General features: G+C 42.3%; 8 protein-coding genes across 12 annotated transcripts in view; 2 read left to right on the forward strand and 6 right to left on the reverse strand.

Moving 5' to 3' along the window:
- Window positions 1-710: 710 nt before the first annotated feature.
- Window positions 711-11,377, forward strand: LOC115596237 (lutropin-choriogonadotropic hormone receptor-like). The gene is made up of 11 exons (XM_030441115.1): window positions 711-1,098; window positions 1,405-1,476; window positions 4,336-4,410; window positions 4,701-4,775; window positions 6,257-6,331; window positions 6,596-6,673; window positions 6,865-6,933; window positions 7,359-7,433; window positions 8,784-8,972; window positions 9,142-9,195; window positions 9,595-11,377. The coding sequence occupies exons 1-11, from the start codon at window positions 929-931 to the stop codon at window positions 10,736-10,738; spliced, it is 2,076 nt and encodes a 691-aa protein (XP_030296975.1). The 5' UTR covers window positions 711-928; the 3' UTR covers window positions 10,739-11,377.
- An 853-nt stretch (window positions 11,378-12,230) lies between these two features.
- Window positions 12,231-17,352, reverse strand: gtf2a1l (general transcription factor IIA, 1-like). Its single transcript, XM_030442499.1, has 9 exons — window positions 17,195-17,352; window positions 16,397-16,498; window positions 16,105-16,228; window positions 15,805-15,857; window positions 15,112-15,205; window positions 14,456-15,021; window positions 13,153-13,392; window positions 12,910-12,999; window positions 12,231-12,826 (listed from the first exon to the last, which is right to left on the reverse strand). Exons 1-9 carry the CDS (start codon window positions 17,216-17,218, stop codon window positions 12,719-12,721), a joined length of 1,401 nt encoding a protein of 466 aa, XP_030298359.1. The 5' UTR covers window positions 17,219-17,352; the 3' UTR covers window positions 12,231-12,718.
- A 1,872-nt stretch (window positions 17,353-19,224) lies between these two features.
- On the reverse strand, window positions 19,225-29,317 carry ston1 (stonin 1). The gene is made up of 4 exons (XM_030442498.1): window positions 29,120-29,317; window positions 20,979-22,886; window positions 20,625-20,827; window positions 19,225-20,516 (listed from the first exon to the last, which is right to left on the reverse strand). Exons 2-4 carry the CDS (start codon window positions 22,807-22,809, stop codon window positions 20,451-20,453), a joined length of 2,100 nt encoding a protein of 699 aa, XP_030298358.1. The 5' UTR covers window positions 22,810-22,886; window positions 29,120-29,317; the 3' UTR covers window positions 19,225-20,450.
- A 1,508-nt stretch (window positions 29,318-30,825) lies between these two features.
- On the reverse strand, window positions 30,826-44,825 carry ppp1r21 (protein phosphatase 1, regulatory subunit 21). Of its 2 annotated transcripts, none has more exons than XM_030442242.1 (22): window positions 44,096-44,825; window positions 42,868-42,936; window positions 42,401-42,517; window positions 42,038-42,139; window positions 41,769-41,933; window positions 41,619-41,677; window positions 41,349-41,443; window positions 41,052-41,104; window positions 39,865-40,014; window positions 39,515-39,616; window positions 39,323-39,411; window positions 39,107-39,243; window positions 38,869-38,961; window positions 38,312-38,439; window positions 37,545-37,694; window positions 36,772-36,864; window positions 35,613-35,870; window positions 35,178-35,213; window positions 34,461-34,577; window positions 33,721-33,819; window positions 33,508-33,636; window positions 30,826-32,413 (listed from the first exon to the last, which is right to left on the reverse strand). In XM_030442242.1, the coding sequence occupies exons 1-22, from the start codon at window positions 44,153-44,155 to the stop codon at window positions 32,384-32,386; spliced, it is 2,331 nt and encodes a 776-aa protein (XP_030298102.1). In that variant the 5' UTR covers window positions 44,156-44,825; the 3' UTR covers window positions 30,826-32,383. The 2 variants fall into 2 exon arrangements, with proteins under 2 accessions (XP_030298102.1, XP_030298100.1); XM_030442240.1 differs by having other exon boundaries at window positions 42,371-42,517.
- Window positions 44,826-47,136: 2,311 nt separating this feature from the next.
- On the reverse strand, window positions 47,137-68,402 carry foxn2a (forkhead box N2a). 2 transcript variants are annotated; one of them, XM_030441999.1, is made up of 6 exons: window positions 68,226-68,402; window positions 57,228-57,805; window positions 53,473-53,597; window positions 53,131-53,180; window positions 52,439-52,507; window positions 47,137-50,839 (listed from the first exon to the last, which is right to left on the reverse strand). In XM_030441999.1, exons 2-6 carry the CDS (start codon window positions 57,789-57,791, stop codon window positions 50,415-50,417), a joined length of 1,233 nt encoding a protein of 410 aa, XP_030297859.1. In that variant the 5' UTR covers window positions 57,792-57,805; window positions 68,226-68,402; the 3' UTR covers window positions 47,137-50,414. The 2 variants fall into 2 exon arrangements, with proteins under 2 accessions (XP_030297859.1, XP_030297860.1); XM_030442000.1 differs by lacking the exon at window positions 52,439-52,507.
- Window positions 68,403-80,453: 12,051 nt separating this feature from the next.
- Window positions 80,454-93,537, forward strand: fbxo11a (F-box protein 11a). 3 transcript variants are annotated; one of them, XR_003986880.1, is made up of 22 exons: window positions 80,454-80,916; window positions 82,773-82,897; window positions 82,995-83,076; window positions 84,473-84,617; window positions 85,743-85,872; window positions 86,494-86,577; window positions 86,667-86,799; window positions 86,882-86,988; window positions 87,106-87,217; window positions 87,499-87,605; window positions 87,860-87,997; window positions 88,360-88,577; window positions 88,697-88,877; window positions 89,028-89,150; window positions 89,399-89,484; window positions 89,678-89,754; window positions 89,896-90,039; window positions 90,239-90,349; window positions 90,467-90,574; window positions 90,660-90,710; window positions 90,868-90,966; window positions 91,761-91,898. XR_003986880.1 is itself a non-coding variant. In XM_030441239.1 (22 exons), exons 1-22 carry the CDS (start codon window positions 80,823-80,825, stop codon window positions 91,888-91,890), a joined length of 2,643 nt encoding a protein of 880 aa, XP_030297099.1. In that variant the 5' UTR covers window positions 80,455-80,822; the 3' UTR covers window positions 91,891-93,537. The 3 variants fall into 3 exon arrangements, 2 of the variants coding, with proteins under 2 accessions (XP_030297099.1, XP_030297100.1); XM_030441239.1 differs by having other exon boundaries at window positions 80,455-80,916; window positions 90,660-90,768; window positions 91,761-93,537; XM_030441240.1 differs by having other exon boundaries at window positions 80,455-80,916; window positions 84,476-84,617; window positions 90,660-90,768; window positions 91,761-93,537.
- Window positions 93,516-101,151, reverse strand: msh6 (mutS homolog 6 (E. coli)). Its single transcript, XM_030441238.1, has 10 exons — window positions 100,742-101,151; window positions 99,645-99,847; window positions 99,353-99,531; window positions 96,615-99,195; window positions 95,740-96,023; window positions 95,224-95,341; window positions 95,040-95,129; window positions 94,753-94,907; window positions 93,812-94,011; window positions 93,516-93,729 (listed from the first exon to the last, which is right to left on the reverse strand). The coding sequence occupies exons 1-10, from the start codon at window positions 101,008-101,010 to the stop codon at window positions 93,648-93,650; spliced, it is 4,161 nt and encodes a 1,386-aa protein (XP_030297098.1). The 5' UTR covers window positions 101,011-101,151; the 3' UTR covers window positions 93,516-93,647.
- Window positions 101,152-114,369: 13,218 nt separating this feature from the next.
- The window catches only part of kcnk12 (potassium channel, subfamily K, member 12), a 29,849-nt gene continuing 2,087 nt past the window's right edge, over window positions 114,370-142,131 (reverse strand). The window contains exon 2 of the mRNA XM_030442793.1: window positions 114,370-120,657. Coding sequence (XP_030298653.1) covers window positions 119,765-120,657 — 893 coding nt within the window. The 3' untranslated portion in view covers window positions 114,370-119,764. The remainder of the gene's footprint in view (window positions 120,658-142,131) is intronic.

The raw sequence follows: 142,131 nt of genomic DNA on the forward strand, positions 1-142,131 counted from the left end.
TCATTTACACACCAAAACATGTAGCTGGGTCACAGGTTTAACAATACTGGAAAGGAGAGAAGAAGTGAGAGAAGGGGAGTCTCTGGTGAGTGCTGAATTCACTGAGAGTTGACCTTACGCATGGTGTGTTTCCTTGCTCGCTAACATTAGCTTAAGGCTAGTGTACAGTCGGGTATTCTGGCTGTTCGGTGCGGATGAACCTTGCCTAGAGTAAACTTGTGGATTTCTCTGGGTTTGAACATTGTTGGAAACATTTGGGATTCTGGGAACAAAGGCCTAGTCTTTTTAGCATAAATCCAAAATTGTATGTTTTTAAATCTAAAATATGACAGAAAAAAAAAATCAGCATTTTCAGTGTTATAGCTCTTAAACATGCAAAACTGTTATTTTAGAATGAATTTTTATTGTGATGTGGGAGCATAACATTGCTGTTAATGATGGAGCTACATTTACTCGGGCTAATGTAGTGTTTGTCCCTATATTTAAATGCCATATTTATTTAGATGAGCAATTATAGAAAGTACAAAAAAAGACACTCTCCACCCCAGAAAATGTATTTACGGTGTAATACACACATGGTGACAGCATTGACTTCACCACATCACCAGTGTCTGATGGAGCTCTTATGGTCTCCGCCCACTTAAACGTCACAACTGTGCGGCTCAGCTGTCAAAGACAGATTGTGCCCGGGTTTCACTTTGTTGGCTCTTCCACTCGAGCGGCGTTTCTACCGATTTCCGACAGCACGTGAAGGCAGCTTTACACCCTGAACCTCGTTGAGAGAGCAAGTGAAAAAACACAGACAGTCAGGGACCTTATTTAGTCCTGGCCCGGCGCGTTAGACTGTCATAACAGTGTTGAAATCTTAAGCTGTGAGGAGATTCGGCAGAGCGCGTGAGTCCCGCAGAGAGTGGCCCCGGTGTCACGCATGGCTCCCCGGGCGGTCTGGCTCCTGGTCGCGCTGTCCGGTGTCCTGCATGTGCGCTCCTGCTGCGCGTTTACCTGCCCGACCATCTGCAGCTGCAGCGCCGACAGCTTCCACTGCAGCGGGGCCACTCAGCTGGCCTCCCGGGCAGGACCGAGATCCGTGACACGACTGTGAGTAAAGAAACCTGCGAGGCTGCAGTCGTTGGCGGTCGTCCAGTTTAAAATAATCAAGTGCTTCATACTGAGCCACTCGGAGCTCTTTGTGGTGGTTGGGAACTTTTGTGTGACTTATCGCGCGTGACTTCTCACCAACTTAACTTTGAGTCACTTTAATTCCTCCTCCTGTAACTCTAATATCCCATATAAAGACCGACTTGTGATTTATAGATGTAATTTTGAATAACAATCTGAGGAGACACTTTTATCTTTTCTTTTATTCATAAGCGCACTTAACAGCTTTACTTGTGAATGTTACAGAAGGCTCACTCATCTGCCACTGAAAGAGGTCCCCACTCATGCCTTCAGGGAGCTCATCAACATTACCATAATGTAAGTTCATTTATTTTATTTTATTTCTTATATGTTTTTGTTGGCTGAAGAAAAATGCTGAAGGTGAGTTATTGTCACATTAAAGCAGCGTTGTAGCCCTGCTGATGTACAGTAGATGGTATCAAATGTTAAATATTCCAACTTGATAAAATTGTGAATTTAACCAGTATACCTGAGTTAAAGAAAAGATATCATGTTAAAGTATTACTTTTGTGAAAGTGAAGGTCACTCATGTGAATAGTGCCGGAGTGAAAGTTTCAATAGCCAGTGAAATAAAGTAATTTAAAAAGCGTTAATCTGAGCTCTGATGCAGAAGGTAATCTTCAAAGTACCTTGTAACTGAAGTCATCAAATACATGTAGTGGAGTAAAAAGCACAATATTTGCCTCTAAAATCGAGATTAAAGTTGAATAAAATGGAAATAACCAAGTAAAATGCAAATACTTCAAAACTGTACTATAGTAAAGTCCTTGTAAATGTAGTTAGTTACACTCCATCACTCCATATTTAACTCATTAAGGCAGTATGTTGCCGGTCTTGATATATGACTTAACCTGAGCTGAATCTACATTTGACTGACACTTCATAAACACTCACAGTAATATTATCGATCATTCATCATGAGTGCTGAAAGCAAAGTGTAGCACCGCCCATTTTTCTGATCGGACAATTACATCCAAACATGTTGGTGCGTATTGTAGCACCGGTAAGGAGCAGAAAAAGCATAGACAACACACTGAAGCACTACGATATACTGTAATACAGAATGCAGCAGTTTATAATAGTGTAGTTTAAGTAGAATATGTTGTAATTTTTATCTGTTTGATCATTAAAAAAACAATCTTATAAAAATATATATCTCTGTTGTGACCCCTCTAACTGTGACTAATAAAGACTCAGCTCCTACACCAGGTATTTTACCAGATGCTTGAATCCGATACAATAAGGGAACATTTGTTTATGACTATTCATTAGTCCTCTGATGTCTTGTTCTGGAGGGTTTTTTTTCTAGTTTTCTAAAAGTGTCACAGGCATAAATGATTGTGTGCTTTACCGACCCGATCACTGGAATAAACGTTGGCAATGTCGGCCAGTGCTTCTGCAAATCACGGCTATATCAAAACTTTCTTAAAAACGTTTCCTTAGGGTTCAGTTTTCATGTGTCAGCGCTGTGGGCTGTGGTTTGGTAAGGTTTAGGTGCAGAATACCACGTGGTTAGGGTGAGGGAAAGATTGTGATTTTTGATTATAAATACCAGCTTCGCCACATACACAGCTGAAGATGTCCCAGGGTCTTCTTAAAAATCATCCACTGTTACATGTACAAATGTTGAAACACAGTCTTGATCCATCGCCATCTCGTCAACTTCCTGATATGAAACTAAGGTTGTATTCATGTAATCTGAACATGATGTGACACATATGTTAGCATTTAGTAATCAGAAAAAAAGTTGGTCAGTGTAGATGTGATTTTCATGTTATGCTACTCAGTCCATTCAAAATCCCAAAACAGGTGGAAGGTGCCTGTATCCATGAATCAGGAGGGTAACCGCGATCTTTTTAAAAGACTAAAGTCTTAAAACAGTTCAATCTTTACACATTTCAGCGACCAGAACTATCACCACCTAAGTGTAATCTGGACAAACATAATCCAGCAAATTCCAATTAGAACTGAGTGATATGCGGCTCTAAAAACAGACAGATGAGAGAATACCTAACATCTTTTCGTCCTAATTGCTGATGAATCAGATCTCATCTTTATCGTGTTTGGAGTCGCTAAACGCTCAGTCCTAAAGCTACAACATTAGCCCGAATTGTCTCGCTGAACAGGTTTCACCGTTTAATTAATATATCACTAACAGTCTGATAGCGCTTGTTAGCCCGTGGTGAAATCACTCCACAACCGAAAGTGTCGAGTGTGTTTGACTTTGGCTCCGTCTGCTCCTCAGGGACGAGTCTTATCAGCCTCAGATACTTACAGTACTTCCACGCCATAGGTTCATTATGTCCCAATTTTGCCCTCTTATCGCCGAGTGGTTCGAAGAGATAAAATGCATTCGAGTTTAAAAGAGGTTACAGCCCTAAAGCGGGGATCGCTCAGTTAACAAAGGCCAGGTAAAGGTAGAATGACCCGAGGAGCTCTGTGTAACGCAAAATCCGTCTGGGCGCCTTTAAACGAGCTGTGAGCGCTAATTATGTCACTATACATAATGCAATCAAAGCACTACAGATGGAGTCGTTTAATTTGTTTGTTTGCATGGTTGAAATGGAAGCGGGGCGACGTTAACCCAGCAGAAGTGTCGCCTGATTATAGCAGAGTCTTGAAAGCGATAATTGCGAGAAGAAAAAAAGGGGAAGCCGACGAAGCGTCTCTGAGGAGGAAGTTCTCCGTCAGGACGACACAAGCGTTCAAGGACGAATCAGGAAGTCTTGTTGACTTTGCTCGTCTCCGCAGGTCTTTATTGAGTCTTCCCCCCTTTTTTTAAAAAAACGTGTTCACTTTGTCTTCGTGGCCCAGATGCATCCTTGATGTATGTTTGGAGCCTTTCCAAACATGAGATGAAGCATGTGGGAGTGTGTGTGTGTGTGTGTGTGTGGTGCCCCAGAAGTATGAATTGTTGTTGTTGGTTTTTTAATGTTCCCCTCATGGATTGCATCCCAATATCAATCACCTTTGTCCTATTTCTAAAGCAAGTGTGTCAAGAAGGAAAGGGAAAAGGGAAGAAATCCACCGCCCGCGTCACTCTTAATATTTCTCGGCGCATTCACTTCCTTGATGTGTGAGACGTTTCCAGAGTAATTTGTTTACCCGCTCGTGTTAATCTGCTGACTGATGCGGAGCCGCTTCTTTGTGCCACAGCGAGATTTCCCAGAGCGACCGCGTCACAAGGATACGCAGACATGCCTTCCTCTGCCTCCACAGCCTGGCTCAAATGTAAGTGACACCCCACCTTCCACCGCACGTCAAACTCAAACTGACAATGAAAGCAATTATTCATTTCAACAGCTGCTGTGCGTTTTCTTTTTTTTTTCTTTTTTTAAACATTTCATTTAAATTGCACAGGATTAGCCTCTCAATTACAAAGCGGCTTGTTTAATCCTTGACTTTTTTTCCGGAGCGGCTGACGTGTGAACGGGCTTCGCCTGTGTTTGTCTGTTGACAGCTCGCCGACAGCAATATTGTAATTACTGAGACTTTTTCTCCTCATTCTTTATTCCCTGCAGCTCGCTGCAGAGCATCAACAGTCTGAGGGTTATTGAGAAAGGGGCCTTCACTGACCTGCCAAAGCTGGAATATCTGTAAGTCACTGTGTTTTACCCTGTCATCACCCACCTGTCTGACCCCTGCCGACCAGCAGGTGGGTCAGCCATTATGAGCTCATTCCTCTGAAGCCAGGCAGTGTTCAGACTGACACCACTTTATTTGTACTTTAGTGGACATCCTCCTCAGTCTGCAGCTTTGTTCCAAACGTCATTACACAAATGAATGAAAATTCCATGAGATAAGTGGATACTGGAGCTAAGTTTAAATTGTAATAACTTTTGCGTCTCTTTAAAGGGGCTCCATTTCTAAACTAACCATAGCTACTGTTGCTCGCGCATAAAGTGACATCCTTGCTGAATATCCCACCCGAGTTCTTCACAAAGAAATCCAAAAGTCCAGCCGCTTTAAACAACTCCAACAAATCCTCCACGGGCTCGTAATGAGAGGGACGGGGGAGGTCTCATTTTCCACTTCATACTTCATACTTTCAAACTTTCAGTCTTTACATATTACTCAGATTGGTGATGAAATACTTGAAAGAAAATTAAACTCCCATCTGCCTCAGCTTTACTATGTATTTGCTGCAAAGTAAGAAAATGCTAGCATGGAAACACACTAAACTAATATGAGTGCTTTGAAAGGCGCCTTCAAATAAAATGCATTATTATTATTATTATTATTATTGTTATCATTATTATTAATATATATTATACCTGCTAAACATGTTAGCACTGCTGTGTCTAGTAAGAGATTGTCTGTACTTTTAGTCTTGCTACTGTATCATTGTTTGTGTTTTCTATTGAACTGTGCACATTTGCACTAGTTCCAATATAGTCACATGTAATTGCAATTGGAGCTTGGAGTTTGTGTGTTATGCATTGAGTGTTGTCCCTATGAAAAAAAACATCAACCCCATAACAGTGATGAATAAGTTACTGTATCAACAGTGGATATAAGTGTGGATGTTATTAAATGACTGAGGGGATTTAGTCAAATATTGCATAAAATGCATTATAGCAATAGTAGGATCCAGTGTTTAAGTCAAGGTAACTCCTCCACTGCTTCAATTTTTGATACATTTTTCCTTTATCGTAATTTTTCTTTTCTTTTTAACAGCTAATAAAAGCACACCCGCCTGTGTGGACTATTTGTACATCTTCACTACTTTGCAGTCATTTTATTGTGGCAATTTTTCCACCATTCAACCCACCACAGTTTGAGGCTGCAGATGTTCCCTCGCGACCTCTATTTTCTATGCAAAATATGCCAATCTGAGGCCGCTTTTACTGTTTCAGTATTCATCGCTTCGAGTTAAATGTGAAGAAACACGTCAAAGGTCACAAGCGGGCGGTGACCTGATGTGATGAATTTAACCTGGAATGTTTTTTCCCCAGAAATAGTTCCTAATATTTCTCCGACACACTGAGATGATCTGCAACTCTGACATTTTGTGGGCACTTTGAAGATGTGTTCTTATCTGCGTATAATCATCTGTGTTTGATGCTCGCCTTCACAGGAGCATCTCTAACACCGGGCTGATACACTTCCCAGACTTCACAACTATCGCCTCCCTGGTGCCAAATATTATCCTGTGAGTAATCGCATTTAGAAACAGTGTATTACTGAACTGGATTAGCTTCTCTGTGCATGTTGGAACACTGCGTGTTCTTCATGGTGTAACTCAAGTTGTTTATTCTCAGCCCAATTTTTACTTTTATCGACCTGCTGCACATCCTCTAATTTGGCCACAGTTCATCCAACTACCTTTTTTTATTACATAAACATGCAGCATTCTGTCTGACTGATAATTTTGGCCAAACAGCCCGTGTGAGTGTTATCGCCTCTTTGTATGCAGAGAAATGGCAGATAACATGAGGATCGACGTCATCCCGGCCAACTGCTTCCAAGGCATCACAGAGGAGTATGTTGACATGTAAGTACAAGAGCAAAACTCCTCTTGTTGCTGTATTATCAGAGCCGGGAGCAACACCTTGTCACCGTTTGTTCAGAATGTGCCTGGATGTGTCTCAATATCCTTATATAATTGGATGTTCAGTTCTCTGACCTTGGCAATCAGTTGTTTTGAATAACAAACTGAAGTATCTAACACCGTGTCTTTGACAGGAACCTGGTCCGAAACAGCTTCACAGAAATCACGGCTCACGCATTCAATGGAACCAAGCTCAACATGCTGTAAGCATTTTTAATTGTCGAGACTTCCTCTCCCATACTAAGCTATCACCAATGCAACAGAACGATACATTATGTTGCTCAGGTTTAGGGCTTTTTGTTTTTCTAATCATAGAATCTCAGTGCACCAGTAAACAAACGTTACGTAAGACTAAACAAAGATTGGGTGCCCCGTTGTTTTCTTGCTCTGCCCCGTACTGCTGAATGTTGATGGGGATGAGATGTGTGCAGACACCCTGCAGTCTAAAAATATACACTCATCTTCCTTAGTGTCAAGGAAAGAAAACAAAAAGTACATGAAAAGTGGTTTGGGGCATGGTTCGGCCATTAACGTGTCGACTTAAATTCTCTTTCATATTGGATACTAACTGTAAAACCGCAGTTTGAGACCAGAGGTCACACGCCTTTTTTTTGTGTGTCTTTTACAGAAATCTGAGAGACAACACATACCTCAGCGACATCCAAGAAGACGCTTTTGAAGGAGCAACAGGTCCCAGTTTTCTGTGAGTGGTAATTTAATAAAGCAAGCCAAAGAAAATATCCATTCTGCAGAAGTCAGCCTAACCAATCGGAGGAATAGACAGTGAAGTACGACCAATCGGACCATCAAACTATGTGTGATACCAATATGGGTCAAGAAGGAAAACAAATGGTCTCACAAAAGATTTTTTAATATATGGGGCAGGACAGGAGTGGGCCAGATGTGTCCAAATAAAACACAACTTCTGCAGATTTTCTGGTTCCCGGGCTATATTGAATTTCTTTATATATTGTTGGGCAGATCATTCTTTAAAAATACATCCTATTTTATAAACTGAATATACTGTTTAAAGTATCTGCACACCACACCTGTGAAAACTAGTCAAAAGAAGACATATGAAAATCAATGTTTAGGTAATTGTATCTGAAAACTGCACTTGAGTCAGTTTACTGAGAAACCGTCCAGCATTGCTGAAAATGAATCAATCTAATCTAAAAGCAGAAAATATATGATTGGGGCGAAGTCAGCTATACCAGTGGACGACCATAAAATCTCTATCTTCTGTTGTTTAAATCAACAGCATTACGGCGGCCATGTTTGAACTGGGCCAATGAGGCCAGATTAATATTCATAACAATGTTTATCATTTTATTGTATAAACATTAGGGCGGTGACAGCCTGTCTGTGTAAACAACCAACAAAGCGGGCAGGACTGCTGCAATGCTGATTAGCGAGCAAATGGCCCGGTCTGCGGAGCTCACAAGGTCTCTGATTGCGAGCCGTCCCGCGCTGCAGATATGAAATTTCCTCTTAGTCTTAGCAACTGACACACGGAGAATACCAAAGGTCTTCCTTTTTGCTTTTGCAGTGGGCCAGTGTGGCATTTCTGTGTGTTTATGCATTTGATTAATGTCAGGTTCAAAGGAAGGAGTCAGATGAGGGAACAAACTGGATCCTGAATACATCAAATATATTCAGTCGTGAATAAAATGTCAGTAATTACAACCTGCGTTCTGTGACGCAGCATTTTAGTTGTGAATGAGCTTCTCGAAGGACAAACAGCGCGACTGACTCATTGGCTCCGTTGAATATGAAGACACTGTAAATTAGCGCTTGGCTGCTGCAGTCACCCATGGGAGACTCAGCAGATTTGCCTGAATCAGCATTTTCTTGCCACCATCAACAAAACATTAAATAATTGCTCTTCTTGTGAGAAAGACTGACTCTATTACCCTCCAATTACATTGAAAAACCTGTGATATCCCGGCCAGTTCTGTGGAAGTCTAACACCTGATTAAAATACTGTTTCATCAGGACTTATTTCACTAATCCTCCCTGAAATGTGTCTACGTCCTCTGCGTGTGTGATTCAGGGATGTTTCCTCCACAGCTCTGAGATCCCTCCCCCCTAAAGGTTTGAGGCAGGTGAGGTTCCTGAAAGCCAGCGCAGCCTTCGCCCTGAAGACCCTCCCTCCGCTGGAGAGCCTGGCCGAGCTGATGGAGGCCGAGCTCACATACCCGAGCCACTGCTGCGCCTTCCACACGTGGCGCCGGAAACAAAGGTAACCGGGGACGGATGCCAGGGATGCAACAAATCCATTCGCATCTGCATAAAGAACAAAAAAAAGCTCCGTCCAATGAATACAGATCATCAGCGGTTTGGTAATTAGCAGCAGAGTTTATTGACAGTTTGTGCGGTCTAACCTTTTAACTTCTTTTGTTGGTTTAAAGGGAAAGTGCCTTAAAGAACTCCACCAAGTTTTGTGACCTCAGCAGAACTGAAACGTAAGTTACTCCACTGCCCTCTTAGGGACGTCACAGAAATGACTGTTGTGGGGAGGAGGGGTTAAAATTTGTAGTTCACATAAAATGTAAACAGTAAAAAGGTTTTAAAAGTTACTTCCTTTCAGCAAAAACAAAAAAAAACATAATACACACATGAATACTAGTCCCTTGTTTAAGTTTAAAAATGTGCTGCTTAGTAAATGAAAAGTCTTCGGGTTTTGGACTGAAGCAGTTAGAAGACGTCCCTTTGGGCTCTGGGAAATTGTTATGAGCATTTTTGACAATATCTTGACATCAAAATAATACAATAACCTGTTAAACCAGAAAATAACCGACCAGAATAATCGATAATGCAGCGTCGCCACTTTCAGCCCTGATGTTGACATCTGTGTTTTTCAGAGAGCCCACCGCAGATGGCATGAACGATGACATCAACTTTCAGTACCCAGACCTGGAACTGGATTGTCTAAACAACCCCTTTGTCAAGTGCTCGCCAAAGCCGGACGCCTTTAACCCTTGTGAGGACCTGCTGGGCTTTCCCTTCCTGCGCTGTCTCACCTGGATCATCACGGTTTTCGCTGTGGCAGGTAACCTAGCTGTTCTGATCATCCTGCTGCTCAGCCACAGCAAGTTTACCATCTCCAAATTCCTCATGTGCAACCTGGCTGTCGCTGACCTCTGCATGGGGCTCTACCTGATGCTCATCGCCTTCATGGACTACCACTCCCGTCACAAGTACTACAACCACGCCACAGACTGGCAGACGGGGCCCGGGTGCGGCATTGCAGGGTTTTTGACGGTGTTCGCCAGTGAGCTGTCGGTGTACACGCTGACTGTGATCAGCCTCGAACGCTGGCACACCATCACCAACGCCATGCATGTGAACAAGAGGCTGCGGATGCACCATGTGGCAGCCATCATGGGGGCGGGCTGGGGCTTCTCTCTGCTGGTTGCCCTGCTCCCTCTTGTGGGGGTCAGCAGTTACAGCAGAGTGAGCATCTGTCTGCCCATGGACATCGACACTCTGGGCTCTCAGGTCTACGTGGTGGCCATGCTCGTCCTCAATGTCGTCGCCTTCCTGGTGGTCTGCCACTGCTACGTATGCATATATCTGAGCGTCCGCAACCCGGAGCACTCCGCCCGTCACGGAGACACAAAGATCGCCAAGCGCATGGCTGTGCTCATTTTCACCGACTTTGTGTGCATGGCGCCAATCTCCTTCTTTGCCATCTCTGCAGCTCTGCGTATGCCCCTCATAACCGTGTCTCACTCAAAGATCCTGCTCATCCTCTTCTATCCCATCAACTCCCTGTGCAACCCTTTCCTGTACACGCTGTTCACACGGGCTTTCAGGAGGGACGTGTGCCTGCTGCTGGGTCGCTGCGGCTGCTGCCACGCCAGCGCCGACTTCTACAGGTCACAGACTCTGGCTTCACACCTCAACTCCACCCAGAAACCGTCCACCAAAAAACCTCACTCTCTTGGCTTCTACGCCTATCACATTAAGATGAAGGGATGCTTTCTAAACAAGGGTACCACATGACCTTCAACATGGAGAATTTCATTATGAACTTACAGGCAGAGTCTGCTCGCCTGCTAAAGATGTAGCATTTCTTCAAAACTGAGGTCAGGGCCTTAGATCAGAGCTGGTCTAGGTTAGTTTACAAAGTGGGAATCACAGAGATCTCAAATTGAAGACAAGTGCTCAAGCCTCCTTTTTTTGCACAGGTAATGTGGTAGAAAGCAGCAGATGGATGGCACAGCATCCAAATAAAAAAAGGCCAGTTTATCTGCAAAGCTATTATAAACCATTGGTTGTGATTTGAGATCAAGATATACTGTAAAACCTGTGTATGGTGCTGTTACAAGAAGGGACATTTAGTTCTTTTAAAAGGTCGATAAGTAGAAATTATTTATTATTCTGTCCTTATAAAGCTTTATATTTTGAGTTTCAGTACAGTGAAGTAAATGTGATCAGATGAAGTCTTTGTTTTAGCTCATCAAAGATGTGTTTTAGTGCCATCTATTGGTTAGTTGTGCTCAGGAGATGGATGAATGTGGGAGACTTGAAAACTACAGACCTCCAGGAGCATCCTTGAAAAAGCTCGGGCCTCTCTATGAGAAACATTAATGCTATTCAGAATGTTCTGGATTTTTTTTTTACAATAAAACGTTAAAGAAATATGGTCCATACATGTCATTTTTCACTGTTTCCATGTTAAGTAACAGCCAGTCAACTGAGGGTGTGGAAAATAAGATTCTATGTCAAAACATCCATTTCTATACTTTCTTATAAAGAACATGTTTTTATCTCTTCAGAATTATCCACTTATTTGCAAATCACAATAAGGCCAATACCCAATCATAGAGGGCATAATATAGACAAAACAGCATTATAATGGCCTGCAAACATTTTTCTCTAGATGTAGGAAAATGTGTCACAATAAATGTCACATCATCATCACAATTTTACCATTTTCTTTTGTTGTGAAAATAAGACATTGTGTTTTCATTCACACTAATCCGTCAAAATAATCAGTGATTTATTTATTTTTTACAATATCATGCGGCCCGATTTCACATCCTGGTTACAGTTTCTGACCCCTCAGATTCCATTTGTGGGGAACCCAACCCGCACATTTGTAACCAGTTTCAAAGTGTATGTGCCAACAGTATTTTGGTTGCAATATAAGAAAATAATTAACTAAAGGTCTGCACTCAGGAATGTCAGTGAAATGACCACAACAGTTCGAACTGAAAGCTTGACATCAACAGTAAAAACATTTTCAAGGATTTGTCACTGATCACACCAACCTTTCTATATTTTCATTTCCAGCAGTGAGTGGCTACTTCAGTGCCTATCTGATTCCTTTTAGTGTCCATACTGGCATTTATACATTTATTTTCTCATGTTCCAGTAATTTTTTTTTGAGAATAAAAAGGCCACTGGGATCTGTTTGGTTTAAAGACTCAAAAAAAGCATCTTAGTTCTTTATAAAAATATGACAAAAAGGCAACACTGGCTTTGTACAGGGTTGAATGGAAATAAAAGGGTTTATTGACTGCAGCACAACAGTGCAGTTCAGTGTATCTGAAGCATGATTAAAGCAAGACATTACAACGTCTGGAAATCAAACAGCACATTAGCTACCTTCAAAGCAACATAATCATGACAGAAGAAAACACATTTCAGGTCAAATCGTGTTTTGCTACACTAATAAACTTTTTCCAGCAAAATATGATACAACATAAATTCATGCTGTTTGTCTCAGTAGGTCGGATTCAGAAGCAGCGCTGTAAGTAATTGGCTGCAACACTGTAAATGGCTTTCAGTATCGTTCTGATAATTGCATTCTGAAAAAAACAAAAGTATCAGTGATTTTGCACAGTGGTGTTTTAACTGCCTGCTCTGTGAGCCAAATTACACCACCAAGCGGGCTAAATTCACTGATTGTTTCTCCGTTTTGAATCAGTTTCCTCTTTCAACACGATTATCTGATGTGAGCAACAGAACTAGAGCTCATTACCACTCGGCTTCCCCAACAGCTTTAGAAAACACGTAGTCTCTGCCGCCGTAACACATCACTCCGTCTTTCAAATGAAACTTCCAGCGGTTCTTACTACGGTGAATCTGCAACGGAAAGAATATGTCAGTCGGTCAGTATTCAGCGCTGGGCTTCTTTAGAGGCAAATAATGAACAGTATGTATCTTACTTTGTCATACTGGCAAACGATTACATTGTCAGTGTCAAAGAGATCTGGGATGTCCTGCTCGATCACATCATCCCCTGAATTCAGAGGATCCTATTGGACAGAAATTGTGTTCAAACAGTTGAAACGCACAATAAAGGACATGTTGGGGGAAAAAAACACGACCAATACATTTCTTGGTCAATGCAGAGATGTTTTAGCTGCAAAAAAATAACCTGTGACAAAACGTATATCAAACTCTTTCACCTCGTCCTCTACATTAGCGAGCTCATCTGCCCCCTCGCCATCGCTGCTGGAGGAGATGCTGTTGCCGTCGCTGCTTCCGTCTCCTTCCTGCAGCGCCTTTATGGCCTCCGCATTGATTATACCCAGAAAGTCATTCTCGTCCAGGGGAGCTCCCTCTTCCTCCTCGAGGTCAGAGTTGCCTGCAGGTCCGTCCAGCTGAACGATGTCTGACAGTTCACTGTAGCTGTAGTCCAGGTCCAGCTTGGCACGGATTGCAAAAAGAAAGGTAACTGTTATAAATTTGGAAAGAGCTGGAGAGGGCCTAAGTGCTGTGGTTTGAATAATTGAAGACTGAACACTTGGCTTAAGATAGCAGAGCAGTCTGTTTTGCTGCTCTTTTTCCTTTAATGCAATGCATGTTTAAAATACAGGTTGCAAAGGTATGAGATAACTATCAGTTACAATGACTTTTAAAGGAATGAAAATGTATGGTTTTTTTTGTTTTTTTATTGGACAGTTTATAATTTCAGAAACATTATTCCTTACTTGGATTATTACATTTGAAATATATCAATTTGAAATAACACTTCTATGTTAGAATTCAATAAGCAAATGTACATGGTACAATAACCTCCAGTTTTATTATTTTAAATTAATTATAAGAGCCACTCCAACAAGTTTATTTGACTCTCCATAAATGGTAAAAGTAGTATGTTCAAAATCAAAGCAGCAGATGTATCTTCACTTTTAGTCCCTCGTATGGGTCAAACTTCAACCTAGATGCTAATCTCCCCACAATGCAACCCAGTGTCTTTCATTAGATCTTCAAAACAACTTTTATAAAGTCCACACCTACATTTGTGACACCAGTAAAGTGGAAAAGTGGAATATTTGAAGGAACAGTCTGACATACTCTATTTTGGGGACAATTCACTGTCCGGCAGATGATTATTTCATGTTGGTCTAGTAAATACAAAGCTAAAGCCAGCAGCTGGTTAGCTCAGCATAAAACAAACCAAGACATTACTGTAAATTAGTGAGCTTTAGAGGGTTATGGTAGGTGGATTATGTTGCTTTTCATCTGAGCCAGCTAGCTGTTTCCCTCTGTTTCAGTCTTTATGCTAATCCAGAGCTAACTGGCTGCTGGCTCAAGCAACACATACTTTAGAGTTAAATTGATTTTCTCATCCAACTCTCACCACGCAAGCGAATGAGTGCATTTTTCCAAAATTTAGAACTATTAATTACAGAAAACATACCTGCACCTGTTTCTATTTCTGCTGGCTGTAGTTTCTTAAAAAAGGAAAAAACTGTTTTCAAATACCCCAAGAACAGCCTCAGACGGACTGTCAGTCTTTGCAGACGTTAGACTCCTCGCCCTCTCTGCCTTCTCTCGCTCCTCCTCAATCACTTGCTTCAGGATGTCGTCTACGTCTCTGCTCTTTAGTGGTGCTGTCTGTGTCAAAGTCTCCTCAGTGCCCGTCTGGAAGTCTAGTGACTGACCGCAGGGTGAGGCGGTCATACTGAGGTTCATGGGTTCCGGTTGTGGACTCGGCTCGCTTTCTTCCAGCCTGAACTCTGGCTCTGGAGAGTCGGCCCCCTGGAGCAGCAAGGTATCAGCAGCAGGATCTTGTGGCTGCTGGGGGAGGCTGCTCTCCTCAGTGGGGGGTACATAATTGGTGTTTGGTTGTGGAGGCTGTGTGACAGAAGGAGCTGGAGCAGAGGATGGCTCCACCTCCTGAGGATGAGTGGTGTTTGGTGCGACTGCAGCTGGCCGAGGAGCAGCAGGCTCTCTCCACTCAGTGACCTTCTGCGTGGGTCGGGACACAGGTTGCTGACCTGCTGCAGCCTGAGTGACCACCACAGGAACGTTGACCTTGTAAAGTTGACCTTAGTGAGACAGAAAAGAAAAGACACAATGTTATTTCAACCTATAAGTAAGACAGATTTAGACCCGCAACAGGTTCCATCATTGTGTACCAGATGCTGTTTGTAGTGTGACTCCAGCTGGTATCTGCACAGGGTAAGCTAACCCAGCAGGGAGAGAAAAAGTAGCAAGTGTGTCCGAGTTGTTCTGCGAACAAACAAGACGACATGAGTCAGCATATGAAACAGTCATGATTTAGAGTGATCTCATGCAAATCTTTGGGCTCAATCAATCAATAAAACATTGTAGATTCTTGTCTGGTAGTGTTGGACTGCTTTATAATGCCAATGTGATATTTATAACCATGAGGTGAACAGGTCTGTCACACGGCATCTACGTTGAGCAAATTAAATGAATGTGACTCTGAAGGCAAATAAGACAATAATAATTTGAATCTCATAGTCCAAGTAACTAATTTTGAAATGTAACCACTGGGGTATGCTTACAGTTGAAATTGAGAATGTAGGAGCAGTAGAAAGAAGTGTCCTTTGTAGCCCATGTTCATGTTTGATTGTTACTCTTGAATTTGGTGTACCAAAGTTTAAAATGCAATCACCAATAGAGGCAACTAGATTTTGATCTGAGTTCTAGACCACAACCTAATTTCTGAGCGCTCACGAAATAACTTCAAATCAAGAAATTCCACTACTCAAAATAAACTTTTTTAAAAATAACAACATTCAGTGCTTTGCACTCTTGACTTTAATTCTATGAGGTGATGCATTATAAATATTGATGACACTTGCCTTGAGCCGGGGGAAACTGTAGATACTCTGACTTGCTGGGATCACAACTGAGGCTGAGACAGAAATCAGAGCAGAGAACATGATACAAAAAAAACAGAAGAATGATGCCGTCTTCTCTTTGAATCACTTGAGTTTAATTACTTTGTGCCCTTTGTGGAAACTTTTCCTACAAATGCCCAATTTCAGAGTTAATGTGCTAAAAATAATTCTGTTCAGGGGAACTATTTAGAAAGTATCTGTTTGACAGGCTGTAATTAGATATGTTTGTTTTGCAGTTCATTTCAGGCACGAATTTGTTACCTGTGACCTCCTGATCCGTCTGACTGTAGCTGGCGGGGAGCTGCAGCACAAAGTTGGATGAGTTGATACTGTTTTTCCTGAAGTCTTCCATCGCTTTTGACTGCATCATCTTCGATTCCCAGAGCTGCACAGCAGAAGACACAGCAGACTGTCTCCCTGCTAAGGTGTGCACCTCCTCACTAGATGATCTTACTTTGCTGTAACTGACAGCTCAGGTCGAGATGTGCATAATATACGTGTCATTTTTAAAAAAGAAAAGAAATGGAGCCAAGTCATGGAGAATATAACTCACATGTCTCAAATCGTCCAGGACGCGGTCTTCGAGCCCTTCATCGGAGAAGAGCTCCCTCATGTTCTCAATCACATCATCAATTATGGACAGGTAGAGTTTGGCCTGCAGTTGTTTACAGACACTAAGTCAGAGGCTGTGCAGCTGCTTGTGATTCATCACAACCTGTTTGTCTATGTGTTGATAAACTACGCACCAAATTCCATCTAAAAATCTACCTTTTTTATGTTGCCGTCTGCTGGATAATGTAGGCTCATACAGCTCAATGTGACTGTGAACACACAGTCACTCTACATTTGGGGAGGCACTATAATATTATAATGCAATTTAATAATAGGCAAAAACATGTATTTTTCTAGCTAAAATTTACATTTTCAGATTAAATTCAAGATTATAAAATTTGTCTTTACCCTGAATTTGATTCAATTCAAAAGGAACCAAAAACAGTCCAAGATAAATGTTAGCAAAATAAAATACTTCAGCACAGATTGATAAAAATATACTTTTATGGTAAGTGACCAAGTTAACTGATATATTTTAAGTAGTTTGGGCGTGACAACACGATGAATTAAACTGCATTTAACTATTCTAAAGAAACAGCTGCATGAACAGGATGAATGGCCTATGTCTGAACAGAAATGGTGAATTCGGGAGCGAATTTATCACGTTTATACAAGTCAACATACAACGCAACAGCTATGCTAGCAGTTAGCTAACGCAGGTTGTAGCAAAGTCAGGCTATTGCTATAAATGAGCTGCTAGCCTACAGCAGAAGACTAGCTTAAATGATGCTTTCCTTACCACGGGGCCTGTGTTGGTCAGCATGATTTGAGGAGGAAAAGTAACTATAATGCATAACACTGGGTGGCTGTGATGGAGATAGATGATGGTTTGGCCGGTCCACCGTGATGGGAAGTGCACACACACACACACACAGGTGATAATAATTAGGGATGTGATTGGAGCTGACACCGCCATCTTTGTTTGGATGTAGAGGATGTAGTTTGGATTCTATTAACTTAAATGTATTTGGATAGATATAGAAACTACTTAACTAGAGTTGTGGCCTTTTCATGAATTTTCCAAATCTCTGGTAACCAAACATTTGGTGGCATTCAGTCACATTTCAACAAGGTTACAATCAGAGTGTGAGTCCCAGCAAAAGTTAACACCCTCATGCTGAACATGGCTTGAGCACTTATTTCTCAGGAGCTTGACTGGTCGTCCGATCCCTCAAGTATTTCTGTCTGACACAACCTTTCCAGGCTGGGCTCGGTACAGTCTCTTATCCCTGGAGTGCGCAGCGCCAACAGTTAAAAATATTTCGCCCTTTACAAAACACTTCATTTTGAACTTGGTGTACAATAGATTCTTTAGCCGCGGCGGCTGCAGGAGATTGGGATCCAAGCTTCCTCCAAGCATCTGTTTGGCGATGCTGGCACTCTTTCAACACTGTCGGTTGACTCTTCTGATGAGGATGACAGTGCTGCAGCAACATGAGACGCCTCTGTGGACTCTTAGCTGTCACTGCACTACAAGGATACTCTGGACTCAGAAGCTCTCCTTGAATTATAAGATGATGCCCTCTTTATTCCCACGTATAACCGATATTACATGATGTATGTTAATTTTATTAGCTGCTACTTAAAGTTGCACTATGTAACCTTTTTGAGAAAAGATAGTCGATTGTTGTTCTCCCCATCCATCCATCCATCCATCCATCATTACAACCACTCTGGAGTCGATCCAAGCTTACATTGGGCGTGTGGCGGGGTACGCCAGTCTCATGCCTAAATCGTCACCAAACTGGAACTGTTGACTTGAGACCCAAACCTTAACCCAAAGCGTTGGTATTTGACAATCTGGGAAAGAGACACAACAATTGACTATCCTTCTCAGAATTACTCTGAAAGTCACATAGTGTTGCTTTAAGCTGTAGACAATATTCTTATATAAAATCTGAATCCTTTTGTTGATACCAATTCATTTTGAGATCAGAAATACTAAAAGAAACAGTGGATTTGGTGTGTTTAAAAGCCTTCTCCTGCCCTCTAACCAGTACAATTTAGGTGGAAAAATCTCAAAGTATAAACACCCAAAGTTCCTTAAAACACATCAAAAGCTGGCAATCGATTTAGATTCAAAAGTGGAAGAGTCCAAAGTGTTTCGACATGATTCATTTAGTAGAGACTCAGGTTGGTCCTTTTCTGACTCACCCTGACTCACCACCACAGCGGACTGTGGTAAAATTACTTCATTAAACAGCAGCACTCATGAGAGTGGGCTTTGAATGCGCGTTAATAACCATGATTGTCAGCACTCTTTTCCCAAAGAGCCTCATTCATTTCAGGGTAAGAAGATACTTCACTCCTCTGTACCTGCGCACTCAGTTAACATAGTGATCACACAGCGTGCGGCACTTTAAAAATATCACTTCCTACAAATCATGTCATTTATTGAGCAGCAGCCTGTCATTATTCACTGCAGGACGTCTCAGTCTCTCGACAAAATTGCGATAATGACGACGATGATGGTGATGACACTGACTGACTGTTCTGACACTCAGTGTGGTGTTTGTTTAAAACTTTTGTTTTACTGTGGGAAAACTGAAAACACAAAATATTACTTCATGTTTACCAGACAGACTACAGCGTATACATGAAACGTTGGTACTTTGGTATTTCGGATGTCTGTCAGATAGGAACAGAAAGCAGCCTCTGTGCATTTCCCGTCTCATTGAAAACCAGAGTACATTTGTGGATTTCACAATGTATGAGTTGTAGGTTCAGAGTTTAGTCTTGTGAACATCTGGGAAGAAGTACCATGAGTCATTCAGCTTTAATTCAATTTTTACTCTTGATGTACATAATATCCAGCTTAAGCCAGGTACCTTATACATGAAAAGTCATCACTGAAGGCCTTGTTGGTCACTATGAAGCTTCACCATTCTTTTTTCTTTTTTTCTTCCATTTTTTTTATCCAACCTATTCACAACCCAGAGGCAGAAAGATCACATAATAAAGGATTTGATTTGTTTAAATAAAAATTACAGTCCTCCAGAATACAACCTTGGTATAAAGCCAAAAGTCCGCTTGAGGTAAGCAACGCAAGTAATGAGTTGTATTACATTTGGAAAAAAAGGAAAATAAGTACAAATAATGTTAGCATCCTATGTTGCATAGTATATTTTAGACCTCTTATGCACAACAAGACAGTTTCCTCAACTATGAATCGATGAAGTACCTTTTCAGGCACATATAACCTTGTAACTGGGCCAAAAATGATTTGTCTGTTTGTCTCATGTTGATCAGAGTGTTTCATTGCTGAGAATGGCTGCTAATTGGCAGGCCTGAGTGAGTTCAACCGAATTACTGTAATAACTGTGATTACTACACTTCAGACAAAATGCTGCGCTGTGGGACTCAGCATGATGTGACCCACCTTTAAACCAATGTTTTTGTTCAACGTGGTAGTCCTTTATCCCCAGGCTTTTATATATTACAGACTTGTAGAATTTAGTACAAATGTGCAGGACTCCAACCTAAACTAATCTGGAAGTATGTGAACTTTGATCATTGCTAGGCAACCAAAGTGCCTGACCTTAAACATCTGCACAGAAAATATTGCTCATTACTTAAGCTGTTTATCTCACACAGCCCCTTCGGGCGTACACTTCTTAAAGCATTTCTTATTAAGCATGCCAATCATTCTGGAGGGCAGTGCAGCTGATGCAAATGCAAGCTTATATACAGAACTCATATGAACTGTAGTCAAACAGTTAATAAATCTATTAAATGTAAAGTGCTAGGCAGAAGGACCATGTTAAATTGTTTATTAGATCTAGACTAATTCAGTCTCAGTTAAAGGATACAAAACCTCCATAAGAAATACTATCAGGCTATGTGTAATTAGATGAATTTGACACCGGATATAAGCAGAAAGTCCCTCATCGCCCTCGTTTTTGTTCATTTTTCGTTATCCTTTCTTGTCATTTGTAAGATTTTGGCAAATATGTTGAACCAAAGGGATGACGTCCTCTTCAAAGTGTCTGTAATTATCACTGTGTCATACAGCCAGACTGCTTCTGTGATTCTGTTTCAATCCATTTCTTCTCAACTTCCACCTAAAAAAAAAAAAAAAAAAGACACAAATTAGGTCAGAAGCACCAATAAATAATGATTGTTGTTGCGTGCACTGAACAAGATATTATTCCCCTGTTGAAACATCTTACCTGACAATGGTAGCGTGTCCAGCTGGTCACATGTTTCTGTGGCTGGATGTCATTTGTAGTACCCAGTGACTTCACCCTGGTCTGTGACACGACTGCACCCATAATTTCACATTCCATTGTGACAAAAGGGTACCAGTCACTCGGGATCTCCTGATCGGATCCCAGCTCCAGCTTGCAGGAAAAAGAATGGGGATGATCGACTGCTGCAGAGGAGAAAACAAAGGTCGCTTGTAGTTAGAGTGTTACACCAACGAGTGGCAAACATACTGTACATGCACTAGAGGCCAAAGATGAGGAAGCTGATGAGAAAATTATATGTGAGGACTTGATTTTAATCTCTCAGAAATGTGTTACCAGTATTCTTTGCAGGCAGTCTGTCAATCCTCCACACGACGGCTGAGTATACATTCTCGTACTTGACAGTGCCGATTGTCACCTGCATGACAGGCTGAGAGTCCGCGGCGCCGACAGCACCCAAGCAGGCGTTTCTGTTCATACGGGCCTTCAGTGACCTCTGTCGCAGTAAGGCCACTGTCTGCGTCACCTTTACCCACTCCCCCGGCACCGGCACACGGATCACTACATTCTCACACAGTGGGTACGTGTCAGACACCCCCATGGAGGCAAGGAAGGTGGCTGACATGTTAAGAAACGCCTGGAGCTCCACATAGGCACCTTGAACTGTGACCACAGCTTTGATTGAGAAGGGAATTTCTGTGCAACCCAAAATCATCGTCTTGTACCGCATCAGCTCCACCCTGCAGGCGTCAGGAGGTGAGAACTTAATCAGCCGGGACCTCTGGAACTCTGTGTCATTCACACATTTGTGAAAATGGCAGTCGGCGATCTCCATCCAGAGTTCCTCCTCAGACCCGTAGCTGGAGTCAAAGCGCAGGAGCCCGAGATCATTAAGGGCAAGAAAACAATCCCCTACTCCGTTCAGAAAAGCCAGACAGTGAATCTGGGTGAAGGCTGTCCGCTCCATGACTCCTCCACTCTTATCCAGTTGTACCCAGATGTGATCAGTGATCTGCAACGACAGCTCTTGCTCCTCGTAGTGCCGCCTCTGCTGATGGGGCACAGAGAGCTTGAAGATTTCCTCTTCCATGGAGACTACTAGGTCCTCCATCTCGTCATGTACTGTGGAGCCAAATTTGAGCAGCTGTTCCACCTCCGCCTCATGACTAACCTCTAGCTTAGGGTGGAAGCGCTTCTTTTCTGTGTATGAGAAATGTTCAACCTTGAGTGTCAGGACTTTGCGGGGCTCGCCGTAGGTTTCCAGTTTAAGATCAGAAATCCTACACTGAGGGAGGAGCTGGAACTCTTTGTATGGCTTCTCCAGGCCTTTCTCATAGTACATCTGCAGCACACCTCCCGGCAACAAGCGGAGATAGATTGGCCCCCACTGTCGAGAAGACATGCGGTTCTTTTTTTCTGGAATCCTAATCATGACAGACCAGCCGTCTCTCTTCTGGCTACGGAACAGACCCCGAGGTACGAACTGAGACGAACCCTCACTTAACACCTCATTATTGCAACTTAGCCATCTCTCCGCATTTTTTTCTGCTTCCTGGTCCGTCTCTGTTCGTAGGCCCTCCAGTTTGTTGCAAACGTAGGAGAAAGAGCTCTGGAGTTGTGGAGGCTCGCTGCCATCTTTGGTCCGAATAAAGAAACGGGGTAGGCTGTTGTCAGTTTCTGAGTCTGAGGAGGAGCTGTCCACATCCGCGCTGTGTCTAGATCCATCCCAGAAGGGATTATAGTGTCCTGAGTTCCCCCGATATGAAGGGAAAGGGCTTGGTCCATCTGAGGTTTGATTGACTGGTGCAGGCGAGGGAGCAGAGGTGGGAGACGCGCTGGAGAGACTCCGGAAGAAGTCGTTTTTTTCCCAAGTGTTGGAGTGAAATGGGGATGCACTGCTAGGAACCCCACTCATTGGAGTGCAAAAGGGCGTGTTACATGGTACACAGGAACTTCCACCAAGACTCGAGTGGCTTTGAGGGGATTCCAGGGAACTACTGAAGCTCCAGGAAGTGTCTCTGATCGGAGGAAGCACTAATTTCAGACCATTGGGACGTGGTACTGATGCTTTGATAACGCCTGGTGACTGTAGGGGCTTCTGAGGTGATGAGATTGGTGTGTTGTCATCTTCAAACGTGACCCAGTTTGAGTGATTTGTGGAACACATGGCTGCAGGGGACTGAAGACCGGTTCAAAAACAAGAATTCCTTTTTGTTGAGTCCCCAACTTCAGAGGCCTCCTCCTCTGCAAGTAAATAAACAAGAAGAATAAGAAAACTGTATTAGAAAATGTATTTAAAGTCATTTTTAACAGGAACACTTTAAGATACTCCAGAGGCAACACATATGCTCCTTTTAACAAATTAGTTTGAAGTCCATTTATCCTTGCAGTAGAAAGAAAAAAGAGAGCTCCTGGGGCCATAACAAAACATATTTGCCTGAGGTATATTAAAGTTTAACGAGACTGAGAGGCATGTTTATATATGATACCATCACAATAAACTAAGGCAGAGAAGCAGCAGGAGGCTTTCATTCAGTGATACCACAGAATTGAGCTTATATAAATGTCTAAGCTTTAACAAGCAAACATTTATTAACTGAAATGTCTTGCAAATAATAATACAATCAGAATAGTATTAACCAAATTCTTTGTTGAGTCTCACGTGTCGGTAGATTCATAACCTGAGATATTTTTCCCTTTTCTTTATTTGTGAACGTTTGCAAGCAACACAGTAGAAAGACACAGCAAGTAGCCGCAAACTTCATTTCAGTAAGTTGTCCTGTAGTGTTGACATGAGGAGTATTACTGTTGACACACTGTTATACAACAATACTGTGATTCCTCACGTACTGTAATTATATACTATACATTCAGATTGTGTGCTTCAAAACCTGCTGTTGTTACTCAAAATCGCTTGTTTCTATCAATAAAGAAAAATTAAATGATTGTCATGCATTGTTATATTAAGGTAATTTTCGTCACGCTCGTCACATTCATGGACCCTCAGCATCAGGTCAGATGTTGCCCAGTAGCTACTTTGATGTGTGACCAAACAAATCTGACAATCCCATACACCTCAGCTATACTGTTTCAAGCTTTAATTACCAAATATTATGATGCCAACGTGCTCAGCTGAATTTTTTAACATTCGTGGTAAACATTCTTCCTATTACACACCAGCATGTTAACAGTCTTTGTGAGCACATTAGCATGCAGATGTTATAATTTAGTATGTACAGACTCACACACGCTAGCATGGCTGAAGACTCCTTGTTTTCTTATTCTTGACATAATTTATTAAACAAGTGTAGAATATGACGATGAGCTTTGACCTTCATTCTGAGAACTGGAGGACTGAAGCAAAGCGTGAGATTAGTCTCCAGGGAAACACACTGGAAAACTGTTAATCGAAACCAAATCTGCACAACAGGAGAAAAATCACCTGGAGGACTATATAAAGCTATATAAACGTGATGTGTTTTTTGAAGTTCTCGCTAAAGTAGTTGAAGATGAAGAAAAAGCTTTAGAGAAAAATTTTTAAATGTTTAGGTTTTCAAAAGGAGTGGCGGTATGAATGTTCTTGGAGTTCAAAGGTTTTGTAAGCAAACCGATAAGGTAAATAGTTGGATTTTACACTCACGATGCTTTGATATGAGCATATCTTAAACATTTAATAACGAGCCAGCTCTGAAATGTGTGTGAGAAAAGTTAGCCACGGCGGCAAAGATCCTGCCTCATTAACCAGCAGGAAGTCAACTGTGAGAACCTGGTAATGTAGCGTAGCAGCTTGGATAGAGGCAAAGCCGGTTAAATGCATATGGCCGCCTCTGAAAGATTTATATCTGGTCGTCTTTAAGATTAGACCCTTAAAACATATTCTATATAGGTATTTAATGTTTATAGAGTGTGGGAATATTGCTTCAGGATAATGGTATTCAGGATAATAAGCTGATGGGCGGAGAGAAAACATGTTGTAATCTATAATCATGCATTAATTTTCCTGCTAGTCAATCAATCTGGTGTTTGATGTGCTGGCAGCTCCGCTCTCATCTCATCCAGCTCGGAGGCCACAGAGAAGCCACATTCAAAATGCTGAGAGCTCATCTCCCCATAAAATTTGAAAAACAATAATTGAAAGCAGAAAGCCTCAATTATAGCCTTCCTCCTCCCTTCAAGATCACAGCCATGGTTAGTGTGAAGGAGACAAACAGTGGCAAGTTCCTCTGGCTATAAATAAACAGGGAACTGGGGGTTGTGATTCAGGGCAGTGGATTGACATGTCTTCAGTCAAACACTGGAGAACATCTCTCTAATGAGAGCATGTTTGCAACAGCATGCAGACGTTTCCACGAGTTCGTCCCTCCTCTCCGACTTAAAGAATCCCCCGGCTTTGAGAAGGATGACTTCTCCACGGGGGTTACTGGCGGTCTCTCAGGCTCATTTCCAGTCTGCCGTCTCTTCCTGGGCTCTCCAGCCAGCAGTACAGGAACGAGACTCTGCTAAATCTACAGAGGACAAAAGAATACATTCCACACATTCCTCTGGGACAAGCAGCTTTGCACACAGGAAATACCAGCCTGCTCGATTAGTGTGAACTGACAACAAATATTATCATTATATCATCATCATTATCTCAAGTATCAACACTGCACCAGATATACAGGTCATAAAAGCCTGGTTATTTATCTGTGTCAAACGTAACAAAACTGTCACAAATGCGCAGCCAGAGGATTAAGATAACCCTTTTATTGTCACTAGGTACTTTATAGACATATTTAAAAAGTATGAGGAATTACTTTTACAGGTTTAACCTTATTTTTTCATTGTTATCATTAGTCCAACACTCATGGGAGGACATCTCACAAGGTCACACACCTATAAAGCAATGCAAAGACGAGAAGTGGTATCATTAAGAGCAACTCTGTTCAAGTCTCTCTCACAAATAGAGCTGCAACTGACCATTAATTTCATTGTCCCTTATTTTCCCTTTCAAATCAAAAGAAAAATGGGCAAAGTGTTTACCAAGACAATGTCCTCAAATGTCTTATTTTCTCCACAACACAAAGACATTCAGTTTACTGCCATGTAGGGGCAAAGAAACCAGAAAATATTCACAAAAGCTGGAAACAGAGAATTTAAACATTTTTTTACTTAAATTACTCAAACCAACTAATCGATTATCAAATCATTTGGCGAAAAATGTTATAGTTGAGAACTCATTAATCAATTGTTGCAGCTCTTCTTACTGATATTGTTAATGTTTGGTCATGCTGATTTTCAGGTTCATAATCTTATTCTGGGTTACTACTAGAATAGGTTTACATGCGTTAATGTGCAAAAAACTCACACTGTCCAGTTCTGCAACATTGTATTCCCCCCTCTGTCTGAAACCCTTTGTTTTAGTTCCTGTCTCTTTAAGGCCCTCCCTCCCAAATACCCAGTCTGCTCTGATTGGTCAGCTCACACAGGCCTGACCCAGCATAGCTAATGACGAGAGAGGCTGTGTTAAATCAACTGATATGTGCCAACTAGCTGCTAGGCATTAAATTATGCAAATGTGTGACATGGTGACGTGGATCAAAGGCAGGACTACTGACGAGGTGTTTCAGAAGCTGTTCTGTTGAAGAGAGGAGCTTCTGTTAGTGCAGACTTCAACTTTTTCAACTTTCAAGATCTCTTACATGCACAGGAACCTGTAAGACACACTGGAGAATGGGCATTATAGGTCCCCTTAAGATCAAAGCACTGAGTGGGCTAATCCCATGCACTATCTGAGGGTTTATCATCACTGATTATTACTCTACTTCCATGAATCACTGCACTTGTGAAACCTGGAGCAAGCAAAATAACATACCCACCATTTAGACAATCAATTATAGTCTCAGTCACTTAATCGTAATTACGGGTTCAAACTGAGTCATGTGTTGCAAAATACGGGTGCATTTATGCTGCTTTTTAAGAGGCCAGTCAGCACCATCAAAATTACACGTGCAAAAACAGCAAAGCTACTGAGAATAGCATGACAGCTTATTGCTAACACAGACAATATCAATCCACAAAGAGGAACAGAGGATACCACCTAACAGGGATATGAGATACCTAGTGCTCAGCCTACTTCTTGACATCTGACATCTTTTACTGCAGTGAGTGTAATGATTAGAGCCCAACCCAAGATATGTAATGGGGGCAGGACATTTTACAGTTTAACAATAAACTTTACTGTCCAATATGACACTGCAGTGCACTGAAACAACTGGGAATGTAATCATTACAAATGACCCCAAGCATCTTTTTCTGCATTATAAGCTCTGAAAAGACAACATATACACAAATACCAATACCTCTGTGGTAGACCAATATTGGCCTAATTACTGTATTGACTACTCTGACAGACAGGACAAGCCGCTTGATGACAGGAAGCCATTTTTCCAAAGTCGCCTGACACATGATGGCTGACAGGAAACTTGTGGTCTAAGAATAAAACTGCTGAATTCATAAAAAAGCATGTTTGAACTTGAACTTCTTGGACAGATGCTTCCTGATAGAAAAGAGTCAACTTCCTGTTGGATTCTCCCTGGACATATACACTGTAGAGTGGATCGTTTTCTTTGGAAGAGTGTATAAATAAACACTTTTAAAACTAAAACACTACCCCGTTTGACTTGACGAGAGTACTACTGTTGTGACCACAGGGACTGTAATCTGGTGCAGAGCTGAAAATGTGATGACCCATTTCCAGTGACAACACTGTCTGTAAAGTGAGCTCTACGCCCCGTCCAACTAAGCAAAAGAGAAAGTTGCTGCTTCTGTCTCGTCATACCTTAAACACTCTGAATAAATCAATGTTGTGGTAGCTGTGTACTTGAACACCAGGGCTGCTGTTCCAGTTCAGAAAAGCACAAATGGAAAAAAAAACAAACAGTAGGAATGATTAGTGTCAGCTTCAAAAAAGTTTTCCACCATTTCTCTGCGTGTATTTACTCACACAGTAGTGATTCATTCTGATCCCAGCCATCTTATTATAAACTCATGTAAAACATGAATGTTAGTCATATTTCAGGGTATCTTTGAAGAAAGACTCTAACTTTTCAAAGAGTTGTGTGTGTTCTTTCCCTTACAAAAGGAAAAAGTGGATTCACTGAATGATAAAACACACAGGTGCTTAAAGGATAAGTTCACCCTCAAATGACATTTCAGTCGTTATCCTCTCAACCTCATGTGGATGGAAAGTGGGGTGAAATTGTGCAGGTCACAGGTCATTTCTGGAGCTTCACAGCAAAACAGTGTCCTGATTTTCGTGAACAATCGAAGTAGACGGAGACTTGTTTAAAGCTATAAAAACTGCAAAAAGAAAAAAACCTCTCCAGAAGCCCAGAGATCCAAAATGTATTTCAAACCGTGTGTAACTGGTCGACAGAGTAATCAACGTCTCTGAGAGCCCTGAGATCTCAAATTGATTTGAAAAAAAAAAGACATTCTCAACACTATAAAGTAAGCTTGACTGCGCATTGAGGCAGTAAATAACAGCTTTTCAACTCAATTTAGGATCTTGAGGCTTCGTCTGGAGACTTTAATAACTCTGGGCGAGCTGTATGGAGCCGTTTTATTACTTTTGTCTGTTGTTATTTTTAAAACCACTTAAAACAACTCTCCATCTGCTTCAGTTGTTTGGGAGGGTGCTGCTGTAACGCTGATCTGCTGTGAGGGTCCAGACATGTCTTCACACTTCACCTGACTTTTCCAGTTTAATGACTACGTTAACATTTTTTGATGAATTCACCCTTTAATTCAGCGCATTCAGGGTTAGTCTGGGGCTTGTCATGTTTGCTAATGTTACACACCTCAGCTGCATATTGCTCCATGGCATGACATTACTCGGCTAACTAGTTTGCTAACTTTATGACTCTTGCTAAGAAAGAGTTCATTAAGTGTCACTTGATACAAGTTACTTGGAAGAATTAGCATTTTGTGGCGTACGAAAACAGTACGTAAAAAATCAAGCTTTTCAATAAATGTCACTAAACTTTATCATTGTTGCTTAAACACATATTGAGCTATTTTTTTTTACAATGTACTTTAGCAGCGTGGGCTCAGTAATGCCAGACAAACACACGAGTCACCGGTAAACAACTTGGGCTTTTTTTCCTCTTTTTTTTCGCCCATAGCAACTGCGAGTGGAGGAAGAAAACAGTACCAGCATGCTGTCACCCACAACAGAGCCAGGCCCATGTCCCGGGACAGGGAGGCCCATTTCGGGGTCCACTTCTCCGCCTTTGTTTTGATGCGAAGCCCTAGTAAAGTTGTCGCTCTCCACTTTCTACGTACGTTTCATTGAGCACGACATGCGCCATTCACTCAGAATCAAGATTGACAACAGAGCAAGTCAGCACCACAGAAACAAACAGTGAGGTTTATTTAAACTCGTTTAACTCCCTTAAAAACACACCTGAGCGCAACCACAAGAGAGAAATACTCACAAAATGACAGAGGTAGTTCACCAATCCGGGGCATGACTCGTGTTTAAGCGGACGCGTCTGCAACGCTGATGTCGGCCGGTTTTCCTCAAAATGGCAGAGTGTAAATCCTGGGAGTTTAAACGCTGCTGCTCTTCCCCTCCCGAGTTCACACAGACTGTCCTACAGCGGGACACTGCAGGAATGAGCGGAGCAGCGCGCTGCGTTCACGGCCGTAGGAAATGTCCGCGTCGGGAGGCGGGCTCGCACATAGAGCACACACCTTCGGGCTGAACAATTAGTAATAATGAGCCAGATTGTTATCCTCACGGTTATAAATAAACAACGCGCGTGTTACTTCAAGTCAAACTTGATTTGATCACTTTCAGAGAGGAGGTTTACAGCTGTGTATCAACTTTAACTGCTTACATTGCACAGTCCTCAAAGTAGACGTGGAGTGCAATTCTACAGATTTGGCAAAGGATGGACACAATTCAGGTACTTATACTTGAGTATTTCCATTTCTTGCAACTTTTCCAAATGTTGTACCCTCTGCTCTACTACAACTGTCTGACAGCTTTAGTTACTGGCTACTTTTCAGATTACAATACCTCATGTTAAGTGAAACTTAATTAATAGACTTAGGGGTTAAAGGTAGTAGTTTTGGAGAAGAAATTCAAACTGAATTTTAATATTTTCAACATGAATGAGGTTATAATAATAATACAAAAAACTTGGAAGTATGTATTTTTTTCCATGACTGAATAAACAAGCTGTTCTCAGAGGAAATAATGTCCCCAGAACACTGTTTGAGTCTATTAAGGTGGCAGGGTCCGCCAAATATAAACAAAGTAAGAGTATGAAAATGTGTTGTCCTTTATGGTCAATTTGTTCATTTAGTCATGAAAACAAAGAGAGTTTGTTTATTGAGTTTGTTTAAGTGAAGTCAGTCAATGAAGGTCATTCTCTTCTGACTAAAATTATTCCCCAAAGCTACATATTGCACCTTTAAGTGTTCCTCTATGAGTTGAGCAAAGTCTGCTGCCTCTTAATAAACCACTTTAAACTCTCTTGGATTAGCTGGAAAATGTATTTCAGCACGGCCTGAAAAAGGAAGGCTGTTTTTCCAAATGAAAAGTGGAGTTTAGATGATGATATACCGCTGTCGATTAGCATACATGCTCAGTAAGAACAAAAGGGGTTGTACAAAAACAACTGTCTGTCCCTTTATTATGTTTACTGACATCGTTGGAAGAAACAACTTCAAACTTTGTTCTGTAGAACAATTTCCCAATTTTCCCACCACCAACATCCCTTTCCCACATTAACTCTGCAGCCACTGAAAAGTAAAAACCATCAAGAATGTGTTTTGTTACGAGTTAAATCTCTTTAATACACAAACAAGTGGTGGTTATTACTACTTGTATCCCTGAAGTAGTGTACCAAAGTACATTTAAGCATCGTGCATTCAACTAAAATGACACAACATGTTTTCCCTTCCAAAACAAAGTGACGGCATCAAACAGTAATCTTCCAGCTCTCAAATGTCCAGTTAAATAGTGCTGGCCTCATTTCCCAGTGGTTAGGGTGTGTTACAGGCTTTTTTTTTTCTTTTCTTTTTTTTTTTCAGATCACAGGCAATTTAAAATCCCAGCCTACACCAACTCCTAGGAATGCAGCACAAAGTCAGACGAGGATAATTACTAATGAATCTAAACACATCAAGCATGTAAATGTTCAACAAGCTTTTTTATTGTGTTTCACATATTTATATATGCTTTTGAACAGGTTACATTTTGAGAATACAAGTGGGGTTTTTTTTTTTGTTTTTTTTAAAATCAGTTCCGGGGGCGTTGGCAAATCTTTGTAGTCAAAAGGTTTGCTGGCAGGTGTCGACTGGCAAACAGAGGGTTTCAATGAACTGCTCATACCGACTGCTGGGCTTTTTTTTTTTTTCTTTAATTTACCTCGTGTCACTACAAGCCAAAGAGCTTCTATTTAACTGTAAACTTTAACTGCACTCTGCCATGACTCATGATTCAGGGTGTCTAAGCGCCAGTTATAATATGGGCCAACCCCTCTACGACACTTCCCAGTAAATCCAGCCTCATTATCGGAGAAACACACACATAAGAAAAACTGCAGACTCAGTTTCCCACATTTTGTGGAAAATAAAGATTTGTAACCTCTGAATAAATGCCTTTTTTGTATATATTTTGTTTTGAAATTATACAGTACAATTATATCATGATTTCAAACAAGTGTGTATTCACATTAACCCTTTTTTGTCCGTACATGTTACAACATGAATCAAAAGACCGTTGTGCCACATCAGGCTTCTGGGTGCACATCCACACTGAACTTTGGTGATAAAAACAACTATTCTGAGAGTAACTTCACAGAGACAGACTGACACCATATCACGAGCTCCGACATGTCCGACCTACATGTTTTCGTCTAGGTAAACACAGTGCTTCAAGGCAGACATTTTCTTTTCTTTTCCCCACTCCCCGAGGACTTAAACATTTTCTGAACTGAGGAATGAATTCAAGTGTGTTGTTCATTCAGGTTTAAAAGCCCTTCTTTACAGACGCTTGTTATATACACACACACGTGTTATCAGGGGTATTTATGCTGTATGTAGACATACAGGCAATGCACAAATAATCTCAAATCTGATCTAAAAAAATCTAAGTGTAAAACAACGCTCACATGTTGTAAAGCCCGGTGCCACGGTCACAAAATGAGACGACACTCTGCAAACATACAGCCACACCAACGTTTGCTCTGCTGGCCTGCTCCCACAGATAAGCGGTGAGTTTCATTTGCTCTCACACTTACGTTAAGCAGGAAAAAATACACACACTGATCAACAGGGTTTGGTCTTCAAGTCTTAACTTCAGTGAGCATTATCATCAGTTCAACTTCCTCTGTCCTGTTTGAGGAAAATCTGATTCTCTCCATATCCTGCATCAGCCAAAAGGTCAAGCAGCCGCTTCCGACTGTTTCAGAAAGCATTTAGAGCAAATCATGTCATGTTCTAACTGGTGCTGTGGCAAGGAAAAGGGGGAAAGAGGATTCAGTCAAAAATGACAGAGCCTTCGTACGGTTCATTTTGTATTGCCACTGGCTGACAGTGGAGGATTCTGGGGCTCATGTAGCCAGTCCTGGGGTTTGGTGACGGTGGTGGTGTTGGTACCAGGATGCTGCTGGGAGGCTCCACAGACCAGGTCTTCTCTCAAAGTGCTCTCTGTGATGCCAAATGGAGCCAGAGAATTGAAGGCAGCTCTAGCGTCCTTTGTTCTTTTTGGCATTTCCCTAAAAGAAACAGAAAATGCACAAAATCAAGGTCAAGCTATCAAGTAACCGATGAATACAGAATTAAGTAAGACTGGATATCATGGAAAAAAATGTAATCAGAAGAGAAAGATCTTCTTTTTATGCCTAAACAAACAAAATAATCAAAATCTCAACAGTTAAAACAGTTATCATGACTGAGTAAACAATAAACAAGCTGACCTGAAAGGACAACACAATTTCATGCAGTATGACTTTGTTCATATTTGGCGGACCCTGCCACCTTCCTAGCTTAAAGCAGTGTTCTGGGGACCTCATTTTCCAACTGGGCAAGAAAAGTCATACCTCTTTGTTTAGTTGTTTAAATTTAGTTCTTTAATTTAGTATTATTATTTTTGATCAAAATTCAGCAATTTTTCCAATAGCTTGTGACCCACACTAGCAGCACTGGAGAGCTCTCTTCCTTCATCATTCTCTCAAACTGTTCACCAGCCTTTGCCACCTTTGTCTCAAAAATATCCAGGGAAAACCTGAAACAACTATGTTGCTTTGCAGTGCGCCAGGCTGCGATAGTTCGGATTAGTTTTGCCCTCTGGATTGAAATCTAAGAACATGCTGAGGCTGGTCTCTAACCTTCCAGAGAAAATCACCACCTTCAGCTCACGAACATGTTCCGTCCTGCAACTACCCAACATGCGGCCGTCTGTGTGCATACACGCAGGAACATGCGCGCTTACAGCAGGCCTCTCCATTTCTGCCGCTTCAACTTAACGACTTCTTCAGATGGTTCGGGCAGGTGTTTTTCCCATCAGGCACGGCAGCAAACACAACACCACCGACGACCTCCCAGCTCACCTCGTAACTGACAGAGAACTTTACAACGTCTCATTTCACCGCAAGTCCTGAAAAGATACTTCACACTCCCTGAAGCCACTTGATATTTAACCACTCTTCTGTAGCGACGGAGCGTTTAGATTTATTCATATGGAGTGAAAGGAAGTGACAGCTGAAAACAAACCTGAGAGGAAGGCAAACATTTCAAAAGGCAACATTTTTGACAAGAGCTCGAATAAAAAAGGATTGAAGCAGACGTAACAGAAATCCAAGTGTTGTACCTTGCTGCCTAGTTTGAGCGTGTCGATTTCCTCTCTCTGCTTGCTCAGAGTCTCATTCATGCTACACAGGTGGTCGCTCATCATGCTCAGCTGGTCTTCGTAGCTCCTCTTCGTCGTAGTCAGCTCATCCTGCGTGAGAGCCACCACAGTTACAATCTTCAGATTTGAAAGGGAGGCTGATGTCTATACTTAGAAAGCTCTTTGGTCTTTTACCTGCAAACGCGTGATGTTCTGATTAGCACGTTTGACCTCCTCACTCAGAGTCTCCCGCGATTTTTCTGCAATGGCTAATCGCTTGGCCAAAGCTCGACACTAGAGAGGAAAACAGGAAAGTGAACGACTGCAGTCCCCTGTTGGGTTTGACACACGTCCTCACACTCTACAGATCTTTTTCAACAGCTGCATAAAGGGAGATATTTCTTGGAGTAATGTGTATATTTGAGGACGGCGCCTAAGGTAAATGCACAGTTTGAAAAAGTGACAGTTTAATACCCGAGACACTGACTCAACATCAGGTGCGTCCCTGTTGCTGTGACACAAAACAAGGATGACTGACACCAGCTAGTCACAACGCGACAGGATGTCACTTAGACAAATATCTCCATTCAAATGAAGCGGCACCATAACGCTAAAAATATAAGATGTCACTCTCTCAGTAAGAAAGGCCACGCTTGGTTATAATGGGACTCGAGAACCATTTCCAAAGTACAAAGAGGAAAGAACAGAGAAACAAGGTTAAGTTCTGGTTCAGTCTCTACACTCTCTGTTCTCAAGCAAATTAAAGAAGCAGACAAAAATAGTTGAGGAATGATTATAGGAAGGAACACAAGAGGGAACAGGTCAAGTGACTGTTCTGCATTAAGAGTTTCCATATCTCTTCCCAGATGACATGCCATGTTCGAAACTATGCTGAGAAGCACTTCCTGAGATAAACAGTGATGTGAGAGCTTCACCTCAGAGTGAAAGTGGACAGCTTTGCTGTCAGAAATCTGCAGCTGGGTGGTGAGCTCTCCCACTCGTGCCATGTAGTGAGTCTTTATCAGCTGCTCCCTGGAGTCCTCGTCTCCCACCTGCAAACACAGACACAACATCCAGCTAGATGAGACTTTTTCCTTTTGAGAAGTATCACTGTTTTTAAAAATGTATATACATTGTAATGTAGGAACTCTTCACTTCAAGGGTAAACCAATTTTCAATATTTAAAGTGTGTTTACAGGTCATGGGGATTACAACAGCATGTATGAAATAAGGAGTGTAGAGGAAGCTGCAGGCTATCTGAAAAATTACTTCTAGACACTTAGTAGCTAAGTTGCGTTGTGGGTAATGTAGCCACCAGGTATTTGTAAAGGACGACAAAATATATATCAGTATCTCAGGTTCTGCAGTATTGATTTTGATCATTTCTGTCCACGATGTGTCCAACAGTGTTATGGACCAGTGGACTGCTTTTCAAAATCTCGAGCCCACATTACCCACAATGCAACCTAGCCACTGAGTGGAGGATATTTATCAGATTATGTGTAGCTTCCTTTGGAGCCACAAAAGGCTTTATACTAACCCTTTTTCACAAACGCAGTAGTACTCCCCAAGACCTGCAAACACACTTTAATGTGTAAATTGCTGGAGTTGCCCTATGAATGTGTTCATTGGAGGAGGGAAGAAATACTCACATGCTCAACTGTAGGAGTTGTGCACAACATGCCAACCTGGTGACAAAGAGAAGAGAGAAAAACATGTTCGGAAATTTCCATCACAGATCAGATAAATAAAATCCACTTCGAGCCCAGACAGGCCTCTCACTGCTAGGACAAATAGCCATGCAAGAGATAAAAGATGATACACAGAGGCAAACAGCTCTGGATTGTGACTGCACTGTGAACCCTGCACAGACTTGCATAAACAACGGTATTTATCTTTTCTGCTGAATCAGTACATTGGATGTCTGAGTTTTATTAAGCAAAAACTTGCTCAGCGTGGGAGCTACGAGAAAAGAACAATAATGCGCCCTTTGTTGAAGCAAATCAGACACCAGTGAGCGCCATGGGCAGAAAATTTCCTCTGCAAGCGAAAACTAACGAGCACAGCAGCCAGCGGAGGGACCGTACCAGGCTGGTGCACAGCGTCGTCTCTTTCCCCACAGCTTTCTGCAGCTCTTTCTCTGCCTCCTCATGGCTCTGTGCGAGCGTGCTGGCTGCAGCTGCCTGAGTGTTTGGACTTCCCCCTAGAGCCGCTGCGAGCTGCGCTTCCAGGTCTGCAATGCGCTGGTTCTCCTTTTCCAACCGCACCTTCCCCAGCTGGGCCTCCAGGAGCCAGTGCTCCTTCTCCTGCTCCAGCCGGGCGATCTTCTCCTGGCTCTGCTGCACCTGCAGGAGGCCGACGGGGAGAGGAGAGGAGCGGACAGTGAGCTTGTGGGAAGAGGGCTGAGTAAAGGTTGAGGGGAGTGAAAGGGCAGCAGCATTTAGGATGAAACTGTATAACAAAGCAGTTTGTAATCCTGCAAGGCTTTGGGTTTCTTAAATCCCATTTTTAATCTAATGAAAGGAATTTAAATTACAAACGGAAATAAATATTTTTCCAAGAAGAAATTTTTTAAAATGTATTCATGGCCCAGGTCTTTGTTCCTTCAAAATCTGGAGGCTAAAAATGATAAAAGCCCAACGAGCTTCATGTTTACACTTACATTTTATGAATTTGTACTTTTAATAGTGAACTTGGTGCTGAAGTGACACTTTCAAGCGGGCTGTTATGGACCAAAGGACACATTTACAAGAAGAAAAGAGAAAGAAAACACTTCCTCAGAACAGAATATGCACAGGCACACTGCCCAATCTTCTCAACTCTACACACCCTGTCCCTAAAGAGCAACTTGTTAAACGATTCCCATACTTTTGTGACCAACATTTCCAATATCCTTGTATTTTCTTACAAACCATTGCTGCTGTTCTTCTTGTTTCCATGTTTCCCAGAATTTTCAGTTCGTTCTTTAATCTTTATGTAACCCGTACAACACAAAGCCACAATAAACATGTGGAAACATTTTTGTCTTTATCTCTGTGTTATTATTCATCAGCGTTTAGGGCAACCAAAGCTGGCTGCCACACTGACTCATACATGATTACATTGTCCACAGTTGATTGGGAGCCTGGCTGCTGCTCTTGGCCAGATGTGACCTCTTTACAGAACAATTATCAAAATCTTTTAATTAATCAATTCTAAACAAACTGAAACGGTTTACCGAGAGAGTTTTTGAGTGGAGCGTCATACCTGCTGAGTGAGGCCTTCTCTGCTCTCAGTGGAGCTGGTGAGTATGCGACGGTTTGACAGGGCTTCTCTGTATGGAACAGACTGTGGCCTGGGCTGAACAAAGACACAGAACGAGGAGTACTGTCAGAGAATGCTCTTACATCAGTGAAAACAACAAAAAAAAAAATCAGTAATCTGTACAGCACTATGATTAAAGTACTTTTTATTATAGTGAGAAAAGAAAGTTAAATAGGAAATGTAATCATAAAACCAAAGAGGCAAAAAACATAGTACAGCTGAAGTGGAGAGATGAAACCAGATAAAACATGAAATTATTCATTATAAAAGAACGTTTAAGGAAGCTACTTAAAAGTCGGCAGAATAAACTCATGTACCAAGTCTGGGGGCTTTAATAGTATATCTATGTAGGGTCAGATTACTCAGTAGCAAATTTGCAATAGCGCCCTCTGAAGTTGGGAGAACAAATCCGAAAGAAGCCGAAACATTTGGTACATGTCATGCCATTTTTGATGTCTTATACTAGGAAATAAGGCGCACAGAAGGACATGAATATTTTTTGTTGATGGCAAGAACATTTTTATCAATTCAGGTGTTTCATATCATTTCTGCAGGTTGTTTAAATACTGTAAACAGCTTGTTATGTGTGATACAAACTCTCTCAGCAAAAGATTCAACACATCATCTAATGCTTCATGTTGTTTCCACATCGCGGCCTGGGGGCACGTAAATGCACTGCAGACATCGGGCATAACTTCAAATTTAAGCACACTAACCTTTTTGATCGCGTACATGTAGGCAGCTGCTTTCTTTTTGTTGGCCAGCATGCTCTCTGCTTGCAAGGGGTTGAGAGTGACTGTGCCACCTCTTGGACTGTAGCCTGGTGATGTGAAGAAGTCCAAGTTGTTGCTGAAGAAAGTGGCAATCTGCAACAAAACGTGATGTGATGTCTCATATCATTCAGACTCTCGCCTCCCTCCTTAGCTTGAGAAACACTAATTATCATCTACATCTCTCAAAACTCAGCGTTTCTGTTTAGCTTTAAATTAACTGGTGTGTTTACAGCAGAGAGATGATTGCACCGTCAAGTGTCCGGGATGATAAACGTCTGAGCGACTGAGCCTTTTCGCCTGCAGAGACGATCACACTCACAATGCAGCTCGCCCCACACATTGTGTGCCAGCGTGCTATTCAATGCTGCAACCCACCGGACTGTGCCTCCAATCGGCGGGCACATCTCAGCCAACGGTTCGCTTGATTCACAAAGAGAAATCATTTATCCCTCTTCTCTGACCGGGGACCAGCTGTACAAACTGTGATTTGGACAATATCTTTGAACATTTAACCGCTGCACACCTGAGTCCTGCCGTTCAACGGTATCGCATTACTGGCAAATTACCAGCGCGATCCAGTTGCAGTGAAAACTCATTGCCACTCACCAATTAAGCTTTTATGCATTACAGAAAACAAATACCACATGCTGTTTGGACATACGATCTAGGAGATATACACCCAACTGCTGTCTGCCCCCTGTTGGCTGTACCTTGCCAGTGCTGCTGGTCAGGGAGCCCAAAGATCCCAGCAGGCACTCCGAGGTGGTACAGAGCTTCTGGGTGATGGTGGGGAGCTCCTGCTCTAAGCCGGCCTTCTGGTTGTAGTGCTTTGACATCTCTGGGCAGGTAGAAAGGGAAAGGGAAATCTGCGTCACAGACGTTGATGATATTTTGATATAGCAGGTCTTTCAGCGTTTATTTGACCAAATTCACCGTCCCCACAAGAACCAAGACAAACAGAATGGTACTTGTAACAAATATAACATAAACACAATCCCCCCTTATGCTAAATGTGCCAGTTACATAAAAGTGACTCTTCCCTGCCAGAGAGCACAAAATTATACTCCCCCTCTGACGTTGCGGTGTGACAGACGCTACACTGAGGCCTCTGGAGATTTACTCTGCTGGTGGGTATTGTGACGAAAACAAAAAAAAGTTTGACTTTTATGAATGGCAACAGCAGCTGAGGGAATCGCTGTGCTGATTGACACAGGATGTTAATGGCTCCCGGTAAAACAAACAAAAAAAGGCTCAAGGTGCTGCTCACCTTTAATGGCATCGTGAAGACTGTGTAGGCAGGCAGCCAGCTGGGTGAAGACAGCTGAGGTGCTGCTCGGTAGCATGGCGTCCTGACGAACACCTGAGCAAAGTTGTTTAATAAAACAGCAGATTGTATCACTTCACAGCACCCTTTTTATTTCACGAAAAAAACAAACAACTTAAAAACAATTCAGCTGTATGAAAATTGCAACATCTGGCGTGTAATTCTGTCCATGTTTACTTACTAGGTAAGGCCAAAATGTTAATGTAGCTCTGCAGTTTCTCAAACACAGAAGTTACTCTCTTCATGTCTCCCTGCAGCTCCTGGTTTTTCGCGGTAAGTGCAGCAGTACAAAGAGGCGCCTCGCACTCTTCTTCCAAGCTGAAAGGAGAAGAGAGGATAGTCATCAATAGTCTGCTCCACTCCATTTTGCCATCGTGCACGCACAAGCAGCACTGACCTTTTCAGCTGGTAAGGAAGAATCTTCTGCAGAAAGTGGGTGTACGAAGAGAAATTATCAGCGAAGCTCTTCAGCTTGACCACAGTCTCCTTCAATATTAGGATGGGGAGAAAAAAAAAACACAGTAAGTGGTTGATTATAATCAGGCATAATGAACAAGCCCACACCATGTCCCTGTCCAAATACACTCACCAGCACTGTGACTGTGTCCTCCGTGATGCTTTGGTGTAACTGCAGAAAGCTGTCCTCCAGGGGGCGCACATAGGCTGCGTTCTCATGTAGATACTGAGAAAACTGTGTAGAGGGAGGAAGTATGCTTCTAAATATGTACAATTAATAACACACACTTTATTTGTAAAGCCACCGCAAATATTAAATATTGCATGTGTGATTGTGTAGACAAAGCACCAGATTATGTTGAAAACTTTGTGTTTTTTCAAGCAGGAGTCGCTTACAAATTCAAGCGTATTCCTAATGACTCCTAAAAAGTAATGCACTCTCTAAACTTACGAGACTTTGTATGAACCCTGTGGATGCCTCACCTTCTGGTTCAGAGGGGAGATGGGCTCTATGGAGGAGTCCCGAGGATAGATGTGCACTCTCTGTTCTGTGTAGGAGTGGAAGTTCAACAGAGCAGCCACAAGGTCCTGAATGAAACTCAAGGCCTGACCTGCTACGTCCCGGGCTTTCAGCTACAACCACAGAAACAAGACATGTGCTATAAGCTCAACGTTTGGGTCTGTTTACTAAGAACAATTCAGCTGTTTAAACTTGCCCGTGACATATATATGTATGTATATGTATAGCTGTGTCATTATTAAATCAAATCTACAAACTTTCTGGCATTTGCATTTCACAGACTGGTTTTGTTTCTTTGTTAGTCATTTAGAAGTCATTGGGCTGAGGACTGTACTTGAATTCATCATTTTGAACTCAAGAACAATGTAAAAAGACACTTTTCATAAGTTCCAGACACTTTATTGACCATTTAATTAATTGTTAATGAAAAATGATCTGTAGCAGCAGCCCAATCTACCACTATCACTGAATTCGCCAAATGTGTACTTCATGTTGCCAGCCCACCTTTGTAATTTGTGTGGTGCATTCACATGGGTGCAAAGTCTATATTTAACTAGTTTACTGACATTCTCCTGGATCTGATGTCAAAGTTCCACTTACCATCAGCTTTCAGAATCAAAGCGACTGCAAATCAGCTGTAAACTATCCGAATAATGTGGCTGCTGGCGAACACAGTCCCTCCACGTGTTACAAGCATAAATACAGATTTGCAGCTCATTTGGATGATGTAAACGATGCTGTACTTGAACATGACGAACCCTGCTCAAAGTGTGCAAATCAGCTCTAAAATATATTAATCATGTGGCCACTTAAGAGCAGATGCTTCACTTCTTAAAGTTGATGTTACACAAGGTATTGACCTTATATCCAGGAGATATTGTCAGTAAATTTGAATCAAATAACCCTTTGCTTATCCCGTGTGAATGCTGTAATCTCTAAATCACACGAGATCCCCTGGTAATTCTAGTCCTTTGCAAACAGGGCTTTAGTTATTGGTTCATAAACAAGGAAATGTTCATGTTTCACAAAATGTAAAAAAAAAGGGGGGGTTTAAAAAACTACAACTAAAATCATAGTTTTAAAAGCAGTTAATAACGCCAACAGACACAAGTATTCCCATAAAACAAACTGGGTTTATGTTCTAACTCACCTGGTGCCTTCGATTGTGTGGCGGCACATTTAGGCTGTTGTAGTCACTGAATTCTGCAGGGTACAAAAAACCAGAGCAGAGGTTTAGTCCGGCACTTTATATACTCAACAAACATAAGTGAAATGTTTAAGCCTCCTGCCTCCTTACGTGCAAAGTTACAGCATGGTGCAGCATTACACTATTTACTCCTGGGCAGGAGGCTGTTATGGTGTCACTGACAGACACAAATGTTCTCATATAGATGTCTGCTCTGTAGCAGATCGTCTCTGTCCACGTGGCGCGGTGCCAGATACTCACTGGTGTCATTGAAGGGCACTTTCTCCTGGATCACACTGCTGCTTTGCTTCACCTGTCTGTTCAGCTCCGACTGGCAACGTCTCAACTGCTGCTGACTGCATAGAGGGAAAAAAGACGAGAGTTTAACAGATTTAATTATGCATTTTACTTTAGTCAATTAATTCTGACTCGGTACACAAAATGGAGAGCTGAAACAATTGGATTAGTTGTCGACTCTTAAATCATTATCATAAATCACCACTCAAAGGGTGAATAAAAAGAAGGATGTACCACTCTTCTGTTCGCACTCTGCACTCTTTTGCTTCCCTCTCCAGGGTCTGTGCTTTCACCTATTGAAAGGGAATATACACAGATTTTAATAAACCTTATCAATGCGGACAATTACATCATGGACTCCACTTTAATCCTGCCCATCCTCACCTCTAAGCGTGCTTTGTCACTCTGCAGCCGCTCGATTGTGTCTATGTACTTAGCGGTGAGTCCGTCCACGACAGTCTGGTGCTGCTCCGAGTCCCTCTCCAGCTCCTGCAGTCGCCCCCTCAGCTCGGCCTCCTGCCTCCTGTGCTGCTCGTCTGCTTCGTAGAACTAATGACAATCAGGCAGAAAACAGAGCCGTCACGTGCATGGCCTCCCCAGTGCATTGACTAGAGCAATGACAGCCCGTTACAAACACAAACACAGCTGCTTACTTGGATATGAAGTCGCTCATTTTCCTCGATCTTTTTCTGGAGGTCTTCGTCAAAAACACTCTGGGTCTCCAGGCCATGCTGTGACGGAGAGTCTACTTTACTCTGCAGGAGGTGGAGATAAAATTAGGGCTGTTAATCATGGCCTTTTGACTCTATAGAAATTAGCGTTTGATCATCAATTTTGAAGTTGCAAATTTCATAATTACTCGTAAAATTGATGTGTGTGCATCAGATTCTTTTTTGTTTTTACCGTTACAAAAAAAAATTACACAATACATCCTGTTCCCTCTTCCTAACTGCGCTGCCCCTCCCTTGATTATCCCTCATGATCACCTTCCCCTTTTTGCTCTTGGCTTCACTGACAGCGAGCTCCTCCTGCAGCAGCTCCACTCTCTTGGCCAGCTGTTGGTTCCTGAAGCTGAGGCTGTCCATCTCCTGCTCCTGCTTCCTCAGGCTCTGGTCCCTATGCTTCAGTTGCTCCTGACGAAGACAACAACAAACATGTGTCGGGCATGAAAATACTGTGCGGGTTTTCTTTTAAACGAACGTATCGGGTAAATCACGGCCTCAAAATGATGAAAACATTGCTCTACGCACAGTTGCAGAATGCAGAGTTCTTTCTTCGATTGCAAAGGAAAAGCTACCCGGCAATCTGCGCAACTAACTGCAATACTGCAACAACTACTTGTCAGATTAGACGGCCAACTTGATCTGTTTAGCAATTATTAAAACACTTCTCCATTGAATATATTCACTTGATGATGTACTTATTACAGACAGCTTATGATATAATCTGGATTCAATCATTGATGTTCTATATGTCAGTTTACCTTGAGGGAGACGGTGCTGGCCTGTTCATCCACGACTGCCTTCTTCAGCACCTGGTTCTGGGCGCGGAGCTGTGAAAAACACACAGGGGAAAACATGGAGACATGAAACACAAATGCAACATGGTCAGCGGTCACGACTGAGAGGAAAACGGGTGAATAACGCAGTGTGGATGCGGCATCTTCAGCTGAACTCGCATCTCTGGTATATGCTTGTGTGTTGTTGCCATTTTTTTTCCCCCTCTCTTGTTCTGAATAAAACTTAATGCTCTCTACTGTATGGCCAGTGACCTTTACACACATAGCAGCAGATAACTGAGCACGACCGCCATGTTTTTGACAGTTACACAGTCAGCGCTTCCTCGGCAGGATACGGCGCTTGGCTAAGGGGGAGATCAGAGTTGAACGGGAAGCGGCACACACTCCCCGTGCTGTCAGCTGACAGCGACACAAAGGGCGCACACAGCTCACAGGAGAAGGCACAAACACAGACGCCACTGTCACTTGTCGACAAATCATTAACCTTTAAAAACTGTGATTTTTTTTTTTTCAATCATTCTCAGCTGTGACAATACCCTTAGAAAGATAACTTTATCAGTTAAATTAGGTAATATAAGGGCTTATGATAACGCGCTGAAGTGACAGCATTCAGACACAAATAAACCACAATAACCACAATCCTCTATCATATCCGGTCTTATGACATACCAGTGTACACTCAGGTACGTCTGGCTTATTCTGCCTTTTGAATTAAGTTAAAAACTACCCTTGAATACATTTTAATAAAATTATTTTTCCACTTTTGTCTACCTTGACACACACACGTACCAGTATGTCACAATATAACTCAACTGCAAGACGAAACACGTCTTCCAAACTGGCCACACAGTTCATGTAGTTGAATCAACAACACTCAAAACACGTTATAACTTTATTGAATATGGGATTTACAGCAGGCTAGCTTATAGTTTTGGCTAAAGTGCCAGAAGTTTAAGACTAAAGTTTAAGTGTCTTCACAGTGACAAGCGGTCTGTATTGTCAGCTCCATTCACTCCACTTAGTTCAGGGGTCTTCAATGTTAGCTAAATACGTTTGAGCCGCATTCTCAAGTGATGACAGTTCCAGTAGCTAATGCTAATAGCACAACTGGGAGCTTCTGAGTTTCATTAACTGTGCCTTCAACACGGACAACATGCTTTACTTCAACAGCAGTATGAGGCGGTGTATTTACCTTGGAGTACTCCTGTGCCAGCTTGCTGTATTTTGTTTGCAGGTCTGTAACGTTAGCCATTGTTGCCTTGAAACGTTATCTCGTTGAAGCCAGAAAAACGGTGTCTTAGCTGGCCCGGCTAGCTGACGGCTGCCCCGGTTAGCTTCACCCTAAACCGCTCTTCACACGCCAGCTGCTCTAAATATCCCCGACAGACACGGTGAGCTGTTACCTGGCTAACTCAGGCTAGCTAGCTCACTGTTATCACCAACTAAATACTTCAAGGCGGCTTGTCTTGTTACTTGGTGAAGCCGACCACGGACACATTGTGACAGAGGACTGGTAATGAGCCACAGAGAAAAAACTGATCGCGGATCATCTGATTTACGCTGATTTCTAACCATAAAGACGGATGTTATCCCCACTTGACAGCGACGCTTTTTTTTAAGTCAGCGCTGTTGGCGGCGTTAGCCTGCTAGCTAGCCGACTAGCCAGCTAGCTATGTAGCATAACAAATCCCGACAGCGAGCAACACATGTAGGTCATGTTATGTGACAGCAGCCGGGTGACCCGCCCAGTCCGCAAATCGTATTAAGGACCGGACGCAGCTTATGCTAAGCTAGCGAAACAGACGTGTCAGTCCGTTCATGTGAGGGAATACTTTCATTTTCTAACCCGCAAAATCCTCCTCGAATGAGATCCGAGCACAGACACCAGCTCACGGGTCAGAGTTCAGACAACACGGAAGTGGTGAGCTGCTGGAAATATGGCGCCGTCTAGTGTCTGGAGATCTGAAGAGGCACATAGTAATAGTACAATACAAGGACAAGTACAATACAAGGAGTATTTCAGTTTAATGCTGCTTTATACCTCAACGCCAGCACGTTCCAAATGGGTATTATTATTTTGTTTTTTTCCTCCAGTGCATTTATCTCACAGTACTAGGTGCAAATTTCTTGGTTATCAAACAAAGATGCCACATTATTAAAGATTAAACTATAGTGGTTATTAAAGTTAATGAATCGGTAATAATACTACAATAACATGACTTTCAGATAATAATAAATAATATGTCAGATTTGATAGATAGATAGATAGATAGATAGATAGATAGATAGATAGATAGATAGATAGATAGATAGATAGATGATTACACAAGTATTTTTTTGCCTTTATGAAGATGTTATTTACTTATGACTTTGTCAAATGTTGTGCTTTAATTGAGAAAGCTAGGATGACACCAGTCAAAAATATGCGGGACACCATTCATGAATTTTCAAAATAATATCATAAAAACTTTTAAATAATTAATACTTTATTGAGTTATAAATTAAGACAGTAACCAGTGGTAGTAGTACTCATAAAATAAAACTTTCACATTTGTTAATTCCTGTTAAAATGGGTTTGCTTTAGACGTGACTCTACCTTTACATGTTCTTTACCCAAATTTTAACACAGCAATGTGACTTCAGCCACAACATGTATGAAAATCATTTACAGTTCTTGGCATCATATGCTGTTACTGTTTCCTCAACTCCATATGATGAAATTATGCACTTTAAGGGGGAAATTTTAGTTCAGAAAGGGGTACACGTTTTAATATTACACCAGTGATACCCTAAAATGTACTGTGAGAGTTTGGTTATTTGTGCATTTGCTTGTACAGGAAGATCTGATTATGATATGAGTAATACAGCAAAGCAAGATGCTATTACCGTCATATCCTTTCCTTTTAGCAAGACCTAATGCCAGTTACAATGAAGTGCGGTGATGTCACTGATAAATTATTCACGGTGTGTGTTGCGTTAATAAAAAAAAAAATCAAGGTCAGAAATCACAAGCGCGTTGTAGCACTGTGAAGGATGGCCTCTGTGATTTCCTCTTTAAAGCACACATGACCTCGTTTAGACTGGAAGTGAAATGACAAGCTGCTAATGCAGCCATCACTGCTCAAATCCCACATGATTAATTTCACCTAATCCATAATAATCTCTTCATGTTTTCACCACAGTGTATTTATTACTTTCCTTCCTTCCCTCTTTCTTTCATTCTTTCTATTTATCTTTCTTCCTTTCTTTCTTATACCCACTTTGAAGAAACCAAAACTGTGGAGTCCTTATTCTATCAGCTGTTAAATTTGTAATACGCAAAGTAACCAAATTGGGTTTGCTTAAATGCATTTCCTCTGCTGCTGTTTCACTACTACTGATCTTAAATGCATAGAGGCAAAACACAAACTCTCTAGCGCGCGCACACACACACACACACCACAGCCAGTGGCTCCAGCATTGTCTGGTTGCCTGGCAACTGTCGGCGTGGCGTGGTTGCTAGGGCTGTGTGTGTGTGTGTGTGTGTGTGTGTGTGTGTGGAGGGGGGCTGATGCTGCTCTGATTTCCAGCTGAATTGAGGCAGTCAGTAGGGAGAAGCCCCCACTCCTCCAGTCGACACACAGGACTCTATTGAACAATAGAGCTGTGCCAATGGGCCTGAGGCTAGTCAGACAAGCCCTTGTTCAGGGTCACACTGTGTTCATCCCACAGTCCTCCATGACTAATTAACTTACAGCGAAGAGTGTCGTTTGGACATCTGATGATGCATCCATCACTGGCACAGCCCTGGAATTTACATTAATGTGAGGTGCATTTTCTGGCAGCCTGCCACGCTGGTACATTTAGAAGACACATAGAAGAAAAAGGGAAAGTGTGGCGGAGCCGCCGCATGTAGTGCCGAGCACAGCTCATGCAGTCAAAACAGGTCTGAACTGCTGGACTTGGTGGGAAATATCTGCCAGCTGTAACATGGTTATGTGAAAACTGAGAAAGCAGCCACATGGAGAGGCAGCCACGCATTTTAAAGAATGGATTATTATTAGTAAGAATTTTGATCCTGTGGCCTTCACAGCAGGTGGCAATGTTGATCAAAAATGCAGCTACTAATGTAAAGTGATGGCATTCATGTGTTGTGGAGGAGAGTAAGGAGGGCAAGAAAAATGTGTCAAGTCTCATTTGCAGTAAGAGGCAGAGCCGCAGATCAGACTGAAATAAAGAGATGCTTCACAACGGTAACAAGAACAGGTTTTTATTAATATTTTGTAATACCATATATAATGCAATTGCATATCTTTGGCGAAAATAAATCTTATAAACATTTTATCAACAGAGGTTAGCATACAAAAACCAAAAGGTGTGTCGGTCCAAGAGACATGGCAGACAACTGACACAAACTGATACTGGGTTGGCAGCTTTGTCAAATGCAACATAATGTTCATCATACCCATGGGAACTGCAACAGAATTTAGAGAATCACATAATCGATATTCAGTGTTGAGCGATGAAGCGACCGGGTTTGGAGTTTGTCAAGTCAGACCCCAAACGTTCAGGTAGCTCGTCCGCAGATCATCTCACCGACTCAGTGATGCTTTGAGACCAAACATAACATTTCTTTTGCAAGTGCTACAGAAAGAATGAGTGAGATTTTCCTCTACAAGTCTCTCCATAATTTTTCCGCATTTCACCGTGTACTTAAATGTAGTAAACTACACAGCAGCAGCCTGGGGGGGGGGCTGAGTTAGTTAGTTCAACATCCGATAACAATACCTGGAAGCATGAGTTATGAGTGGCAGTATTCTTCTTTTTTTATTTTTAGATTCTAAACTGTGAAGAGATTGAGAGCTAATCTCCAATTTTGTGACTACCTTAGTCATAACATCTAAAACATAAACATGAGGCAAATGTAAAAATGATTCAATCATCTTCAAAGAACTTCTACAGTACATGGGGAATGTGTCCATGTTACATTTTTACTCCCCAGCTGTACATCAATTTTGGCAACAAAAGGTTTCAGGATCAATGTTAATTAACTGTCGTCTATCCAATTCTAACACAAAGCAAAACAAAACATCAAGAAAACCTGGCAGTCATGGTTAAATTGGGAAAAATAAAAACACCCGCTCTAAAGACAATAGACATTGGCAAAATACTTCATCACTATAACATAGTGAAAGAAAAAAAAGGTGTATTGCTGTAAAATAAGACAAGGAGAAAAATAAAATACTTATTAAGAGAAGTTCACAGAGGGAGAAAAAATAAATGTGCTTAGTCATTTGTTTCAAACGACCTGTATCTGATAGCATTCAATAATCCCATAAATTAATGTCATAAATAAGGTGATGATTAATGAACAACAATTTGTTCTTTTTTTTCACAGCTAAACAAGACCAGTGTATGCAAGTATTACTTCAGAGGACTGCAGCTTACTCTGCTGTTTCAAACTCTAAAGCGACGAAAATAAACCAAGAGACTGGTTAAGTCACTGCAACGACTAGAGTCCTCTCCCATTTCCTGTTCGGAGGATTCAGAAAAAGTAGGGCATTGTTGCTCTAAATCACAACGACACTGTGGCAGCAGGGGGATATAGTGACCATGGCCCTTCGCAGTTTTACATCAGTGGCACAAGAAAATGTTTGGCACTGACCATGCATGCTATACTAACAGTCACTGTGACACAATGTGATCCAGTACTGTGGTTAATAAAAAAAAATGTGTTGCCCTTGTGTCCTTCCGTGCTACCTTGTATTGTACGCTGCTTTTTTAAAAGCTCAAATGAGAATTGTGGCATTTTACACAACTTCCCCTCCGTGAACTTCATGCAATCAACTGACAATAAACACTCCATTTCACATTGCGAGAAGAGAGTCGCACACTTCCTTATTTTGTTCTCAGAGGAAGAGCAAGGACGCAACACTAGTGGCAGGCGAGAACTGAGGGCACAACACGAGCACGGCGCAGGTCTTCAGCATCTCGCCTGCGAGACCAGTTCTGTCCAGCCATAACTACTCTGTCCCCGTCTCATTCTTTGATTGAACACGGTCTGCACTATTCATTTCAGAACCAAAACACACGCCCGAGTTGTGAATTAACTTGGCCGCAGGATCAGCTGACAGAGAATTAGCTGTATCATTTTCCGAAGTACATGGTTCAAAACACAAGGAGAACACATGGAGGTATAATCAAACTGCAAACTCAAATAATGGAGCAAGAAGTTCCCACCACTCCTGTTTCTCTGACTATAAACCAGCTCTGCATTCAAAATGGACCAGAAGCAAGCAGCCCTACAACACAGCTTAAGCAAGGAGATCTGTCTTTACACCAATCACATTCAATGGAGCTGTATGACTACTTTGTCAGTAGAAACAAAGCGCTCGACCATCTCAAACTCTTCTCAGGTTTAGGCTGAAGTCGACATGCACTATGATACACACACACGCACACACGAAAATAAAATAAAAACCTATGGGGGATAACCTATGAACACACAGTGAACATCTGGCAATACGCAGCAGATGTTAACTTTGCATAGGCTGTCGCCAAACATGTGAATATATGCTCCGTGTCTGCACAGGAAATGTCAAAAACACACCGATGAATGAAAGGGAGGTCGACAGGACAAGCAGTGGATTTGCAAATAAAATGAAGGCAGGTTTCACTTGTGTCGCACGGTAATGGTCGCACAAAACTGAGCGAAGTAGTATAGCTAACTTTGCAACTAAATTTTGGCAGTGGCAGAGTAATACCATTTCCACATCTTGCTAATCCTGAAACACAGCCAGAGCTCGTGTGTACTAAAGTTTACCCCGTAACAAGATCTGAGTACTACTCCTTTCGTTCTCTTAATTGTAAAGTTTAACTAGCATACTCGCCTCGGATAAAAGCCGCCCGCGAAATCATGTGAAAAAAGTTAAGGTTGTGGATTAATTATTGCGTCTCTCTTACAAGAGAATTCGTAGAGCAAGGGTTCCTTTCAAAACAGTGGCGATTTTTTTTTCTTTAGCACAAAAAGGAGAAACTGATATAACACCAGGAGGTTAGATTTTGTCTGTTACAAACATGCACTCATTCGCTTCATAAATAGATTCACTTGGAAGAGGATACAGGTTTGAGGAGGAAGCATGCAACGCTTTGAGTTATAAAACCTTCAGCTTTTTTCCCGTTTTGTCTCTCAGAGGAAAAATCTTGAATCACAATCTTCTAATCCAACAGAAGCAGGCGGGTCGTTTTGGATAGGTTTCATGATGGTTCTCCATAGCCCAAACACCCATCCCCAGAAGATACCCCCGAAGTTACAAAAGTCTCTATATGGCTTTGTTCTCCTGTGTGAACGATACTATTGCCATTTGTTTTGTTGGACATGGATACTCCCAAACAAAAAGGAAAGGCTCGAAATGGCCAATGAACGATCAGATAAGGAGAAGGAGGCACACTGGGACGCACGATCAGGGGTCAGAGGTTAGGGTTCACAGGGTCTGGAGTCTGATGGGGGCAAAAAAAAAAAAAAGAAATCTTCATTTCCTGTTAAGTTTTGTGCTCTTTACAGTGCGTTTGGAGCCCTCCATGCAGCTGCGTATACCAGCGAGGTGAAGCAAAGAGCCGGCGGCTTCCTTCAGCTCCTCATCCAGCTCTGGCTTGACCTCACGTCGCGGCCTCTTGCCGACGGGCCACTTGATGGCGGGCGGGCGGCGAGAAGTCTGGTGGACACCCCTCTCGTCCCAGAGGTCGGAGTCCTCGTCGCTGTGGAAGCCCTCACTGCCGGCGCGGCGGGACTGCCTGCCGTCGCAGCCCCCTTCATCCAGGGAGGAGAGAGACGAGGAGGAGGAGCGGGAGGAGCAGCGCTGCAGGGCGACGCTGCTGTAGTTGTGGTCCTGCTTTGGATCGCTGCTCACCAGGACAGAATCGGGCCGGGAGAGGTCCAATGGGCCGTCAGAATTGCCTGAGGAGAATGCAAAAGGAGATTTAAAAGCATCTCACAACACCACAAACCCTATAACACAGTCCATGTTATAGTTATAGTTGGTTTTAGAATAGGTTAAGACAGATATCAAGTAAATTCTAATGGAACTTTACAGCAAACTAGATTTTGTTTCTTAAAAAAGAAAAAGCAGAAATCAGACACAGTCAACCACAGACTGTAACTTTAGCTGGCTTTGTTTACAAGCATAAAGCAGAACCAAAAGTTGTTTCGGCCCAAGAGGGAAAACCTGTTATAAAAATATCTTGTTGCATGCATGTTAAAGCAGAATTGCCATTAATTTGGAGAGTACAAATGTTAGCATTAACAGCAAAGTGATCCTTGGAGGGCTCTGGCAGTCACTGCATCAAATGAATTAAGTGCAAGCAAATAAATTATGATCTAATAAAAAATGTAAAACGCCTAGAGAAGTTTTTTCTTTAAACATTGTAAGAAGACCCAGCACTAAAAGAACTGACTGAAGCTATAATCTCAACAAAAACATTTTCTTAATAGATCTTATGTAAAAGGTTTAGTTGTTTTGTTTGAACTTCTCTTAAACAAATAATGTTTTCAGGTGCTGGTAGCTGGATTTTGTTGCCTTTGGACAGAGCCAAGCTTGCTTACAGTGTTTGTGCTAAGTCAAGCTAACTTGTTTACAGCTTTTCGTCAAACTGTTCCTTCAATATGTATTCAAAATAATTATTCAAAAGCATTTTAGAATCAATCACATGTTAAAGTGATAGTTCAACATTTCGACTAGGCATGGTTTATCATGTCCAATACAATTGTGATAATCATCTAAATATTCTTAAAACTTTTAATATAAAAATGTTATCCCTTTTAACTTTACATTTTATCAGGAAACAAATTTGTTTTATAGCATCACGTATAGGATGCCCATCTTTTAAAAATGAAAAACAAATGTTCAAAGAATATTAAATAAGCAATCATGAATCATAAGGTCTTCCTGCGCATTTAGCGTGTGATTTGTATTGTGATCTGCAATAACATATTTTATCATCCCATCCCCTAATTTCTACAGATTAAACAATAACCTGTTAGTTTGTGAGTGTTAGACATGCTAATGCACGGATAGAGCCAGGTAAGCCATTTTCCCCCCCTTTCCAGTCTTTGTGCTAAACTAAGCTGACCAGCTAACGGCCATACTTGCAATTAGTGCCTCACAACTTTAATTTTTCACTAAAAAACTGTTAAAATCATGATGATTTATCAGTTAATGAACATGTTTTCTTACACTTGGAGAACAATATTTGGAGGCCATGGCATTTCTGCAGCACGACAGTACTTTCTTTGAATAATGCTGTTTTGTCACACATTTTACCCACATCTAAAAGTTGTCGCTTTGCAGAACATTTTTTTACACCAACAGGAAAGAGTAAAGTTCTTCAAACCTTTCCTGCATGAGAACCAACATTTAACTTTCAACAACAGGTGACACACATATCACAAATTAAAGCACACAAAATAAAAGAAGATTTAAGCAATGACAGGGTGGTAATGTCGTGGGTAGGACACAAAAAAGTTGGTGAAAGTATGGCTGCTTGTGGATTCTCTTACATGGGTCAACGTGGTGCCCGGGGGCAGAGTTTAAGAGCATCATGGCAGTGGCAGCATCAATGTCAGACTCTGGAAGAGGAGAGAACATGCATGATGGTCAGTCCTAAAGAGTGAAAGCATGGTAGCATGGCATCTCTACCAGGACTGGAAGGACTGGGGTGTTTTCATCATTTTAAACTAGAGATAAAGTGACCCAATCAATGCTTAGTGAATGGATTGGCCGAAACAAACCAGAGGATTAACTCCAGCAACTGATACTGAGAGTGCATCCGATATTTTCAGAGCTGACAAAGTGTCTAAAAGCCTCGTAGCTCACTTCTGGGGCTCTAAATTATTAATGATTACAGTGAGACTGAGTGCTCGACACTCTGCACCAGCAGAACCTCTGCCTGTCGTCAAGGTTACAGATCCAAGAGGCAGAGTCGGGGGGGGGGACGAGAGGCTGAGACATCGACAGGGAGCTCTCAACATTATGGTCTACATGAGGCATCAATGACTTGAAAGCAAGAAATCAAACCAAGAGTTGAGAATAAAAGCACAGTGATGCTGAATGTTCTGGGACTGAAATGTGCAACATAATCAAAATACTGCACAAACACAAACTGAAACTATACATTTACACATTCTTGCTCAGCAGGCGGCTTTTATTGTGCATATCCAAACATAAACAATGAAGTTTGCTTCCGTCTCACCTTTAAATGAGCAGCCTTGTAGAAAGAGATGGCGAGGGGGTGAGGAGGCACTGTAGAAGGTAAAAAAAAAAAGGCATGAAGGCTCACATTTGCGAAATAAAAAGTTAAACGTGACCCTTCAAAACTTTTGAGTTATTTTAAAAGGACTGAATTTCCAAAAAACAGAAAAACACTTAAAATCAAGTCAAAAACTACACTAACAGTAAATAAATGGTTTATGGTAACACTGATTTGACAGAGACAGAAGCGATGTGCCTGGCTTGCAAAGCAATTTCCTGCAACATCAAAGCCAACACAAACACATTATTCAAAACATGCCAAGAGTGGCTGATGACAATTTACCTGGGTGGGGAGGCGGGTGGTGTGCAGAAGGCATGTGCGGCAGGGAAGTGCTGCTTCTTAAGGGCTTGGATCAGGTTGGGGCGGTACTCAGGGTCAACACACCAGAGAGAACCTTTTCCATTGGCCTGTAGGGAAAAGTAGGGACGGTCAAACTTCTACATTTACTATCTACTATAGCAAGGCTGCAAAGTAAGAAACTTGTGGGGGGAATTTTAAATCGAAGAGATGTTCTAATAAATAGTCCCGGCGCGCAGGTGGTCGAGTGGTTAGAGCGCATGCCATAGACGCAGCCGACCCCGGTTCGATTCCGGCCGGAGGTCCTTTGCTGCATGTCACATCCCCCTCTCTCTCTCCCATATTTCCTATCTGTCTACTGCTTAATAAAGGTGTCTATGCCAAAAAAATCTTTAAAAAAAAAAAATAGTCCCGATGCCTGACCGCAACAAAAATATGTTACAGAAATGCCATAAGTTTGTCTAAACTTAATTCTGAGACAACACACAAAAGTTACATTTAGACTCAGCATTTCTCACCAAAACATGTATCCTTGAAACCTAACATAAAGGTTGAATCCTTGCTAAAAATACAATTGCAAAGCCACCTTTTCTATTGCTTAAAAACATGCAGTTTATTTTAATGTTGGTCAACTTCTAATCTTTTTCACTGCCTTTATGAGTGCATTAATACACTTCTTTGCATGTTACCAATGCCAACTGTTGTTGCACCATAGTGCAAAACCAGCAACATGACTGTTTATCACATGGTCAATGTGCATGCATGGTTCTTATTAGTATTTCCCCTTCGAGAAAAACATTTCTCCACTGCGGTGCCAATGGTCACATACTTCACACTGTTCCTTTAAATATTCACTGAGAGAGTTAGCAATCGATGTTTGTGATCTGTGTAATTGCAGAGCACTACAAATGATCGTGATTTATCAGGAGAGGGGAAAAGACAAATTACGTACATGATTCCACGAACTGGCGCTGTCTTTATAGAAAGCACTTTTAATGTTTTCACAGCTTCACCTTCCTGCTGTGAGCTACAGAGACACCTGAACTTGAATATTATATTATATATCATTAATATACAAGTATTAAATTAATTGATGTAATGTGCAGCTTGTTCTATGTCCTCTGTTTTGTTTATGTTAGAATTGTATATTGTTTGTTTTCATTTGTTGTTTGTGGTTAAATATAGGTTAAATGAAATGTGAAAATAAGAGGAAGTGTAACCTAACCTTTAAGAGACTACTCTCTTCAAGGTTAAAGGTCACTGTGGAAAAGCAAATGTCTCTTTTAACTATAAGCAATAATAGCACATTTTATACAAGACATACCTAAATTCTTTAAAACTAAAAAGAAAGTAAACAAAAATGGTGACATACCTAAACTGCGTGTGACTGTATCCTATTCTTTATTCATCCAAATAATGCAAGCATAATAATGAGTTATTTATCAAATGGCTTACATTCAGAACATTCTCAGCAGACAAACTGAGTACTACTTACTGCAGTGAAAGCAGCATAGTGATGTGTCAGATACCATTACAGCAAGTCTAATTTTGCACAAATGGCAAAACAATGAAGCAATAGTTCTTTAAGAAGGACTTGATCATAAACCACACAGTGGAAACAGAAAATGCATAACTATGAATTCCTTCACAGCCTGAACAAAAGGAGGAAATAGCTGCTCTGCAGCTCTGTGCGAGGAGGGAATTTGTCTGTTGGTGATGTGTGCGGGAGTGTGTTAACTGTCACTTTATCTGATGGCGGCGTACTGCCCAGTCTGGGAGGAGAACAGAGTGAGGGAAGGAGGGAGGGAGGAGAATAACCTTGACTCAGATTACCAACCAGCCCTGATGCAGGAAGAAGGAAATGTCTCCATGGCAACGGAAACCACCAGCCAGCGTCATGTGACACTGGTGCCGGTCTCTCAACAGACGAAGGGCTCACGCTGTGCACCTGCACGCTGAGCGGCCTGCGCCTCACCATGTTGCTACTCGCTGAGTGCTAACCACCATTCCCTCCCCACGGTGGGAAAATACAAGGTCTTAGCCAGGCGCAGCCTTGGCACCACGGGCTCTACCGGTCACAAGTCAGAACTCATACTGCAGCTCAATATGGCTACCGTAGTGTCACTTCCTGGATCAGTATTAAATACAAACAACATAAGTGTGACGCAGGTCTGACTGTACTCTTAGAAACCCTCCTGCCAGTCTCTAAAACTTGAGCAACATTAGAAAAATAAACTGAAGAGAACCAAAAAAGTTAATCATTATTGACATGTTCAGCACGTTGTTAATTAGCTTCTGATTATGAGCACTGGGGTCCCATATGAACATGTTCAACATGTATGAGCACTGCTTTAGTGTCCTTTGCTTATGTAACCAAGCGACAATCAACCGAAACAAAATCAAACCACACCTTTACAGTCATGATGATGCAGAGAAGCTGTCTGTAATAGTGTTAGACTTCTGAGAAAACACCAAAAACCCACTTGAGCTGATTCTTGTACCTTTTCTAGAGCCGATATTGGCCAGTCATAAATATATTGTATTGTTGTCCAATATGCATCTATATAAAAACTTTCTTTCTTAAAGTTCATAATGCAGACAAAGCTGCTTGGGGTGATTTATAACTATTACATTCCCATTTAATTTTGGCTTTTTTCAGTGCTCTGATGTCATTTTAGACAATAAAGTTTACCATTCTACTGTTACATATTCTCCTGAAATGCATACTTTGTCAAAAATGTTTGTTAAATACATTTGAGGGATTATTTCAAAAATCAGTATCAACCCCAAAATTCAGGCTCAAACCTTTCCTGTTTCTCACTGTATTACTCAAAAAAACATACTGGAAAGTTAAATGGAAATAGCAACCATTAGGAAGTAAAGTCACCCCTTCACATCCAATCTTTTACTGATTTCCCATTCAATTCACACAAACGTTTTCATCCTTTTTCCACAAGTGTATGTGGAGGTTAACATCTTACGGGAAGGCAAACACAAGTAAACAAGTCTGAAGCAGAACAAAGATTCTCTCTACAAACTCCTTGCACTATAGGTCACGTTCGCTCCATTCTCAGAGAGATACGTCGAGGTTGCCGACTGTGGGATGTTCCTCTCCCAGGTTAAAACAGTTGCACTACCTTGTAGTCCTACGTGAGATAAAGTCCTATCTTAGTGTGCTGTGTTTGTATTTCCTGTGAAGGAGTATCTGTGACCTTGACTGGATTCCACCCTTATCACAGCAGAGTCAGAGGTCCCTACGGCTGAGTTACAGACCCAGACACACGAGCCACACTGCAACACACTGTTAATAGAGCTGCAACTAACAATTATTTTCATTTATTTTCAGTCAATTAATCGTTAAATCCATAAAATCTCAAAACATATTCGAAAAAAATGCCCATCACAATTTCCCAGGGGCCAAATTGACATCCTCACATAGGTCGTATTATCCAACAAACAGTCCAAAACTCAAAGACTCTTCATTTACTACTACTATTACTACTACTACAAAAGTTGATGATTCATTTTCTTTTGACTCGAGTCAATTAATAGACTAATTGTTGCAGCTTTGTAAACCAACTGTGTTTTGCTAAACAAAGCAGACAAATCTTGGCCCATGGGTATTTTTAAGTTCACATGCTCAAACAACAACGCAAAGCCAACAGTTACAAGAAGCATAATTTAAACTGTGCATACAAGTTTAAATCTGTGTATCAAAGTTAGACAGTTTGCTAACCTACCTTTCCCAAACTCCTTTCGACCTTGAGGAAGCATTTGTTCAGGGACAAGTTGTGACGAACGGAGTTCTTCCAGCCAGTGGGAGCGTTGGAGAAATAAGGGAAGTGCTCGAGAATCCAGCCGTAGATTTCTTTAACAGGCAAAGATTTGCTGGGAGACTGCTCAATGGCCATGTAAATGAGGAGGGAAAACGAAAAAGGAGGCTTTGACTTCAACGAGTCCCGCTCCCTGCCTCTGCCGTGTGATGAAGATGAGGAGGACGACGACGGGCCCTGGTTGGGGCCGTAGTCTCCCTCTATGTCAAAGAGGGGACTGCCACTGGGCTGAGCTTCTGGACCTCCCAGAGTGAAGTTCTGAAGCAGGTTCTCGTGCAGCCAGTTGAGGTTGGTGAGCTCCTCATCCTCGTTGCCTCCGGTCCGATCCACGCTGGTCGCAAGCGGACTGGACGCACACTCCGCCTCAGGCAGTGTCCCCACACCACAAACACCTCTGAGCCCTGTCCGCTCTTCTTGCATACCCGGAATTTCCGTTTTCTTATCTGGTGACATCCCAATGATTGGACCCATTAAACCAAAGAGGTCTGGAGAGAGGAGAGAAGAGGTCGTTTTTACTAAACAGCATATAGACAGTTTTTAACAGATGACTTTAAAACAGTATGAAATGACTGGATGCAACATAATGGAATGATGTGCTCTTCCAAGCGTCAGCCTTGTTTTCTTATGTTTTCCCACGGGATACACCCCCTGTGGCTGTGCAGGTCTACCGCCATCCCATTCCCTGGCCCTCTCACTGCCCCTCTCCTCCACGCCTGGCAAGGACAGAGAGGCTCTCAGCACCGACCCCTCCCTCCCCCTTGACTCCAGCTAAGGACCATCGAAGACGTCCTCTCAAGAAACTGAACCGACTTAAGGCTCCACTCCTTGACGCCCACCTCGTCTCAGACAAGAACCAGCTGCTCGTTATGTGTAAATGAGCATGAGACCATCCGACAACTGCAGGAATGAGTGGATGGCTCTTACAGATTGATCTGCATTCAGCCAGGATCAAGTCTCAATTTGTCACACGCCGGATTAAGTAGTGTAAAGAGGCTATGGATCCACAAGTTGTGTGTCATTTGACAGCACTAGGAAATTCAATATTGCCAGAGCCATGTATCATTAAACAAATCCAAACAAGTACCTCCATTCCTATGACAATGATTTCATTATCAAATAGGCTCGGAAGAAGAACTGTGGCAGTGTCTCCCAATCACAGACTTTACTTGAGTGGGTTGCCTAGGTGTATAGGGCGACTGTTATATCTTATACTTTTTTTTTCTTCATTTGTCCAAGAAAACGATGTCATCCATCATCGATTAACTAGTGGGCAATCTGCACTTGCACTTCCCTTCCTATCTGATGTCAAAATTAAAAAAAAAAAAATCCAAATCTAAAAACAAAAAAAAAAAATCATGCATCATGCATCCCTAGATTTCACCTAAAGTACTGAGTTATGATTTGGATTTGAGCAGCAGAAAAAAAAAACTGTCTCTGCACACTACAATAAGCAAATTGGTAAATAAGTGCGTATTTAAACCTGAATAACTCCGTTTGAACCAGAAAATACAAGCTATGGTCTTTTATACTGGTTAGTGAGGCCAAGAGCACAAAGAGATCCCTCTCTGGCTCAGCTCACAACAAGCTTTATGTCCTGGGTGTCACCATGCCAACCGTGCCGTCCCTTCAATTTAGAGCACAAATCCCACAAACAAGATAAATAGATGAAATAAGAAAATAAGTAATCCATGTTGGCAGGCTCTGCCACAGAATGTGCTGAAAATGGTCCCACTGGACCAGTTGGTGGACACCAGGTTCCCTGGTCTGGGGTGGTCTGGGATGTTCTGGATCCAGATCGAGATAGGAGAAGGCGTTGGGGGCTTGGAGAGGTAATGGCAAACGTGAACCAGTGGTTAAGGGATATCTTCTAATTTTTGCGATAAGAGGAGAATTGGGTCAAACTCGAAAGTGTTAGCACAGCGGGTGAGACACACACACACACACACACACAAATCAGTTTGTCAAAGCCAGTCAGTGAGGACAGGAGAAGGAGTGCATTTACAAAATTACCACTCAACTCTTAATGAGGGGATAAACGTATGGCAACCAGATCTACCTATTTTGGTTTAGAGTGACTTCTAAATCAAAACGCCTGATTTATTTAGCTAAATGGATACATGCTTCTTTCAAATTAGTACTTCCTGTCCACTCCATATATGGCTACATTGTGTCCTGCACTCTGCCTGTCAGTCTTCCATTGTCATCGCTTTAATTTGTCAGCACCATTGACGTTTCCTTGTGTACCACATGCACTTCTGCGATTTTTATCACCAAAAAAAGGGAAGTAAGTCAAAGAGCTTTCCAGGCCAAAGGCAAAGAGGGAACATAGGAAGAGACACAACAATAGAAAAACCCTTTCATGGAAGAACAGAGCAAACAGACAGAAGGAGAGAGACCAAGAGACAGAGAAAGACAGACAGAGAGAGAGAGCCAGCTGAGACTCTGTGGTGGTAGTGAGGTAGGCTATGTAAGTTATATCCTCAGTCTAGGATGAATCACAGCTCTCAGCAAAGTAGAGCAATCAGATATGTCAGGCAGCGCGAGAACTGCCCATTTGTGTTAAAAGAAAATCTCTGCTCAAGAGACTGAAAACATGAGAAGATATCCCTCGACATGACAGGTTCCTACTAGAACTGGGACTGCACAGCCAGACAAGCCTGCAGTTTAGGAGGACAATATAATTTATCCTTCCAAGGAATCACTTCAGAATGAAGCTTTGAATACTAAATGCTTTTGAAAATGTTTGAGCACAATCAGGTGAAAAGCATGTATATACTTTCCGGTCCCAGAACAATACCCCTACTTTAGACTGTTCTTGTGAGTTTAAGTCAAGTCTATATCCATGACTGTGCGAACCAATACCTGTGTATGGCAAACATTAAGGTCACAATAAACCACTAGCCCACACAGGTGTGGCAAAAAAGTTCATGACTTTTTTCTTTGTTTGATTAGAAGGTGTGGTTTCTTGATACTGGGTCAACAGTAAACACTCTACATGCTTGTGCTTTTTCTTCAGCAGGCCATGACTGTCTGTACACTTGATTCAGTTTTGTGGCAGGCAGAGGAGAAGAAGTCACAGCCCGGGTAAAGTGTCACATGACTGATTAACCTTAAAGCACAAGAGAGCTTCACTTCAGTCCATTTTCACAGCCCTGACCTCTCAGCTGGGCTCTTGGGTGGCAGGGAGCGCTTATCCTCTTTTGAGTAGCTCCTCCAGAAGACTGCCATTTAAATATCAACAGATGTATCGTGATGGACGACACAGAAAGCTGTCCTGCATCCAGCCAAACACAGGAAGTGTTTTACTGTGACTGCAGCTGGTCAATTACGCACTGCTGTAGCGATGATCGCAGCTATCATTGCTCTTATGAAAAAGGCATCAAAGAGAGGCGGTTGGGAATGCGATGAATAATGGGACACTAGTGTGTACAGAGTGGAGAGGGGGAGAGGGAGCTAATAAGCTGCACTGGCCTGTTGACTGCAGCTCATCCTTGAAAATACACCAAAGCTGCAATGGTGCTGACCTGATGGCTCATCTGCAAGTTAAAATAGCCCCGCGCACCGCCAGCCTCATCATATTCATGTGCAAACAGGCGGGCACTAACAGCAGGTGCCAAGGCACATTTTTCCCCCCTTTTCAAACTGCTCTTTTATCCTGTTAAGCACTTAGCCTATTCAAAAATACACAAAGACATATGGAGATAGCTTTAAGTGGCAAATCAAGCCGCTGACGTGTCAAATATGTACAGGGGAATGTAAAGAAGACGACGGCAGCGGCGGCAAAATGAAGAGGTGCCGGTTTGAGATGGTTCCTGGGAGTGAATCTCATGATCAGGATTCAGTTGCCACGGCAGCCAATGTTGTAAGGGAAGCAATTGTGCTCATGTCTGTGCATGAAGAGAGAGCTAATGTGGGGAGATCAATACAGGCGGAAAATGCTGAGGCCAGCAGTCTGCTGCTGTTCTCCACAAACCTGTCTGACAAAGAGCAGCGGGAAAGGCCACAGCTAACCTGGTTGTCATGGCACGCCTGGCATAGTGCCATTAAGGCAAACGAACACACTCGACAGCTGTTTTTGTTCAGTAAAAAAATGACATAAAACATATTATTTTTTCGTAAATTTGGGAACAAATACTCTCGGGATTATGTATGCAACTGCCTTAAATTCACACACAGATCTAATCTTGCCACACCCTCCTCACAAGATGTACTGCAGTTGACACAAACCAGTTACACCTCTGTAATAGATACACAGAGGTGTGTCGCAAAGCCCCACGGCGAGGGCTGTTATTTGAAACCCTAACTGATATTTAGGTGACTACCCAGTCTGGTTGGAGCTCTGAAAAATGTGAATGAGACAAAGGGGGGCTGAGTTAGAGAGGGAGAGAGAGAGAGGGGCTGTTCCAGAGCGAGGTAGCCAAGAGTGGCAGTCTTTTTTATTTCATGAGAGGGTCAAATTATGTCATGACAAGTAAAGCATCCATTAATGTGAAGGCTAATCAGGCTACTGTTAAAGCACATCTAAATGATACATTCTCTAATAAAACTACTCAATGGTTTAAAGCGATCTACTTGGAGCCCGAGGTGAAAGCGAATGAAAAAAGCTTGCACAAAGCATTACAATTGGCCCTGCACTCGGCTTATACAAAGGAGCAGTTGTTTTTGCTCCAGTCATGTTTCAGAAGCGCTCAGTATTCACCTCACAGTTTCAAACAGTGGACCGGGAGGGGAGGAAACACCTCCCGCCTGTTGAGGAAGTTCATTTTCAGAAAACAAACGCAGACTTCACACAGAGACAGCGAGGTTCTGCTCTACACCACAACAGTGGACTGAAGCAGCGAGGGGCCGAGAGGCAGCGTTTATTAGACCAGCGGTATTTACTTTGGCAATCTATGAATTCCAGCAGCATGTAGCTTATAGACCGCTGACAAACACCCGAGCCGAACATAATGAAATGACTGATGCAATCACTTAACAGCTGGGGGAAAAACAAGACAACAAAACAAGGAGACATTAACTTCACACAGTGATTTCAAACTCCAACACACAGGACTGCACTTCGACCATCAGCAGAGGTGAGGCCTGTAAAAGTGCATGCCAGCCCCCAGCCAACACTGAAACCTTATCTCTTGGGTCATGTGGCTCTAAGTTAAGTGTACAAACACTCACCGCCAATCAGCCTACGCAACAGCCTCGTATACTTTTTAACACCAAAAACAGCACCAACTGCCTGAGCATCTCCTCTGCAGTAGGGTCAAAGTCTATGTGATAAACATGTGAAAGGAACTTTTTAATCAAGTTTCTATATATTTAGAGGCACATTGAATGCTCCTTTGTTAGTTAAAGTTTCAAAATAAGCCCTTCCACAAATGTGCTCTGTTTGAGATTTCCTTCCATGTAAATACTGCAAATGTCTGCAAAAGAAGTTTTGTGTGCAAGACAAAGTGACAAAAGTCTTCCTGAATTAGAGCAAATTATAATGAAATCCTTCCTAAAATATCCTTATCAAGTACAGTGAGAACCAACAGAAAACAATCTGAAAACAGCTGCAAGTAACTTGTTTTCCAAGATTAAAAATATTTACTGAAGCTTCTGAAGTGAGTAAATGAACTTAAGTGCATACACAGCAATTATGAACATGCAGTAATGAGAAGAAATATAAAAAGATGAGCTCAGTGCTCGTCTTCTTGGCTATCCGTTTGTTACATTACAGCCTCTTATATTTATATTTTATACCATTGAGTTGACTCAACATCATAGACGAGTACCCGCCCCAAAAAAGAAATACAGCTGTGTATCATTTAAACTTAAGTTAGTACGAAATAAATATCAAAGTTTCAGAACCAAATGCTACCTTTTTAGCAGTTTAGTTTGGAGTATACACAAAATCGTTTTTAATATTAAACAAAATAAGCTTAACTTCTCCAAAGAGTCAGAGTTTGAAGTTATAAAACAAACAGACCGACAAGAGCATTTCCTGCAGGCCCTTATTTACCATCTCTCAATACAAGAAATGTTTATGCAGCGCTACAGCTCTGAGCAACATTAAAATGAGACGAGAGCAAATTTCTCACATGGAAACCTATAAAGCATTACAACATTATATCAAAAAGAGAAATCCATTCATATTTTGGTGCCTTCGTGTCTTTGTTACATAACCTGCATAAATGAAGTTTACTTTATATTTCAAACAAACTTTATTTTAGCAAAAAATCACCATGGTGATGTGATGACAATGCCAGACGTTTAAAAATAGCAAAGCTCTTGTAAACTGAGCTTCATATTTATTCATGGATTCAGCTGTTTCAAGCACAGAGCCTGGTATAAGACTCTCATTCAAGGAAAAGTGGCAGATGCATCAGTTTCATGTTTACATCCTCAGCCCTTTACCAGTGCTGTTCTAAGGACAATACTGTTTAACAACTAAAGTTCTGTTGCTCCCTGGTTGGCACTGGGTCCGAACTTTGGTAAGGTGACAGTACAATCCCCAATGGCCTCACACATCCTCAAAAATCCCGATCATCTGCAGACAAGCTGATCAAGCCTGCGTCGTTTTTGTCAGACTGCCATCAATTAAATAAATCCTGTTAATTCAACCCGAGGTGACGAGACAAAGGCCCATTGTGACGCAGGACACAGCCGTGCTTCCCTCTCCCTTCCTCTCAATCAAAGAAACGGTCATATCAGGGTTGTGTCAAGGAGGCGGGCCTTAATGGGCTGCGTCTCGAGTCCATCCCATCAGGAATGAGACAGGCGCAGGGACAGGGACAGTTGGGGGTAAAAGTGGGGCAGAGAAGGGGGGGGGTCGGTCATGATAGAGTCAGTGCGCGACCACTGTGACCAATCAAGAGATGTAAAACAATAAGTGGAGTAGACGCAGGGGCGCCATAACAAGAATACACACATTGCCCGTATGCAACTTATGTAAATACACACACGCAGAGAAAGACGTATGGAGGGAAAAACTGAGGTGGAAACTGAAAACATTCATTTTCAAACTGTGTTTTTAGACTTGACATGGTCTGTCTTTTTGTTGATGTTATGACGTTACCTACAATAAGTCGACGCCAGTTTGTAAAATAGTGACAGCTGTTAAGTGGAGAGCTTAGTGGATAAAAATAGGTGCCATTTAGCTGTACTCTGGTCCCCCGGGAGATGCTAAATGATGTGAAACATCACAAAAAAGGGCCGACGAGTTGATCATCTGAAGAGGACATGGAAAGCAGTATCATGACCAGAGCCACTAAATAAAGCACATGGGGTGTAAACATCGCTCTACAGGTGTTTAACATCTCAGATTCACGGCTACGACCTATGTTTGATTAGCAGAATGTCACAGGCCTGAGAAAACAGAAGACGACCTACTCCTGGGGCTGTCCCTCCTTCACACACACACACACACACACACACACACACACACACACACACACACACACACACACACACACACACAGGGTTAGAGCAGGTGATGAAATGTGCTTTAACCATTTAAGCCAACCACCGCATAACTGCACGAAGCTGTCGACTCCGCAAACCAGATAGGCCCATGCCGGCAGTTAGAGCTGGAGCTCGCTGATTAATGACTGATTACATTTGCTCATTCTAACAAACCTTGTAATGGGAAGGCTTCTTTATCAAAAACTGTTAAGAGTTTGGCTGATCTTTTTTTAAAAAATACACTACTTCCCACTTTGGATGTGTAAAAACACTGCAATGTGCACGCAACAACATAATTATGGGAATACAGTCATTTCAAGTGAACAGCGACCGCCAACTTTCTTATTCTGCCAATCATCAAATTATTCAACCTCCTCCATTACAACGATAATGGCTACCTCAGTCCTACTAACAGGCAGTGAAATCAAAGTCTCAAATGACTTGGTAATTAGGGTTTTCAGAGAACAGTAGGTTAAAAAGATTTGAGCTTTTCTGTTCAGGCAGTCTATGAGAATCCAGGTTCAGACTGTGTTAAGCAATCCCAAAAGTTCCTGCCACATGGGTCAGCTTTCATAATGAATTTAAACACAGTCACTCGTATGCTTACAAAGAACATGGTGTATTTTAGAGGACGCAACCTTTCATTTACTTTGGGTCAGAGTACACAATTCTGTGATAAGGCTGATTACATGGCAATACCACCATTTCGAAGTGCAGATTCTGTACCACTGGTGTTACAGCTACAAGTTACAATCCAGTACCATGCCATTTTCTTATTAAGCTATTTTATACATTATATCCAGCAAGCAGATAACTGAACAGGAAAATACAGCTCAATTGGGTTGAAAATGTACTTTGTATGAAATTCACTCCATAGCAATGTTGTGCTGTGCTTTGGTGGTCTCTCTTGTCATACTGTTTCATTGTTGTCATACATCCTCTGAGGAACATCTACCTGTTCTGTCGTCAGAACAGTACAATGGAGCAACTTTTCAGACAGAGTGACACCAAAGTGTCTACAAAGTATTAAAAATGAAGTGTGGCAATCTTGGGAGCACTGGAGGAGCATGAGATATATTTGATACCACTGATTCTATTACTGTATTGGTACAGTCAACACACGGACAGGGAGCAGTACATTGTCTTTGTCCAGGCCATTAAAGGAGAACGTCGGCTGTTTTTAACTCATATCCCTGTTGATCGAGGTTACGGAGTGCTGTCCGTAGGAAAAACAACGTGAATTTTTTGCACAATATTGACCAGATATCAGGACGGCAGCTTAAGCGAACCTATGTGGGGCAGACATCCTTAAGTTTCACTTTCGGTAATGTCTGCCCGCATAGGTTCGCTTTAGCTGCCGTTCTGATACTCGGTAAATATTGTGCCAAATGTTCTCGTTATTTTTCCTAACGACAGCACTCGGTAACCTCGATCAACAGGGATATGGGTTAAAAATGTTCTCCTTTAAGCTTTTAAATAAGAAAAAAAAAAGTTGAGACTTTGATCTTATCTCAGTCAATGAATTTAAAAAAAGAATGCGGACACGCCTGGCTTTACCGTCAGGAGTACATGAAAAAAATACCAGGCAATTCTATGACTCATGTGATCAGTTGTTGCATGAACCTCGCTCTTGATTTCAGTTTCAACTTATCTGACTAAATGCTTTTGATTTTCACGTGTGCCAGTAACATATACAAGCTGTGTATGTTGTGAGCAGACCCATAAGGAAAGACTTGAATAATCATAAAGATCGGGCACTATGCCTCCTATTTCACCTTTATTTCACCTCTTGCTAACAATGGAGTAATTCTACCTATTGTTACTACAATGTCTTAAGAGGCCTATTCCAGCCATTCAAATACGCTTATGATGGGCCACAACTTAAGATAATCCAATTCTACTGGTAATGCTTCACATCCATGAAGTTATTAAAGCCATTTCACGTCAGCAATAAACGCATCACTGGGTTACGACGAGTCTTATTTATAGTAATGAATGTCAGTAAAGTTGGCAGACCCTCGTCTATTCTGGGAGGCAAAAGTACTCACCCTTCAGAGGGTACTGTACATACAAACATGTACAGGAGCGGATACATACTACACCTACAAAGACAACAGATGGTTTGACCCACAACACGACCATGGAGATTTCTGGCAATAAAATATATGGCAGATTGACAACATCTGTTTCTTTTTTGTCTGTTTCTGTCCCCTAAGCCCCTGTTGCCTTTGTCTTTCTATTTATCACCAGGGCTTTAACAACTGTCAGGCAAGGAGAAAGAAACGTCAGTCTACATTAATGTCATAACCTCACAAGGAAAAAACATTTCCCAATGCTTTTCTTTCCTCCTTCAAAACACACACAAATAAACCTCAGAGCACACAGTGAATTTGAGATGAAGCCAGTGAGAACACTGACAGGTAGCAGGTAGAGAGACAACAGGGGCAGACACGTGGAATAACAAAGTATATGAAGACATATTCAGCGAGAACATATTAAGTACACACGACAGGGTTAAACCGAGATATTTTCCCTACACTCTGACATTGTTTGTAGAGCACTCTATATCTGGGACAATCTTGTGATAATCCATTACATCATGTGCTTAGCTAGCCAGTGTAGCCTCCCAACCTCTGCTACCGTCGATATCAAATATTCAAATAGTTGTAGCTATGAGGGTCGGACAAATAAACACCGACAAGAAAATGATGAACCGCTGCCTACTACAACGTGAGGAACCACGCCACAAACAAAGACATTTAACGAAAACAGCGAGTCCAAGCCAAGTGGGGAAGACACACTCAAAGTGGTGTTAGCAAAGAAAACCAATATGCTTTGTAGCCAATGCTAGATATACTGTGGCATTTAATCGCCGCGGACTCAAGACTACACTCAGGCAGTCACAGCCAGTCACACAATGAGCAACACAAAGTTACACGTAATGACGTGGACCATTGCACAACACTTCCCTACTTACGGGGACTCGATACGAACTAACTTAGTGAATTACATTCAGGTCACTTTTAACTAGAGTTAAGTTCCCGAGCTGTAAGGTTACCAACGAAGAGCTCAGCCAACCCGAGAGGCAAAGTAGCGTTAGCAGCCGCTCGTTGGGTCAGTGAAGGGAAATCTGCTGCTAGCGTTAGCATAACATTTTAACTATCCAGAATATTACAGTTATTCTAGTTTCACGTATCAAACCATAGCCATTCGTAGGTGCTATAAATACCACCCCTCTACTCTTCAAGCTCCGAGCCGAGAGAACAGAGAGAAGTATACAACGTTAACATTAGCTAGCTGGCCACATGCTGTCGCTTGATCTGCCATGCTGGCTGCTCTAAGCAAAGTCACTTGACCACATTTACTTTTAGCTTGTTCGGAACACAACCCGTAATCGGCTGAACACGGTTAAAAAACGGTGAGTTTTAAAAAAAACAAAACAAAAAAAAAACACGACCAAATACTCACAATCATGCACGGCGTGCCTCGGTGCGGTGTGTTTAAAGACACGTCTGTGCGCAGTTTATTCAGTTGTCTGTCTCACACAATGTCAGAGATCAGATCAGCAGCTGCTTCCTCCATACACGCAGCGCGCGGATCACACAGCGCACGGCAACGCTACCAAACCCCTCGCCGTCGTCATGGCAACAGGCCCACTTCAGCCAATCAAAACCCCTCCCCTCCTATCTCCCCTGGCAACTGCCGCAGCGCAGGAGCTCCGCGAGCGCGCACGCCATCCTATTTTGCATGGTGAAAATGTGCTTTCACTTTTATCGCCAGCTGCTTGTAACGTAACACAGAGGAGGGAAAATAGTGTTTTAAACAGATTTATTGACCGATGTAGTGATGTTGGTGGCGAGGCGGCGGGCGGGGGTGAATTATAATTTAATAAAGTGTGCGCGAGCGATCAAACCGGACGGGTCCCACACAAAACACTCCCGCGTTATTTAGGCTACATAAACACCTCGGGGCGGAGAGAAAGGATGTGTCACCACACCCAGCCTCGTGACGATAGTGGACCCTCAAACAGGGCCCCTCCTAGAGTAAACGATGATACAAGGAGCTAACATGACCTGTATACACTACACACAATGGACACATGCTGGGTGATGCCTGGGCACGCAGACAAAGCAAAGGAAAGAAATTGGAAGAATACATAAAAAGGCACAAGTGTGCGCCTTCTTAGCTGTGGCAGATAAAACTCATCCTCTGTGCATGTGTAATTGAATTACACGTAGGCCCTACCTGTTATTCACATGAGTGCATGGGTGTGCTTGAGGAGAACCAGCGGGTCGGTTTTGTGTGTTTTCCCGGCCATCTGATGAGCTTTACCAGGCAACTGACTTCACACCAAACTGTAACTTTCACATTACGGTGATACCTTACTCATCTCAGCCACTCCATTTCATAAGCGTACATGAGTGGCTCTCTGTGGACTGATCCAATAGCCGCCATATTTGTTTTTACTGTGTTGAAGCCCAAATACCTGCCATGCAGCAGAGCTGTAAATACTTTTGCACTGGTGTTGATGCACACCCTTGTTTTTTCCCCCGCTTTCAACTGGACAAACAGGCTTTGCACTGGCGAAGCCTAATGTCACAGTGAATGCCTGGCACTTGGTACTCGTCATTAACAGGCTCCTTTAAAGAGTTCCTTGTTTTTCTGGTGTCCGATTGTTCGGGTACACTGTGAATAGAAACACTTGTGTATAATTTATGCCTATAGAAAAGGTGAGGATGATATGGTGATATTCATCTATCCAACAAAGAAGTGTGTGAGGTGATTTTTCAGAGGTGGGCACATTCTCCACCACAGCAATTCTTAATTTATTCATTCATGTTTTTGAGCCTTTGCTCAGGTTGCTGTGGCATAATTTTCTGGCACACTGAGCTATTCTTAGGGCCGGCGAGCGGCATAGACTCTGCCCCATTTTTCCTACCAGTATCACTCCCAGGGATGATGAAGTTGCACTAGCAAACGAGAGAGAGGAGAAGAAGATGCATTAATCACTGGGAAACAGTTGATTGAGGAAGCCTTGGAAAGACAGAACCCATTAGTCTGTGTGCCTGCAGTGGTGCTAATCTGATTGTAAAACTGTTAGGCTAAAACAACATGCCCCACTGACCAGCATCAGATATGTTCATAATGTACTGGAGCATTTCCTGGACCATAGAACATGCTGTCTGCCCAGGCTGTTGATGGAAGGGACTCCAGGAATGATCTTTTTGTGACAAATACTGTCTTTGTGAGGACTGTTTTTACTTAACAATGGTTGACAACGATTACAGTAAACAGCTCACTTCTTCTCAAAGGGAGCGGGGTGAAGAATAGCAGGATTACAGACTATGAGAGGAGTTCATGTACGGCAGTAAAAGTGGTCCTGATGAAGGGATGAACAATGAGGGACGCTAGCCCGTGATGGAGAGTAGTGAGCGAGCATGAATGAGGGTGCAGTGTGTCTTCGCAGCCAGCCTATGGTGGCACAGCGGTCAGGAGGCCTGCTGCTTTAATGGTCCATAAATCTGTGTGGACTGGCCGGTCTGATGCCGCCCCAGTGAGACCCTCTCATGCGGAAAATGAATCAGACCATTTTTACGGAGCGCAAGTGTGGAAGCTCTCACCCTCCCCTGCTGCCAGCGAGCCGATAAGAGCTGCTGCACACGCACGGCCACTCCATTTCAGCAGGTCTGGAGCTCATAAAACTCTCTATTAGTGACAACCCTTGTTTGTATGCTGCTCTTCATTCGATCTGTCCCCTTGCCTTTGTTCTCTCTCCGTTTTTCCTTTTTTCCTCTCATTACACCTAGCTTTGGTTTTTTGGAGTAGGAACACAGACGCTGACACTTTGGTACACGGCCAGCAAAAGAGGTGACTACCGCAAAAGATACATTCCAGAGGAAAATCTTTTTAAAGGGAACTCTGTAGTTTTGGAGAAGAAATTCCAGCACAGTTTTTAATATTGACAATGTTAATGAGGTTATGATGGAAACTCAGAAATATTTATCTTTTCCATAAGTGAATAAACAAGTTGTTCTCAGAGGAAAATAAAGTCCCCAGAACACTGTTTGAAGCTAGGAAGGTGGCAGGGTCCGCCGCATATAAACAAAGTAAAACAGCATGAAATTATGTTGTCATTTAAGATCATTTGTAATTCAATCAGGAAAACAATGAGAGATTTGATGAGGTTTGTTTAATTCATTTAGGCAGAAAAGAATCAGCCAACGAAAATCTTTCTCTTCCGATTAAAATTTCTTCCCAAAAACTACATCGTGCACCTTTAAAGGTACGTTCTAAAGCAATAACCTGCCAGGTAGAGAAGCTCTTTCTCTGTCCCACTTGCCCTTACACACACATTTACAACAACAGATGGGGTAGTGACAAGAAATGGAAAAAATGCAATCCAGTGATGATAACGTGATCATGTTTCCCAAAATATAACAAGTGCACACATAAGTTTCACTGGTTAGTTCAATTTAATGTGTCCCCGACAGGTGAGGACATTACAGAGTGTAGTATATAAAGCCACTATCCTCGTCCTTTTAGAGGACTTACGTGCTGGAACAATCACCTGCAGTTGTTATGGGAGCGAGACCAGCAGACAACCGGCACCCCGAGCTAATTAGTTTGAACCTCCTTTGAAATGCGAAGTGGAGGAGTCATCGAGAGAATTGTGACGTAGATAAAAGAGTGTGAACACACACACACACACACACACACGCACACACATGCACAGTTATGCGTGCAGAAGCACACGTGCATACAGACGTGGCTCTTCATTTTCCTAGATAATATAATGTCAGAGGGTTTACTGGTTAAACAGGTAGTATTTGCATTCTCCCCAGGATGAGAAGGCAATTGCAACTGCCAGAGGCCACCTGCTGTGTGCAGACATGCGCTAAAAGTCCAGACTTAATTGCTCTAGAAGGTGCAAGAACTGTTGAGAGAGAGAGCACAAAAGAAGCACTTCTTATATCTTTTTTTATTTCATTTTCGTTTTATCCTATTAAATCTGAAAATGAATGTCTCCGCAGGTAAAAGGGTGTAAATGTTTCTCGCATGTGTCCTCCAACTGTCGGCAGAGAAAACAGGCGTGGTCAACTTGTTTCAAATGCAACACTTTCTTTGTTCTCCAGGTTTTTGTTTTCCCTGGAGGTTCTCCCGGCTTTTGCCTGCAGTTATCCTCGGCTGAAGAGTGTGTTTGCCTACAGAAGCCTTTGTTTGACAATCCTTTTCTGCTAACCGGGTCTTATGAATTGTGTCAGCAGTGTGCTGATAGTCTGTTATCTGTCAGCTGATAAGTGCCCGCTTTAATGCACGGGCAATAAAATGCTCAACACGTTGGGGCGGAGGAATGATCTCTTCAACAGTCAAACAAATATCCTGTAATTCTCTATTGATTCAGTCTATTTGTCCAGGTTAGACTGGACAAACGCTGTATAAACAGGCCCAAGTGTCAGTCTGCTCCGTGAGGATTATGCCAGTGTTGTGTGTGACTAGCTGCTTAATGACTTTTAACCCGTTATTACTCATTAATTTTGGCAATCACTGCTAAGTAAACAATTATGAACCTGTAGCGTAATGAAGACAAGACTCTCATTGACTGGTATTAATCAGTTCAAAGGGCCAAAGCAGGGGCGTAGCTACAAGTGATTGCCCCCCTAGCAAGATGTGACACTGGGCCCCCCCTCCCAATTTATGTGCATAATTAGAACACAACCCTCTCTGTTGTCTGAGAGGGTCACTCCTGCTCAAAGCCTCCACCACACCCACACAACTTGATCAACATACATTATATGTAATCTGGGCCCTGTGGTAGTCAGATGGAGCCAAAAAACACACCAAATCTATTAAGGGGTAATATGACCCTTATTTGACCATGACGACTTATTCTTTTAAGATTTTACAGAAAAATAGGACATTTCACCAAAGACAGTCAGCCTTTCCTTATAGTACCTCCATGGTTAGGTTGAATTGAGATATGATTTCAGAGTGATCCTAGTTTGCTGCTTCCTCTCACTGTTAGTTTAGATCAGGGGAGCCCAATCTTTGTTTCGCCTGAAACTTGGCCAAAAGTAAACATTGCTTATGTTAGCTATCAAAAGTTTCCCTGACTGACTGACTTCCTCACAGTCATGGTACCCAATTTATAACAGTATAAATGGTAATTTATACTATAATTTTAAAATGTATCCTTTTCTTTTTCACTAGAAACATTTGACGGCCAAAATCCAACCTTATGACTTTGGTCCCTGTGGCCCACTTTGAGTAGCCCTGGTTTAGATTGTAAGTCTCACCACATGTACCAACTTCATATGACATGAGAAGTAAGCATTTTTGTGTAATTCTGAAAGACAGTTAATTATGGTTGCTGAGGTAATGGCTAGTAATTCATAGTGTCAGAATAATGCATATTATTTATATAAAATTGTCACTCAAGTCTATAATTTAGATTATTATATTCTTCTGCTGAAGAGTGAAGAAGATTATGTTGCATTACTGATTATAGTAGCAGACAATCTGTCATTTGTTACTCATTACACTACATGAAGGCACTCTCCCAAACCTGTCTTGACAAGTGAGGAAAGACTGCCCTGTCGACCGTTTGTATTTACTTGACTGTTTGGTTGTCACCAAACACACAGCACTGAACTTTGGTCTTTTTTATTTCATTGCCTTGAGTGCTATTCAATTCTCTCTTTACTGACCAACACCATTGCTATCTCTTTGCACCTTTAAGTACACTAAAACTGCATGACTCCGGTATAAGGCCCTCAAATGGCCCTGCTATACAATACACCACATACAGAGGCAATTGAATTAACCCATTGATCCTTGGCTGTTCCATTGCCAGGCTAAATTTTGTTATTCAACCTTAATGACTGCTCCTCGCAGGCAAATGAACACTTGTAGTCAATTAACTGCGAAGCAGGAGGAGGATAGAGGAAAGTCAACCCACTCTGACATGTACCTGGAGTTGAAAATGCTCCATCAGTGCAGCAAAGTCGTGACACATTGGATTTTACTGTAAACAACAACACAACACCACAGGCTTTGTTCTTTGACACTCCCCTATCTTTTCCAAGCATCGGGTCCGCCTCGCCTGGCCTTGGTCACAAGCGAACTTTATGTTGTGGGACAATAGTGGTCTTGTGCCCAGCAGTGTTGTCTGGCACTACCAGCTCCGTAGTGGGCTATGACACATATGAGAGATCGCTTATGTTCAGCCAGCAGTGTGAAAAAGTGTGTGTTGGGGTTTTTTCATACACTACAATAACCTGCCCAGAAGCAATACAATCATGAATTATGATTATGAATCTTCACTTTCAGTTTATAAATTATCACACCCAGATAAATGTGCACTCATTAATTCACAATGACAGGTACAGCTGTATCATTGGTTCCCAATCAGTGGTTCATGTACTCAAGGGACCACTGCAGCGGTTGCCAGGGGGCAAATAAAAAAAATTGGGAGTTGCTCAACTGATCTGATCAAACAACATTTACAATTTGATTGAAATAAAAAGCGAAAATCAAAAGCTAACATTATAAGCACTTAGCCTAGCTAGAGTGGAAAGCTAAAAGTAGACTAATGGATAAAGGATTGAGTCTAAACGTATTGGAAAAATTATTGCTAAGAATAATGGATAAATTGTTTAAATAGATAGCTACAGTAATGGATAAACAGTTGAATGTGGGCTAACAGATTATTGGGGAAAAACTGTTTAAATAGCCTTGTTAGCTGAAACCAATGGATACAAGATTGAAATATGAGGCTAAAGGATACATGGTTAAAGTAGCTAGCTAATGGGAACTACACGACAGTCACCTAAATAATTGTTGGCACTATATGTGTCTGCAAACCACGGATATGTTGAAACTTTTACATTTACTTTTGTTGCAACTTTTCTTTTATTTGGATTCAATTTTCAATTCTATATTGTGAAGAACCTTTGACTGAATGATTGAAACGGCCTAGCTTAAAGTAGCCGTATGGATAAATGTTTGAAAAAGCTAGCTAAAAGTAACAGATAAAACATTGAAATTGCTAAAAGTAATGGAGACATTGTTTCAATAAATAACTAAAGTTACCCATAAATTAGTGAAATAGTTAGCTACATGTAGGCTAATGGATACATGTGGAAAAAAGTTGTTACATTTTCAATCTTACCAGTCTTCAATCGTGCTGTGCTTATGGTCTGGTTAGTTTTAGGCCCAAAAAACCACTTGGTAATGTTTGAGGAAAGACCATGTATGGAGATGGCCCACCTTTGTGGTCACCGGCTTGACAGCTAGAACCATCTCCTCCGCCTCCTGATATGAAAGTTAGGTCATAAACGTGGACGTGAAATGACAGGTGAGTAGAAACGTCAATATGGTATGCTGCCTATGACAGATACAAATGTGAACACAGTACAAACGCAACGTAACCAAACGGACCGTGCTGACAGTTTGATTGTATTGTATTTACATCCACTTATATATAATTAGTAGTTATGTAAGATCCGGTTTCAATTGGGATAAACGCATTTGGTTCCTTCAGTGCATCTAACAGGAGCCTGGGTCGTACAAAATGGGCCCAAAAAAGGTCGGGAGCCACCGCTTCATAAGATACCAGCGCAGACCTCCCAGTGTTGTCTCTGCACTATGCATGTAAAGTGAGTGTGACCCGTTGCCTGAGGGGGCAGCATATACCCTTCCCGGGTCTAAGGGGAGCCTGGCTGTGAGGCTGTGAGCAGGCACGCGGCTGTAGTTTGGAGAAAGTGGTGCAGTGCCTCTCCGTGCCTGGCTGAGCACCGGGTAATGAAGCGTGGCAGAGGAGAGAGGAAAGGAGTGTGTCTGCAGGGTAGGCATGGCCCTCGTGTTCCTATGCAACCAGGGCGGATGGCTAGGTGATGCAGGACCGCCTCTATTCTGCTTACTTGTCATGCTGCTGCCACGCTTCCTTTCCCCCCCCCCTCCTCGTTCTGGTTAGTTGTCCTTTCCTCCCTCCTCCTCTCCCATTCTTCTCCTCTGCTGACGCCTAGATGTTGCGCCGTCAAACATCTCGCCCCAATCCCCTGAGGACGATACGCAAAATGCCACAGACCACCAACGCACGTTAATTATTATGGCAAATGATGAGGAATAAAATATTTTTGGTGTGCCATCTCAAATCAAACACCCATTCAGTATTTATCTGACCGATGTATTTATATCTAACATTTTAATTAATTTAAATGTGACCCTCCTCTCAGTTGATTTCTCCTCCTTCCTGTCTGTGAGACAGTTGGCTGCTCTTGCCCTTTCCCACCAGAGGTCTGGCTGAGAGCAGATGTGCTATTGTTTCAGACACGGTGTCTTGACTGATGTACTTTACAAGGGCCTCACCTCACCCCACACTCCCCTATTTTGCCACACCTGTTGTATTTGCATCGGTGGCGGAATAAACATGACCGTCATTCAAAAACAGGGGCAAGGACTCGTCAGGCTATGCTCAGATTAGGAAAAAGGACAGAGTTTAAAAATAACAGAGGTGTGGTGAAAAAAAGAAAAAAAAACACGCTGTTTACGTCAGCGTCATGTTGGGATTGTGTGTGTGTGTGTGTGTGTGTGTGTGTGTGTGTGTGGGCAGGTGTATCATCTCAGAACTTTCCTATATAATGACTGACCAAGCTATTGCCATTAATTGTTTTTCAGCACTGGAGAAGAAAGAGAAAGCCTATGATTATCCTCGGTGAAATGATTTTCCTCCTAGAGAGAGCGTTACACTACTACAAAGACCAACTCTTAACATATTATCATCTACTGTGCAGCCACACGTTTCCTGTGGGCAACAAGTGTGGATCTATTCTTAGCCGATGGCCTGGGCTTCGGCACTTTCTGCTCCCGCTCCTCATAGGCTGGACAGGATAAGGTGTGATTCAGTCCTGCCAGGTCTGACTGTGTCAGCGTAGCCTGTGTCCAGCTGTAGAGACGGTGGGGCCCATTGACCATCTGTCCCCCGACCAGCAGATTCAAGGCTCTGTCCCCAGAGCGGGGAACGAGTGGGCGGGAGCGAGATGAGGTCGGATGGGGGAATCAGCTTTGTTTTGCCATAAAGCTGTCTTTCCTCTCTCCTAGCAACGGCCTCCCATTTCCTTGGTTCTGGGCGGCATTGGTCCTGTTGGTTGGTGTGCGCGGCCCCCTCGCTCACTCTCTCTCTGTCCTATTTATGGTAATGAGCCATCTGCCCTCTCTGTAACAGCCGCCCAAATAGAGGAGAGGCTGGGGGGGGGGGGGGGGGGGGGGGGCGTTCTCTGACAGACAGGAGCCTGAGACAAAGACGCTTATCCTGTTGTGTCTGCCTCTGCTCTAGTGGATGCCTTCAGATGTGGACGGGACTCGGAGATGACCGGGAAGGGAGGGACAATCCCGAAAACAGTTCTGTCATGAGAGAGTATAATGTAGAGGAGGGAGGCTGGTTGAGGTAAGGACTGAATTGTAGAGAGACAGAGAAAGTGACACGGACAGAAAGAGCTACCACCTGCAGGTCAGTACATTAAGTTGTTCGACACAAGGAGCATTTGTAATATCAGTGCCTGGGTGACCCATCCCCAATCCCACACACGCAGACACACACGCAGACACACACACACACACACACGATTTTGATTCCTGAGCTGAGTATTACACAACCCTCGCATCATTCAGAGCCGCTGTATGGATGTGCCTCTGTGTGACTTGGTGACACAGGAGAGTGGTGGGCACACCAGCCAATACAGAGCCACCCAGCATTCAATAGACCTCTGTTGCCACTGGATACTAGATTGGTTACCAAGCCAACACATGTGCCTCACTGTCATATCTTCGACGGGTTGGTGTAGAAAACAACAGATATCTTGACAGCGAAGCTCTTCATCTCCCAGGCATAGGTAAAGTAGTGTGCAGCAGCGATTTAAATAAGAGGCCTGTGTGAAAGATACAAATGAAAACACATACCTGAATTCTGATTATGTAAGAAAAACGTTCCTTCTGGCCATGGCAACGCTGAGTCCGACCGTTTTATCATCAGAGGACAACAGCTAGTGCAACATGAGCACAAAGGCAATTTGCAGCCTCTCTAGTAAAAACAAGCCCAGGCAGAATAAGTGATCAACTTGATTAAATCAAACCGCAGATTTCACAATAAAAGACGCCGGAGATAACAGCAAAAACAACAACAACAACAACAACAACTCTTTCGGTCACTAATGACTGCTAAGTGCTTTGAACAACACAATGCCTGACACAAGACTCTCGGCTGACTCTTCTTTCATGCGGTCAATCACCATCAACCTCATCAGGCAGACCACCTCACAGATGGGTCAATGACCACAGAGCCACAAATCACAGATGGTCCTGCTGATAGGCGCAGGGTTGATTGCAGGCATAAAGCAAAACATTATGAAAGCAAACTGATGCGTAAACAGAAAACATAAACACTACAAACGTGCATGGGAACTGAGACTTTTTGCACGAGTTGGGAGGACGCCGCCATCTAAAGGCGGCATCGGGATAGTTTTGCAGCTCAGTGTGACTCATTCGCTGTAGGTAGTTAATTAGTCAGCGGAACAGTGTTCATTTAGACCAGCCAAAAAATATGCTAATTAATTACCATGTTGCCACCACAGACACATATTGATATCCTACATGAAAATATTTACATAAGCACAATGCGGAGCAGTGTAAAAGCACTGGGATTCCAGTCAATCAGAGGGGTTGATCACTCTTCAGCACATTTGGCAATCTGACACTAATAGAGTGACAAACAACATCATTGTCACAGCAGCATCTTGGGGCAAGGGGGCCTGGAGAGAAATGATGGGTTTGCAGTGACTGATCGGGACGAATGTTGGGAAACAGCTCATGTTCCAGCGTCAGCGAGGAGAAGCCAAGGTGAAAACCAAAGCAAGGTGAAGCATCATTTAGACAATAGAGACAAAAAGACAGAGGTGAAGCATCATGTGACGCTCATCTCGCGCATGAGGGAACACTCAGAGGTAGACATGTGGAGACATCTAGTGGACAGCCAGGGTACCGCGCAGCCAAGTATGTGTCCCTGACAATAAACCTAAGTTTAAGAACACAATTTAAAAAAATTTGAAAGAAATGTAACATCAAATTGTGGAATATCACGTTGAGTGAGTTGAATTTTAATCTCATTTTTTCCCCTGTTAATTTTGAATACCTTTAACACAGAAGGCATTTTGACATGTTACAGTAGAAAAAGCACATGTGTAAGTAATACAATAACACTGAGCAAATCTCTCAAGGAGTATATGGTGTTTGGGCTGGATCCACAAAGACAGAATATGTGAAACCCCTTTAAAATGTGCCCATTTTGTCACGCTAAATAGCACCACCATCAGTCAAAACACTAGATATTTCTGTTGTAACACTTTTGTCAATTCTTTCAGCTATAAAAATGTTTCCAAGAGATCAGGAAAAGTTCTTGAGGCTGTATGACTATTGTATATCATTATAGTGTTTAGTTGGCTTAACTTGTTAACTACAAATGCATTTAAGATATGGTAGCCAAAATCGCACCGAATCACAAAAACTGTCAGTAACAGTGAGAAGCAGATCATGTTTATTGGATTTTGAAATGTCGCTTGCTGATCGGTGAGGCTCGTGAGGTTTAATCCTGCAGACAAACTGATCAAAGATCTAATGAAATAGAAAAAGTAAGTTACATTTGCTCATCGTGAGCCATTTCTCAAACATTTGGTAAACATCCAAAAGTGAGCATCAATCAGTCTGCAGAATGTACATTTACACTACACTTTATTCTTTTACATGATTTACTGTAATTATTTTTCATTGAAAAGCTTTCAAAATGGCCCACATGTCGAAGTGAGTGAAATTAGTGTGGTGAAGTGAGCTGATTTTCAGTCACTTATAGCCCTTCCGTGTATATAAATAGATCCCACTTTGTGATATTCACAACAGGGAAAAATGACAACAATATTGTTTTGTGTAGTGGACACTGCAAGGTTTGAATGTCTTTATAAACACATGTGAAGCAGGGCAGAAAACATTCAGACAGTGTCTTTTGACTGATCTGCTTGACATAAAATGATTAATCATTCATTTCCTATTTCCTTTTTTCAGGTCAGAGTGCTACTGAGATGTTTGGCTGGTCTGTGAGGGGGTCTCCTACCAGTCAGCCAGTCGACTGGGCCAGGAGGTTCTCCTTGGCACTCCTCAGTGAGTGCCAAAGCTGCGGCAATAAGCTCCTCTAAATGTGTGAACGAAAAGATCCTCACCTGTTGAAGGATGTGGCCTTGGCACTTCCTTACTTCCTTAAGCATTTTCATAGTAGCACAGAATGGTTTCCTAACAACTGCCAAGGATATTTTTTTTTCCTCAGAAATCCTTAACACATTTTTTTTTTTTTTTTAGCACATTATGTAAACTGCACATGGATTTTTAAGGTCTACATTTTTTAAATGTATATATATATATATATATATATATATATATATATATATATATATATATATATATATATATATATATATATGTGTGTGTGTGTGTGTGTGTGTGTGTATATATATATATATATATATATATATATATATATATATATATATATATATATATATATTATATATACATATACATATACATACATACATATATATGTATGTATGCGTGTGCCCTGTGCCCTTGAGCAAGACACCTGACCTCAGCTCCAGTGTCTAGATGGGAGATACACAAACAGCAGCAGATAATCCCATGATGGACGCTTGACTCGTTGATCTCGAAAAGTAAAAGCAATCAGTGATGAGTAGACCGCCGTGGAGGCAGAGGTCCTCCCATGTGATGTGACCGAGGCCTGACGGACTGTGCCTGTCTGCTATGGCTCCTCCTGCTTCAGTAGAACGGGGCAAGACGTAACACCAGTGCGGGGGAACGGGAATAACACACCGCGATACGATTTCCAGGAGCCGCGGCGGAAGATGGCAGATCGTGCAGTGCTGAAGAAAAAGACATAGATGATGTGTTTCGAGTCGCCTCTTCTGCTGTGAAGGCTTCGACATTTCCTCAAGATTAACAACACCCCAAATGAACTCCGTCAGAGCAAGCAACGTTAGCAGAAGACCTAGGCGAGTCTCGAGGCCGCGCCCGGTGCAGCCGGAGAGGAACCACCAGGAAAGAGGTGATGTGAGCTAAGCTAGCATTAGCATTGCTGAACGGTTTGTCAAACAGCTAGCGTTTGGGTCAAACCGTGTTAACCGCATGATTACATTGGGCTGTGTGTTACTCGTGCCAAAATGTAGCGCGTGCATTATTGCAATAGCGGCTATTGTCGGTAGCAGTGAGTAGCTAACAGCAGTCGCAAAGCGCCGCTGTGCAGCCAGGAAACTCCGAGGCTTTTGTGTTGGTAGCTAGCATCCAGGCCGCGCTTTGTTTTGCTTGGTTTTTGCTCCCAGTCGGCCCGTCTTGTGCTTGTCTGACCTCATACTGCTGCTAAATTTTGCGTTTTGACAGCTGACCTTACAACACTGGTGGAAATGACAAGAGATAAGCAGTGTTTTGCTTTATCCGTGGGTGACGAATACAGGGAAGGGTATACAAAGTGGTTTTGCCAGTTGTCGTAGCATGCTAACTGAACATAGCCTGTGCTAGCTGTTATTATTAGCATGTTTTGCTATCTATCTGCGTTCTTTAAAAAAAGCCCAGCTTTCATTGCCACTGTTGAAACGTTAAAGCGTGCACATAGTGCTTGTAGTTATTGTTATAACGTCACTGTTATATCCAGTCTCGTTATGTTTTTGTTTTTTCTAGCTACAGTAACGCTGTGGGACAACAGACGGTGTAGCGTAAGAGGATACTGGCTGCAATTATTCAAAGTAAACAGTAGCCAGAGATGCTCTGAAATCATAGTTGCCATGAGTTAAAGCCATTGCTAGCCCCCCAGTCAATCCAGTACTCACTGGTCAGTAACAATAATGGCTGGTTTCTGTATCTGATTCAACGTTAATGTGTGGATCGGTTACGTGTTGTCATGTTGGATCTCGCTGCATCACTTGAAAGGCAATCATCAGCAGCAGAGTGTTAATATTTACGACTGTTTCTCACAGAACTGAGTGTAAACAATGAAAACTATAACAGTAACTTGAGTATGTCGACAACACAATCTCGTGGAGAATGAACTGTCATTCCTATCTTAATGAATTATGAGTTTTTGCGAGTGTTTTTTCTTGTATCACTTAATTTAATCAGTCATAATTCTGTCATGGTACCTGTTTCCCTCTGTCTGGATGGATTAGTTGTCATTTTCAGGTGACATTAAATGAGTTATGATGGTGTGGTTGGTAATAAATCAACAATAGCTCTTTTTCATCATGTAGTGTAAATGTGTTGTGGAACTACACCCCTGGTCTCAAATGTGTTTGTTTAAGCAAAACAAGAGAGAAGTCGATTGAGCTGGTTACATGGACGATGTTTGTAGTGGTTACTGGCCTAGAGAGAGTCATCCTTGCAACCAGAGCAACGAGCGGGGAGTTTACGTCTCCCATCTGGGGTAGCTATCAACTCATGCCATGGTGAATAGCCTCATAATTAGGCGTCTGGTTTAGTTCAGGGCTGTTTTGTTTTTCTCTTGATTGAATCCCCTCTTGATAGGATCTGTAATCAATTTTTTGCATACAAAGTGGGTAATTACAAAACCATTTTTATTTTTTATTTTTTTTGCTGGGGTTTAGCATGTGACCTGTGTGTTTTAAAAACTGTTCAGATAATAGGTGATTAAATAATTTCCTCTGGTGATTTGTTTTTATAACGTGTTTCTTTTTACTGACGCATTTATGTGTGAAAGCTCAACATTTAATAGAATATGGTAACAATAATTTGAAGATTTAAATTATTGTCTGTTCAACCAAAGATCTGAAACATTAAAACACGTTAACTTCCATTATTGCAGAACACACCACCCATGTTTTAGCGCTCTACTCTCTTGGTTTTATTGATAGATTTGCAATTAATCATTTTTTTGTTCGACACTATTTGCAGATGAGGACGTTCCTGCAGATATGGTCGCAGAAGAATCCGGTCCAGGAGCTCAGAACAGTCCCTACCAACTTAGAAGAAAGTCTCTACCCAAGAGAACAGTGTGTCCGACAAAGACAAACATGGAGGTATGGATCCTTGGTAGATCTCTTTTGTGATTTTTTTAATTAATGAAACACAATAATGAATGTTGAGGTGTCCTTACTGACTTTTTATTATCTACAGGGTGCTTCCACGTCAACCACAGAAAACTTTGGACACCGACCTAAGCGCCCCAGAGTGTCCGGGAAATGTCAGGATTTACCAGGTAATTAGGAAGATATTAATTGAGGTGTGACACAATGTGTATCCCCCACAGGGTCGCATTCTGTTTGTGTTTCCCACTGGTTGTGCTGGGTAAATGTTGGGCTAATTTGATTAAGGTTATGGATTAATAACATGCAACAGTTAGTCGCTCATGTTAGCTGATGGTTACATCATACACAGTGTCATGATGTTGTTTACTATGACTGTTATGAATACTTGCAAAATGTAAATTATTACTTAAGTTTCACTTTCATTTTCATAAGAAGAGGCCTGTGTCCTCAAAACAACTCTAACAGAAGATTTAAAGAAACAAGGCCAATTGTCAGTCTTTTTTGGTGAATTCAACATGACACTTTTCTGTGTTTAACCTTTACCTCAGGCTTACCGTTGGTTTAATGTCAAGTTCTGGCAATTTAGGACAAGTAGATGTGTACTGATATCAACCTTTTGTCAAGAGTTCAGATCATCTCTTTACAAACCTCTTTGGTAAAGACATGAAGCAGCACCATGAGTTTCACAAAGTGGAAATTTTAGAGTCTGTTATTTGTGGCATTTGGAATCTTTCTCATACAGTGAGCCAAAATGTCTGAAATAGATGATTGCCCCATTAGATGGCATTTGATTCTGGCCTTGTGGTGTCCCAAGTAAATCATCACATTGCCTTGTCTTGTGTTCACAGTAGCTCCAAGTGATCTGTTATAAAACCAAAATTGATACCAAATAGCAAGCATGATATCTCTCTTTCCTATTTGTCTCCTTGTATTTTAAAGTTGGATGCAAAAATCCATGATAGATATATATTTATATGTAGTCAGATGACTGACCTAATTATACTGCATCCTTTGCAGTGTAACCATAGCGAATATATACATGTGAAGACTGGGGAAACTATGTACCATTCAGCTCTGACATCTTGCAACTGGAATGTGATTGGATCTGCTGGTTCTAGCTCCAGAGAGTTGTGTTTCAATCTCAATAAGAGACACACTTACATTGCACATTTGAAATTCTTAACTAATGAAAATTTATTTTATCATGGATTATAATATTCAGTTAACATCACATCCACAATGTAATTAGGATTCACTGATTGATACCCTTTGAGGTAGCTGGGCTTTAAGAGCAATGCTCAGTCTGATGGTAGTAAATGCCAGAACATGTTTGAACTTCAACTGTGACTGGAAGTGTTCACGTACATCTTTGATGGAGATTATATTGATTTTGAATAGACAATGTAAAGGTAATTCAAATTTCTAAAGGTTTCTCAAAGTAGCCTTCAGGATTTCTACTGAAATCAGTTGCTTTTGCAGTCAAAATAGAATCAATCTATGTCAAAATCAATCAATCAATCAAAAGCCAAGTATTTTATTCTAACTCCATGTTGATCCTCCTCCCAGCAGCTCCAGCAGAGCAGTATTTGCAGGAGAAGCTTCCAGACGAGGTGGTGCTAAAGATCTTCTCGTACCTGCTGGAGCAGGACTTGTGTCGTGCAGCGTGTGTGTGCAAGCGCTTCAGTGAACTGGCCAATGACCCCATCCTCTGGTAAGACCCCTTGTATTTTGCTGTTGATCTTAATCAATACTTCGTCCAAATGTTGTGAGGGAAGTTACAACTAACTTTCAGAGCCACTTGTTCAAGTTATTTTTGATTGATATTGGGTTGACAACAGTGAGATTTTCATGGTACAGTTATCATCTCACAAAATATCAAGATATACAGTGTTACAAGGTTAATATTATTATTGTTATAAGCAAGAATGGCCCTTAACAGAAAGAAACCCTATTTTAATTTTCACAGAATATTATGTCCTGACAGATACAAAAACACACACAATCATCAATTTTCATACCACCTTATACCTCGAAAACGGTTTATTGCTGCAACCCTATTTGATTGTGACTTTTAACTTCCCTTGATTGGGTTGTCCATCTGATTTAAAATGGTTGCATAGATTAGAAAACGAATTCAGTGTGAAGAAGTATGCTATTTGTACGCCTCTGTCAGAAACAAAAAGCTCCTTCCAAGTCTCTGTAGTATATATTTTTTTTACCTCTTAAGAAATCCCTGCTAAGGCAGTATTACTTGCAAAAGAGGAGAGCGAGACTTGCAGATGGATCATTTTGACTGGTCAAGCATTTGGGGCTGCCGATGAAGTTGTTGTATGCGACCGTTAACCTTTCGGGACAACAACAAGCTGAAGGAAACTTTTTAGTAATTTGACAAGTGGTTCCTGTGAGCAAAAGTTCCAGGTACTAATGCAGACTATTGTGTGAAATTACCAAACTGCATTAAAGTTTTAAACATCTATAATAGTAGGGCAGAAGAGAATTTGTCAACTGTAAGCTGAACGTCTTGTTGACTTTAAGAAGCAGAGTTTACATTAAAAAATGGGCAGCAGTCTGAATTGAAGTGAAGCGTTTCAAAATAATAATGGACAATCAAAACAAAGTAACCTACCATGGTCATTTCACTGTGAACATATTAAAACTGACAACTATCTCAAGTGTGGTGCAACCAATATTTCATGTTTAATCAGCAAGTTTGTCTTGTTCAGTGCTGTTTTACTTTACCGAAGTCTTTTGCACCAGAGCTTCTGTATTTCAGACTAAATTCGGACACAAATGAGATTACTATGGTATTGATCCCTGTTGTGCTTTCACATTTCAGGAAGAGGCTGTACATGGAAGTGTTTGAATACACGCGACCCATGATGCACCCCGAGGCAGGGAAGTTCTACCAGATAAACCCAGAGGAGTATGAGCAGCCAAACCCATGGAAGGAAAGTTTTCAGCAGCTGGTAAGGAATCCTCCTGTGGGCTTATTTGCTGATTGAACCCTGCACTACTCTTATTTAGCCTTTATGTTTGATATGTGTCATAGCAATGAGTTAACTCTAGAGGAGGCAAATGCTGTTTCCAAAAATACTATAAATTAGAGGGCATTTTATACTAAAACCTTCCAAAAGGGTTATGAGGTATATGTTGTGGGACCATTGAACAGTTGATTCTACATACTGCAAATTATGATACAGCATTTAATCCACTTCAGAAGATAGTGTTGTAGAGACATGAATTAAAACCTCTCTGCTGTCTTTTAATCTGTACATCAATAATTTTGCTGCTGAAAGTTGCTTCTGTGTGACTTTGAATCCTCCTGTGTACAGACGGCTAATGTCATGTGAAAGGGCAACACCACAGGCCATAATGTTGACATTCAGTATGCACGGCGTCGAAAAGAATTACGTGTTTAATTTATATTCCTTTGTGATGTATTGACCTTTAATATTTTGTTTCATTACTTTTTTCCCTCCACATTGTTGAAAATGCCACGTCAGTGCGAAGTCTTCGTTGAGTTTTAATTATGAATTATTCGGGTTATTTTAGTGTGTGATTCTCTTTCCTTTTTTTCTTCTTTACAGTATAAAGGAGCACATGTTAAGCCGGGCTTCGCAGAACACTTCTACAGTAATCCTGCCAGATACAAAGGGAGAGATAACATGTTTGTAAGTGAACTCTTTCCAACATTTTTTGTGTTTATTTCCCCTCACTTTAGAACACCAGTCATTAATTCGCCATGTGATGTTTTCTCCAGTACTATGACACCATTGAGGATGCTCTCGGAGGGGGCCAGGAGCCGCACTTTGACGGCCTGATATTCGTCCACTCTGGTATTTACACAGACGAATGGATCTACATCGAGTCGCCTATCACAATGATCGGAGCTGGTATGTGTGTCTGCAGTCATGGCTACAGTTACTTTGTGCGTTTGTTTAGTCTCATCTCTAATTGATTCTGATTATTTTGTAGCTCCTGGAAAAGTAGCAGAAAAAGTCATCATTGAGAACACCAGAGACTCAACATTTGTATTCATGGAAGGCTCAGAAGACGCTTACGTTGGATACATGACCATCAGGGTGAGATGACTGTTTGTCTCTTTTTTTTGTGAGTTTATACAGGCCACATGTACAGTGCATCAAGAGGTATTTTTAAAACCCCCTATATGGCAATTGTTTTTGTCTCTGCTGCTGCAGTTCAATCCTGATGATAAATCCGCCCAGCACCACAATGCACACCACTGCTTGGAGATTACAGTCAACTGCAGCCCCATCATCGACCACTGCATCATACGTAGCACGTGCACAGGTAATCCTGCTGCGCCTTTGTTCTTCTTCCCAACCTTCAAAGGGGTCACAAGGTAAATCTGAGGGGTTTTAAAATGTAAACTGGGATAGAAAGGAGGAAAAAAAACAACTGCTCTATTTCATGTTTGTACAGATGGATTCCATTTTCTATTACTTGACATGTTTGAGCTGAAAGGAGGGTTTTCCATGATAGAAACCCCATGAAACCACATGTCTCTGTTGCATATTTTAACTTGTTTTGGATAAGAGTGTACAAATAAATCTCTGTCCTGTTTGTTTCAGTGGGGTCTGCTGTCTGTGTAAGCGGCCAGGGGGCTTGTCCCACGATCAAGCACTGCAACATTAGCGACTGTGAAAACGTTGGTCTTTACATCACTGACCATGCACAGGTAATACACACCTCTCACCCATGTCGGTATCTGTATTTTTGCTCATTTGGTCTCTTGATGTCATTGTAGCTAATTGAAAAGCAGCGTGAGCCCATCTCTCTTTTGTAATTCACTCCTGGTTCCATCAACAGTGAATAGGTCTAGTTGCAGTTTAGAAAACAAGCTAGATAAAACAAACAGCTAAAAGAATCATTTGAAGTTTAAAATGGCCATGGAAATGTTGAAAGTCTTACTCAACATTGTTTATCGTTCAGGGAATATACGAAGACAACGAGATCTCAAACAACGCTCTGGCTGGAATCTGGGTGAAAAACCATGGCAACCCAATCATCAGACGTAATCACATCCATCATGGCAGAGACGTGGGTGTTTTTACGTTTGACCACGGGATGGTAAGATCCAACTTTCTGTCCTTTGGTCTGTATTCAAAACACTGTTCATGAGTATTTACTGAGGCCTGCAGTCATTTTTCTTAAATGTGATGACAAAAAGTGAGAACTTTTAAACAAGTCTTTGTGCTCATTCCAATCAGGGGTGCAGTGCTGTCACTTAAATCACAGTTGTTTGATGATATATGTATGATGATGTGTATATGTGAGCGTGAGAACTGTCAAGATTTTAGTATAATTATACAGCGTATGATGTTGTGAAGAAACAGAATAATTGTCTAAGTGTAAAGTTTTGGTTACACAAGCTTCTTATTCTTCCAAAATATTTTGATTAGAGTCGGAGTAATTCTATTTTCCATTCCCAGGGTTACTTTGAGAGCTGTAACATCCATAGAAACCGTATTGCCGGCTTTGAGGTGAAGGCGTACGCCAATCCCACTGTGGTTCGTTGTGAGATCCATCATGGACAGACGGGGGGCATCTACGTGCACGAAAAGGGCCGCGGCCAGTTCATCGAAAACAAGATCTATGCAAATAACTTTGCTGGGGTGTGGATCACCTCCAACAGCGACCCCACAATAAGGTCAGTGTGACCTGGCTGTCAAAAGTCAAATACTGGATTGAAAACATCTTGTAAAATAGGACAGTGTCCCACACATCGTAATGGCATGTCCTAAAATGTGCTGTTGTGTCCGAACACAGGGGCAATGCCATTTTCAATGGCAACCAAGGTGGCGTTTATATTTTTGGTGACGGCCGAGGCCTCATTGAAGGAAACGACATCTACGGTAACGCCCTGGCAGGAATTCAGATCAGGACGAACAGCTGCCCTATCGTCAGACACAACAAGATCCACGATGGACAGCATGGCGGCATCTATGTGGTAAATATTTACAAAACATACGCACTCTTGAAAACCATCAACTCACACCAGTAATGGTGTTACTTCATCATCACTTTTTCACTTCCTCAACTGTCTGATGCTATAAGTCGGGGACGTAGCAGTGATGTGTGGTGGTTCTGTGTCACACAGCATGAAAAAGGACAAGGCGTCATAGAGGAGAACGAGGTGTACAGCAACACACTGGCAGGAGTGTGGGTGACGACGGGCAGTACGCCAGTACTGAGGAGGAACAGGATACACAGCGGGAAGCAGGTACGATTATGGACCGGTAACAAGTTTAATCATTAGAAATAAATGTAGAGTGACAAACCAGAGGCAAAGATGAGACTGTTGTGTGATGTAATAGAGTTAAATTGCAGTCAGACAAGCCTACAGTTCACTAATTTAAAGATATCTGTTGTCATCTTCCAAAGGTAGCTGTCACATAGAAACTTACTCCTAAATTTCTTTTTAATTCTCGGAATAAATAAATGAATTATGTTTCACTGTCATTTAAACAGGTTGGGGTCTACTTCTATGACAATGGCCATGGTGTGTTGGAAGACAATGACATCTACAATCACATGTACTCTGGAGTTCAAATAAGGTTGGTGGGAAAAAAGAAGACAATGTGCAAATATTCACCTAAACACCTTCATGACAGTTGTATACTGTCATAGGAAAATGTCCCAGTAAAGTCAGCCTAGAGTCGGTTGTTAATGTGTTTAATTAGGGAAGGAAATGCATTTATGCGTGAGTGAAACAGTGGATCAACTGTCTTCTGTTTCCTTTCTTGACAGGACTGGCAGCAATCCCAAGATCAGGCGGAACAAGATCTGGGGAGGCCAGAACGGAGGCATTTTGGTTTACAACTCAGGTGAGAAGCATAGAACTCTTTAGGGTGACAGCTGACAGAGTGATTGGCCTCCCTGCTCGTTGCTAATGTGCTCTTTGACCAACGTGATAACAGTTCTCCCCTGCTGCCTTTTATAAATAAACATGAATATGTGTTTTTCAGGCTTAGGCTTCATCGAGGACAATGAGATCTTTGACAATGCTATGGCAGGAGTGTGGATCAAGACGGACAGCAACCCCACCCTGCGGAGGAACAAGATCCATGACGGGAGAGACGGTGGCATCTGTATATTCAATGGAGGAAGAGGTAATGAAACATATTGTATGAAAACAGGGATACTTATCATGGTTGATTTGAAAAGAAAGCTTGAGAAAGGTTTTCCTGCCATGTATGTCGTTGGAGTCCATTTTAAATCCAGCATTGTGTCTGGTATAATTCTAGTGTGTGTTGCATTTCATGTCTGGTCTGTGGTATGAGGGCCTCACTGTCCGTTTTTTGTCTTCAGGGTTGTTAGAAGAAAATGACATCTTCAGAAATGCTCAAGCAGGAGTCCTCATTAGCACCAACAGCCACCCTGTCCTGCGGAAAAACAGAATATTTGACGGCTTTGCTGCAGGTGGGTCACACCTGCACACAAGCTCTAATCCTGTTTTTAAATCTACTTACAGAAATGTAAACAGAGCGTTCTTACAGTATGCCTTGCTAATGGGAACTGTGTTTTTTCTCCTACAAGGTATTGAGATCACCAATCATGCCACAGCGACCCTTGAGGGCAATCAGATCTTCAACAATCGCTTCGGGGGATTGTTTCTTGCATCTGGTGTCAACGTCACAATGAAAGGTACTCTCCTGCTCGCAAGAGCTCTGCATTTTCTCGACAGACCATTCATTTTTCATTAATACGTTTTCTCCCGTCTCTCCTCCAGATAATAAAATCATGAACAATCAAGATGCCATTGAAAAGGCTGTGAGCAGAGGTCAGTGCCTGTACAAGATTTCAAGTTACACCAGCTACCCAATGCACGATTTTTACAGGTAATTCATGTTTGTACTCGCAATGGCGGTGGCCGGAGTATCCTCAGCTGTGCGCTTTTTTCGTGTTGTGTTTACATGAACAATTTGGGTTCCCCGCAGGTGTCACACCTGTAACACAACAGACCGCAACGCCATCTGTGTGAACTGCATCAAGAAGTGTCACCAAGGACATGACGTGGAGTTCATCAGGCACGATAGGTCAGTCTTATTGACCCGTTTTACTGCAAACCAGTGATGAAAAGAACTGGCGTCTGTTAGCTTTGATACTACCACCATGTTTAAACCTGGTATTTAAATGGGTTATCTGTCCATTCCAGATACACTATCCAGATATTAAAACAAAATCATGTAAAATTTTTGTTTTTCTTTTGTGAGTATTGCAGTGCTGCTCTATCACTATATAAATTATAGGCCATGTTGACAGCTGATGCACCACCACAGATGCATCACACAGTCAAACAGTTACTAATACTGTATATAATAATTTCCTACCTGTATTGCTTTCAATTTATACAGGTTTGTTCAAATTTGCATCTTCTGGTACTTTATCATTGCACTGACACACAATCCATATTAAAAGGCTTGTGTCTCTCAGCCTGCTGGCTTTCTTGCTCTCTAAATTTGAACAACCTACATTTTATGTTGGCTTAAAACATATAATCTTAATGTGTTGTGTTTTTATGGAAGCCAGCAATGTCGTTGGAGTTGTGTTCATACCTACCAAAGATCTAAACACGTCAGCCAGACCTCCAGATGTGGTCAAGCAGATTCGAACAAATTCTGAACATGCGGTTTTCTTAACAGGATGTCTGGATACAGATCACATTTTAATACCAGGTGTAAATTAAGACAGCGCAGGCTTTTTGAAGGGTCACTGCTGTGATGTGTGGAAACTGTGATCAGGCTTATGTGTTTATAATATCTTGTTTTCTTCATTGCACTGTAACAAAGTTCATCTAAAAATAATTTCTCCTCTTTCCTCTCCACTGCAGATTCTTCTGTGACTGTGGTGCAGGGACGCTGTCAAATCCTTGCACGTTAGCCGGAGAGCCGACTCACGACACAGACACACTGTATGACTCAGCTCCTCCTATAGAGTCCAATACACTGCAGCACAACTGAGCTCGAGCCCAGAGGTCACTTTGTGCTCCAGCAGTAATGGACATAAAGACACTTTACATTGTGCAGTGGAGGAGGAAGTGGAAACTAAAAATACAGATTCACTTTGACAGAGCATATACAGAGACTTTAAAAAAAAAAAAAATTAAAAGACTTGGACATGAATATGCGAAAAGGAGACATTTAGGAAAAAAAAAGTCTCATTACGGATGCCTCGCTTTTTCTTTTTCTTCAATTATTTGACAAAAAAAAGACGACATCAGTGGGACGGAGCAGAAGAGCAGCTGACTCAGGGTTTGTGGGTGTGTGTTGGTTTGGTCGAGTAAGTGAAGCCGGCGAGAGATGGACAAAAAGCCACCGAGGCTCGTCTGCTTTTAAGAAGACACCGCAGTCATGTACAGGCCCATCGTGGACGGACACTCAAGTCAAGAAGAGGCACAACTGTTCTCATGAGGAGGCAGAAGACTCCGAATTCAACAATGCTTCCATCACTGGGCAACCGACGTGCTCGTATGATAATGTACGGGAAAAACGACCTAGCACTTCAGCTTTTTTTTTTTTTTTTCCCCCCCTCAAGACTGTTGAGATTTGATTTTAATGCTTTTTGTGTAGTTTTGTATTTTCATGCAAAAATCTTACTGTACTTGAATGTCTTTATTTTATTAAATGTGTTTCAAATTTTTTTTTTATTATACCCTAGAATTGCTGTAATTATACATGTCGCAGTATTTAACTTCTTTCTGTGAAAGAGATCAGAGAAAAGAGAGGAAAACACTAAATAGTTTCTCCAGCAACGTTGGCTCATTTCACATTTGCAATACAGAAAAATAGATGCTGAATTATGCTCTCACAAGACTTGCCTAGCTTTTTTTTTGTTTGGAATAGCATTTTTAATGTTTGTCTTCACAAGGGAGCTGAACAGTTGTGATATTTCTGTCTGTTGTACATAATCTATGCATATTTTCTGTTTGTTTGTATTGGCCTGTCACACAAAAACTAGTTTACAGGAAGGACTGACAAGACAGTTTTACTCGAGGCTTCAGTTGTAGCTTGTTTATCCAGATGAACCTGGGATATTCTAATTAAGACAGCCAATTATTTACCAAATAAAACACATTTAAGGGTATTATAATGCATCTTTTCAGTAAATTATCCAAGAACATTTGGATGGTTTTATCTTCCTTGGTACATTGATGTATCTGTCAAGTAGATTATACAATCTATACACATCTTGTCCTGCATTAAAACAATGAGCCTGCCTTCTCTTTAATAATGGGCACAAATGCTGCATCTTGGACTGTTAGAATACACAAGACTCCATGTTTTTAAAACTTTGATTAAAAGGTCCAAGAAAGAAAAAAAGACATGTCTTGTGAAAGCACAGCTAATTTTTATGTTTTTCCCTCGTTTGCCAACGTTGCTGGATAATTTCAAAGGCTTTTACTCTGAAGCTGAGACAAGTATCTATATACAGCCCTATATGGTTTCATTGCACCCCTCTCCTCCCTCCCCATTCATGTGTACTGGTGATTGTGGGTTCTCATACAGACTGAAATGTATGCATGTATCATAACATCTAGACTTAATATATTGTGAAGTATTCAATAACCGTTATGTAGGCGCTAGCGTGAATTAAAAGGGTTTAATTTCCTAGATGAAACATTGTCATTTTTTAAAAATAAACTTTATTAGATCATTACAGTAGTGTTTTTTCAAGTGCTGAGAACAAAACGTCAGCAGGAGCAATTCATGTTTACAAACTACAGGTTGTTGAGCATCTGAACAAGTGAAGCGAAGTGTGTGTTGTCCAGTGTGGCATCTTCAGCAAACTGGCAGAGCTTCCTGCGAGAAGAGAGAGAACATCAGAACTGTGCTCACAGCAAGTAACATGAGGTTTTATTAGCTATAGAACACCAATACATACTTGAAGAGTCTGAGGCTGATGGTGCTCTTCTCAAACTCTCGGGCCTTCCTGTGTCCTGACTGGATGACCTCCTCTGGCAGGCTGGCGAGTCGAGCAGCGTTGAAGCCGTAACTCTTTGGACAGGCGCCACCGATGAACTTGTAAAGGAATGTGATGGTTTCTTGACTTGGATCCTCGCATTCATTCTCCACCATGCACGCCTGAAAGGGACAGCGACATTATACTTGATACCAGGGCACAACACATGATTCGGAAGACAAAAACACAAGACAAATGCTAGTTTAGTACACTGCAACTTGTATGAAACTACGGAACCCGGTAAACAGGTTATTCATTTGTCCATTTAATAATTTACATGCAATTAGCAAGATGTTCTGTGGAAACTATACTGAATTGCTTCATTCCTCTTAAATTATTTGCAGCATGTGTTGTACACACTTCCGCTGCAGGTTGTGGTTAGAGGGGCACCTAGAATGGTGGATTTAGAGAAGCAGCTGTGTGTAGCTTAGATGTGCCCGAATCTTTCAGTCAATGCCTTCATTGCATTCGCTCATGGCCTCTTTAAAAGCTCTTGTACAGTTTTAAGGGAATGACTTCAGTTTGTACACTTAATATTCTCCTTTTGAGGGAACAATTAGCTCATTTGTGTGAAAAGACAACACATTGTTACTTGTCTCTGTAAAAAACCAAGAAATATGATTTCAGAGGTTAAATCCCTCGCCAAAGGTTTCAGAAAATACACTGAATAGCAATGAGGGGTACAACTTATAAGAAATCAGTAGGATGAGACGGACAGAATGCAATAATCAAATACAACTGAGAAGATGGTTCCCAAAATGATCATTTAAGTGGCAGCTTTTTACATTTTAACATTATAAAACTGCCTTTTCCTGTTTGCCCTTTTTTGCAGTACTTGGCATTTTCTGCATTGCTGTACTCACCATGTGGCCCAACCGCACAGCATGGTTGTTGGCGTAGTCCTCCACCAGGGAGTGGTAATGTGTTGAGAAGAGCGTGCGGCAGCAGATCTTCTCAGCAAGCTCCTTCACGACCGCACTGGCAATCGCTGTGCCATCATATGTGGCTGTGCCCCTTCCTGCAAACAGTTCACAGCTGAATGCTTACACTCCAAAAACAAACCAGCACAAGAACAAAACACTTGCTGAGCAAACTGACGCTCATGTCCCTGTTACAATGAACGAGCCTTGGTAAGCAACAACAAACTTACCTAATTCATCCAGGAGCACAAGGGAATGTTTAGTGGCATGGTGCAGGATGCTGGCAGTCTCACTCAGCTCCACAAAGAAGGTACTCTCTCCTAAAGAAGACATGTTGGATAATACAAGCTTAGTCTGTGCAGTGGAAGCTTAACACATCACCACATGTTACATTACAGGAGCTCATGATATTACCGGACATAATGCGATCTGAGGCTCCCAGCCGAGTGAAGACTCTGTCAACTGGTGTGAAGCGCAGGCTTTCAGCAGGAACGTAGCAACCCAGCTGAGCGAGGATGATCACAAGTCCACACTGTACGAAAAGAGCAGCACAGTATCTCAACATCAGACTTGACAGAGATGCGGCTGGGCGATATGGCCTACACTGCGACAAATCAATACATCTCAATATTTTGAAGTGTCCTCAAAAGCACTTGATAATTTTAGAAAACAATTTGGGGACGATAAAGTATGGACACAATGATTTCTGATATGTAATCACAGTAATACAGATATAAGTAAATGCAGTGCAGAACAAGTAGGCTAGTTCAGAAAAGTTTAGGAAATCACTGTCATTGTGACACAGGCTATTAAACTTCTATACACGATATAAAAAATATCCCGTTGCACGATTACACTGACCAGCCTTACACACAAAGAACACTGGAGCATTTTGGTTGAATCAATATGTGTCAATAAATACCTGCCTACCTGTCTCATGAGAGTAGACTTTCCGCCCATGTTGGGCCCTGTGACCAGGACACAAGAGGCATCACCTCTCCCCTCGTCCTCTTCACCGCTACCCAAACAGCCGATGTGGATGTCGTTGGGGATGAAGTCATCGCCAAAAAAGGTCTTGGTGACACAAGGGTGGCGGGATCCGGTGAGGTCAAGGAAAGGTGCTACCTCATCATCACCCTCAGGGAGCACCAGCTCTGGCCTGGTCATTGCTCCGTCTCCACCCTGGCTGTAGCGTGACAAGGCCAGCAGCACGTCTAAAAACCATTAACAATTTATTAGAGACAAAAGTAAAGCTAAAAAGTAATTTGCTTTCTTTCCAATGCTATGGGATGATTTTGCCACTCAGCTTTGTTAAAACTAAATAAATAAACCTGAGGCTGGGTGAAAACACATTATAAGCACATTATGTTACTGCACCAGAGACCAGTAATAAACTACGCAATTGTCTCTCCCTCTGTCAGGAGGTGCACAATTTCCATAACAGTGAAAAACACTCTAATTACTGTCAGCTTAGCCAGGTTTTAAATGGAATAGTTACTCAGTGACAGCAAGATTTTAAACAAGCACTCAGACTGGTGCAACATCATCATCAAATGCACATTACGGAGGCATATCGGTAACATCTGCAGGAAATGTATTCAGAGCAGACACCTGCAATGCAAACTCAGTCTCAAAGCCTCATTTTATTCCTCAGAAGCATTAAAGGAAATTACAAGGTGCAAACCAGACCCTGAACAACACTGAGTTTTATGCTGCAGTAATTAAAATGTATCACTTAACAAAATTTGATTGATGCGTGCTGTGAAAGTGATGCTAATTGACAAGAGTAAAAAGCATATAATCACCCAGCACTGCCATGCACTCCACACCAGTCTTCCAGTCTTTGTAGTTCTTGTCAAAGTTGTAGAAGAGCCTCCTCATGCAGTCTTTCAGGGCAGCGTCTCTCTTCTCCTCAAACCCTTGCAGCTCTGAGAAAAGCCGTTCACTCTCTTTTGTCACATAACGCTTCCAGCCTTTCTTTGTGGACTTGACCTCGTACTCCTCAGGAATGTTCCTCTCTGAGACACTGTCAGGCACCTCCATCTGGAAACGATTTTTCCCAGTTCCCCAGTAGGACATGTTTTTACAGCCCAGTCTTTTCTTCTGTCTGTCCAGGTAATCCTGCAGCTCTCGTTCACAGTTCTTGATTCCAGTGTGAGCCTGGTCATACTCTGGATCGAAGCCAGCTTTAGGGCTTATGACACCGGTAGTGCGGGCTTTCTGGTGGTCGAAAGCCGTCTCCCAGCGCTTGAGTTCAGCAGAGAGGTCCGGGAAGAGGCCGTCCTTATCACCCTTCAGACTGACAATTCGATGGAGCAATGTGGATTTACAGTCACCCGAAACTGGAGTGAAGACATCAATAATCTCCTGCATAGTTTTGAAACCTTCCAGTGCTGACAGGAAGTCTGCTATCTTACGCTTGCTGTATGTGACCTCCTCATAGAGAACTGCTCTGCTGTCAGGGTGATCCTGGCCCTTCATAGTGCCAATGCTGTGGATTTTACTCAGAAGACGCTCCAAATCAGGGAGCTTCTTCAACAGCTCTGAAACCTCAGTAGCCTGGGCCTGAGCTCCCATCAGGTCTTCCACAGCATCCAGTCGGTCCTTGATGGATGTGGGGTTGCAGAGAGGAGCGCAGAGCCACTGCTTTAGCAGCCTCTTTCCAAACGGGGTAGAGCAGGTGTCCAAGCGCTCCAACAGTGTCCCCTCTGTTCCTCCTGATCCATTCTGAAAGATTTCCAGGTTTGCCAGAGTCACTCCATCAAGGACCATCCTCTGACGAGTCTTTGCAAAGAAGCTGGCAGGTCCAGCAGCTTTCTCCATCTCGACATCAACGGGGACATATTCTTCAAAGTTGGCCATGGAGAGCAGCTCCTGGTCTACCAGACATTTCTTTAGGTAGAAAATGCATCCACCCAGCGCTGACAGTGCCAGCTCATAGCCATCTTTAGGAGTAAGGCACAGAGAATCACTCTCAGAGGTCATCTTTTTTAGAGGAGCAGGAAGGAAATTGTTCCCTGTCCCCTGCTCCTCGCCAGCAGTCTCTCTAAAGTAATCTGCTTCCGAAAGGGTTTTAAGAGTCTTCTGAGCATCCCAGAACTGGCTGTTTGCATTAAGTCCTTCCTGCAGAGCAGAGGACAGAGAGGCCTTGAGTATTTTGCGTGTTTCGACAGATGGGTTCCCCTTTTCAAAGAGCACTTCTGCAGCGGAAAAGTGTGCTATCAGGGTGCGCAGACGTGAGCAATGGCGATCATCTGCGAACTGACCAACATGGAAATAACCCACAGAGGTATCCACAAAGCAGACTCCGTACGTGCGGCACTGACCAGAGCTTTCCTCTTCAGCCTTTTCCTTTAAACTCAGCAGGAACTTGCTCTGACTCTCAGAGGGAGCACCGTCCAACACACTGTAAGTCTGGGTACCACGTGTGATAATCCGGCACACTTCTCTCCTTACCACACGGTCAAACTTAGTAGGCTTAGCCATGGTCTTGCAACGCGCTTCCATCATATCTGGGGTCTCCGTCTGCTCCACACGAGCCACCTTGTAGCCTTTCTGCACCAGTACATCAGAGAAGCGGCCGAAGCCAATCTCTGGAAAGCCAGAGTGAGCCCAGGTCCCCTTCATGAATGTGAGTCCCATCTCATTGACTCCGATCACAGCGTCCATGTGGTAGAGCTCATAAAACTTCCCCACTTTGTAGAAAATGACTGTGTCAAACATTTTAGATTTGAGCTGCCACCACCGACGCATACCAGGAGTGTTTCTGTTGAGAAAGTCTTCTGGCACATACAGGGTGGTAGGATCGTAGTCATCCTCTGACTGACGTCGCCTTCCGCCATCTTTTCTCCTGCCATCCTGCAACCACTCCAGCTTCTCGTGGTCCCAAACTGTGGCACTTCCACCGGTACCGGATCCATTTGCCTGGCTATCAAAGTTGTCAGGAGCAGAGAAGGCTGACAAACGAGACTTTGTATCAGATGACACAGCTGCTGGAGCTCGTTTTGGTGCAGCAGACGGGGCGGTAGGCATCTTGGCCTTTGTAAGAGCAGGTTTTTCTGCAGGCCGTTTGCGCTTTATAGGCTTGACGGGGCTGTCTGCCTCCGACTCCTGTGTACTCTCCTCTTCCTCATCTTCCTCCTCTTCACTTGTCACCGCCCCCTCTTCCTCCTCATCCTCACTGCTAGACGCAGCTTGTTCTGGTTTGAATTCGTCACCTGATCCATCACTGTCTGAGGCTACGATTATGCGACGGCGCTTGGCCTTATTTCCCTTTTTTGCTGAAGCACGGGATGAGCGTCGGCTGACCTTGGGTGACTTCATTTCCACACTTTCCTCTCCATCCTCATCACTGACCTCTTCATCACTTACAGTTGACTTGTCAAGCTGAAGGAAAAAACCCCACAAAGGACAGTTAATAATCCTGCATTAGATATAACAAACTGTTACTTTCTCCTTCCTGATGAAAAAAGGCATGCGGATAGAACTGTTTTTTTTTTTTTTTTTTTAAATTGCACATAAAAGACTAATCTAATATGATCACCTCCATTTCTTCATCATCATCCTCATCTTCCTCATCAGATGGATCCATACAAAGAGGCATCTTCAATCTTTTTTCAGGACTGTCAAACATCACTGCATCAGCGAGCTCCATTGCACGGCGGATTACAGGCTTGCCGCTGAAGAACACACCTCCTGTTTTAGCATCACTGCTGTCAGAACCTGCAAAACCGTACAAGCGAGATTGCTCATAAAAGGTTGGTAGGACAAAGTGCATTGTAGCCACAGTTTTAAAATATTTGGTATAATTAATTATGGGACATATTGTTGCCAACCTTGATATTCTCGTATGTATTTGGTGCTGACCCATCCTCTAGTCGGGGGTTCATCAAAGAAATGGACATGTATGCGCTGGGCCCGGCCTCGTCCCCTCATCTGCTGTCCACTCAGAGGCTGGGGTACCACCATGCATGGCCACCAGGGGTGTCCCTCCAGTTTGGCCCACACGAGGGCACCAGCACTGAATGTGCATGTGGAACTGCAGAAAGAAGGGAAAAAACCCAGATCTTTATGGGCATGTGCAAAGCACGAAGAGTGTTGTCTCATATGTAGACTGATACTCTAAATACTGCTCAAACAGGCCGCTGCTGCAATCTGAGGTCATTATGAGTCAAACGTGTACACTAATCCAGTTCTGAAAAGCTCTTTTGATTATTTCTCACACATTGACATATAGTAACTTTGTAAAACTTAACCAAAATATTGTTTTTTTTTAACATTTTGACTACATTTGGTTGGATAATTGACTTGGAATCATTTTAAATGCAATAATACAGGTAATGCTTGTATAGTTGTTGAAAGTATGAAGTCTCCTTATAATTTGAGACTCCTCCATCATTGCAATGTTTACCAAGAGAACCACAATGAACTTTTATCCTGGACTGTCTGTCATCCTGCAAACTACACGCATCTTACTGTGAGCATGGGAGGGGGTTTGCCGTACCATGATGAGGTCATCATGCTATTACAGCAACCTGCGCAGCTCATGTAGCTCTAAGCCCACGTTGTCTGAACTATACCAAGTGACAGTCAACAGTGCATTTCACATTTTATCTCTGTGTCCCACATTATTTTAGTTAAAGGTGTTAGCATTGACTTGACCGAAGGTATACCACGGAAAGTACAGACTGCAAGATTGTTTTCAGGAATGATTTAAAAAGCACTTAAACGAAAGAAACGTTCTGCTACACGATGCAATAGAAAGTGCTGGTTTTATTGCATCGACTAGCTCAAAAAGCTGCTTTTAACTGGCCACCCTGATGAATCTTCGTGGGGCCTTGCATTCAGACTAACTTTAGCAGAAGAAAAAAAAAACAGTGCAAAACGTGCTCCAGCAATTACACCGCTCCCGACATTATCACTGCTAACTCACCTCTGTTTGACTGGTTGGGCCTTGTCGCCGAACAGTTTGCTGAATCCTCCTTTCGCAGGCTTGGAGTTACTCTTCGGCTTAGCTTTGCTGGTCCTGGCTGGTTGTTGTTGCGGTGCCTGTTTAGCCTGCTCTTTCGGAGAGGAGTTGGACTTCTCCACGGAGGAAGGCAGGTCTGCCTCGGTCGGAGAGGGACTCGGCTTCGGCTTTGGCTTCGAGACCGACGGAGGAGACTTCGCGAAAAAGTTGAAAATTGAGCTTTGCTTCGCCATGTTTGCGAGCTTCTCGGCTGTATTAACTGAACTTTACAGAGAATGCTATAAGCAGTGTCCTGGGCCTCCCTGCATCACCTAGCCGCCAGCTACACGGCGCGAGTGCATCCCGTTCGCGGGAAAGACAGGCATGGGTGTAGTAGGAGGAGACACGAGTTTCCTCCAATGACAAGCGAAAACACTGTAACCCGGAAGTCACGTGCTATCAACATGACTTCCCTTGCCTTGGCGCTCAGTGAGTGAACTCTTCTTTTCCTCCTCTTTTCCTACGCAACTGTATTTCCAACAGAACGGGCAGGCCTAGGTACATAAGACATACAGTTACACCTTGTGAACATGTGCCCATATTACTTGTCGACTGTCACCTTTTGCAAAGAGGTAAAAGAGAAACACACACTGAAACTACTTTCGGCAGAGCAGAAGTAGAACTGTAGTTATTCTGTCATTTTGGCTTTTGACACTGTAGCAAACAGTGCATCAATCTGTTCAGAAAGAACATTCATCAGAGCAGTAAACACTATGGATCATCCATCTCCAGAAATGATAGAAGTCAAATTAATCTATGATCTATGCTCTTTTTACTCTGAATAATATAAAGATTCATTAATGGGGATTAATCATGCTCGGACATAAAATAGACATTCTGACCTCATGGTTTGTTCATTTATGCAGTGCCAAACCCAAAAGTACCCAAAAGTAAAAGTGATATTGTGTTAAAATGCTACTTTGGTAATAGTGAAAGTTACCCATACAAATAGTACCTGAGTAAGCATGTTTGTATGAGCTGACTCATTGTATGGACTGTCACACTGGTTCACTGTCAGTGTTGTCATCTTAACACAAGAAGCATTAGACTGCAATTGAATGCATCACAGTGCTGTGTCTCCTTTTCTGCTGGCCTGTATGCATGGCTCAGGGTCTTTATCTTGTCTTAGTGTCAGTTCTCTCCACTCTCCTGACCTCACCTCGCCACGGTTGACTTAAGAATTCTTAAGTATTTAAAGAGCATCAGGGTCAAAGGTGCCAAGTTTTTTTTTTTTTTTTTTTTTTTGCCAGGTGGTGTTATGCCTGACACACTTTCCCCACCAAGATTCTCTCACCGGGCAGTTTTCAGATTTGTAATCGTATGACTTGGCTAATTATTTGCCTCCATTTCACCCAGATAGCCTTGAAAGAATTCTCAGGATGAATCCATATAATATGCTTTTTTAATAAATTCAAACGTTCATCTTGATGCTACTTGTCAATACTAATATCATTAGCCTATTTATCAGTTATGTCGTGACTGGTGAGGTTTGTTGGAGATACAAATGTTGACACAGTCACTATGTGAAGGCCTTTAGATTTACACATGTTAGACTTTGGTGCCCCCTAGTGATAAATTAATGAAATCCTGGTTAATATCTGTAATCGTAAAATAATTTCTGGTGACTCATCACATACAATGGATTAAATAATACATTTTCCCTTGGTATTATAACTACAAGTTAAAGTAAATTATGGGCTACGTATATTGACATGTAGGCTATGTATATACTGTCTATTATCGGTCAGATTTTAGTCTTTTAATTTGCTTTGTAATCAGTGTATTTCAAATCTGATTGACAGTAAATTATTTACAATCAAACATGCACTTCTTTGGTAACTTGTAACACAATTTATCAAATAAATGTAGTTAGTAAAAAGTACAATATTTGCCTTCCAAGTATAAAGTAGCAGCAAATTGAAATACTCAAATAAAGTAAACGCCAACTTAAGTACTCGAGTGAGGCTACTTACTTACAACTGGAGTTCTGACCAGTAAGCACATTTTCTGGCCACATGTAAATGCCAGACTTCTCAACGAGGAATCAAAAATGCTGCAACGTTGAAATGGAAACAAAACAAACTCCTCAGCATCCGTTTCATGAGCTTCTGTGTCTTTCTCATGTGAGTCATGTATGGAACTGACATGTGCACAGTAGTCCTATATGTGTTCACACAGTAAGCATCCAAGAAAGGATATGACATGATCTACCATACGTACAGATTGCATTTTTATTGCGTTATGTTTTATTTATATATATGTTACAGATGCAGAATTCAATCACTTGGTGTGTTAGTGCATCGTGTGGTGCAATTTGTAATAGCCACATACGATCATCGGAGGGCAGTAGAGTACTGGAGGCTTCATGAGCAGCAGCCTCTATCTGATTATACACTTGTTACAGTCAGAGCCCGGGGAAGACAGTACAAATATCACAGATCCTTTGCAACATTGCTTCATTTAGCACACTGATCTTGCATGCTCTCTTCACCCTGTCATCTCAGTGCTAATAAATTACTATCAGAATGGCACATAAATGTTGGTTTTGTGGTCTTATTGCTTAAGATGTCCCACTGTTGCACATTTTGATGAATAGGAACAAAAGGAGCAGTATGCAAACCTCAAGGCGTGAGTCAGCATCGCACCCAGCGACCTCGTCTCAGCAGAAATCTCCAGCTGAAATAAAACACCCTGCTGAAAATCTTCTTCCCAGTGGTGATGAACAAAAAACTTGTTCCAGAAAAAAATGGCTGGCTGCATATATTTATGGTGTCGTGGAAGTAGAGAGTAAATAAATATCGCTGTAAACAACAGAAAAAGGGTGGCCTTACATTTTCAAAACAGCCAGACATCCGCCCACTTATGACTTTTTGGCATATGGTGAGTGGGTGATGGAAAGCGTCTCATTAAGACGGCATTATGAAACCTTACAAAGCAGTTGTTACGGGAGGCTGTTTTAATTCAGTACGAATCTGCCAAGTTATTGTGCCATTGTTGAAATCCAACTGTCTGTATTGAGACAGATGTCCTTATTTTATGTAAGACTACTATCAAAAGAGCATATTTTAGCAGGATGAATGCAGTTACTCATGTTTAAAGCATAAACAGTTAAATATCCTACATCAGGGGTCATTATAAAGAGACTGCAGAGACCACCAACGACATATATTGAAGAAAATTCTGTTTCATGATGAACTGGACCAACAGTAATGTGTGTGGCTGCCTTTAGTGCCATGCATTAATAAGTTGGCAGCAGTTGTAGCATGGCTAATGCCAGGAACATCTCTCCGGTGGTTATGAGGTAAAGGTTATATCAGAGTCTCTTGCTCATTGTGTTCATGTGGGGACGCAGACAGGAGGGAGGGGATTTCGACCTGTGAAAACAGGAAGTTTGCTCAAACGATGACAATATTTACAGCAGCTCACCAGACCTCCTGGTGAAGCCCCAGGTCTCGAATGGTTATTAAGCTTTGCTGCGTATATGTGGTGTTTTCTGTTTTTTGTTGTTTTTTTTTTGCTAGGTCGTTTTTACAGGATGTGCTGCCAGGTCGGAGCTGTTGTGATCCAACGGCTAAAGGTCAGTGCTGTAACAGTTAATTGAAACGTCCTGACAGCTAATTGTTTTAAAGAAATGCTCAGGTGCACCATGTGAGAATACGCTTGTTTGGTCCGGCTGAGTGAAGCCCAGAGCAGACACTTACTTCAACCTTGAGTTAGTGTGCACCGCAACCGATGAATGCTAAGCACGAGAGAGGAGTATTTGATGTGAGAAAACTTGATCGAATACATTAAGTATGTAGGTGTTTATGAATTATACAGAGAGCTGCTGGTTGTTAAAAGTCCTCGTCAGCTGGAGATTTAAATGGAAATCAATTTCTAACTAAATCATCTCTTTTAAATAATCTCTCTCTTTTTTTAAATTTCTCACTGAGACAAAAAGGAAATGCTTTGACGTGTTAAACAGAACAAAAAGTGCCATAGAGACAATATTCTGACTAATTCAATTATTTCTTTAATCATCATAATTGCCTCCTTGTCTTTGCGTACCGCACTCTCCTTTTCTTGCTTTGTATGTTAATCCTCCTTCCTGTGTTGGCCCACAGTGTGCTGGTTTGCCCAGCAGGCACACTCATAAGGCTGATGCAACAGTGTGGAGCAGGCCGGGTTGATGCGCCGAGCATCTGTTGTCAACGTTAAACTGTGTTTTATAATGTCAAGTGCTCCCTCACCTCTCACCCTTTTCAGTGCACTATCCCAAGAGCAGCATGGCTTCGAGCCAGAGAGCAATATACACCAGACTGTGTAAGACTCATAAAGAATTTATATTCAGAGCAGAGAAATCCTCTTGAAATGCGTTTTCACAAGCATGCGCTTGTTTGAGCCCTGTCAAGTGCTTTGGGAAATAAAGTGGGCAAGAAACCCAAGGTGCAGCCCCGGATAACATTATTAAATGGTACATCTTGCTTTGCCCTCACTGATGCGGACGTCTTAAAGGTGCTCCACGCAGGATTTATGAGTAAAAATACACCTCATCTGCTTATTTGGGGCTGTGAAGGGGGCAATCCTTCCATCCCACATCATGTCATGAAGGGATTTCTTTTTATTTCTCAACAAAAAAGTGACAAATTGAACCATGTCAGCAGCAAAACATTTGAAGCAATATAGATCACTTTTTTTTTTTATCATTGTACTTCAAAACTATAATCTTCTGCTGACTGGGGCCAACAAATTCCAAAGTTGTTTGGTGCAGCCTTGAAACATGAAAATATCTTCAACTGCAGATTACCTCTATAAATCCTTGGGTCTTTTCATAGACAGAGAAATAAGCGTATTAGCCTCCTCGCTCAGAGTTAGAGGAGATGATTGACACCTGTTTCTGGTACGTACAGTAAATAGGAAGCCTTGAGCAGCCAGTTAGCTTAGCACGAAGACAGGAACCGGGGCGAATAGCTTGCTAGGCTCAAACTCTGTCTCTGAACACATCGTATCTCATTTGTGTAAAAAAAAGTAGTTTGAGTTATTTTTCATTATTGTTTTAGTATGGATTAATGAAAAGAATTATAACTTGCTATTTAGTAAACTTTAGAAGTGGTGCTTGGTGTATTTTGTTGCCCTCAGACGGAGGGAGGCTAGCAGTTTCACGCTGTTTCCAGTCTTCTCGCTAAGCTACGCTAAGCTAACCTGCTGCTCAATGTACATGTATATGTATATTTACTGTATATGATAGGCTTTTAGTTATATTAGCTTAATATCATGGTAATTCTGCAGATGTATTAACAATATTGTGACAAAATAAAGCATAACAATTGATATTAATTCAATAATAATAATCACACTACTAATAATAGCATATTTCAAGGAACCCAAGCTAGACAAACATCCTTAAAGCTTTAAATGGTTCTATATTGAACCTTTTGAGGGTGTCAAATACGTACCAAGCTACCGAACCCTTAAAGGCTCTACAGAGAACCAACACTCAAAATGTTGAACTACCCCTTTAACATTGTGTTGTTGTTATGATCAGCTGTTACTACTATTACCAGCACGACCACTGTAAATGTGAAGCGCCTCCTTTATATTCTCATTAAAAATCCCCTCCAGGACGTGAGTGGCAGACCTCAGTGGGCACCAGGTTAATTTGAGTTTATGAGAATACCTGTCGCAACGGCCGCTGACGGTGGGGTCCTGTGAGAATTGAATTATTTAAAACACGCTGCCGTCGGTGCGGGGAAGGTTTGAAAGACTTGATCAGAGTCGAGCAAATATCTAAAAAAGGGAAACGCTCGTATTTAAATTTAGCAAAACCATCTCCGTGGAAATCTCAGGGTTAGTGCAACAAAGCCGACAACAGAACTGAAACCCTCTCTGCACCTCTGCCATCACCTTACCTGCTTGAAAAAAAAACAAAAAAACCCTCCCTCATTCCACCCGGGGGTCTTTTCTTCCTCTTCAACTGCTCCTGAAGCAGCGCTATTCGAAAGCGGGCTCTGCGGGACCCCTCTTAGCATAATGAGGGTGCACATCAGGCTCGTGTAGAGACTGATTCCCAGGCTCTGCTGGGACTGTGTGGAGAGAAACAACATGAAATAACAGCTCAGCCCTTCCCCTCTTCCTGCCTTCCTTCCTCCTTCCTCTCATCTCTACAGTTCCCCTGCTCTGCTGCATAATGGGCTGACCAGCTTTCCCTCTCTTCTGTGCGGCGCTCACTTTTACACCGACATGAGACAGATTTTATGATCACAGGCTTTTCCATTTCTTTTTTTCAGTTTTTTTTTTTTTTTTCTTTACTTTTACTTCACGAAGACCAATTAAAAGTCCTAATCCAAATGACTAATGCCTGCTACCAGTTTGCCCCCTCACCGCCATCCTTTCTGTGATTTTTCGCCCGTCCCTCCGCTGCTCCATTCTGCCGCTGAACCTATTGAAACACCATAAAAGTGTGAGGTTCAGTCGCATTAATTCAAGCCGCCTCAGGGGGAACTGAAGTGGGAACAGTGGCTGATAGTGGAGTGATAGTGCAGTCAGCAGATTTAACTCCAACCGCAGTGTCTATTTCTCCAGACAGAGGGGGAAAGAGAGGAGATTAGCATAGATGAGAATGGGGGAAGAAGAGAGATTGAGAAAGATATCTGAATGTACACCGCATTGTCCTCCCCACGGCGCGGTATGAACAAATTTTGTCTATTTTTAGTTGCGTTTAGTCGCCGATTCTTCCGCAAACGAGGTTATTTGGAGCACCCACGCGGATAAAACGTGCACAACGTGACAATAAAAGGATCAGCGAGGAAAATACCTGCTGCTATCCGGCTTCTTTTTTTTTTTTATTTTTTTTTCCATCGTGACTATGATTTCTGCTCTCCTTGAGATGCACTGAAATTGTGCACGACCGCAGACTGATTTGCAATTTAAATGCTCCCACGTTTTTAAACCAAATTTGCTTTTTTGTTTGTTTTGTTTTTATTCACTCGAGAGATTCAGAGATTCAAGCGGTGGAACTGTTTCTGTCTCTCAAATAATTTGGCGATTGTCGTCTTGTCAATGTTGAACTATAGCACGTTCCATCAACATCCACTTAATATTTTTGTTCTCTTTAGTTCAGTTTTGTTACAGCTGTCATTTTAGATGCGAATTCCATCTAAACTAATTAGCAAAGATTGAATCTACCTCTTGCTTGACTGTTCCTCGGGAAAAGAACAAGATTTCCTGCAGCTAAACGTCTGATTATCTTTAACATGATGTCAGAAAACCACAATTTTAGATTTTGACGCTATTTTATTTTAGGGTATAAAAGTAACATAATGTTGCTTTAAACAAATTGGAACCATTGTTCAGATAAAAAAACTGTACAGCCAAAGTTCAAACTAAAGTGAACTGAAGTTTTATCTTTGCTTGGCATTTTTCTAAAAATGAAAATGAAATGAAGTGACACGTCGAAGGCAGTCTGCCAAAAAAAGTGATATGGAATGAGAAAAAAACAAACAAAATGAAAATCTCTGTGACTGCAGGGATTTGCATATTAATATTACGCTGTGTACCTGTGAAGGAAGCTAAACGTTGGCTCATTTGTAGTTCCGCTCTTTCTTCCGATTGTTCCGATTATTCTAGTTTGACATTTTATCTCCGGGTCTGAGTCCAGTCTTGGGGGAAATTTAAGCCTTTAATACTTCACAGGGATTTAAACCAGGCCTATGTGTACCAACATCTTCTTATTTTGTTAAAATGTTGAAGTCTTGAACCTTGATTACACTCGGTTCGTGCAGACAGCTCCACTGAAATCGCACCAGTGCACAGACGGCGGGGGACTTTTCTGAAGAATCTGGGCCTGTTCCTCCCACTGAAGATAACGAGAAGCCACTCGAAGTTTGCTCTCGCTCGAAAATCTCCACTCCATCTGAGTCACCGCGGTGTTTACTGCTGAAAGGTTTTTTCCTTCTCACCCCTCTTCGGAGCTCGATTAGTATTCATCCAACTTTATCTGCTGTGAACTGCGTGGTTTATTCAATTTAGGCGGGCTGACTCTGAAGAATTCCTGCGGTAGTAAACAGTGCTGCGTTTTTCTAATCTGACGAAGAGATCATATTAAACTTCATTAGCTGAACGGGGGAGTTTCCCTTATCTGTTAACCCCTCTCTCCCTCCTCCTCTCCTCCCTGGGGTAATTGAAAAAGCAGATGTTATAAGGTAATTGCCTCATCATTCAGGCTGCTCGGCCCCTCTACATGTAAATGTCACGTTTTGGATTTTCACACCCTGCCTTTTTATTCAGATGCTCACGGCCCCTTCAGATACAAAGAAGGCGCATTCTGAATAGCTCGAAACAGATTCTACTTGACATGAGAAGCATGTAGCTATAAGAAGAGGTTTTACAGTTAACATATTATTGCCTCGGGTAAAGACATGAGTATAAAGAGTATAGAGCCTGATGATATTAAAGGCGACTTTAGTTTTTATTCAAATGTGAATTTATACCGACGACAGTTTTATACTTGCTGTAAATCTTTCGTTTATCTTTTTTTTTTCCCCTGAGATTTAGTCAATGTAAAGCGTCGCTTCGGAACCCCGTCGAACATTTTTGGACATCAGAGTTCCCTTTCAACTCGAGGAGACGAAATGAATTCACAGAACATCTAATGCAGCCGCAGCTTGATGTTTCTTTTCATCTCTCAAGATCTCAATCTGAGAAAAACATTTGAAAACACAGCCGGGCACCAAAATGAAAAGCCTTGAAAGTCCAAGCGCTTACTTATTTGCATTATAGGACCGAGCTGGCGATGCCGTTATTGTCAACAAATCGAATTAAAAGACCCAAACCAACCACGTGGAAGTTCTGACTTCTCTACCCCGTGAGCCGTTTTATTCCTACTGATGATGCATGTCTATTATAAAAGACGATAATAAAAAATGGAATTATTCAGATGTTTTGGCCGAGACTCCTTTTTCTCCCCCATTTTACCTTTCATGTTTCCTGTTTTTTCCCTTCGGCGTGACACCCACTCTGCGCCTCACCCGCTCCTCGTTGCTTCATCAGCATGCAGTATTCACAGCCCGGTTCTCTGCTCACTCAATGTCAGCTCATCCAGTCTGCTTGTGCGGTGCTGACGGCACATGTCCACAGGATCCATGGTCCCATTTATTGTGCATATATAGGGAGCCATGCAATGCATTCTGGTAGCGGAGCGTCGGGTTTAAAGACGTGGGGCATTGCAGCAGGCTTCCGGCACAACTCACCACCTCTGGAAAACTATCAAAACTAACTGATAAATTAAAATGAAGGCAGATTCTGCCCCTGCATGCCTCCTTTTCGCTCACATTCTTTGATTCCTCGTGTTCTTTTCACTTTCCACTTACTGAATACCTCTTTGCTCCTCCTGCCTACCTGCCTGCTGCTCCCCTGGCCTCGCTTCACCCGCCGTGGGCTCCTTCTTACCCTCATCACCTTCCCGCCTCTCATTCGTTACTAATCCTCGACTCAGCTTTCATTTCACTTCACGATAAATCCTGCTCAGCTTGCTCAACCCGACTCTCTGAGTCCGATCTGGTTGAAACTGGAGGTTTTTAGCAAACTTAACTCAAAGGGAGGAAATAAAATTTTTTTCTTGGGGATTATTTCCAGCTGCTAACGTTGGTGTGTAATGAAGGAACACATCAGTCAGTGCGGCTCTCTGATGTGTTTTTAATAGTTATGGGCAACAATGGAGCTCTCTGGTACAGAGGATAAGACGTATCCAGCTCCACAGAAGGCCTTGTCAGTAGGATCAATTAATTGCGGGTTTAGTCATTTCAAGGGATGTGATAACAAAATGAAAAACACTGAATATCACCAGATGTAGCCTTTTAAAGGGACAGTTCACCCCAAAATAAAAAACACACATTTCTACAGCTCAGGATGCAAACATTAACTGCATCCTCCTCGTCTGAGCTTTAACATCAGCTTGCTTAGTTTAGTTCATAAGTAGATGCTCGTTTCCTCGTGTGCACTGATACCAAAGGAAAATAGTTCCTACAGGAAACTGCTCACAACACCGTCCGTGGATTATCTTGAGTAACCTTGTCGTGATTTCTGGAGAGAGACATTGCTATTGGTTTTTCAATGTATATATATATATATATATTTTTTTTTTGTGGCATTTGTAGCACCTCAAGTCAAGTGCCACCTAGTTCCATAACATTTGAGTGAGGGCTGACATCTCTACAGTCACTATCTCCAAAACTCATGCCTGTTCCCTTAATTTGAACTGTCAGATTCTTCTGTTCTCTTCTAAAAGTCAATAGATTTCAATACATTTCTTGTAAGAAGCGATAAAAGAAAACAGAGTGGTTCCAAATGTCATCATTTAATGATACAGACCCTGTGATCCTCACTGCCACTTTGACGGTATTAATGCCCGTCACCACTCTCCCCTCTCAAGACAAATTGTGCAAAGTATTTCATTTGACAAGGTTTTAAGAAGGGTTGATTCTCAACAGCTTGCCAACCAAATCACTTGTGACAATCTTGAAATGAAGATGAATGACATTATGGCAGTGTGTCTGCAGGGAAGTGCTGGTGTATAATTTTTCTCCTCCCACACAGACGGTATCTAATCTGTTTCCATGCATAGCCTCGGTTTCCAGAAATAGATTTATCCGATTTCAAAAGAGGGGTGTTCGTATTTTATCAATCGTAAACTGGCTGAAGAGGGAGCGTGAAGAAATGGGGAGGAGGCACGGAGAGACGGCGAGAACAGGCCTCGACGAAAGGAGGAGGAAATCAGAGTTCTCTCCTGCAGTGAAGGAATTGAGGCAGATATCTGTGACACCAGCTGAGTCCCAGCGGAAACACTTCAGCCTGCTGCAGGAGGTTTTTTTGCTGCAGTCCTGTCTCCCAGCGGAGTAATCACGCTGTTTACACTGTACCGATGTGACAGACAGCTTCGTGTATAAGCCCAGCAAGGGAAAAACAAGGAAAAAGATACTGTGATTGTTTCCCCCCTGACTAACTCTGGGAAGTCTTTAGGAGATCAAAGCTGAATTGGATGTGTTTGCAGCAAAGGTGGACTTTTTTTCTTGTGGGAAAACAGAAGCAGTTATTTTAAACAAGTCTGGTAACACGCAGATATTCCAGCAGGACAAAAGTCCCGCTGATCAAACGTGGTCGAGCATAAGGAGGGGGGGGGCTGCAGCCATTCTAGGTGGGTGTTAATTCCTCCAACAACAATACTGGACTGTTTAATGGCGCCGCTAATAGTAGAAACCCGGCTTCTTGCTAAGCAGAGAATTACTGATGGGCGCGGACGGTGGGGCACATTTCCTCTGCGCAGACTCCTCTTCACCCCTGTGCAGTGAGATAATGCATGTTGCTTTTCAGCATAATTTGCTGGGATCAGGCTCATTTCAATAATGAATGCAATTACAGGTCCCCCTTTATGACTAACATCCTGATTGACCCATTACTGGAGATCCACGCTGTTCTGATATACTTCCAGTAAGCTCTTTGTGTCCTGGTGGAGTAAGATCTTAAAGAAAGACGTGGGTTAGTGAAGCTGGTTGATCAGGGTGCTGAGGACCACTGTTAACCAATGTGAACTGAGCATTCATGAACATAATCAAAGTTGGAAAAAAAAGGCCTCTCTTGTCTGCCTTCACGTAGAAATATGATGCTGATACACATCACGTCTATAAACAATTCATGACATTTGCTGCTCAAATAAACTAGCAGGTAAGGTATTAAACCTCTCTGTTGGTGACATTTTTACAGCTCCTACCTTAGAGGCTTGAAGGAGACGCATTACGCTCTCTTTATTCCTCGGAAAATGCATCAGTTTTCTCATACAGTCCAGTGCTGCAGCTCTGTATCCCCCTCTGTTTTAGCCCCTTTCTCTATAAGGGCCCCCTGACTGAATGCCTTGTCTGCTCTATGCTCTAATCATTAAAGTAATGGTCCACCATTTTGGGAAATATGCTTGCTTGGTATTTTTCTGTAGGAGTTGTGTGTCGGCTAGATATGACACAACCGCACAGCCAGCAGCCCTTAATCTTATCACCTACCATCCCCTCTAAAGCTCACTAATGAACACACTACACGTTCCTGATTTCTGAATAGTGTTCACCTTCCACCTGTGAAGGAATTGTCCTTCTATAGGCTAAAGGTAACTTGTCCCAGTCTCTTTCAGAGCGAGTTCACCTTTGTGTTTCCTGACCAGGCAGCTGTCTTAATAATGCGATCTCAGTCTCCAGGGTGACCAAGGGCAATATATGAGATGTTCACGGCTTCTGACTCTAACATAGAAACAGACTGTCTGCTAGGAGAGTGTGTTAGATGTCACCTGAGGATCACACAATGTGATTTAAAGGGATATTCCGGTGTAAGTTTAATCCATGGTCTAACACACAATGAAACTGTGTTAGACTCCCTCTCGAGAGATCAAGTTAGCAGACCGCTAATTTACGGAGTTTTATCAACCTCAGAAACGACCGCACGACAACAATACACTGCAGTAAATGAGTCCAAATATAAACCGCCACCTAAAAGACACAAATAATGCTCAGAACAGCACCAAACTTCAGCAACAGTACAAATAGGGTCTCAGCACATAGTCCGGGGCATCTAACCTCCGCTAGCTTAGCTGGATTTCTACTGAAAAGCTGGCTAAATTTACCACTATTCTGCAGCAGCTTCCTGTTGACTGGAAGTCCCGACGACTCGATTACCGAGTGCAGTAGAGTTCCGCGGATCATGGATGAAAATGTATGATTATGACTCCATGGAAAAGCAATCAAAGTTCATATGTGTCTTACCTGCCAGTTTATAACAGTTATTATCGAGAGCGGACAGGGAAAAGAATGGAATTGAGCATTTCTAACCGCACTCGGTAATCGTCGCGTCGGGACTTCCCCGACCCAGAAGCTGATGGAGGAGAGTTGAAATCTGTTTTTAGCTAATAATAGAAATCCAGCTAAGCTAGCGGAGGTTAGATGCCCCGGACTATGTGCTGAGACCTTATTTGTACTGTTGCTGAAGTTTGGTGCTGATCTGAGCATTATTTGTGGCTTTTTGGTGGCGGTTTATATTTGGATCCGTTTACTGCAGCGTATTGTTGTCGTGCGGTCGTTTCTGAGGTTGATAAAAACTCCGTAAATTAGCGGTCTGCTAACTTGATCTCTCGAGAGGGAGTCTAACATAGTTTCACTGTGATTTAGACCATGGATTAAATTTACACCGGAATATCCCTTTAACATGATTTATGCTTGCATATAGTTTCATGTCCAGATTCCAATATCAGCAATCAAATTACAGATGTATAGATGAGTGAAGGAGATAAACCTTATTTGGACACTTGGTAGTTCAAGAATCCCTTCATGTCAACATCGTGGTCATAATTGCAAGTGAGAAACTTCTGCGAAATCTCAAATGTGTCAATGTGTGACTTGGCATTTAAACAGGATTATCTAAGCAATCAAGCAATTGGGGAGGCCTCACTAAAGACAGATTATGTCGTCATTAACCCCAAACCTAATGGATATAGTGTCCACAAACATTAAAATGGTGAATTAAGACAATCAAAGAAACACCAGTAAATATCAGTGTTTAATGGAACCCCTTCTTGTTTCATATAGGTTTTACTTTTAATTACATAAATATAAAAGTACAATCATTGGTATAAATGTGCAACTTGCAAACAGAATGAATTTGCATACATTAACTGGATGTTACACCACTATGCAAGCAACATGAGACACACGCCAAGGTGTAAGGACTATGTCGATGTCGATAGAGCCGAAGGTCAACATAACTGTGGATCACAGACGCCTCGAGGCGCTTTGAAATTAGAGCTCCGAAAGCAGTTTTGTGGCTCAGCATCATCCGTCTCCTCACTAAAGAAACAACAGGCGCACGTGCTGGCAGATTTGGAAATTGAGCTCCGGATCAAGGCCAACAGTGTGTCTCTTGTTAAAGATCAGAAGCAGCCAAGCGGGGCAGTAATACATCATTCTGTTACCGAGCCACTCAGCTGTTTACTGGCCCGCGTTTGCAATGTGCCCCGGCAAAATTAATGTAAATACATTTTGTTCCTGAAACGAGCGGCTTCAGCAGTCTCACGAGAGGAGTTCACGCACTCTTCCTCAGAGGAGGCTGGAACGAGTGCGGTGTAACGCATCTTACTGTGATCGCGATGAAATAATAGCTTTGCTGAATAAATGATCACGCCATTAGAGCCATCAAACGCCTTCAAGATGAGCATTAACAACATCTCCAGCCTCTGCTTACTTCAAACAAATTGTTTTATTATGGGGCTTGTAATAACTGCAGAGCGTGACATTTTAATGGCTATATTTTACAGTCAAATTGCTGTGGACTACAGAGCTGATTTTGCTTTGTGGATACAGTAAATACTGTGTTGACTGGAAGAAGAACTAGCAGTGTTTAACAATTTCCCGTTCAATTCATGCTGACAACTCCACTGCGACTCATGCAGCGCCGTGATCCAAGTCTGCTATGTTCACCCGTGTTATGCACTAAGAGTGTGGAAAACTTTGCATCATTTTAAATCTAATTTCCTGTTTGATGAGAAAATGAGAGGAATTAATTACACTTAAAAGTAACTTTTCAGTGGCATCACATTGAAGAGTCATTTCTGCTGAAAACAAACAAACATACAGTAAATCCTATAGGACCACCTGTCTCCTCTTACAGAAGATACAGAGGACAGTGGGGGAGTTAAAACCATTGCAATCAATGGAGATCAATTTTCGCAAAATGCAAAAGGATTGTAGTACGACGACACACGGGTTCTACACACTATGATCTATTCAATAAGGGAACCTTTTTGTAATATGCAAGGACTAAAGTTAGGCAATTGATTTCAAGCCATGCATGCATTTTAGGTGAGCAAACATTACTCTAAATACTATGTTCAGTGTCTTAAAAGCTCGACGTGTTTCAGGCCTAAGGAAAATATTTTTATATTAAGTCCAATATCTTCTGGGGGACTTACGTTTAGGGAAGCATTTAAGATAACATATCACAGTCCTTTAATTTTCATTTTTCAATTCTTTACACACTGGTTTGGGCACATCAACGTACACATACACACATGCTCCTTACAACTTCATTCGGGAATCATTATTCAACAGAAGTGCCGGTAACCCCGTCCACCCCCCACCCACCCAACAACATATCACAGCGGGGGAACAGCTTTGAAATCAAACTGCAAGTCCTTTGCTTTACAGCATGCCTGTACTCCTCAAACATCCCGGGGTTTGACACTATTCTATGTCTGTGAAGTCACTGATAACAGCATGGCAACACATGAGCCCCCCTCTGACACCGCAAGCTTCACGTCACTTCACCGACATACATACATACATACAAGTTCATGAGCCACTCCGTTGGTGTTCAGGGTATAAATGGACTTTTCTGGAAATACATGCATCGGCTTTCTCGCTGAGAAGAAGATTGATACCACTCTTATGTCCGTAGGGTAAAACATGAAGCTAACGCCAGCAGCTATGAGACTGTTGGCTTTGCATAAAGAATGGACAAGCGAAAAGCTAGCTACAAAAGTAGTTGTTTTGCTCTCCAGTTTTGGTAAAAATTGAACACACCAGATAACGCGTTCATTATATTATTATATTAATATATATTTATATATTTTGGGACTGTACAAGAAAGCTATTGCCATCAGCCAGCTAGCTAGGCACTGAATAAAGACTAGTGCCTAGCCTACCTATTGTTTGTTTTTTGAGGGTTACGTGACACACTACAAGGTTAGCAATCCAAAGACATCGTAAGTATGGGGGGCATTTGCTAATTAAGAAAACGTCGCAGAGTCACTGGCGTTTGGCTGACGCATGCTACCCATGCTACGTTGCTCCAACGTCTAATCACGCAAAACACAGCAAAGCTAATTTGCCTAGCATTAAGACTGGAAACAGTCAATGGCTCATTCCAAAAGAAACTAAATCTGCTTACCAGTACACATATGTCTTCATACATTAGCCTGTAGCTCAGTTAGCCTTACCTTGCAAGGCAGCTTGATTAACAATATCACATTATTATGTGATCTTGCGAGTCCATCTTTGGCTTGTGGTCAAACCACAGTGGTTGGTACTAGCCAGCTTCTTACATGCAGCTATGCATGTGATGTAGGTGTGACGACCAGCGAGAAAGAAGCCACTAATCATTTGAAAACAACAATGGTGGCTCTTCAAGAAGTTAGTGTAGACGCTGCTACGGCATCGGTTACATTAGAACTGGAGAGTATATTTTATTCAACGAAGAGCAATAAATGGGCCATGATAGCTGTTCTTCAAAAGATGGTTTTGCTCTTCTCTAGACTGGCTTCAGTACGAGTTTGATTTACCAATGTGGTATTTATTATTTCATATGGCTTCTGATTCATTGAAGTTTGCCCATGATAGGCAGTGATAGACAGATGGTTCGGCTTATCATCTGCCAAGTGTTTTTTTGAAAGTGGTTGCCCTTTTCCAAACAGTTTCTGGGGTGAATTTTCCAGATGGTTCAGTGACACAAACAATCTGGCCGGTCAGGTTACAGCTAGCCAGCTCCAGCTACATGTTTACCCTTACAGATGTGAAAATGGTAGGCCATCAATCTTCTTATCGTGCTCTCCGCATGAAAGACACTATGTGCATTTCCCAAAAAATGTCAACCTGTTTTTTAACATCGATAAATCATGTGTTCACTTTGCAACCCAAATGTCCATGTTTTTGGAGGATAGTTAAATTCTGAATTCATCTTGTCAATCTGCTGACTGACTGCGTGAGAGACATGTGACAGTGTGACCTCTTCAATCATTCACATGTAGATATTTGAAAGCTATATGTAGAAAAATAGACTTGAAAGAGTCCTCTGTTTTTATATACAGCTATCTTATATGGCTTTACCATAGTGGCATGCAGGAAAAACAAAGACAAGCCTGAAGATTTAACTACCTGAGTCAATTTCTCTATTCCTCTTGGTGAGACCGGGGAGTCAAGGAAATTATTCAAATCTATGCACGGACAGGATGAAAACCAACTAAGGATAGATCCAGATCCAATTTACGCCTTATTGAAAAAGCGCTTTTTAAGACATTCCAGTTTATATATATATATATATATATATATATATATTTATACACATTGATGGCATGTCTCATCGTATTCACAGTGTAAGGGTGATGAGCGTAAGGAGAGAGCCGAGATCTGCGAGAAAAAAGGAAGCAGGAGGGTTTTGGTGCATTGTGTGTGAAGTGAATGCAGCGATGACAGAGAAAAAAGAGGTGAGACACTTGAGAGGATATTAGATGTTGAAGATGGGCGCCAGGAAAAGTGGAGCCCTTGGCTGGGAGGGGCCGTTGATTTGGACCGGGTATGAATTTGGAAATGAAGGGAGTCGATTAACGCAACCTCCTCTGCCCCTCCGGCTGTCAGTGGCCCCTCTTGCTAGTTCTCTCCCTCCATCATCGTCTCCCGGACAGTTCACCTAACGACGTCTCCTCCTCTGTCTTGTCTGTCTGCAAAAACATCAAGCATCACACGGCTTTTAAATCACACGATGCCTCAGAAGAGATGGTTTCCGGCAACGTCGCACATCGATCTCGCATCCTGACAGGGTAGCACTGCATCCTCCGCAAAACACCCTCCATCCATTAAACCTTGGCTACACATTTGCACTGAAATCAAGATGAGAGTCAACCTCTGCAGAGGCACGCATCTGCAAAGAAGTTTCCCCCCGATGAAAGCAGAAAATTCCCACAAAAGACAAATCAATGCAAGTGAGAGAACCCTTTAGGTTTTTTTTGTTCCACTCCAGCATCTGAGATTGACCCGGCTACCTTTAATCTGCATCATTTAACATAATGTGCCTCCGGGAGAGAACCATCCATATTTCACCTCCGTCTCCAACTCCCTCTGCTCCCTTACGTTTCACTTGAAACAAACATAAACCTCTCATTCATTCTGTTGTCACAAGCTAATAAGTCTACATTCTGCGTTCAACGGAGCAATTAATACAATGCGAGCCTTTATCGTTTGTTTTCCTCGCAGACAGCTGTAAGCATAAGGAAGAAGAAAGCTGGAAGGTGCCTTCTTTTACCCTTCAAGCCAAAGCATTTTCTGAGCTGATAAGAAGGCCAGCTCCGCTCTCACGAGAAATGGATTTTCATTCTCCAACGCTGCTCTTTTCTCCATATTGAGCCCACGGAAAATTACTCTTTGTAGCCTGTTAGCGTGGCAAACTGTAAAAACGCCCCTCGCTGCAGCCGTGCTACATCACAGCCATGCTCGGCTTGACCCCCCCCGCCGCCCATCGCCCATCACCCCCTCCCAGAAACAAGATCAAACCCTTGAGGGTAAAGAATTTGTAAAGTAATGGGGTTCGCACAATCAATGGAAGGTCTAGAAATGGTGCAAAAAATGCATGAGAAGTATAATGCATAGATCAGTATGTGCTATATCATTCAGTGATTACACTTGTCCTGTTTACGTCAGCACTCAATATGTACATTCAGATGAACTGGCAGAGCCTCAGAACAGCACACCGTGTGCCTCGCTTGGCTCCTTTACAGCACATTTCAGTCGTCCGAGTCTGGTGAACTGAGTGTGTTTAACAGACTAATTCCTCTGCAGACTAACACTGGTATTTAAGAGACTTTCCGTGATTTGTTCTGGATTGGATTTGAGGTTGATGAAATGGGTTATCGGTGGTCCCCCACGCTTCCAGATCAACTTTTATTCTTTTTTTTGTTCTCTCTTCACGCCATCATTGCCAAAGCCATCACCATCACCATAACCATTGTTACCTGTATTATCACCACAGGCTTGTAATTCCAACTAAAAGTATCCCAAAAAAAAATCATGCATAACAAGTTACACTGGCAATCCACTTCTTTGTATTTTTTCTATGGCGGTCAACCTCAGGGTTTGCCACACAGTAAGAGAATGAAGAGCTCCTGTCTCGCTGTGTCTACCTGGAGTTACTCGTCTCTGCCAGCCTGTTGTTCATGATACCAAGGGCGCCAACCCCCCCAGAGAAACCGTTATGGCGCGAGCTGCCGCAAACTGTCCTGGGATACCCGTTGGCCGACTCAGACAGCTGCTTCTGCATGATGGCCAGCGACACCTTGTTAGAGGCTGCCAAGTCTTTCATTGAGATCATCTCCCCCGATAGTCTGCGTCCCTCAGTGTCACTATCGCAAGGTCCATCTGAGTCAGGCCGCTGGCCAGAGCGACCCTGGCGACCCTTTGAGCCCGGCCGGATGGCGTTGCGCCTGCCCAGGAGAACGCTGGCTTTACTGCAGCGCTGGCAAAACAAACAGCTCATTTTCTCCAGCATCCAGTTGAGCACCTGCTTGATGACAATAGAGATGACATTGAAGAGCGAGTAGATGCAGCACACACCCATCAGCATGAAGAGGAAGTTGGCCGCCCTGTAAAGGCTCTGATACTCGTAAGCCGCGCTTTGGCTGCTGACATAGTCCCCAAAGCCGATGGTGCTGAAGGTGACAAAGCAGAAGTAGAGAGAGTCTAAGTACGCCCAGCCCTCCACAGGGGTGTACATGGCTGATGCACAGCAGGAGATAGTGATGGCTGACAGGCCGAGGATCAGCATCACATGGTACACGGAGGGCTTCCAGCCGGGGAGTGAATATGCTGAGAAGTCATGACGGATTCCTGGTGGGAGCAGACCGCTGTTCCTGATTCGCCGCTCCCTAACAGCCTTCATCACCACGGCCAGCAGTGTGATTATGCGCTCCAGGAAGAGGTTAAAGAAGAGGATGGTGGCAGCACAGCCCAGAAGCCCATAAAAGATCAGGAACACCTTGCCTGCGACTGTCACAGGTGTTGTCATCCCAAAGCCTGCAGAGAGAGAAAGACAGATCTCAGACAGTTGTTCCCTCCAGCGGAGCTCAAAAAACAGATTTTACCCCACAAGATGTCTTCACTTTCATTGAGAGAAATTATGTCTAGAGACACGGGAGGCGGTGCGTGACAGCAAACACAAATCTAAATGAGGTTTTTAAATGAGGTTTAAATCACATTTCTAAGCGTTTGTGCCGCTAATGAAAAATGATGTAAAAGAGGTAGAGTGGAGTACAGTGTGCAGAAAATACTGGTTAATAATTTGTGCTGATGCTGATCCAAGACTGTACGAGTCCCCTGGAAAAGGCGTGCATATAAAATCATAGTAATGGACAGAGAAGACAATAATAAAGTGACTATGGGGTGATTTTTAAAAAACAATGTTTTGCTCAGCAAATGAAATTTGCAATTGCATGCTGTTGAATAAGAGAGAATGAGGGGGAATAACAAAATTGGCACTTAATGTGAAGCCAGAGTTACATTTATTGGCTGTAAAAGCAAACTTTGCCATCGGTTTTGCCATCAGGAGGGACATTTATGAAAACTTTATGTGATAAAAAAAAGAACAATATCCAAACACAGCATATTTCACTGAATGCATAGATTTTAATGTGCCCGATGTTAATATAAATCCAGGAAATGTTAATAGTCATTACACAAGTTATGGTATTGGTACTATTATGCATTTATGAAGGGAAACTTGTTTTCAGCTAAGGGTCACACAAAGCATTCATTAATATCTAATAATGGTGAGCTAATGCTTATAAAATACTTGATTTTACAAAAATAAGTCACAAGCTCGAGGATAGACAAAAATGAACCCCAAATAAACATTTATAAAGCAGTTTTCTCTAAATAAAGTGGCTTGGCTACGTGTTAACTAACATCCTTATCAACTATATACTAATATTAGTTATTACCTTCATTGACATGTAAACCCTTCATATATATTACAAGAGGCATTTGTTAACAGTAAATTAATGCTTATTATTCTATTAAGTAGTGTTGATAACATCTTTATAAACTATAAAATAATGTGTATATCTATGTATCTTATATTTTATGTATGTATTAATTAACTGTTAGTTAATGCTTATTAGTATATTAACAAATGTTCATAGCATATTTATGAACATTTTGATATACATTTACATCTTAGCAAACATAAACACAATCAGTAAATGATTACATGAGTGAACTGTTAATTATCTGTTAGTTAAAAGTCTTTAAAAACATTATTATGATTATGAATCAATCATTTTAAAATGTTTGTCGGGTCCAAAAAGCGTACCTACAGTTAAGTGTTCAGTACACAGTATAATGTTTTCATGTTTTCATGGTTTGTGTTTACATGAAGTCCAGTATTTACTATTCATTGCTGCTTGTGTGACTGCAGAAACAAGGACATGAGAGTTACACTGACGAAATGAGGAGGATGCCAGGAAGAAGTTTTGGTAAACCCTCAGAATTATTTTTACTTTGGCTGTGTTGTGGCTTTCTGCTATCCTCTGATTTCTGAGTCAATTAGACTGAGTGTTCAAGCTGAAGAAGGGAATGATGAGGAGAGGAGAGGAGAGGAGAGGAGAGGAGGAGAGGAGAGGAGAGGAGAGGAGGGGATGTTTATAGATTCTGCTGCATGTTGAAGAAGCACTTCACAATCTGGAGGAGTGTCACAGGTGCAGCTCTGACGTTAACATTAGCCGATGAGTGTCTCCGTATCTGAGCACAGTATTGCTTACTCTGTGTATGAGATCAAAATCATTTGAAAGATTCTCGCAGCACCACAAGTGCGAGCAGGCTTCCACAAGAGGAGGTGTAAGAATAATTAAGAAAAAGATAATTTGGCTCGATAATTGAGGGACAGATTTTTTTTTTTTTTATATAGCAGTGGTTGCAAATTCTTTTGGCTTCTGACGGCTTCCAATGAAGAAATGCCTACTTTCAAACACTCATTACAGGTTATGGCCACAATGTAGACATTTGCTGTGGGCGTTTCAACCATTGAGGGACTTTACCAACTTTTTCAAATTATTTTTATGTGACTGAATAGAGATTTACTTTCATTGATCCCCAAGGGGGGACTTCAATAGGTGGAATTATCCAGTGTTCGATCTAAGGAATTAGAAACAGTCTTCAGCCATTCTGGTGGCTCTGTGAGGCTTAAAGCATTCACAATGCAGGCATGCTGATGTAGCAGGTGAAACATTTACCATAATCATGTTCGTATGCTAATTTAAGCAAATAAGCGGTTAACACACAGCGCTGTTATTAGTTTTGCAGGTGTTCAGTCATAAAAGAATTGAAATTTGACCTGATGATGGCACTCAATGAAAAGTCAGATGCTTGTTTGATTCCTCCTGAGGTGAACGTGGATGTCTGTGCAAAATTTCATCACAATCCATCAAGTACTTGATGAGGCACAAGAAATTGAAACCTCATGGTGGCACTCAGTGAGTAAGATTCTTCCTCGAGGGGACCATTAAAGGGAGTCATCACACAGAGTACAATTCAGCGTGTGAAAACAATCATCTTTTCTGGGGCAGGAGCTTTGCAAAGTAATCCTGATGCTGTCGCCCAGGTCGTCTCTGCTCGGCCTTGAGACATCAAATCTTTCAGAGAAGCCTGTAATACAACCTTTGTATGGGGTTTGAACCGAGTGGTCATTTTGGAAGCATGGGTGGTACAAGAAAAGATGTTATTGAGCTGCATTATGGGAAATGTGCTATCCAGCATCTTCACAGCTAGATCCAAACTGAGGACAAAAAAATATATCTCAGCTTCTGATGCTTTAACCTGCTGCCTTTTTCCCCTTTAATCTGTCTCTTTTGAGTCCCACAACTTTATGGAAAGAATACTGGAGCACTCTCACCCAAAACTCGAAATACAGTCATTATCTACTCACCCCTGTGGCAATGGAAAGTCGGGTGGAGTTTTATAGTTCACAAAAAACATTCCTGGAGCTTCACAGCAAAACAGCATTCTAAAAAAAACTACTGAAGTAGATATGGACTTGTTTTAAAACGTAAAAAGGAACATAAAATGGTTCCATACAGCTCGTCCAGTGTAATCTAGTTTTTATAAAGGGACTGTACTGTCAGGTAAAAAAAAAAAAGCTTGGTAGCATAGTTATTTTATCAGTACAAAACACGATTCAATGATGTTCTCAAACATCTAACATGTCAAGGGCACTGTACTGTGTTAGTTGTGGAAGCCTGATATTCAGATCCTGCAGGAGACCTGTTACATGAACCTCTGATTATTATTTTTTCATCTGCACATTCTCTCTTCTCGCTTTTATGTGTACCTTTTATGGTTATTTATATAGAAACACACAAGCACTCACTTCTCTCCCAGGAGCCAATGAGAGCGCATACATGTACACACACTTAAATGCGCACGCGCGCACACACACACACACACACACACACACACACACACACACAGTGTCATGCCCCTTATCCTCAGAACGGCAGATGGTATATTTGTCAACAAATAAAATCGTGCTGAAAGATCAACCAGTTCACTTCCAGACCAAGGTTAATTGATTTTCCCATCATGGCTGTCCTCTGTTTCAGTCTTCTTGGAGCATTAAGGCAGCGCTCCCCCCCACTCTTTTTCATCCAACCCTTGTATAACCATCTCTGTCAGGTAATAAATGACATCAATATCTAGACAATACCCACTTTATGATATCCAAAATGGCTTTTTTGACCTTATCTCTCGCACTGAAAACCACTCTCCTGTGACTTGCTGTTGACACGTCGGGTCATTTAGATCAACGCTGATTGATACAGCTTATAGCGACAAGGGGGGAATGTAACAGACCTCATGGCCTTGCACACACACAGATAGACTTGTGTCTGGGTTAATATATAAAACCAGACATTGAATTATCTGGCTGTGTCACAGATAGTTACAAAGTTCAGGAGCAGACGGTGAAGCACCGTTGGGCGACAGGAAGGTGAGCGGCAGTGATTACCCAAATTAAGTCCTTCAGTGAAATCCTATTCCAGTGTTTCATAGATAATTAATTAGCAGCCCAAGTCTTTTTAACCCAACTGAATAATAGGGAAAACAGATTACATCTTCTCAGCGTGCTCAGAGACAGTCTCCTGCACCGTCTCTCATTACTGAGTAAATTGCCTAAGAGAGGAAAAGGCACCAGGCATCGATTCAGTGTAGCATTACAGAGCCATTACTCCAGACTACTGTGTCAAGATGCATTAGGGACAACAGAACAATACGGGGACACAGGTCAGGCAAGCTGAAACGAGAAGACGCAAACACTGTGTGACTTCACCCCACCGAAACTTTGTCGTTTAGACTTTTAAAACTCCTAATTGCGGTAGAAAATCGCGCCCATCCAGACCAAACATCCTGCCACTGACCTCGGAGGACACTTTGCACTCTGTCCGAGCTATTTTGACTCATTTAATTGGGCAGAATTTGATAAGGCAGGAAATCATATGTGTGCTAATCCAATTAAATCCGAGCCCTGGGAGAATATTTATTCATTAACATTAAATAAAGCAACTCCACGTAGAAAATGATGTTATGCTCTAACGGCTAATGATGCCTGCACATAATTACACGCTGGAGATTCAACCAGAAGGAAGGTGATGGAAACGGTGCCATTAGTATCCATTAATTACCGTTTGACAGTTTTAAGAGAAGAAGAAGCTCTAATGGTTATCAGACTGTGGGGAGACAGATTGTTGCTGGAATGTTGTGATTTCAGATGTTCAGATCGACTTTTATCGTCTGCGGTCAAGTTTGAATCACACGTGATGCAAATAAGCAGCGCTCATTACAGCCTGATGGCGAACTACAACGGCTCATTAGGTTGTGTGGTAAAATTGGGATCCAAACAAACAGAGCACATTACTACGAGTGTTGCTAATAGAAGTATTGATGGACTTCATGAGTGCTCTGCATTCAATTTGCTACACTTAGGAGGGCACTGAACAGTAATCAATCACCAGATATTTAAACCAAAGAGCCACTCCGAGTGAGGGAGATCTGTACAGAACCTGCAACACGAATCTGCAGCACAAAGGAGCTAACGGAAGCCATTAAGTCAAAATCTATAAAGTGTGCTTTTCAAACTCTCCTCAGCCAGAGGGGGAATTTTCCCCGGTAAAAGATATTGTATGTTAAGCGTGTACCAAAACAGCGAGGCAGAAGAAATGATTTCCCAATAAGCACATAAACATGCGATCGCAATGACAGATCGGAAGCCGTTTCCATAAGGCTGGCAGTGTTCTTTGTTTTTGTTATTGTCGACAAAATCCCATGAAAAGACCAAAACCAATAATGTGCGAGTCTGTCTCTCAATCCTTTCCAACTTCCCTCTCCTGTTTGTGGCACTCAGCCCCAAGCCCATAAGTTCTCACTGAAGATTGCTTCAAAATCTTTAAAGCTGCTATAATCAAGGTTTTGATAATAACAATGGATCAAAGGAGAATGGGTAATAGAGCAGCGGTTGCCTGTACTGATGAAAAGATAATTAGGACCCAATTCTGCAGTTCCTCTCAGCTCAGCTTTCAGCTGTTCGGTCGAAGCAGGCAGCTAATTTCTGCTAAAAGCCTGCTGAACATTATCAGTCCGGCTGCAAATGGCAGACAGACAAAGTTAGGAACCTAGCAGGTGAACGTAGTCAGCTGAAAATAAGTTGTTCCTGAGGAGTCGGAGGCAGCCTAGTTGCCAGATAATGTCGGCATTGTACATTTCTGCAAACCAAGGATCCATTAAAATAAACATTATGCTCATTTTCTGGTTCATAACTCTATTTTGGGTTACTATTAGAATAGGTTTACATGCTCTTATACTCAAAACACATTTATTTTCTCATACTGTCCAGTGCTGCAGCGCTGGACAGTATGAGAAAATAAATGTAAAATAATAAATGTAAATAAATGAAAATAAATGGCCCCCCCCTCCTGAAAACCCAGTCTGCTCTGATTGGTGTGCTCACACAGGCCTGAGCCGGCACTGCTGACTGTGTCTCCGATCAGATCTGGCCTGTTTTCACTTTCCAGATGGCTTCACTTCTACCGTGATGTAGTGTGATTTCACAAAGTCACGGAATTAAAGGCGGGGACCACTAATGAGGTGTTGCAGGCAACTTCAGGTGTTTTCTGTGGAAAAGAGTTTTTATGTGTGTGGATATTTTTTTTTCTACTTTCAAGACCATTTTCATGCACAAGAGCCTGTACAACACGCTGAAGGAAAGGGGAAACATTGAAAGAGCAGAATAGGTGCCCTTTAAATTAGTTGTACAAATACACGTAATAACACATTCGAATTACATGGTGGAGCAATGCAGGACAGCTGAAAATCGAGAGACCACTATTGGATATTTCAATGAGATGTGGTGACATTTAGGAGCTATCTTTGTGTCAACAAAACTGGATATTTTTAACAAGACATTGGGCCAATCGTGATGTTTTCCTAACCCCAACAAAGTTTTTTTTTTTACAGAGGTCACAGGTCCAACATATTACTTCCTCAGTTTTCCCGTGATAACTAGATACTTGTTTTCTCGAGATCCCAAGTTATTTATGTCATCCTGGAAAAACAATGTTGTTTTACGTAGATAACTAGATCATTTATCTGTTTTACAAACAGTGTTCAACTCACGGCTGAAGTGTCCAACCTCACGTTGGCCTAGGGAAAAGAAACTACTCACATTGGTGGCCATTTGTATGGTGTAGGCTCATAAAATATGTACACAAATTGGCAAGTATACTGTTGATCTTAATGAAGGTGCAACAGTGTAGCTCATTTTTTGTACAACATAGATCTTATAGCACACAAGCTTTAGCCACACAGACTACTTGGTAGTAGCATCAATTGGTTATTTTCATTTTTTACATGGCATTTTTTTGACAGTAAGAAAAATATAGCGCATCCCCCGAATTATCCCTAAAATGGCAGGTTATACAAATCATTTCTAAAAAGAAACAAAAAATAATCATTATTTAAATGTCAACTTAAAAGAAATTAAAGATGACATTTTCTATTTATTTGTGTACTGCAGTGTTCAGAGAGGTCACCTTGGCGCTTTGGCAGTCAGTATTTGGTTTGTTTGACTCCTTTTACAATAAAAGTATCTTTAAAAAGAGTTATTGATTCATTTGCCTGGAAAAAAGACTCACAAGGCCAACCGTCACAAAGCTGAGTGCATTTCAGTCTTCGAGAACTCTGCTTTTAGTGTGAGTTCAGCTGAAAATTGATGGAGTTTAGGGCAGAACTAACCGGCAGAAGATTAAGAAGCAAGAGAAATATACAGTAGACCCACCTCAAGCGTGCCGAAGCTCCTAATGGACACCCTCATGAGAATAAAGGGTTACTAAAAGCACTCAGTCATGTCTCCATGTTTGAATGAAGGACATGTGCCATACATTCACTTGTCTCTCTGAGCAGTGTATTGAATCAGAAGGTCACTGCTCATCATCAAGGACGACATCCCCCCTACACGATTCCCAGAAGGCCTGAAAACTGACCCAAAGGTTCATTATGTGGCTGCTTTGAAAACCAAAAATCAAATCTCTGCCTCCCAATGTCCCCAATTAAAGAGCTTAAAAACAAGCCCCAAGTCAAGCCAACTGTGTCCCACTGGTGGGAATACTCTTAAATTGGCCTGAATGGAACGGCAGCAGAAAACGCCACGTCCCTCTGATGACTGTGTTTCTGTGACGAACAGGAAATAATTAGTCATGGGGTGGCGTGGCGGGGGTCTGCAGAGAGGACAGAGGGCTGAGGAAGCAGCAACATGGCCAGACCTGAGACATCATCACCTCGCCATCTGCTGAGGAGCTGCCAGGATTACTGACAGACTGGATAATAATAGGAGCATTCACACTTTCCTGCCGGCTTGAGAACAAGATGATATAGATCACTTACGTGACAAATGCAGTTTGAGATGTAGCCATATTGTTTTGTCAATGCGCTGCATGCACCAATGAAACAAAGGTCATAGTAATATTAATAAAGCAAAGCAAAACAGAGTGGTATTCAATTCTGCACCCAGCTCACCCACACACACTATAGGCAATACATTAACAATATCTGTTCTGCATGTCAAAGCATTTAAAATTAGTGTTTTCTGCCACACATAGCTGTGCAATTATCAGTGTTAATGGACCGAGGGAGCGCCTTGGTAGCCGAATGATTACTGTGCATGCAACGCGTCTGCAACGTCGCCCGTTCAGTTCCAGCTGGAGACATTTGTTGCATATCTCACCCCCCTTTCTCCCCACACATTTCCAGTTTGCCTCTCAGCTATCACCATGTCCAATGAAAGGCAAAATGCCTCCAAAAAGCCTCATAAAAAAGAAATATTGGACTGTTGGAGTGTCTTGGCAACCAAATTGTTATTGCTCATATAATATGACTGCAACTGTTTTTGTATTTGTTGAAATGACCTTTAAAGGAGACCTTATTTGTTCCTTTCATTCAGTGTGTTCAAAATGATTCTTGTGCATGTAAATGGTCTTGTATGTTAAAAAATGTCAATGTCCGCACTAACAGAGGCTCCTCTCACCCACAGAAAACGCTGCTCCTGAAATGCCTCGTCAGTAGTCCCGCCTTTAACTCTGTGACTTTGTGACATCACCCTACGTCACCATGTCGCATTTGCATCATTTACACTTACCAGCTATATTGGCACATAAGAATTGATTTATGTCAGGCGTGTGTGAGCTGACCAATCAGAGCAGGCTGGGTAGAGACTTTGGGAGGCTGGTCCTTTAAGAGACGGCTGAATACAGAGCTGCAGCACTGGACAGTATGAGATGTGTTTTTTTGAGCACTAAAGCAGGTGAAGCTATTCTAGCTTATGAACCTGAAAATGAGCATAATATGTGTAATCATGGAATGTGGTGACCACGATCAAAGCAAGTATAGATTACAGGAGTAACAGCTCAGAGGTGTAAACATTGTTAGAAGTATCGAGGTGACATCTACAGAGCAACACAAACTTTTTCAATAAAAATTCCTCCCTCTGCCGTTTTTGTGCCGTTTACCTAATTCACCGGTGAAGAGCACCAGGAGGATTGATGACTGCACTGCTGTCTATATTGATTTAGTGTAAAAAAAAAACCTGCTGCATTTTCTTTGGATCCGCGCCAACAGCTACTGTTGTTTTTTTTTCTCTCCATTTTCTCCATCTTCTGTTTTTCATCTCTGCTGATTTTTTTAAAAAAGGGCTCCGACATGAATGGCGTCCACTCTTCTGCAGTTTTACAGGGTGTTCAGTCAGGGCTTAAATGAGCAAAATCATGTAGCCTCATCTGCAAAAGCTAACACAGATTTTGTCCTTTCATGAGACCGAGGAGTCATTCTTTCATCAGATTAATAGCTTCTCCCTGAGTGATCCAAGGGCCACGTCCTTGTGTTTCCTATTATCTTGTACTGTGTGCACAGTCAATGTTTGAATAAAAGCTGAGCTCCATAAAGCCCTCTTGTATTATTCCCTTAAGTAAACACACCTGTCCAGGTGGAGCTTTTGAAACACTATCCCCCTCAGATCAGTGTGATAAGGCTCCACGCTCAGTGTAAAAGATAGTAAAAAGTGCTCATCCAGCCATCACGGTACTGTATGTTTTTCATAGCTGCCTCAGATTTAGAAAGCAGCTGAAGGAAACCAACGCTTCAGGTTCAGTAGACATTCGATTTAATGGTTATTCATTACTGTTAATGCGAAAAGCACGGGTGCCTAAAAATTTCAGACACCGCGAAAGCCCGATTCCTGTCAGGGACTGCTAAGTTACATACAGCTGCAATAATGATCCCGGATCATACATGGATCACGCCGCCTCAGAGAAATGAGGAGGCGATGCTCTGATGCTCTCAATTAAATGATGTTTTACTTTCTACTAACTGAATGTGCCGACTACGAGGAGTCTGAGACTGAGATTCAGGCCAGAGGCTGCCAGCTTGGAGGTATCTGAGTAATTTATGAATGCTGTCAAAACATAGTATGCATTTCAGCACATTCAGCTACGTGTGAGCCTGGTGTTTTCTAGTGATCATCAGTCTTTCATTATGAATATCAAAATGTATGCCAAATGACTGCAAGAGAAGCAGGGCTGTCGATGCATTTGCGGAAAAGAAAGTGCAACTATTTATTCAAGCTCCGATCAGAGCAGTGTGGATTCAGTGAAGCTGTTCAGATCTTGGTATTCATATCTGTCCCGAGTGATCCGATAGCAGCTGGACAGCTTTCAGTACAGGAGTGAAAACAACCAAGAATGCATTGAGGGCAAATTCAAGATCCAATCACTCAGACCACATTCAGGGACACATTGCTTAAGCAGCGTGTACGCACATGTGTCCTGGACCACACTGAATAACCACTTACTGACATGCTCTGAGAGAAAACCCAAAGAAGAAGAAGAAGAAGACGCAGAAGAAGAAGAAGAAGAAGAAGAAGAAGAAGCAGAAGAAGTAGAAGAAGCCGAAGAAGTAGAAGAAGCAGAAGAAGAAGTAGAAGAAATTGGATGGATTACACACTGCCTGATTTTTATGTGCGCATATGTTTTGGCTCTCTAACCTGCCAATTTTAGCAGCAGATGTTCATAAACACACCATCAAACTCATAACCACAAAATCCCCAGACTCCCTGACCAAATCGCCTGGTTTATAGAGTTCTTGATTGAGGAGAACTGTAACAAATTTTGCGAGGACGGCTATGACAAATTCTAAATAATCCATGCCTTCTTGTAAATTCGGCATTAAATCCAAAACATGAGGTTGTTTCTTTCCCTGTAAAAAGTGTTTTGTCGCCGCATTGCTGTGCACAGACTTCTGTATCTTCAGCGCTTCCCAACATTTAGCAGTTTTATACAAGGGAACACAACATGTACTGACTGGTAACTTGTCAAATTTTTACAAAGACAGTAACCAATTTAGGCAGCTGTTCTGATGCCCAGTGTCAAAGTCCCCAGGCTCCCTTGGCTAAAACATGATCTTTTCCTGACCCTTAGCGAGTGTATTTTGTGCCCAAACATAACAAGACCATAAGAACAGCATTGCGACATAAAGAGAGATGATGTCATGTTGCAACATATCTGGGATTTGCTGAAATGTACAGCACCATTCTGGCGACTGGTTGACTGCGTTGTTTCCAACTTTAAACGGCTCTTGCGTTCGGTCATCTGTCTTGGATACAGGTGTGTAATATGCGGGGGGCCGTGAAGCATGCAGCCCATGATCTCAAGATCCAGGGATGACAGAGTGCTCTGTCATTTCTTTCAGCTTGTGATCTAATCATGATCAACCATGTCAGGGATTCAAGGTCATGTGCGCCTCCTCTGTGTCTCACGAGTTACACTGTGTTTTTGCCCGAAGTTAAAAAAAAAAAGGTAAGGGGTTCTTGATTCATCTCGGATTTGAAATTGTACATATTCTACAACCACTTTGACTAGAAGTGCTATTTCAGCATGTTGTTCACATGTTGGCAGGTGAAAGCCACGACGGTGCTCCTGGCTCTCTCTGCTCGGCCCCTCCTTCACAGATGGACTGCTGCCAAATGACGCTGTTCAACAACTTGCCGTTAGCTTATCAATATTGATAACTATTTATACACATAACCCTGAGATGCAGACGAGCTGGTGCAGGAGCGGAATTGCTATGCAGGCTCTCTGCAACATGGCGCCGCTTTGCCTCTGCAGGTGTGCGATTTGGCTGCATCGAAGGTTGCCGGCCACCCAAAAGTTTCAAGGGAGGTACTTCTTCTGCTTACGAGGGAGGTTTAAGCTCCTAAGCTGCAAGTCAGCATTGACATCAGCACCGCCGCAAATTGGGTTGTCAGAAAAACGGGTGATGATCAAAATATTAACACCAGAGTGAAGTCTAAAATGGCTGTCAGAAATTAGCCCTGCTCGGAGGCAGGTCGGAGGACCGCGGAGTGCAAAGAGCAAACAGTGTTGATCCTCTCTGTTCAGAGCCAGTTCAAAGAGCAGCATCAGTGAAATGCTAATCAGCCCGAGCAGAAGGAGGAGGAGGAGGAGGAGGAGGAGGAGGAGGACGACCGGCAAATCTGCTGTGTCCTCTAAAATGATCTTGGAATCACTTGACCATGATGATTCGAATCCGTGAGTTACTGTACATAGGCGAATACACGCCTCGGCAAGACTGGGGGGATTTATGACCCCGCTGCGACAGAGCGCAGAGGTGTGTACAGCCATCCTGTGGAGCAGCAGTAGGATGAGGACGAGGATTTATTGAAGCCCTACACACACTCACACACACATTAGCACTCTACACCAGCAAGCACCCAGGGGGAAGAGGGACTGGGAGAGGAGCGGTGGGAAACAATGGTTCACTTCTCTTTCTCTTGAGTTGGACAAGTGCTGAGTTGATTCGTGTCAGTTAATTTAAGTTGATTTTAATAAATGAATTATTTGTGCATTTTGTCAGCATCAACACTCGGCATGTGGCTCTGGGACGGCAACGGTGGTCAACAGCTATTGGATGGATCGCTACGAAATGCTGTGCAAACATTCATAGTCCCAAGATGATGTCTCTGAATGGCTTTGGTTGAAAATGGCTGCCTGCTGTGGCTGGAAACACGGCTAGCGAGAGAGGTGAACTAGAATGAAATTACATTGTGGGCCATAAACAGTGAGCTCAAATACTAGTGACTCCGTTCAAGTGGAGGAGGGAAGGTGTAGTGAAAGTAGTAATACGTTAAAATTGTACATAAAGTACTAAAAGTTAAAGTACCCAATGCAGAAAAATGTCCTCTTGTGAGTGTTGTACAATTATATATACTATGATAAGACTGTTAATACTCATGTTTTCAAGTGAGAACAGGGGTTTACTGTTGAAGTTGGTTGAGGTGGAGCTCATTTTTTTACTTTTTTACGTGACTGAAACCGAAATATATGTTTTATATTCATACATCCTAATCTGTAAAGAATGAAATATAACCAAAGCTGTCAAGTTAATGTGGTGTAGTCAAAAAATGCTGTATTTTTCTATGAAAAGTAGCAGTAGAAAGTGGCCCGAAAAGTACATCAAATTTGTTCTAGAGTAAATGTACTTCGTTACACGGTGTTTGAGGGGCAGGGGGCGAAAAAGTAAAAAGGGCACGAGCGTGCAGAATGGGCACTGGAAGGGCGTCCTGGAGGGCACTTCCGTGGAGTCTTTTTGAACATGGTGGCACCAGGGGGGCGATTGCACCCCCACACCAATGCCACCATCGCTCCCTTCACATTACATACAGTCCTTTTTTTCAGGGCTATTATAAGCTTTCAGGCAGAAATAAGTTATGTTGCACAGCAACTGGATTAATATAGACTCGATATTACGGACCTTCCATGCAGCGGTGCAATTTGGCTCTGCCTCCTCATCGGGGACACGATTTTTGTGCTGAGCGTCTGGACGCCTCACAATCTAAAGAGAACCCCAGCGCCTTTCATGTGACCGAGGGCCCCTCTGTTTTCCATTTTTAACAGTGACATTTCCTCTGACTGTGTGAATTCACGGACCAGCCTGGGAGATCTAAAGAGAAGAGAGGGAAAAAGCCTGGCAGCAGAGACAAGGTAACGCCGACCAGCATCCAATGGTTCTATAAAATGACCTGTAAAGTGATCTTCATCTCATTATGTAACGCACCGCTTGTGCAATACGAGCAGACTATATTTTTTAACACAGCTGCAGTCTTGTCCCACAGAATCACACCGTATATAGTGTTCACTAGGAACAAAATGACTGGCTGAATGGACCCAAACAAATGAGCGCACCGCGGTGTACAGAGGAGCAAAGTGGTTAGAATAGAGATGGACGTTAAACAGGAGTCAGCACTGTCTGGGAGAGGCTCGTGGCAGTGCTGAAGTGAGAGACAGAAGGCAAGAACAAGCCCGAAACATCGACGTCCGCGTCTGAATCTGCGTCCACAGATTGCAAAACCATCCCAGCCACCCCCTGAAAGCCAATTTATAACGCACAGCAACAGTAACAACAACACAGATGGTTTTGGCCCAGCGAGGCAGCACCGGGCGGTTAATCTAAATAAGAACACGACATCAAAGCAAAAACAGCGCCTGCCTTCGGGGATCCACGCTGTCCATCATGTGACACCGCAAACTGCTTAAATGCCAAACGCACGCTCCGCCAGTCTGAGGTGAAGTCGCCTCGTAACCTCAGAAACGCACGAGCTACAAGGCGCAGGACAGCACGGAGAGCAAATTTGGTTCGCAGCTTCGTCCAAGAAACACGGGCCCTGGTCAGGCAGGCGTGTAATAGTCACACAGACCTCACAAGCGTGCCTCAGCAGCTTTTAAATTGGCACAAGAAGACGGGGAAGATAAACCATTAGGCCTGATTGTTTGTTAACGCTGCACGACACGGAACGAGGGAGAGGACACAGCTTTCTCTGAGTCTTTCCTTGCGATCATCGGGACAAAAAAATTGGAATTTCTTCGTCAACACATTCTGGTTTTACGAACTGAGGTGAATGTCAGTAATCGTCAATATTGATTATTTGGTCTCAGCAAATACACTACTGTTGTGTTGAGATAATCGGTGTGCAATAACGAGGACACAAAACCCAACAAACAATGACACGCACAATCCCTCTCTGGTCTTCTGCATAGGATCATGTCAGATCCGTTGCTCACTGAGGAGCGTAGCCTCCCCACTGAACAAGAAACAACGTGATATCTCAGTCACTCTATGATGGTGTTGACATTCACTACATTTGGCGGGATGATGCATCTTCACTAACTGTGGGGTAACGCCGGCATTGGAGCCATAAAATGAAATCAGATTTTGCACATAATTTCCAAAACGCAGCTGGAGAATTTCTACAAAGTTGGAGGAAATATCTCTCTTGGCACTCCGTCTCTGCTCTTACAGGAGAATGTTAGTTGTCCCTCCTGATGGAGACACTACAGCGTTATAACAGACCATATCTCAACTCAAGAGCGCTTTCTCAGACTCCACTAGCCAGGTTTTGGCTAAATTTGAAGGGAAATTACACTCTGGCGCTGTGCTTTAAGGCAGGAACACACCGGCCCAACCGCTGGACGTCTGAAGCGTTTGGAGAGGCTCGGACGAGGTCGGGAGCAAATATGTTTGGTGTGTTCAGCTGCGTCGGAAGCTTTCGGAGCCGCGCGGACGTTGTCGGATCCGACTGAGCATGCGAAGTCTGAGGAGGAGGGCCGTCGGACGTCTGAGCCATTGGATTCTCTGATTGGTTGTGTGCCAGCTGAATAGCCGTTCTGATTGGCGGTGTGCTAGCGAATCAGCGCGGTGTGTGGGAGGGACGGAATACTGTGTGCGCTTTGTTTTTCTATGCACTCCGTTCCGTCATTCCCCGTTTTCATGTTTTGCAGTACTGGCACAGACTAGTTGTTCTGTCCGTTCAGGACGAATTAATTCTTGTTCGTCTGGTAATGCCTCGCTGCATGTTTAGTATGCAGCTGTTTTTATCGGAAATAGTTAAGTTTCGTTTTGAACGAAAGTAAAGAGAGTTGCGTGCATAAGGTTCTCGTTTACAACTCACAACACAAGCGCCACCCGCTTATTGCATCTCGCGCAAGCGCAGAACATACACGCTACTGTGGAGTAGGCAGCACGTCGAAGCGGTGTGTTCAATGCAACTTTTCTGCCGAACGGGTCAGACAAGAGGCAACGGAGTGGTCGGAGAGTGGTCGGATAAGGCAGTTGGACGTCTGGGCGGTGTGTGGGGCCCTTTAGGGTCAAGAACGGCTCATACATTAACTATAGGAGGTTAAGGTAAATGTAAAACTGCACTTTATAGGACTCACTGCTAGAAGCTGAGTCCATTTGAAACAGTACAGACTAGACATCCATCTATACCAGTCACAAGAAATGTACTCCTGTAGCCATGCATTGCCACGCCAGTGTAAGTTTATAATGCTAATAATGGTAATACAATATAACGTGTCAGAGACCGGTGATTTAAAGCAGTACTTATTGATTTTTTTGGCCACTTGGGAGCAGCAGAACAAGCCTTCAACACAACATTCACATAAAAATCTCAGTGTAAAGTTATTATGGCTAATGTGCTAGCCAAAGAGCAGCAGAGCAATCGATTTATTTAGAACCATATGTTCGGGTGACCTGACAAATTTAAGCCTAAAAATCACTCTCCTTCTAGCTTTTTTTTTTTGTCTCCACCCTTTCCTGAGGGAAATGACCTGCTCTTTAGCTGACAATCTTTGACAAATCTTTGTCTTTCTTCCGTCTGGTGCTGAGCAGGAAGAGTACAGTGGGTTTGAAAATAAAATAAAAATGATTTTCTAAGTATTTTCGCTTAGCCGTGTCAAGAAACAAGGTCAGAGACCACAGTGAACCAAAGTGAAGTTGTGGGCTGTAAAATCAAAACAATGAGCCGAAATAGGCTAAAAGGCTAGGCTCAAAGTAATGTACTGCTGAGTTGAAGGGGAACTACAGATTTAAGTGATGATTCTTTGTGTGATTGTTACTATGAGCAATAAGCGATTTGAGCAAAATTACCAAATTCGATTCCCACTTGTTAACCTGCAGTCCCTCTTCACCAACCCGACATCATCAATAGGCGATGATCACTGCCCAGGTCCAGAGCCAGAACCTATCCTATCGCACCGAGGCCTATATCGCATAAATTGCTTACTATTATTACAATTTCACAGGGCGTTGCCATTCGAAATTTCACAGTGTTTTTTTTTAGCATTTAGTGCACTAGCAGTTCGGGAAACTCACCGGCCAATTGCACTGCATTGTAAACCATTCACATGACACTACTCAGTCGACCAAATCTGTGCTGTGTATTGAATCAAGGTTGTCATTCGAGTCGGACAGCTGAAGCGGGGAGAGAGGAGACACCACTCTGAGAGATATAACAAAAATGGTCTCTTAAATATTCTTCCCCGAGCAGTTCAAAACAAGCGTGACTCATTTCTGAATCCATAACGATTATTAAAAGCTAGCGACTGCACAAAGCACAGAGCGTGTTTCAAGCAAACAGACCCACTCAAATCTGAACTGAGGGCGAGGGAGACAGAATATGTCATATGTCACTAAATCACAACGCAAGTTTGAAATAGTGATGTTCTGAATCTTTGCTTGATGAAATGTTCTCTTATTTGACCTCGTTGAATTAACAGTTTTTCACTGGCGCTGTGTCAGTATTGTCTGAGGTGTCAGTGTCAGTCAGTGTCATCTTGACGACGTGCCTTCTTTCACATAACACAAATACATTTTAATCCATCGCGAACATAGAATTCTTTGATTAGTGAAGCTTCAAGCTGAAGATTTTGAGGAGTGTTTCCAAGAAAATCTGCTGCAACACTACAAACTGCACCCTAGAACAGACCAAAGAGCAGCTTTAACACCTCTTACAGTGTGAACATTATCCGTGTATTACAGTGCTGAAGTTGAAGTTATTTGCCTAATGAGGCTTTTTTGATTAAAACACCACATTCCAACACAGAATCAGCGGTTTGTGAGGGTAAAAGAGACAGTGTCTGTCCCAGTGTATCCTAGGGGAAGAGCACCCTGTCATGTTGCTACACCATCTTCCTTTTAACGCTGCCTATCTCTGACATTTCCCCTTATTTTGCAAGTTTCGGACCGCACAGAGGCTAAATCAGGCGGTGTTTAAAGGACAAACTGCATGAGGGTTTGTTTTGTGCTGTTTGTTAAACTGTCCTATTTGCTTTGTCTGCCTTTGAGACTTCTCTGAGTGGGCGGATGGTGTGATGGAACAAGAAGCTGCAGTCGCTGCCAGGGGCAAGAAGAGGCAGGGCAGAGTCCATCCCCAGAAATAAATAGCCCTGAACACAATCCAAACCTGCAGCAGTAGATTATGTGAAACACAGGTTAAAAGTCTCGGATCACTAAATACACTCGATTCTCAAATAAGCATTGAGAAACCTGACAAAGTATTCCTCCAAAAATGTCATCACAGCTTCCTACAATGAAACCTACAGGCCCACAAACGGCTACAGAGAGCTGTCCTAATTGGCAATCGTCAGCTATCAATCAGCCCTGAGGATTATAAAAAGCCCTCGTATTAATAGAAATTCTGTTTACCGAGCAGACTCTTGTGCCCTCTTTAATGAGTGTGCAAACATAAAGCCGTGTCTGAAAATGTAGGGCAGGACAACAGAACCAACAGTTGGATGCTGACAAAAACAAAGTCTTCAGCGCTTCAACGAGACGAGACGGATAGAAAAAAAAACAAAAAAACCCAAGTCTACAGCCGTGCTAGCAGCCCTGCGAGGCTGTACTTAGACACATCGGTGCTTTCATCTTCATGCTAACATGCTCGCCAAAAACAAAGCTCACATATGTGGTGATGTAATAAACAGGGTTCTGGGTACTGGACTCAAAGATGGCACCCACATACGTGTGCATCAGAGCTGCAAATTCCCACACAACCCATAGACTTTACATTAAAAAGTTGCTTTTCTAGGACCTCAGACAACATTACAAATATGAAACTGTCATAGATTTAAAATGTATAACACAGAGCAATAATGAAACGTATCTGCATTTCAAGGGTCTGATGTTGCTTTTTCAGCCTCTACTCCCTCCCAGCACATCAATCCAGCAGCCTGGTCTGTTGCCCTATGCTTCAAACTGTGACACTGTAGGTTCCCCTCTGGTGTCATTTCCTGTAACACAATGCTTCAATTGATGTGCCATTGAAGTCAGGTTATGTAGTATAAAGCGCGAGAACAGTACAAATTGATCTAAGAATTTAAAACAACACCACCACCACCACTCCGGTGCAACGACCCCCAGTCTAGGCCGACTCAGCTTATATGACTGCTTGCTGTCCGGTTAACTGAGCTTACTAGCTAAAGGCAGCTACAGTTAGCAACAGTTAGCGGTTACTCTTATGATAGGCTGACCCCTTTTTGTTTGGAGTACTAATTTCACAAGTGGCCAGTTCATGAATACTGCACCTTTGACTTACGTTTGTAATTTAAGCTTCATCATATACGTAACTTAATTTACATAACTGAACTTATGAGACTGAAATCCTTATTTCAACCCATTAACTTCTCCTAAACCTAACCAAGCAATTTTGATACACAAACGCTTCACAACATAGACGATGTTGCCCTAATGAGGAAGGTCATCTGACTCTGACCGTCCTATCCTGCGCATCCAAATTCACAAAACAAGAGATGTTTTCTCAGCAAGTTTTGAGAGAAAGTCTAGCTGGACGGTTGAGGGGGATGGCTACGCAGTTTAAGAATAAAAAGGTCCAAGCTTTGTATGACTGATTCTATCTCAACACTTAGTGACATTGTAGTCCAACAGTCTACTACAGGAGAATGACTGGTTTACCGTACCATCAAAAAAAAAAAAATGAGAAGGTATTTGTGGAAGTAGCTGTTCTAAGAGTTCAATGTTGCTTATTTTCCACCAAAACTGGTGGGTCTAAACAGGTTTTTTAAACGCAGATCAGCCCGCTATAAATAATCTATTGACTCCGTTCCCATTTCCCACAGACAAGAAAGCCCATCTGTGATTTTGATCTGAAGCATTACCTTACACGTCACTGACGTCACGAATGTGCTGGAAACAGTTGTAACAGAATAGAAATAAAACGATAGACCACGTCTCCTTATTTACGCGCCACCACCAGATGTCTACTGTCTCTACGGGTCTACTGCAGTAAATTGACCCGGGTGTAAATGTATACACATTCCCATTGCACACAAATGCCCAGTCTTAGCAGGTTTAAGTGGGATTTCTGACCAGTGGAAAAGGTGATATTTGACATTTGTTTTCCACCATAACAGCAACCCATCCGAATGTTTGGCGGACGCTGTAGCTGTGCCTCTACCCTCACTGCATGAAGTCCCTCACTAAGCTGACTGTGGAGCCTTGCACTAGAAAAACTGTAGCTCAAGGGCTACGTACAGTGGCAGGTTGCTGTACTTAATGCGTTTTTTTGTTGTTGTAGTACCACAACTGGCCTCTGGGGCAAATTGGCAGCAAGGTTGAGCAGCAACCCTATCCAGTTAACATGCTAATATTTGCTAATTAGCTGTAAATACAAAGTACAGCCAAGGTTGATGGGAATGTTTTACAGGTATTTCGTCATAAACGAAATCACTGGACAAATGGTAAACCATCTTATAGTGGTCGGAAAATTTTGCGCAAAAACATAAATGTCAACCAACACCAAAGGTTCACCAGAATCATTAGGATTCATCTTCTGGGCACCATTTATCTGTCACTAAATGTCAAGGCAATAGATCCTATAGCTCCTTACACATCTTATTCTTGACCAAACGACAGACCGAGACTCCCTCAGAGCCGGCATGGCTTATAATTCAAGATCGAAAGCTCTTTCTTGACCTTGGAAGAAGTATTTCATGTTTTGCTGCCAGCTGAGACATTTCCATGACAACCTGGCCTCTGCAGACGAAGCGGTTCATGATTGAAAAGTTCGGAACAGAGTGGTGAGTCTGTGTTTGTCCACCATCGTTATTGAAGGTCATGAATGATCTTTCTGTGTCAACTTTTAAAACAACGCGGACAAGGAGACCTTGATCGAAAACCACTGAGTTGACCTCAAGCCAGATTGTTTCTATCGCAGAAAAAAAAAGTGAAATTAGAGGGAAAAAAAACATCAAAGAGACAATCTGAAAGGGCTGCAGTGTACTTTTTGTGGGTTCTCCCGCAGTCTCACCTGAAATCAGTAAACAACACACAAGGTGCAGGACTAATGACCGGTGAATCTGGCCAAAAAGGAAAAAAAAAACCTGGGGTAAACAAGCGTCTCCAGTGGCCCAGGCTTTCACTTTCATTCTTCAAAGTGATGTGGTGGAGGCACATCAAGGGGAGCAAAGTGTCACTGTTGATTTGAGGCCTCGGCCACAGCAGAGTCAGGGGCGGGAAGTGTTTGGGAGGAGTGTCTAGACAGCGCAGGGGGATGCCAGTCGGATAGAGTTGTGCGGGGAGGCCCTCAAATCCTTTTTTTTTTTAATTTATCGCTGGCTTACAAGCATGCGGGGAAAAAGTAGCACACAAGCTGGGGGGGGGGGGGGGGGTAAGGGGGCGTGGAGGGATAGGGAGGAGAGATCAAAGCGAGATGGAGATCAAAACAGAAACCCAAGCAGGCACAAAAGAAAAAGACAAATACTGTAGACAGACATCACCCTTTTTTCCCTTTTCCTTGCCCCCAAGCAGCTGAGTCACTTTATATGATCTGCCCGTTGGGGGGAAAGACTGCGCCGCTGCATGACAACTGGCGCAGAAAGGATTTCAACCTGCCGGAGACGTGTACACAAACACAGCTGCCGTGGTTTCCCTGTCACCCGTGACTCAGTGCACAGACTACCCTGAGAGCTCTGTGTTTGTATCCGAGGGGCCAGTAAAGCTCTCCCTCTCTGACAGGTCTACAGTAAATAAAGTTCTGACAGGTCTTCTGCTCGTGTGGATCCAATTCCTCCTCCCCTGTGCACCCATCAGTTTTCCTTATCACTCCCCTCT

This window comes from Sparus aurata, chromosome 15 (assembly GCF_900880675.1).
Source record: "Sparus aurata chromosome 15, fSpaAur1.1, whole genome shotgun sequence".
NCBI lineage: Eukaryota > Metazoa > Chordata > Actinopteri > Spariformes > Sparidae > Sparus > Sparus aurata.

What these genes read in the sequence shown, in the direction of transcription:
- LOC115596237 (XM_030441115.1), top strand. Translation starts at nt 929, where the DNA reads ATGGCTCCCCGGGCGGTCTGGCTCCTGGTCGCGCTGTCCGGTGTCCTG. An exon ending in CTCATCAACATTACCATAAT is followed by an intron (nt 1,477 to 4,335) that starts GTAAGTTCATTT and finishes TTTGTGCCACAG; the next exon opens with CGAGATTTCCCAGAGCGACC. An exon ending in GGAACCAAGCTCAACATGCT is followed by an intron (nt 6,934 to 7,358) that starts GTAAGCATTTTT and finishes TGTCTTTTACAG; the next exon opens with AAATCTGAGAGACAACACAT.
- gtf2a1l (XM_030442499.1), bottom strand. Translation starts at nt 17,218, where the DNA reads ATGCTGACCAACACAGGCCCCGTG. An exon ending in CACACTACAAACAGCATCTG is followed by an intron (nt 15,022 to 15,111) that starts GTACACAATGAT and finishes TGTCTCACTAAG; the next exon opens with GTCAACTTTACAAGGTCAAC. An exon ending in TCGTTTGCCAGTATGACAAA is followed by an intron (nt 12,827 to 12,909) that starts GTAAGATACATA and finishes TTTCCGTTGCAG; the next exon opens with ATTCACCGTAGTAAGAACCG.
- ston1 (XM_030442498.1), bottom strand. Translation starts at nt 22,809, where the DNA reads ATGTGTTCCACAAATCACTCAAACTGGGTCACGTTTGAAGATGACAAC. An exon ending in ACTGCCTGCAAAGAATACTG is followed by an intron (nt 20,828 to 20,978) that starts GTAACACATTTC and finishes TCTCCTCTGCAG; the next exon opens with CAGTCGATCATCCCCATTCT. An exon ending in GGACACGCTACCATTGTCAG is followed by an intron (nt 20,517 to 20,624) that starts GTAAGATGTTTC and finishes TTTTTTTTTTAG; the next exon opens with GTGGAAGTTGAGAAGAAATG.
- ppp1r21 (XM_030442240.1), bottom strand. Translation starts at nt 44,155, where the DNA reads ATGGCTAACGTTACAGACCTGCAAACAAAATACAGCAAGCTGGCACAG. An exon ending in CGACGCTGTGCACCAGCCTG is followed by an intron (nt 35,214 to 35,612) that starts GTACGGTCCCTC and finishes CTTTGTCACCAG; the next exon opens with GTTGGCATGTTGTGCACAAC. An exon ending in CTGTCCACTTTCACTCTGAG is followed by an intron (nt 33,820 to 34,460) that starts GTGAAGCTCTCA and finishes TTTCCTCTCTAG; the next exon opens with TGTCGAGCTTTGGCCAAGCG.
- foxn2a (XM_030441999.1), bottom strand. Translation starts at nt 57,791, where the DNA reads ATGGGTCCAATCATTGGGATGTCACCAGATAAGAAAACGGAAATTCCG. An exon ending in ACAAGGCTGCTCATTTAAAG is followed by an intron (nt 52,508 to 53,130) that starts GTGAGACGGAAG and finishes CTCCTCTTCCAG; the next exon opens with AGTCTGACATTGATGCTGCC. An exon ending in CGGGCACCACGTTGACCCAT is followed by an intron (nt 50,840 to 52,438) that starts GTAAGAGAATCC and finishes CATTCTCCTCAG; the next exon opens with GCAATTCTGACGGCCCATTG.
- fbxo11a (XM_030441239.1), top strand. Translation starts at nt 80,823, where the DNA reads ATGAACTCCGTCAGAGCAAGCAACGTTAGCAGAAGACCTAGGCGAGTC. An exon ending in CGACAAAGACAAACATGGAG is followed by an intron (nt 82,898 to 82,994) that starts GTATGGATCCTT and finishes TATTATCTACAG; the next exon opens with GGTGCTTCCACGTCAACCAC. An exon ending in AGCATGGCGGCATCTATGTG is followed by an intron (nt 88,878 to 89,027) that starts GTAAATATTTAC and finishes TGTGTCACACAG; the next exon opens with CATGAAAAAGGACAAGGCGT.
- msh6 (XM_030441238.1), bottom strand. Translation starts at nt 101,010, where the DNA reads ATGGCGAAGCAAAGCTCAATTTTCAACTTTTTCGCGAAGTCTCCTCCG. An exon ending in GCCCAACCAGTCAAACAGAG is followed by an intron (nt 99,848 to 100,741) that starts GTGAGTTAGCAG and finishes TTCTTTCTGCAG; the next exon opens with TTCCACATGCACATTCAGTG. An exon ending in GGAGTGCATGGCAGTGCTGG is followed by an intron (nt 96,024 to 96,614) that starts GTGATTATATGC and finishes AATGGTTTTTAG; the next exon opens with ACGTGCTGCTGGCCTTGTCA.